Source organism: Sus scrofa, chromosome 7 (assembly GCF_054392235.1).
Source record: "Sus scrofa isolate SSC_HxYL_T2T_F1_AM1 chromosome 7, Sscrofa_HxYL_maternal_Yorkshire_Landrace_v2.0, whole genome shotgun sequence".
NCBI classification, from domain to species: Eukaryota; Metazoa; Chordata; class Mammalia; order Artiodactyla; family Suidae; genus Sus; species Sus scrofa.
This window is the reverse complement of record NC_139389.1, coordinates 73,542,444-73,686,622: the sequence shown is the minus strand read 5'-3', so window position 1 is coordinate 73,686,622 and position 144,179 is coordinate 73,542,444. Positions and strand designations below refer to the sequence as shown.

At 38.4% G+C, this 144,179-nt stretch overlaps 2 protein-coding genes, 1 long non-coding RNA gene and 1 pseudogene across 8 annotated transcripts in view; 1 reads left to right on the top strand and 3 right to left on the bottom strand.

The window, feature by feature from the left end:
• LOC110261575 (uncharacterized) overlaps positions 1–11,093 on the bottom strand; it is a 46,167-nt gene extending 35,074 nt beyond the window's left edge. The window contains exons 1-4 of one of the 3 annotated variants that reach the window (XR_014810701.1): positions 10,947–11,093; positions 8,056–9,142; positions 2,818–5,843; positions 1,556–1,726 (exon numbers count right to left, since the gene is read on the bottom strand). This is a non-coding gene — a long non-coding RNA (uncharacterized LOC110261575). Of the gene's footprint in view, positions 1–1,555; positions 1,727–2,817; positions 5,844–8,055; positions 9,143–10,946 lie in introns of those variants that run through there. The other 2 variants (XR_014810702.1, XR_014810703.1) reach the window with 2 other exon arrangements.
• Positions 11,094–12,480: 1,387 nt separating this feature from the next.
• Positions 12,481–16,730, bottom strand: CFL2 (cofilin 2). 2 transcript variants are annotated; one of them, XM_005656299.4, is made up of 4 exons: positions 16,670–16,730; positions 15,287–15,594; positions 15,089–15,165; positions 12,481–15,005 (listed from the first exon to the last, which is right to left on the bottom strand). In XM_005656299.4, exons 1-4 carry the CDS (start codon positions 16,670–16,672, stop codon positions 14,893–14,895), a joined length of 501 nt encoding a protein of 166 aa, XP_005656356.1. In that variant the 5' UTR covers positions 16,673–16,730; the 3' UTR covers positions 12,481–14,892.
• Positions 16,731–37,120: 20,390 nt separating this feature from the next.
• Positions 37,121–137,436, bottom strand: BAZ1A (bromodomain adjacent to zinc finger domain 1A). Of its 2 annotated transcripts, NM_001244159.2 has the most exon segments (27): positions 37,124–38,111; positions 38,542–38,629; positions 40,486–40,628; positions 43,453–43,922; positions 44,813–45,039; positions 45,128–45,375; positions 51,107–51,255; positions 54,219–54,373; positions 55,091–55,254; positions 57,859–58,455; positions 62,407–62,531; positions 65,761–65,874; positions 69,154–69,319; positions 70,914–71,138; positions 71,260–71,355; positions 76,002–76,148; positions 77,672–77,810; positions 78,500–78,595; positions 81,821–81,987; positions 83,146–83,245; positions 84,007–84,141; positions 89,764–89,851; positions 92,505–92,606; positions 93,663–93,806; positions 122,194–122,472; positions 136,561–136,731; positions 137,192–137,436. In NM_001244159.2, coding segments are annotated over 26 exon segments (4,674 nt in total). In that variant the 5' UTR covers positions 136,674–136,731; positions 137,192–137,436; the 3' UTR covers positions 37,124–37,914.
• On the top strand, positions 136,939–138,904 carry LOC146401667 (uncharacterized; annotated as a pseudogene). The gene has a single exon (XR_014810689.1). The product of XR_014810689.1 is annotated as an uncharacterized LOC146401667 (transcript).
• The last annotated feature ends 5,275 nt before the right edge of the window (positions 138,905–144,179 follow it).

Below are 144,179 nucleotides of genomic sequence, written 5' to 3'. Positions count from 1 at the left end.
GGGTAGAGTGCATGTTAATGGGTATGAAATTTCTTTTGGGAAGGGATGAAAATATTTTAAAATTAGATTGTGGTGATGGCTACATAAATAACTGTGAACATACTAAAAACCACTGAAGTTTACACTTTAAGTGGGTAAATTGTATGACATATGGATTATATATCAATAAAGCTGCTTAAAAAGGAAAATAAAGAATGACAAGTCTGAAGTCGAGACTGGGTTTGAATCTTGTCTCTACTGCTTTCTTCAACAGATAACCTTGGGCAACAGTTCTACAGGCTACAGTTTCTAATTTGTAAATAGAGAAGTAGTAGCACCACTATCAGACTTGTTTGGGGGGATGATCTATGAGATAATCTACATGAAGTACCCAAAGTAAATGCTCAATACATATTAGCTATTTTCAATATTACCGATTATCCAACAACTCTAGAGAATGGTACTATTCCTATTTTTCAGATTAGGACTCTGAGGCCCCCAAAAGTTAATATTTTCCTATGGTCATGCATCTAACAGAAAGTAACTATGGGCATTCTGATGACACAAGACTGCAAAAGCCAGGCTTTTCCACCATGCAATTTTGCCTGCCAGAATAGATGTATCTTTTGTGGTATGACGTGCATTTATAGAAAGTGCTTTAAGAATCAATCATGTAACATATGAGAAATCAATATGGTTAAAAAAAAACTTCTAATTTTGACATAGTCTTTTATGCCAAAGTGATATTATTTATTTAATATTCCCCAAACTTCTCTAGCTTCATCATCTGACATAAAGGGGATTGACAATTTGACTTTGTGAAAAACAAGCAGACTTTCCCTCCACTCATGTGGTATTTCTGAATGGCCTTGGGCTATTTTTACAGCCAGGTTAATGGAATTAATAACGTATTATCTAAGCACAGCACCAAATTCTTTCCACCTTGTGTTACAACTCTTGACATATTTCTTCTCTTCCCTCCTCAGCCAAGCTCTTTTAGGGCAGTTAAGGATTTTTAAACATAGAATGTATTTAGTAAATTGTTTTTGAATGAATGAATAAGTGAATGAACAAGTACATGGCAGCCACATCCTTCAGCAGTCACTGGGTCTAATGTGGCAATAGATTTTCCTACAGATTGGGTACTTTATATTAAGGACCAGATGAAGAATAAAATTTACAACTGAGTTAAGGTCCTCCTTACCCCAGAATTGGGCAAAAAGCCATTAATAACTCTTACTGATTAAGCTATAAATTCAAGTACCACTTATTTTTAGAAGGTACTAAAACTTCCCATTTAATTATCACCCTCTCTACTCTACTCCCAAAACCAAATACACATCCCAGCTGGGATTTTCCTACTTCTTCCTTAAACTTGCTAGACAATGTCTAAGGTTAACAACCTATTACAGGATATACTTGAATGGCATAAGTGATCCATACTGTGGAAGGCCTTCCAGCTACCACAGGAAACAAGCCTTCCAACTACCACAGAGTGAGTACTTAAAGACCCATGTCTAGCCTGCTACAGCAATTAGCACTGAGTTTTAAGCCTCCCTAGGGGGAAATTACATACCTGGCACATATGTGTCTGGCACATATTAAGCATTCAGTAAAGGTCTGCTGCCTGAATGACAGAAATTGTCCACTTTTCTTTGGTTCCTATTCATATCGCCCACATTTTAGATTAGAATTCTCATTTTTCCAGGTACAAATTTGAGTTCCTCTGTGTGGGCTATGGGCAATGCTGTAGATGAGAAAAATATGAGGAGATTTGAAAATCACTCCCTTTAGAGAAAGAGGAAAGTAAAGAGTTTTGTGGAAAACCAAAGTCCTTTCTGTTAAATTATTCTCTTGGGTTTGAGCTCTGTGCCAGTCAATTCAGTTCTCTTTATTCTGTGGTCATGATACAGACCCAAATCTGACCAGTATTTTGTTAATAACTGTCCTCCAAGAGGGGAGAGGAGGCAAAGCAAGAGGCATATTCACTCCCAATTTTGAAAAAACAAACAAAACCCCTCAAAGCACAGGTCCTACTAAGTAAGAGTAAGTGATGTCCTCTTTGAAAACAGGGGGTAGTGATTGAAAGCACTCAAAAACTGTGAAAATTATCATCTCCCTGACAATTCCCTGACCACAGGCAAAATAAATATCCAGAGATTAAATGAGGTATTCTACTGTAAAATCTGGAAACACAGGACCACTTAGATCTTCCACAGTTCACATGAATTTTCATTTAATAACCTTTTAATTTAAATGCTTTCTATGTACCAGGGAGCTATTTTAGGTATTAGAGCTCCAAAGTTGGGGCTGAAAAGAATGTGAAGCATGAAGAACATCGGGAGATATTCAGAGGAGAAAGTTGCAAGAAATAACATTGGCAGAAACCTTCTCTCAATCCTACAAGTCAGCCCCATAGAGTAGGGGCTATTCTCTCTCTTCCTTGACAGGTAAGCTTTTTGAAAGAATAGTCTGCACCTAGACTACAATACAGAATTAAGAATAAGCATTTAGAAATTTGAATAGCAATGTGACATGGCCATGACATTCAAGCCTGGCATCAGTGGACCTGTCTTAAGAGAGTCTAGATCAGTTTGGCTGTCATCCAGTTCTTAGGGTACCTAACACATGGTGTAAGTGGCACGCCAGACATGCATGGCAGGACTGCGGTCAGTTAACAGGTTGGAAATTACAGATACTGTTTCACCACATTCATTTGAAAAGCACCGGTCTATACCACACTATCTTCACCTCATCTCTTATTCACTCTTCAGGCCATTTCATTCTGGCATCTGCCCACCTCACTCTGCTGAAAATGCCATAGGAAAGGTCACTCACCTCCTGCCCAAGTTTGCTGGATTCTTTTTGGTCATCATCTATGACATCTCCACAGTACTGACATCCTTTGCTTCTTTAATGTTACGGAAATGTTCTTCTCCTACCTCTCTCTGTCTTCTTTCCAGGGCTTCACTTCTTCTTCTTCGCTACTCCTTAGTCTGTTCCTCATCTCAGGCTACACTCACACGGATTATTGCTGGGCAGTCTTATTGGTGTTCCACGCCTTCCACTATTTCCTGTTGACTTCTAAATCTCTATTTTCGGGGTTATAAACTTAATGGTACACTAACATGCTGAGAATGTTTATAAAGGAAGTTAAGTTTTAAGTTAAAAAGTAAGATAAAGAATCAATATTTTTTTGTTTACAATTGTTTTCAAAATTACACATTTAGCCCCATAAACCATTTCTATTTCAAATGAAATCTTATGTGAAATTCTGATAGATAAAACAAGATAAAAGTAGATTATTTGGTAAGGTGAACCACCCTGTTCATTCATTTACTTCCTAGGGCTTCTTAGTAATTGCTAAACTACACAGTTTCCTAACTAGGGGTCTTAGGACCACCAAGTGACCCATGAAAAGAAATCAAAGGACCCACAAAAAATTACACCTTCATTTTAACTAATCACTACTTGAAACCTACCAGTTCTTTCAGTTATAAGTATAGGCCATAAACCACAGCAGTATCAACAATATCTGTGGGTTTACCACCAAAAGAAATCAGACACAAGTCATGTTATGTAGTTGCAGTATCATTTCCCTTCAACACTACATAGTATGGTAGTTATTCCTGTCCTAGACAGTATTATACAACGTGTTGAAAAAAAACAAAAACCATAAAGGTATCACAACTTTTAATTGCTATATAATAGGCATAGTACTAACTTTAAAATATTATTTTGAGGAGAGATTCATGTGCTTGACCAGACTGCCAAAGGGATTAATGGCACAAGAAAAGTTTAAGGGCCCATGTGGAAACTCTGGGCTCCATGACAATTTACCCACATGGAACACACGGCTGCCAGATTAAGATCTCTACTTTGGCCCTAGTTCTTCTCCAAAATGACTTAATGGAAGAAGTGATTAAAAAAGCCTTTTTTCTGGAGCCCCTGTTGTGGCTCAGCAGTAACAAACTCGACTAGGATCCATGAGGACATGGGTTTGATCTCCGGCCTTGCTCAGTGGGTTAAGGATCCAGCGTTGCTGTGAACTGTGGTGCAGGTTGCCGACACAGCTCATATCCGGTGTTGCTGTGGCTGTGGCTAGGCCAGCAGCTGTAGCTCTGATTCGACCCCTAGCCTAGGAACTTCCACATGCCTCAGGTGCGGCCCTAAAGACAAAAAATAAAAAATAAAAAGGCTTTTCTGATCTTGATGTTAAGGAGATATTCTCTGGGAAGAAAGAGCCTACTGGAACCTCATTTCAAATAATAATTATATATCTGAAGTGAAAATATCTTGATTAAAAAAATTTTTCTCTAAGTGCTGTTTAAAACTTACTTCTAGGAAATTTTTTCTCTTCTGATAGTTCCTTTTCCCTGCATTCCCTCAATGTTTATCCAAATGTTTATCATTGAATACTTTTTAGTTCACAGGTCTATACTGTCTCTGCAGCTGGATTATAAAATTGCCCTTGAGAAGTTTTTTTTTCCTCAGGATGGTCAGAATTGCGTTCTACAAATAGACATTCAATAAATGCTTCCTGATGAGTGTAAAGCTTTTCAGAAAAGTGCATTTATTTATCATAAAACCAATATGGTTGAGTAATTTTATTACATGGTGATGAAAAAGGAGGAATCCCTGATTCTGGATAAGTGCTTGTGAAAAGAATTGACACCATGTTTATAAATAACTTTTATTTAGTAGTAAGGATTAAACATCTTAATAGAAAGTCAGCCCTCAGATGACCTGAAAATACCATTTTCTATCACCAGCAGAGTGGGCCAGGCTTGCTCTAATGAGCATATTATGTGATGAAGAATATTGCTAAATTCCCTCTAAAATCTTTGATCCTGGAATTCAGCCATTGCTTGTATGCAGACAGAAAGATGTTTTACAATAAAAGCTCAAGCACAGAATAATAGAAAATATAACCATGATTTAAAAAGCTGTAGGATATTCCATTTCGAAGATGCTATAGCTGTGGTAGTTTTAAAATTTCTTATCTATTGAAACCACTATTATACAAAAATTACTGCAAATCAATCTTGCAAATCTAAATTCAAATAGCAGACCTATGACATTTTAGCCAATGATTTATTTCATGCTTATAAAATGTTACCTTCATTAAAAATGTATTTAATATTTTTTTCTTTCCATATTTACAAGTTACCTGTTAAGTCTTTCCTGAGCCAATCTAATGCTTAAATGATCTTAAATGTCAACAATACTAAAAATATACCTAACATTTTTCTAAATTAAAGCCTTGTACCCTTTCATTTAATTATGAAATTAATTAAGTCCTGTCAATTCCCCTACATACCTCTCAAACATACATACCCTAGATGAATGTGCTACCGCCTCAATTCGGCCTTCTAACTGCCTCCATACATCTCAACATGAGATTTGAGATGTATTTCACAAATTTCACTCTCCCATACATCCCAACATGATCACAAAATGATCCAGCTTTGTTTCAGAAAGATCACACTACCCCTCTGCTGAAAACCTTGCCCTGGCTCCTCACCATGCACACGTTTCATGTTCATCATGGCCCCGAGTGATCTGGCTCACACCACCTCTGCTGCACTCCTCTCCTCACAGTGCTTCACGCTAGGCTAATCAGCTAAAATGACCTATCATCAGGGCTCTGCACTGCTCTCCTTTCTCCAGGACCGTCCTTTCATACTGAGTTCTGGTGAACTTCGTCATCCTTCACTCAGCTCAAATATGACTTGTATAAGGTGTTCTTGAAGTCCATCCAATCCCAAAGTTAACCACTCCTTCTTTTATTTTATTTATTTATTTATTTATTTATCTTTTTGCCTTTTCTAGGGCCCCTCCTGTGTCATATGGAGGTTCCCAGGCTAGGGGTTGAATCGGAGCTGTAGGCGCCAGCACCACAGCTACTTGGGATCCCAGCCACATCTGCGATCTACACCACAGCTCACGGCAATGCCGGATGCTTAACCCACTGAGAGCAAGGCCAGGGATCAAACCTGCAACCTCATGGTTCCTAGTCGGATTCGTTAACCACTGAGCCATGATGGGAACTCCCCACTCCTTCTTTTAAATCTTACATTGTACTTATCACACTGTATTATGATTGTTTATACATCTGACTTTTCTCTATCACTGTAAGCTTTTGGAGATTATGAAAGGTGTTTCATGTTTGTTAAACCAAATTGAACTTGATGGAATGATCTGAGTAACTGGGAAAAAGAGATGGGATGTTTCCAGAGTGATTCATAGTGGCTGGGATGATCATGTTTCTCCACAGCAAACATAAATCTTATGTTTCTTTAATCCCAGGATTACCAGACCCTCTTGGAACAGCATACAAAACACAAACTCTTAAATACAGATTGAGAATTTCTGGCTTAGTGGAAAATATATACATTATGCTTTATTTGGAATTTTTTGGCAGGGTACAAAGTAGATTAAAGGATGGTTTACTTTGTGTACTAGGAACTAGCTTCTACTGAAATTTATCATACACATACCAGGAGAAAAGGATAATCTTAACATACTAGAAACTACTTCGTAAAACAACTTATCAAATCCCAATTAAACAAAAGTAGGTGACATGAGAAACAAAGGGAAATTTTGTGGCTTCAAATATTTACAGCGGATGGCCCTAAGTCATACTGCAAGCATTCAGTAAGTACCACAAGTAATTTTCAAGATCTAAATCTGCCCCTCTGTGTCTAGAATTACAACAAAGTTCTTTCTGGGATGAAAAATACTACAGAATGTACACAAATAATATTTAAGAATAAAATCTCCCCTCTTACAGCAGATACTAATAATCTAAAAGTAGTTTTAACTACAGCTATCTCCCTATTAGTCATAATAATTTACAAGAAATCTGCCTTAAGTATTTAAAATTAGCTCATAATTGAACTTTCTTATTTGTTCTTTTCTGTATTTTGCAAAGGTTCCACACTGGACACATTATTTTTGAAATAAAAATACAATTATTTTAAAGTGTTACCCAGAAGACTACTGAACATATTAGCTTAGCCCAATTTTTATGGTTTCCCTGAGAATGTCATTAGATTGTCTTTGTTTGACCTAAGGCTCAATTTTAAGAATTTATTTACTTTACGTATTGCCCAGAGAAAATCCAAGTAAAATAAAATATCTAGTGCAGAGAAGGAAACTTTTTGTTCCAGCGGCAATGACACTTCAACTAATCCCAAAACTTTTTTCTACAGCCAGGACACAAGTTATCTAATTTGGTCACTTGGTATTTTTCTTTTTTTTCCCCCCCTTTTCTAGCTGCAATCACAGCATATTTAAGTACTTGGGCCAAGGATCAAATCCAGGCCACAGCTTGCAGCAACAATGGATCCTTAACCCACTGCCCTGGGCGGGGGGGATGGAACCACCACAGAGACAATGCTGGATCCTTAACCTGTTGCGCCCAGTGGGAACTCCAGTCACTTGCTATTTCTTAAAAACTGCTATACTATTACCATAAAGCATTTTTCTTTAGCAGGTAGGTAAAAATAAAATTAAAATGAGGGAGGTACTTGGAGTTCCCATTGTGGCACAGTGGTTAACAAATCTGACTAGGAACCATGAGGTTGCGGGTTCGATCCTTGGTCTTGCTCAGTGGGTTGAGGATCCAGCGTTGCCCTGAGCTGTGGTGTAGTTTGCAGACGCGGCTCGGATCCCACGTTGCTGTGGCTCTGGTGTAGGCCAGTGGCTATGGCTCCAATTAGACCCCTAGCCTGGGAACCTCCATATGCCGTGGGAAGCGGCCCTAGAAAAGGCAAAAAGACAAAAAAAAAAAAAAAAAAAAAAAAAAAAAAAGAGGGAGGTAATGCTCAATCGACTTCGTAACAAATATAACTCTTGGAGTTCCTGTTGAGGCTCAGTGCAAACAAGTCTGAGTAGTATCCGTGAGGACACAAGTTCATTCCCTGGCCTCACTGGGTTAAGGATCCAGTGTTGCCATGAGCTGTGGTGTAGGTCACGGGTGCAGCTTGGATTTGGTGTGGCTGTGACGTAAGCCAGCAGCTGCAGCTCCAATTCAGCCCTAGCCTGGGAACCTCCATATGGAGCGGGTGGGGCCCTAAAAAGACAAAAGAAGACTATACACACACACACATACATATATTTAAAACTCTTAATGCAGCAATTATTCAAGGTGTACATATTACTCAATATGTAATAGTATTAAAAATTATAAAACAATTTTATTTCTCTTTAAAAAATCAGCTAAACCTTAAAAAAAAACCAGATACATTCTAAAATAAAAATATATTTCAAATTAGGAAAATAGATAATACCAATCTTGTTAGCTCCTCATCCCTTTTCTTCCTCAAGTAAGACTTTTTGAAATGGAAATTATATAAAATTTCTATACAGTCCTTCATAACACAGTTATCAATAAGCAGTAATGAGTAAAGGGAACATCACTTCTTTTCTCGCTGTTCTTGACCCATGGCTATTTTACACACAGAAGGTTTAAATATTAATCTTCACATAAAATTATTTTTCTACTCATTTCATAAAGTCTACATCTCTTTCATATCTTATTTCTTGTGCAGTATAACAAGAGTTTTATGATTTCTAGAACAAAATATTCTGCTGCCATTTTACATTTTTATAAAACTGTGTCCAATTATGCCAATTTGGGAACTGCCTTCCTTTTTAATCTGATAATTTAGTTTGCAGCTAATAAAAAAAAAGGCCCCATCAGCTAACAGGAACACACAGAAGGCTTTGGGCCACATGCCCAGGAATTTTGTGATTCACTCAGTAACTATCATCTTCCCAAAGGAAATATTTGAAATTCCACTATTAAGAATACATAACACAAGAAAAAAAGTGCTACTAGAAAATAGTATACCATTAACATAAGTGCTTTTTCATTTGTGAGAAAATTATACATTTGAGAAAAATCTGCTTCAGATTTTTGTTATGCCAAACTACCAAAATGTTGTATATGCATAATCAAATTAGCTGACAGAAGTCAGGAGTAAATGAAAAGTAATTACATATCTAGATGAAGAGTAATCATAGTTACTACCAAATGAACATGCCCAGGGTACATGTAAGAAAAAAACTAATAAATTTTTTAAAAATCAACTTACATTTCGTATTTTTAAAGTCACATCAAATGCTTGTTCTCAGATCCTATTACTGTTCCCATAATCTAAAAAAGTTGGATCAAGAATAAACCTTCTCTTAATAGGGAACAAATTCTTCCGAGTACCTTTAATGACACAAGTACAATCAAAAGCAAATACAACCTCTTTAAATATTAATGATATTTTAGACACCTCATTGGAACACAATAATGTCTCCTTTACCTATAGCTCAGCTATCTTACAAACCTTACTTATAAAAAAGATAAAACCAAAACTCAGACATACACCAAAGGTCTTTGAACAGCCAAAAGGAATGTTACAAGGCTCTTGTGCTCAGGCATTCTGCTCTCAAGCCCGCGTCCTTCTACACAATTCTAACATACTTGGCTTTGCAAGTCCACATGAAATGAAGAGACAATAAGAAGCTGCTACAGGCAAAGCATACTGTAACAGTAAAATGCAATTATCTCAGAGTTTGTAAGTACAAAAAGCAAAAGGAAATTCAAAAAAAAGAGGGCTTAAAAAGCCAAAATTGACCCTTCTGAGGTAATTACTTAAGAGCAATCCTGTACTTCAGGAGACTCTCAAGTCAGCATGCTAGCACAGTATATAACTGAAATGAATGTTGACCTTGAGTCTTCAGTACAGTTCTATGTATCACATGTTGACATCAGTCTACTTCTTGATACAAAGAACCACATCTGGTTTGCCTGGGATTGTATCAGCTTAAGCCTGTTGTCCAGGCATAATTATTAGCCCTCCCTTTCACTCTCGAAACGAATGGTTTGGACTATACATTTTAAGGTCATCCTACCAAATGCCTACTATGTGCCAGGAACTATTCCAAGAGCTTTCATTTATCCTTATGGTCCTGTGAGATGGGGAATAATTATTATTCCCTTTTCTTAGAGTTCTGAGAGGTTATTTTCCTAAGATTGTTCAATCGGGAAGTATTAAAGGCCTATATGTGAACCCAGAGAGTCTGATACCAAAGTCCTAGTATTTATTTAGTTAGTTATTTTTTGTCTTTCTCCCTTTTTAGGGCCACACCCACAGCATATGGAGGTTCCCAGGCTAGGGGTCCAACTGGAGTTGTAGCTGCCGGCCTACACCACAGCCACAGTCACTCAGGATCCGAGCAACATCGATGACCTGCACCATAGCTAACGGCAATGCCAGATCCTTAACCCACTGAGTGAGGCCAGGGATTGAACCTGTGTCCTCATGGATGCCAGTCAGTTTTATTAACATTGAGCCATGATGGGAACTCCCAAAGTCCTAGTATTAAAGCACTATTAATACACTGTAGTATTTCTCCTTAGAAAGACGGGTAGAGGAACAGGGAGAGGGAGATACCCAAGTTTTTGGAAAAGGATCGAGAGGTATCAGCTTTCTGGAAAATGTATCTACACAATCCTTATGGTTTTCACAGTAATGTAAACTTACAATAATGGAACATCTTTACTGAAGTGTAAAAATATTTCAGATTTTTATGAGCATGGGCTTTCTTAGAAAATAAAAATTCCAGGAGTTCCCATGGTGGCGCAGCAGAAATGAATCAGACTAGGAACCATAAGGTTGTGGGTTCAATCCCTGGCCTTGCTCAGTGGGTTAAAGGATCCAGCGTTGCCGTGAGCTGTGGTATAGGTTGCAGACACGGCTCAGATCTGGCATTGCTGTGGCTCAGCTCCGATTAGACCCCTAGCTTGGGAACCTCCATATGCCGCAGGTGCAGCCCTAAAAAGACAAAAAGACAAAAAAAGAAAAGATTCTTGAGATGCTACTTTTAAAACATGCTAAATAACGAGTTATGTTCTGATCAAAAAACCAGATTATTTCATCTTTTAAAAAAGAAAATTAGTAACTCACTGTATGTTACAATATAAACGCAGAGCTTAAAATGTACTGGACTGGAATCCATTTTGCTACTCAAGGGCTGGCACGTCCCTTAAACCTCTCCAAACTTCATTTTCTTCATGTTCAGCAGAGAAATATGGTTTAGCTTGTTAAGAGGACCTAAGGAGAGCAAAAGGATTTCAAGTGCCTTGAGAACTATGAAGGAAGACCTAAATTTAGGGTGTTAATTAGTTAATTAATTCATAAACAGTAATGGATTTTCAACAACCTGGATGATAAATTATGCCAAGTATTTCAAATGATATTTTTTTATTTCCTCTTTTATTTTTCGCTTCAAAATTCTGGGGGAAAAAATCTAGTCTGATGGGTCGCTTGTAAAAAAGAAAATTACACCAAAAAGATTAAGAGCAGTCAGGGTCTACACTTCATACTTCATTCTGAAAACCAGATGCTACTCATTAGCTAATTAGCCTCTTTTTTTGGTTGTTTTTTTTTTATTATAGTTGATTTACAATGTTGTACCAATTTCTGCTATACAGCTTATCAGCAAATTAGTTCTTAAACCAGTGAAATTAAGCAAAATAGTAATAATAAAATAAAGAGGTTCAAAGACTTATAATAAATCTTATTTTTAACATAGTTATTTACCTAACTACAGTTACTTAGAGTGAAGTTGAAATGATTACATTTACGTAGCATTTTCCTGTTTTCCAAAAGCATTTCCATATTTGATCCTCAGCAACCAGGTATGGTAGAAAGATACCATGTTTTGCATATAATGAAGAAACTGAGGCTGAGAAAGATTAATTTGCACAACTGCTTTCTGAGAGGAAACTCAAATGGAAGGATGACTCCTATTCTACAGGGAAAGAAAGTAACTGTTTGGATGCTCTAGAGCAAAAGAAAAGCCTCAGACTTCTTTATTGGCTGAAATGAGACAGAGCCTGCCACACATCTCTAGCAGTATTAATATTCATAGAAAAATAAATATTCATGTTTGTTTGGGATCTCAAACTATTACTAAGATTGCAAGTAAAAACAGGACCTATCAAGAACAGAACCAGATTATTTTTTCATAATCTAATGAAATGTGTCCCAAGTCTTCTATGATTTGCCATTGCTGAGATTACTCCTTTACAAGGAAATACTTAAAATAATTTTCCTCCAAAGCTCATTTACTAGATTCCATAAATTAGCTGTTACAAAGAATCTACATCAGAATTCAAACCTAATAAGAGGCTTTTCTTCCAACCTACTCAAAAGGCATATTAAAAACACACAATGTTGGCCACATTATTTTAGATAATGATGGAAAACAACAGCTGATAGGCAGTTTGGGACAAATGCCAACTGCTCCCATTTGTCTGAAAATGTCAAAATTAATTGCTACAACACTCAGTTTTCAGAGAATATTGTTATCTCTAAATGAGAAAGTAATTTAACTAAAATCCTAAAAAACAGACAAAAGATAATGGTGCCTCTCTGATCTGCCCTATTAGTTTAAAATTTTAGTGTTCCAAAGTATAAGTAAACACATCTCAACAGCTTTATATATTTTCATATATTTTATTTTTTTAAACACTTATAATTTTGCAAGCTAGCAGTAAAATATTGTCCTCAGTATTTTACTAATTAGCACCGTATACCTTTTAAAGCTAACTGGAACATTGTTTCACTGTAAATGATTGTAAAGTAAAATGATCATTTCAAATGCCAAATTAGTTTCAAGTAACATGAACCATTAATTATCATTATTTTTGGCTTTATGCACGAAGATGTTTTTCAAAGAGAAATTTAATATTACTATCAATTCTGTCAATCTAACAAATCAGAGTACCACAGTTTAAAGCCATATTTAATCTCTGAGGTTATTATATAATTAAAGAGGCATTTACGAAAGTTGAGAAATCAGCTATAAAAACAAAATAAACCATATAACTTATTTAGAGTCCCTTATTTTTTCAAAGAATGAAGAAAATAATGAAAAATGTCATGGTACAAATATCAGTTACTCATATGGTTTAGTGTACTCTCATGCTTTACTTATGAGTTTGGCCTTACCAAAAAGCCATCAAAATGTCCAGGGTAATTCACAGGGACAGCTGGAAGCCTGAAATAAAATTGCTCAGTGCAAAAGATTCCAAGCCATTCATATAATTTTAAACAGAAACCTAGACTTTAACTTCTATTTTTGTTTTCATCTGAAAAAACCTTTTGAAATATGGAATAATATTTCATTAACCTCAAATTACTTCCACACACTGAAAAAAGGGGGATTTTTTTCATTTCCTGTTTTCTAATAAGAGCATTCTTCAGAGCTATGGGGTTAAGTTCTAAGTTAAAATCCACTGCTTACTAGCATGCCTGTTTTGCATACCAGTAGAATCAAGTCCAGTTTTGCCATTTGTGGATAACTATGACAAGATACAAAAGCATGTGTTTGCCATAAATAGCTCTGGCTAACAGCAAACTGCTCACAGTGAGCAGATCAAATTCTCTATAAGGAGAGCTGTCTGGATCACAGCCAAACCCCACTACTAATGTTTAAGACAGCTATATCATTTTTCCCCCAATTTATGAAATATATTAAGAAATAGTAGCTGAAATGAAAATTCCTAAACATGAGAAGTATTGTTAACCTTTTGAAGGACAACATTTTACAAATTATTTTATGACTAAATACGCAGTAAGAGCTCCCTGCTTCTTCTACTACTCAACTTAGAAATGTAAACGTGAATTAAAAAATAACTACCCTAACTTATCCAGAGAACAAATCAGATATTAAAGAGTATTTATGTCAAAGTGCAAAAAAATAATTCCTGATCATATTAACACATAAGGAAATAAATAACTAAAGCTTGTAAAAGTACCCTTCTATAATAATAATAATTTATATTAATTGGATTTAGGATAGAATATTTTTTTAAACCAAATATGCCCAACAAACTGGAAAATATCATGCATGAATATTGTACAAAAAAATTCTTAAATGACCAGTGCAGAGATTAATAATAGCTGTTTATCCTAGGAGTTGCTTCACATGGTATTTTGCAAAATGTCCAAGGAAAACAAGGCAACATTCTGTAATATGCCACAATTTTTATTGCAACGTGGCCATTTTTGTGAGGGTGGGGAGTTGATCTCAAAAACAATGTTCCATTTAAGGCTCTTTTATACAGAAATTGCCATCATGACTGATATTCAAAATATCTTTAGTGTTGCAAGACTTACATACTTACATGGTAAACATAAAACTCCTACACTTATTCAGTAGTGTATACTCAATGGAAAACAAAAAGGCATTAATAATTGCTATTTCTTTTAGGAAGATTCGCAGGTAACAGGAATGAACACTGAGGTACTAGGATAAGCTGATGACACAGTTAGCACAACTTAATTGGCATTCCTTTTGAGGTGGGAGATTAAACTCATTACAAAAAAAGTGCTTTCAATGCATAGTGTTATATCCGTGCTGCCAAGTCACAAAAAATAGGCTTGCCAAGGCAGGTGAGGTGTATGAATGCTCGAGCCTCACAGAACTGCGATCAAGTGCAACTATAAATAATACTGAATAAAGTTTACCATCTTACCAGTGGATAATGCTTTCAAGGCATTCAATTAGCTTAACCCTTTGCAGTATTCTAAACTATTCACATTGACAATCACATTCATTGTAGTGCTTGCTGCAAGGGAGGCATGTAATCAGTTGTTTTGGCTAAAATATGAGGGGAAGGCATTCCTTGGGTTCTACATAAAAGTAACAGTATTAAACAGTCTAATGGCAATCACTGATAGGCTGCTTACATGAATGGTATTTCCTTCATTCACTGTGTTGGAAGGACCCAGTGGGAAAAAGAAGAAAGAAAAAAAAAAAACAAAAAACACCTAATACTATTCCAATCGACTGAGCTGGAGAAATGGAAGCTCCTTAAGATCCGGATGGCACTTGACTGTCATTTTATAAGGGTTTTCCTTCAAGTGAAACGACTACGTTGCCTCCCAATTTCTCTCCAAGTGTTGAACGGTCCTTTATATCGTCCAAGCCATTTACTTGCCACTCATGTTTAATACCTAAAAAGAAAACACATTACCCCATTACTTTATCATTACTAAGAAAGAGCAGTTCCTCTGTACAAAATATTCAATGTCTGTACCTGTAAATTTCTTTTTAATGGCATCTTTAGAGCTAGCATAAATCATCTTGCTTTTTAAAGGTGCACTTTCAGGAGCCCTATAGGGAAGAAAGAAAAAAACTGTTGACTCCCACTTAAGAGAAAAACAAAGGCAAAACTGACTCTGTTAATAACAATCCTTGCATTTTAAAAGTACTTTTTTCTTTTGTTTTTACACACCAGAATATAAATACTAGGTCTTCTTTCTTAGACTCTTTTGTTTCGTATGTGGCATCGTACAAAGCATATCGGCAATCATTCAGAGGTAGCAACTTCACAAAAGATGTGTAGGGGTCCTCTACAGTATCACCAATGTCACCCACCAAGATCTGCTTTGCTTCCTCTACAATTATTTGTCTTTTGTCATCACTTAAACAGAAGAGAACTGCTTTCTTTCTTTTTTTGATCTCTTCTTGTGTAGAAGATTTCCTTACTTTCATGTCATTAAAAACTTTGATGACTTCATCATTCACTGTAACTCCAGAAGCCTGAAAATAAAGAAAGAAAAGCAATTCAGTGCACACATTTTGGTTTTAACCGAAATTACTGTTTGCCCAGGGAGGATTCACTTTAGTCTGGACATCGAAAATTGCATCATACCATGCAAGTAGTCCAATCAAATTTGCCACATTTTAAGTACCAGTCCTTGATGCACCTAAGGATTCTAACTCATCCTGCCCCATTCATCCTTCTTTTAAAAAGGGGTTTGGAGGTGAAGTAACTGGAAGGTAGAGGGAAAGGGACAAATACAGGCTGTCCCATCCCTGAAATGTTTCCTATTTCACTGGGTGATGTCAGAGCTTCAGGAACAGCAGCAAAAATACCTTCTGTATTGTGTCAACCCAGCAGGCCTTAAAAAAACACTTTTGGATTTCAGTTAATGCTTCTACTATTTTTTTCTTTAAAGTCATCCTAGCCAGTGCCGTTTCCTCATATGGAAAGAGAATCGAGTGTGAACTCCAAGCCGCCCACGGCTACAACATAATTGCCTCACAGCTCAAAGGCAGACACTTCACAACTAACGGATCGGATCGCGTGTAAAAAGCTTTTTACAGCGAGAAAGCATTTTTAAGAGTTTTCCCACCTCCTTAATCTCCCCCTAAGGGTTTTATGACAGGCCATCAAGACCCTCACCGAAAGCCTCCAGAAAGGGCTTTACAGCACGTACCAATTTGAGAGCTCGCGTGCGGGGTAAAATTAGGTAGCGGAAGGCAAAGGCGGCGAGAGGAGGCGGGGAGGGTGGGGAGGAAGCTCAGTGGACCCTCCGGCGCCCCCGGCCGCCGCCCCCCGGCCCAGGCTCCAGCCCCCGCCCCGCGCCCCCCGCCCCGCGCCCGGGCTCTCCCTGCCCCCAGGAATCCGGAGAGCGGCCGGGCAGGGCCTGACGGCGGGAGGGCAGGCCGGCTGGAAGAGAGCAGCGGGGCCGCAGCGCCCACCTTGGAGGCCAAAATCAGGTTAAAATGGCGGCCTCAGGCCCGAGGCCCGGCGGGGCCGCGCGGGGGTTTATGCTCGCCGTGCCCCGGCCCCCTTGGCCGCCGGGGTCCCCGGCCGGCGCTCCCGCCTTACCATAGTGCCCGCGGCTGAGACTGCGGCGGCGGCGGCGGCGGCGGCTCGGCTCCGGCTGTGTGGCGATGCGAGCAGAAGGAGGGGCGGGAGGCGGCGAGTGCGGGGCACGCCGGGAGTGCGGCCCGAGAGGCGGCGGCGACGGCTCGGGGGGCTGCGGCGCAGGCGGGGCGGTCACGTGGGCGCGCCCCTGGCCGGCCCTTCGGCCCCGCCCGCGTCCTCGACCTGACCCCGCTCGCGCCCTGCAGGCCCGGCTGCCGCGGTCGGGGCCCCGGGACCTGGCGAGGAGGCCTCTACCCCGGGGCACCAGTGGTCCGGTCCTCCAGCTCCCTGAGGGGTGTTTCTACACTGCTTCCCCGAGAGCGAGGGCGCGGGCGCGTCTGTGGGGAACCGCTCTCCGAGGTGGTCTCGCCTTCGCCTGCGGTTTCCACCGAAAGGAGCTGGATTCCTACGTTGTGGGTCTTTTTTAGAAAACCCCTTAAGAGATGGTGTGAATTGTTTAGATCTCCTTCCTCCAATTCAATGAGAATAAACACTATGGGGGGGTCCCCCCCGCAATTGATGGAATTAATGAGCAAAAACAAAATGACAAATAGAGACGGAGAAATCACTTTCCAAAAGTCTGCGTTTCAAATAATAATAGGGGGAAAATTGGGTAGTAACATTCCTTGGTAAAATTCTTTTATATATTAGACTTCGTAGGAAATGGATTGCACTCTGCTAGTAGTCGTTTCTTCCTGAGGCCCCAGCTACGACAGCTGGCGTCAATAAGTGGACCCAAGAGTAGAGATTCCTCCGTCTTGGCAACTGCAATCTCTTCTAGCAAAGCCCGTATAACGGAGCCAAGGCTCTTCTCTAAACCTTTTTGATACTTAAAATTATACATCGCATTTATCATAGAAAAAAATTGTCATTTTAGACATTGAAGAAATTTTTCATAAAGATTCAGTGCTTTGTAAGTTTATAGTGAAAATGTTTTAAATGAAACATTTTATGTGTTTATGTATAATAAAAGGAAGATTTAATAAAATATTTCATTACTTTGGGTTGATTTATGCTACCTTTTATCCTAACATTTATCATTTCTACCTTACTTTCTTCATTTGTAAAATTGGTAAAAATGAATTTAAAACTGATTAATGGTTGAACATATTTTGGAGTTCCCTGGTGACCTAGTGGTTAAGGATCAGGTATGTCACTGCTGTGTTTGTGTCACTGTGTGTCCCTGGCTGGGGAAGTGGGTGAGGCCAAGAAAAAAAAAAAGTTGAGGAGTTCCCGTCGTGGCACAGTGGTTAACGAATCCGACTAGGAACCATGAGGTTGCGGGTTCGGTCCCTGCCCTTGCTCAGTGGGTTAACGATCCGGCGTTGCCGTGAGCTGTGGTGTAGGTTGCAGACATGGCTCGGATCCTGCATTGCTGTGGCTCTGGCATAGGCTGGCAGCTACAGCTCCGATTCAACCCCTAGCCTGGGAACCTCCATATGCCGCGGGAGCGGCCCAAGAAATAGCAACAACAATCAAAAGACAAAAGACAAAAAAAAAAAAAAAAAAAAAAAAAAAAAAGTTGAGGAGTTCCTCTTGTGGCTCAGCAGGTTAGAAACCTGACTAGTATCCATGAGGATGCAGCATCAATCAATCAATCGATGCAGTGGGTTAAGGATCCTGCAATGCCTGTGAGCTGTGGTGTAGGTCACAGACACAGTTAGGATCCTGTGTAGTGGTGGCTGTGGCATAGGCTGGCAGCTGCAGCTCCAATTAGACCCCTAGCCTGGGACCTTCCATATGTGGCAGGTAAGGCCCTAAAACAAAACAAAACAAAAGTTGAATTTAGGAGTTCCCGTTATGGCGCAGTGGAAACGAATCCGACTACGAACCATGAGGTTGCGGGTTTGATCCCTGCCCTTGCTCAGTGGGTTGACGATCCGGTGTTGCCGTGAGCTGTGGTGTAGGTTGCAGACATGGCTTGGATCCTGCATTGCTGTGGCTCTGGCATAGGCTGGCAGCTACAGCTCTGATTCGACCCCTAGCCTGAGAACCTCCATATGCCGCGGAAGCGGCCCAAGAAATGGCAAAAAGACAAAAAGACAAAAAAAAAAAAAAAAAAAAAGTTGAATTTATTTCATGAAAAATACTTGCACTAAGAAGGTGGAATTGTTATTGTTTAAAGCTCTTGGAAACTAAATAGTACTTACTAGCCTAGGTAATCCTTAAACCAGAAGCACAGTGTAAGGGCAAAAACTTTGGGCTGGGAGTTGAGTGAGACTTGAGTATTTATCTTAGCAATGTCCCTATCTTTCCAAATCAGAAGGGTTTTCAGCACCTGCAGATCTGCTTCATCTGTATTATAAGCTGTGATTATCTTTAAAAATCAGTTTCCAGCTATAAAATTCAGTTTCTTAGTATGCCAGTGTTTCTGAGGAAATGGTGGATATGTATTCTCAGGTTTAAGTTTAGGCGTAGAAAATCATAACGAGAAAGGATTTTGCCCTAGTTTGTGTGATAAATTCTTATACCCCAAAGTTAATATATTTCCAATGGAGCACATCAGCTGTTGCCCAAGAAACAGACCTAGTTTTTATGTCCATTGTTTGTACTTCTTTTCTTTTTTTCTTTTTCAGGGCCGTGCCCACAGCATATGGAGGTTCCCAGGTTAGGGGTCAAACCAGAGCTACAGTTGCCAGCCTACACCACAGCCATAGCAATGCCAGATCCCAGCCATGTCTGTGACCTACACCATGGCTCACAGCAACGCCGTATCCTTGACTCACTGAGCAAGGGCAGGGATCGAACCTGCATCCTCATGGATGCTAGCCATGACAGGAACTCCCAGAGAAGAAATTTCCTAATGTCTAAGCATGACTCCCAAGCAGGTAGGTAATAATACTTTACATTAGGTCATACATTACAGTTTATGAAATCTTTCACTTTCTTGATATCTGATTGAAAGAATCATAGAGAATGAATCTTCAGGGGGCTCCAAACATTTGCTCTGTGGATATCAGCAATTTTCCTTCCTGAACTCTTCCTCTCATGGGGTTCCCCTCCCTTTTCAGCCTTGAAATTTGCAGCAAAGAGATTCCACAGGAGCCATAGCCCCAGCAGAGACCAGGTCTGGACACAGGGTGACCTAGATCAGGTGTTAGAACTTCTCCCACCAAAACTGGGGATTCTGGAGATGTTAGTCCCCCCACCTCCAGCTTTAACCCCTCTCCAAGCTTCCCTGTCCCTCTTCCCCTCCCCAGGTAGAGTTTGAACTTCCCACGTGCTAGGAGTCTTTCCCTGAAGGTATTTGTTTTTGCACTTATTTCATTGCATTGTAATCACTTGTTTACATGGTATTCTGCCACCCCACTAGACTGGAAGCTCCTTTCAGGATATGCATCCTACTCATCTTTGAGTTGCTGGAATCTGGTACATAGTAGGTGCTCAATAGATGATAAAGTAACAAATTTAAGAGGCTTTAGTGCTATAAAGAGAACAAAAAGAAAAGGAAGTTCCTGAAGATTGTGAGGCTTTTGTTCCTGCCCTTGTGAGGCCGGCTCTTAGAACATCAGAGCCACTAATAACTCTTTTTAAAAAAAATTTTATTGGAGTACAGTTGACTTCACAATGTTGTATCAGTTTCAGGAGTACAATAAAGTGAATCAGATATATATCTCCATTCTTTTTTCCCATACAGGTTATTACAAACTATTGAATAGATTTCCCCTGTGCCAAAGAGTAGGCACTAATAATCACTTTTTTTTTTTTTTGGCTTTTTTTTTTTAGTGCCACATTTGCAGCATATGGAAGTTCCCAGGCTAGGGGTGGAATCGGAGCTACAGCTGCTGGCTGAGCCACAGCCACAGCAACTCGGGATCCAAGCCGCGTCTATAAACTACACCACAGCTCATGGTAATATCAGATCCTTAACCTACTGAGTGAGGCCAGGGATCGAACTCTCATCCTCTTGGATCATTAATGGGTTCATTAATGCTGAGCCACGAAGGGAACTCCCACTAATAACTTTTTACATCTGTTATTTAAAATCAGAACTTACCACTTCTTGATAAAGGCACTGCATTACCAAGCACTGCTACATGAATTTTGGCCTGTGTGGTGGAAGAAGCTGGCTGTCAAACATCATGTGTATCCGTTTCCTGTGACTGCTGTAACAAACTGCCATGAATTTAGTGGCTAAAACAACACAAATATATTGTCTTATAGTTCTGAAAGTTAAAAGTGAGAAATTAGGAGTTCCCTGGTGGTTCACTGGGTTAAGGTTCTGATATTGTCATTGCTGTGGCAAGGGTTTGAGCCCTGGCCTGGGAACTTCTGCATGCTGTGGGTGGGGGCAAAAAATAAAATAAAATAAAAAGTAAATAAAGAAGTGAGAAATGACTTAAAGTGCTTCATTGCTTCCAGCAGCTGTAGGAGGAAAATCAGTTTCCTTCTCTTTTCCAGCTTCTAGAGGCTGCCCACATTCCTTGGTGTGTCGCTTTCAGAGAGCAACTATGTCACTCGTACCTCTGCTTCCATCATCCTACCTCTGACTCTCTCCGGCCTCTCTCTTTCGATGCTCATGACTGTTGTCCTCTAATTCTGGACCCACTGGATCATTTAGGATAACCTCCCATCTCAAAATCATCTAATTAATCACATCTGCAGAGTCACTTTTGCTATGCAAGTAACATAATCATAGGCGCTGGGGTTTAGGACAGGGAGGTCTTTGGGGAGGCATTATTCTGCCCACCACTCCACATCTGTTCTCTTTAGCAATTTCAAGCCTGAGGAAACAATGAAGTGGTGGGACACAAGGACCCTGAACAATCCGGTACTAGAACACACACGTCTAAGCTATAGTTGTCCATTTCCTGGACCACACATGGATGACAGCCACAGACAACCATTAGGAGCTAAGTGAAAGTAACCTCAAAGAGGGTGATGGGTCTGAAAGGAATCTCAGCTCTGACCCAGCAGAGGGGCACTCTCAGCCCATTTACTTAGCTGCTCTAGGGCTGTTTTTATATATGAAATGGGGATCATGTTACACCCTCCCTCCTCGGAGTTGGTGAGGATTAAATGAGCTAAAGTAAGTAAAGCTCCTTCCAGCCACAGGAAAAGGAACCTGGGGGTATTACCACCAGGATGGAGTGAAGGGAAGAGAGTGATTTTACGAACTCACAGGCAACAGTCATGAAGCAATCACAAATCTCTCTAGTCTTTTTTGTGTGCGTCTTTTTGTCCTTTATAGGGCCGCTCCCGAGGCATGTGGAGGTTCCCAGGTCTAATTGGAGCTGTAGCTGCCAGCCTATGCCAGAGCCACAGCCACACGGGACCCAAGCTGCATCTTCGACCTACACCACAGCTCACAGCAACGCCGGATCTCTAACCCACTGATCGAGGCCAGGGATTGAACACGCAACCTCATGGTTCCTAGTCAGATTTGTTCCCACTGCTCCATGATGGGAACTCCAAGCCTCTCTAGTATTGATTTGTAAGGCTCAGCTAAAGTTTGCTCAAGATTCCTTAGCAAACTGGAAAAGTGAACATCCCTAATGCATAGTCTCCCATGAAGCAAACTAGATGGAGTTTCTGTGGTGTGCAAAAGTTCAGACTTCTCAAGTCCTATCTAAAGCAGTGACTCTAGAAGATTATGTAGAAAAATTCTATTTGAGCCCCACTCCATGTCAAGCCACATCAGCCTCAGCTCCCACAGCCACTTCCTAACAAAGACAAATGTAAGGATAAAGATGCTTACCACTGCCAAATGTACCTTTCTACCCCCGTGCCTGCTTCATCTGACATCTCCTGCCTAACCCATGCCTGCGCTAAAAGATGGGTAAGGAGGCATGCATTTTTCTAAAGCCAAGTTTGAACTTAAAACTAGGAAACAAACATAGTGGGAGATGTGTGTTGGAGTCTGATCTCTGTGAATCTCTAATCCACAAACTCAATTGGGATCTTCCATGTCTCACCTTTCATTCTTTCTAATTTAGGAAGATGACCTCACAATAAAGGAACTTAGCCTATGTCAAGGGAAGAGGTGATGAGGTAGAGGGTAGCAGCAGGGAAATGCAGTCTAAGTAGTGACATGTAGTTCAAAATGGTCTCAAATTCTATATTTACAAATGCCCATTTCTATTTATGTACTCACAAGTGCATTTATCAGATCCACCTATCAGTTGTTTCTGATATTAATTGATTCAAAATAGCAACTGGTTACCTAAATTATGCAAACCATTCAAAAACAGCATCTGAGAAGAGAAACTTGCTAGTAATTTATTAAAGGTGGAGATCCCTTGTTTAGCTTGCTTTATTATAAAAGCCGACACTTTTTATTTCCTGGAAAATCATATAGACATGAAAAATGGAACATACTAAAACTGCATGTTAACAGACATCAGGAGTTCCTCTTGTGGTGCAGCAGAAACGAATCTGACTAGTAACTATGAAGTTGTGGGTTCGATCCTTGGTCTTGCTCAGTGGGTCAGGGATCTGGCATTGTCATGAGCTGTGGTGTAATTCGAAGACTGGGCTCAGATCCTGCGTTGCTGTGGCTGTGGTGTAGGCAGGCAGCTGCAGCTCTGATTCGGCCCCTAGCCTGGGAACCTCCATATGCTGCAGGGGCAGCGCCCCCTCCCCCCCAAAAAGAACAAAACATAAAACAACTGACATGAATAAGAGCAGGCACGATATCAAAAACCAAATCAAGAATAAGAAGAGCTTATTCACTTCACTCCATTCATTCCTTTATTTCATTTATTGAGCACCTCTGTTAGGGGCTGGGAATGCAAAGATAAAACTAACAGTCTCTGCCTTGAAGAAAGTCAGCTCTGTGAGAATACAACAAGGAAGCCAGTATCTATGGGACAATCCCATGTGTGCTCTAATGGGGACATACAAGATGCCTGGGGAGCAGAGGGAAGGGCTGCCAACTCACTCAGTCTGGAGTGAGTTGGGTTTTAAGGGACTAGTGAGAGTTGGCGTGGCAAAGAGGGATAGGGCATTCAAAGCAGAGGGAAACAAAAGTACAAAGCCACAGCAGCACCGGTAACACATAAGAAACCCAAGTCATTAGCTACCACTGAAGCCTGAGCGCTCGGTAGGGAATGAAGATGGAGTGATGGGAGGTACCGGAAGAGCCTCGAGTATAATCATACAGTCAGAATTGTATTCTGCAGTAGATAAGGGAGACAGTAAAGATTTTTCAAAGTTATTTTAAATCAGTCAATCAATCATTTATTTATTTATTTTTTGTTGTGCCTGCAGCGTGCAAAAATTCCCTGGGCCAGGGATAAAACCCACATCACAGTTGTAACCAGAACCACAGCAGTGACAACACTAGAGCCTTAACCCACTGAGCTACAAGGTAACTCCAAAATACAATACTATACTTCTTCTTCTTCTTCTTCTTTTTTTTTTTTTTTTTTGTCTTTTTAGGGCCACACCTGTGGCAAATGGAAATTCCCAGGCTAGGAGTCTAATCAGAGCTGCAGCTTCCACCTACACCATAGCCACAGCAACACCAGATCCAAGCCACATCTTCAACGTAAACCACAGCTCACAGCAACACTGGATCCTAAACCCACTGAGCAAGGCCAGGGACTGAACCATATCCTCATGGATACCAGTCTGGTTCCTTACCACTAAGGCAGCACAGGAGAACTCCCATACTTCTTTTTTTTTTTTTTTTTTTTTTTTTTTGTCCTTTGAGGACCGAACCCGCCGGCATATGGAGGTTCCCAGGCTAGGGGTCTAGTTGGAGCTGTTGCCACTGGCCTATGCCAGAACCACAGCAACTCGGGATCTGAGCCATGTCTGCAACCTACACCACAGTTCACAGCAATGCCAGATCCTTAACCCACTGAGCAAGGCCAAGGATTGAACCTGCAACCTCATGGTTCCTAGTCGGATTCGTTTCCTCTGCGCCATGATGGGAACTCCCATACTTTTAATTTATAAGAAATTAAACAGGAGTTCCCGTCGTGGCACAGTGGTTAACAAATCCGACCAGGAACCGTGAGGTTGCGGGTTCAATCCCTGCCCTTGCTCAGTGGGTTGACGATCCGGCGTTGCCGTGAGCTGTGGTGTAGGTTGCAGACGCGGCCAGGATCTCGCGTTGCTGTGGCTCTGGCGTAGGCTGGAGACTGCAGCTCCGATTTGACCCCTAGCCTGGGAGCCTCCATATGCCGCGGGAGCGGCCCAAGAAATAGCAAAAAAAAAAAAAGACAAAAAAAAAAAAAAAGAAAAGAAATTAAACAGAAAACTGAAATTTTGGTGAAGTCTAGTTTATCCAGTTTTTCTTCTGTTGCTTGTACTTTCGGTATTAAAATGAACTATACCTAATCTATGTTTATAATGTTTACTCCCATTTTCTTTCTAAGAGTTTTATAGTTTCAGCTTCATGAATAGGTCTATGATCTATTTTGAGTTATTTTTTAGTATGTCGAGGTAGGTGTCCAACTCATTCTTGGACTTGCATGTGGATATCCGTTTGTCTCAGAAGCATTTGTTGCAAGATTACTCTTCTCTTCAAATTTGTTTTTTTAAATGCTGTTACCGGTATGCTGGCAATCACATTCTAAAATGCTATCAATTTGTAGATTTATAATTGCTTGCTGATGAATTGAATTGATAATAAGAAAGGAATTTCTCTTGTATTTCACAATAGATTTATTGTGTCTGAAAACTAAATTCTTAATAAGCATGTCAGTAGAAATATAGTTTTTGAGTTTTTTTGCTTTTTAGGGCCATACCCATGGCATATGGAAGTTCTCAGGCTAGGGGCTGAATTGGAGCTACAGCTGCTGGTCTATGCCACAGCCACAACACAGAATCTGAGCTGAGTCTGCAACCTACATCACAGCTCATGGTAACGCTGGATCCCCTACACACTGATTGAGGCCAGGGATCGAACTGCATCCTCATGGATACTAGTCAGATTCATTTCTTCTGTGTCATACTGGGAACTCCCTAGGTTTTTTGCTGTTTTTTGTTTTTTGGTGTTTTTTTTGGCTTATCAGGGCCGCACCGGCAGCATATGGAAGTTCTAAGACTAGGGGCTGAATCAGAACTATAGCTGCCGATCTATGCCACAGCCACAGCAGCTCGGGATCCGAGCTGAGTCTGTGACCTTACACCACAGCTCAGGTAACGCCAGATCCCCGACCCACTGAGAGAGACCAGGGATCAAACCCGCATCCTCATGGATACTAGTCGGATTCGTTTCCACTGCACCACAACGGTAACTCCCAGAAACTCCCTAGTTTTAAGTACTGAATTCCTACTATGTGCCATAGAAGCTGTGCTAGGCGCTGGGTATAAAATGAACAAAACAGACACAGTCCCTGTCTTCATGGTGTTTGTAGTCTGGTGAGAAAATAACAGGGCCCACTCCCATATAGATTACGGAAATTCGGGAGGGTTTCTCTGGTTGAAGAATGCCCCAAACGAAAGCAAAGACATGAAAAAAAGACTGAACACTGACCTTTTAGGGAAAATAAAAGTGGAGTGCTGTGGAGCCACAGTGCAGCAGACAAGGAGATAAGTACAAGATGAGGATGAAGAAGTGGTCAGGGGCCAGTGAATGCCGACCTTATAAACTCTGTTCCAAACTACCATATCCCATGTACCAAACTACCAGTCTCCTAGGTGTCCCAGCATCTCAGGGGCGCTGTGGCTACTTTAAATTTTAAGGGAAACGTAGCGCCACCTGTCGGGCACAACAGGAATTACTAAATGGAGCTGTTTTATATTTTATTTTTATTTGTTTCATTTTTGGCCGCACTCCGGGGGCATATGGAGTTCCCGGGGCCATATGGAGTTCCCGGGGCCAGGGATCAGATCCCAGCCACAGTCACGACCTAAGCAGCTGCTGGGGAAATGCTGGATCCTTAACCCACTGTGTTGGGCCAGGGATTGGACCTGCATCCTCATGGAAACTACGTATGTTCCTTACCAATGAGCCACAAGGGGAACTCCATCACCATGATTTTAATTTTTACTTTTCTGACTCCTAGTGGGGTTGACCACCTTAAACCATGCCACTTCACATGCTTTATAGGATTTTCCATAAGGTCATTTTTCTTTTGCTTGTTTATAGCAGTTCTTTATAGATTCCGTATACGGACCCTTCGTCTGTTATATACATTGCAGACATCTTTCCTCCTTCTCTGGTCTGTCTTTTCATTTTGTTTATGCTGTCTCCTAAGTGAAGAAGTTAAAGAAAATTTATGTGACAGAATGTATAAAGTTATTCCTTTAGGTTTATGCCTCTTCCTTTATGTTTATGCTTTGTCTTCCTTCCTTCTTCATTTCATCCACTTTCCCTCCCTCCCTCCCACCATTCCCCCTCTTTTCTCCTTTCCCTCATCCTCCTCTCCTCTGCCTTTCTTCCTTTCTTTCAGGAAATCCTTCCTGACCAGATATCTGATGCAGTCAAGGAATTAGTTTTAAAGAGTTTTTTAAAGTGTAATAACGGGGTCATTTTTATTTAGGGTCCATTTTCTTTTAGACATAAAATAGTGTGATGAGTGGATTTTTCTTCAAAATAATATAGGGAGGAAGTGGGAGAAGAGCAGATAATGCAAGATTCACTATGAGTTGGTAACTGCCAAAGCTGAGGAATAAGTACATGGGGGTTCATTATATTATTCTATCTAATTTTGTATATTTTATATTTTTTCCCATAGTAAAAATAGAATACAGCAGAAATTGGCAGAACATTGTAAATCAACTATGATAAAAAATTTTAAAAATAGAGAATGAGAGAAGAAATCGTTTTCAATCTTGATATAAAATTATTTCCCTATATGTTCTTCAAATAATTTTAAAGTTTTGCGTTTTGCATTTAAGGCCTCTAATCCTGGTTGACTCTGAAAGGAACAGCCTAGAAGACCAGAGAGCAGGCTTTTATTGGGCTATCCAAATATGGTCAAGAGGAATGCTTTGTGGTTGGCTGATTCCTGTGACAATCCTTGGAAAGCCCTTTCCAAATCAAAGAGGACAGTTTGCCTTGGCTGTGTAGAAACATAGTTTTTGACTCCAATTTGAAAAATTTCTGTGAAATAGGATAACCAAAGGAAGCATTTGAAATTATTGTAAGATTTTTAAATACTTGCTCTCTTTTTGACCATTTAGCCTTTTTTGGTCATAGATCAGAATATTTTTAAAAATGTAATGATTACATTATTTATCTAACTAAGATAATTTTGCTAAAGTCTTCATCTCAGAAAGTGATCTCTTGGGAGTTTTCTGCTGGCTCAGCAGGTTAAGGATCTGGCATTGTCATTACAGTGGCTTTGGTTGCAGCTGTGGTGCAGGTTCAGTCTATGGCCTGGGAACTTCCACATGCCGAGGGTGTGGCCAAAAAAACAAAGTCAGGTCTTCAAGATTCTACCCTGGAAATTCCTATCTTCAAAGTAACATGCACATTTAGAGAGACAAAGAGATTTTGCTACATTTGGATGGGGGAGTAGCAGATGTTTTTGGATCTACTAAGAAAGTATTTGAGCTCAGAGCCTTTGATCTGCTGGGATTTCTAACACATGTGAACTCTCAACACACTCTCTAATTCTACCAGATGTAGACAAATGGTTCAAAGTGAGTCCATCAACTTATGTTTCTTTAGTTATAGATCTCTTGCTTTGTATTATATAGGATGGATTTCCAGATGTTCTTTTGATTTGTGGTTTGCTCCTTTCCCTCCAAGAAATTTTCAAGAATGGTCTGGACTGTTGGACCCTTTATCTTTATTTGCCCTAGGAGATGGCATTGTTAGGGCACCAGGTAAGTTAAACAAATGCAGACCTTGACATCATTAGTTTAGACCTTAGAGAGAAAAAGGGCTGAGTTGAAATGGAGGAAGAGCATTAGGAATGGGAACCATAAGACTTAAAAATTTTTTTTCTTTTCGTCTTCAAATGAAATTACCCATTCAGATCTCAGGATGAAGCTGAATGTGCTGTAGTAACACAACTCAGCACACATCTCTTGGCTTTCTTTCCTGCAAGTTTAACAACCACACTATTTTTATTGAATGTCCACTATGTGCCTGGTACTCAACTGGCTCAACTCTACAGAAAGGTTTAACCAACCCATGATTAACTCTAATGGTAAATTAAGCTGTGGTGTAGATTGCAGACGCGGCTCGGATCCCGAGTTGCTGTGGCTCTGGCATAGGCTGGCGGCTACAATTCCAATTGGACCCTTAGCCTGCGAACCTCCATATGCTGCTGAGTGCAGCCCTAGAAAAGACAAAAAAAAAAAAAAAAAAAAAAAAGAAGGAGTTCCCATGGTGGCGCAGTGGTGAACGAATCCAACTAGGAACCATGAGGTTTTGGGTTCGGTCCCTGCCCTTGCTCAGTGGGTTAATGATCCGGTGTTGCCGTGAGCTGTGGTGTAGGTTGCAGACGCTGCTCGGATTCCGCGTTGCTGTGGCTCTGGCGTAGGCCGGTGGCTACAGCTCCGATTCGACCCCTAGCCTGGGAACCTCCATATGCCACAGGAGCAGCCCAAAGAAATAGCAAAAAAGACAAAAAACAAAACAACAACAACAACAACAAAAGAATAGATATCTGAAAGGGGACATTCACACCTCTAACAATCTTCAACTTTTAATAACCAAAAATTAGCACCATTATAAAATGAAATAGAGAACATCAAATACTTGGCTGTCTCTGCAGCTTCTATTTTGCCATGAGAGAAGCAAAAATATGTCATTGATGAGCTCATGTCCCTTCTAGTGCTCGCTAGCGTATTTCTCATCACTTGATCCACAGTCTAGCATCAGTATCCAAGAACTTTGAAAGTGTTAGCCTTTTACTACCATAATGTTGCAGAATGAATCACTCTGAGTCACATTGCTCTTTTAACCTTCCAAATATCAATTTGCAAGCTTGGGATGAACATAGAAGAATTAACAGAGATGGGATAGTTGAGTAAGGTTTAGGAGTGGGGCAGAGTCTGAAACAATGGGAAAATGACTGTAGGGGTAGTTTCCTCCATTTGTTTATTTGTACTAGAAATTCTTCCAAAAAGAGTTTAAAATTGCTTAAAAGACACAGGGTTGAGATATTGCCCTTTCCTATCAATATATTTTAATTTTTAAAAGGGCACAGGGATGAAAACAATAAAGTTTAGCCTTAAGTTTCCTGGTGGTCAAGGCAAAAGGGAAAGTCCTCTCCAATTAGCTAATAAAGAAAAGCACAAAGTTTGTAAGGAGAAACAGTTCCCCTGCCTCCCCCACCCCCCAGGACTAAATTCTAAGAGAAATTCATTTAAGTAAAAAAATTAAAAGTTGAATAAAATAAGTGGAGTTTTTACATGTTTTTTTCTCATTTAATCTTTGCAAAAGTACTGTAAAACATATTGTCATCTTCATCGTATAGGTGAGGAAACTGAGGATCAGGGCAGTTAAACTGACCAGACCCAGCAGGTTTTGAATCTGAATTGAAAGCCTATACTATGCCCGTCACACCACACTGCCTCTCAGTGGACACTCATGTGTGTTGGTTATGTTGATTTGGACTGTGAGTTCATTTTCAATGTGGCAACATTTGGCAACCTGGATTGAGGCACGGTCCATCCAGAATATTTGGGGGTGGGGGAGTGGGGAGGCTGGGCTCATGACATGCGGAAACTCCTGGACCAGGGATGGAACCCTTGCTACAGCATCAACTGGATTGGCTGCAGCAACAACACTGGATCATTAACCCGATACACCATAAGGAAACTCCCAGGATAGTTTTGCCTTTATTTCTGGTAGGCATTTCAGGTATAACTAACCCTCAAGGGCTTCTTTTCTAGGATCTTGAGGTGGGCGCTTAGGTTATTGAGACATTTCCTCTTTTCTAATGGGTGCATTTAGTGCTATAAATTTTCCTCTTAGTTCTGGTTTCTATCTTCTTTGCTAAGGTGTCTGTTAAGGTCTTTGGCCCATATTTTAGTCAGGTTATTCATCTTCCTGTTTTGTTTTAGGGGCTCTCTATATATTTTGGATAATAGTTCTCCGAAAATGTCCACATCCTAATTCCCAGAATTCCTGTGAATATGTTACCTTAAGTGCAAATGAGATTTTAAAATGTGATTAATGTAGGAGCTTGCGGGGTGGGGGTGGGGTTATCCCGAATTGTCTGGGTGGGTGTAACCTAATCATATGAGTCTTTAAAATCAGAGAGCCTTTCCTGGTGGTGGTCAAGGAAGATGGGATTACTGAAGAAAGTCAGAGAAACATAATGTTAATAGGTTTGAAGGTGGAGGAAGGAGGGGCTGTGAGCCAAGAAATGTGGGTAACCTCTGGAAACTAGAAAAAGCTTGGAAATGGATTCTTCTCCAGGGCCTCCAGAAAGCAAAGCAGCACTCTGGAAACTTAATTTTAGCCCAATGAGACTCCTATCAGACTCCTACATCTGATAACTTTCCATTGTCTAAGCTGCTAGATTGGTGGTAATTTGTTACAGTATCAGAAAGCTAGAACGTGAAATTTTCTATTTTCTCACCAGTTTCAAGTGTGTTTACAATGGTTCATGAAGCATTTTTATCAGGGCTACTTTAAAATCTCTGTCAAATAATTCTAACACATTATCTTGGTGTTGGCATCTTCTTTGTCCCCCTTCAGTTTGAGCTCTTCCTGGCTCTTGGTATGAATAATTTGTGATTGAATCATGGACATGTTTGTAGTATGAGACTCTGGATCTTATTGAAACCTTCTGTCTCAGCTGGCTTTCTCTGACTCCACTGACAGGAGAAGCTGAGGCTGTACCTTGTGACTGCCAGATGCAGGCAGAAGTCCAAGTTTCCCACTCAGTTTGCACTGACACCAGAGAGGGGGTGCTCGTTATTCCTGGTGAGTCCTGGCCTCACCTGGTCTCCACTGACCGTGTGTGGGGGGAGACATCCCTTCACTGGCTTGCAGGGATGAATGTCCAGGACCTCTACGTGGTCTTCTGTGACACCACTCTAGTGCAGGTGTTGGGCACTTCATTTTATCCAGATGAGGGTGGAGGCCTAGGCTCCCCACTATGTCTTTGCTGGTGTGGGCATATGTATAGCTGGCTTTTTCCTGCAGTGTTTGGCTGGAATAGAGTGGTTATTGTCTGAATGCTTTGTCTTGTTAGGCTGTTTTTTCCTTCTTTGGCTAGAGAAGGATTTTGTTGTGGCTGGCTTGTTTGTGCCATCTGGAATTTCTAATTGTACCACCATCTGGATATACATATGAGTCAAAAAGAAAACCCAGAAAACCCATCACTGTGTCTTTCCTCAAATCCCAAGGTCCCTAGTCAGTCTGCCTTCTTTCAGTTTTTAAGTTCACTTTATACATAATGTCCACAGTTTTTAGTTACTGAGGAGGAGGACTGGGGAAAAGGATGCCTATTTTATCATCTCAGAGGTGGAAGTCTGACTAAAGATCACTTTTTAAGGTTGGCTTTGCTCCTTAGAAGTTTTTGGACCACATATTGGCAGATTTTTGTCCAGTTTACATTTTTAATAAAGGTATAGTACTACCAGGGTTTTGGTTTTATATGGATTTTCAGCTCAACTGATTTGAATGAGCCCCAGGACTTATCTCCACGTAGGTTTGATAACCCAAGTTCCTAAACCATCAACTCTCCTTGACCAGCTATCCATCTGCCCCAGGATAGTTACAGCTTCAGCTCATGTCACCATCAGGATATTTTTTTCTTGTGCACTCAGCTATGAATTTAAACAGATTCTTGTTGTCTTTTAGGTAGCATTTCCGGGTGTTTAAAAAAATTGTGGTAAAATATATACAGTATAAAACTTTCTATTTTAACCATTTTATTTTTTAGCCTTTTTGTCTTTTTAGAGCCGCACCTGCAGCACATGGAGGTTCCCAGGCTGGGTGTCCAATTGGAGCTGTAGCCGCCGGCCTATGCCACAGCCACATCAGATCTGAACCGTGTCTTCCACCTACACCACAGCTCATGGCAACGCCGGATCCTTAACCCACTAAGCGAGGTTCTGATGCTAGTGGGGTTCGTTAACTGCTGAGCCATGACGGAAACTCCATATTTTAACCATTTTAAAATATATGATTCAGTGGCATTAGTACATTCGTACCATCGTGCAACCATCACGACTATTCATTTCTAGAACTTTTCATCATCCCCAACAGAAATTCTGTTCTGGGTTGCTTCCCCCCCCCCCTTTTCTGGATTCACCCATGGCATATGTAAATTCCCAGGCCAGGGATCAAATCCAAGCTGCAGCTGCAACTGCCACAGCCATGGCAATGCCAGATTCTTGACCCACTGTCCCACAGCAGGAACTCCTGTTCTGGGTGATTTTAACAAGTTTTTAGGTTATCTGCTTCCCGCTGGTGAAGTTGAAAGACATTTCAAATGGAAGACACAGCAAGCGAAAAGGATGGAGCTTAGAAGAATCCTGGTATCTGGGAAACCAGAGTCCAATGTGACAGGAACCATTTGTAGACATTGTGGTGGGAAGTGACAGATGAGGCTGACAGAATGGTGTCAGATTGTGTAGGCCAAGCTAATCCCATGATAGGTAATGGGGGAAGGAAATCTGTATATAAGAACTTGAGTTGCTTAGTTTCGTTATTTAGGAAGATTAGTAATGGGGCGATCTTAAAGAGAAAACACTTCTACACTGCCTACTGTACAATGTATGAAAAGTTTGTTAATGTATTTCATTCAGTTGTCTTGTTGTTTACACCAGGATGTCAAATCTTATACCAATTTCTCCTTCATGGGTGGAAGGAGAGGCCCAGTATAGGGTAGTTGCTAAGTTTCACTGTGGACTATATGCTCAGAGACTACATAGAGTTAGAATGAAAGACAACCAAAAATGAGAGCACAGGCCAATCTTGATTTTTAGGGAGTGGAGAGAACAAGGACTAGTGATAGGAATCAGGAGTTAAAAGAGATACATGAAAATGATTAACCAGTTAAATAAATGCAGGATGGGGGTGGTATCTGAGATAAGAGATCCAAATGAGGTGAGTCCTAGACACAGTGGAACACTGGACAGCACACAAATGAATATGGGTATCACAATGTATTGCAGTAAATGAAAAAAGCTGCTTCAAATATGATTGGTATATCATGAGAAAATCTGAAAAATTATACACCAAATTTATTTCTTACATATTCAGTGTTCTATTTTTTAGACAATGATCATTTATTAATTTCATAACTATAAGAAGTAAAATTTTCATTTTCCTGGGGAAAAAAGTAGTATACCTCTATTATCATTCAAATCTAAGGCTTAAATTACAATCTTAAATTTTACACATAGATTGCGTGTCCATCAATACTCTGAACACATTTTCTCAAATTTCTTCACTAGGAAGCGTTGCTGGTTCCCAAGACAAAACTTTGAGAAAAAGAATCAATAGAAAGATTATAAAGGGTTGCTCAGTCATTAATATACCATTAAATTACTTACACACAGATGTTCGTGCATATTTTTCCTAGACATTTGCTACCTTTATTAACACTGCAACTTCTCCTTATCAGCGAGCATAAAGGCTAATGTGGCATTTGTAGCTTAAGTATAATCCTCCTTCTATTGTTAGAGAAATCAACCTAAGCAATCTACCCATTTTTCTGAAATCAAACAACATACCCACATGTGTGCAACTCCTTTTCTCTCAAGAAAAAGTGTAAAATTTTAAAATATTCTAATACTGGGGGAAAAATGGCAAACAAAGGAGAGAATGAAAGATATTGCAAGAACTGCTACCTTCCAAGCTTGGCATAGGTATTAAATTTCTGCTTCTCACACGTTTCTACATATGCTTCAATATTAAGGACTCTGTAGCCAAATATACACTGTAACTAAATCCAAAGTTCGGAAGACAGCAAACTTCTCCAATACTCATGCAGCCTTCAGTACACAGTCTGAGCACATGAATAAAAAAATATGAAGACAGAGATCCTGAGAAACTACAAACTAAGAAGGTAAAGAACCATCTGTTTGCAATGAATACTGCTCCAAAAAACGTGAGGTAGGTTATTATCTGACATGAACACACGTATATAAACATGATCTATTTTCCCTTTTGCTCACCCCTTTATATTGTTCACAAAGACAAATCTGCATATTTCTCATCTTCCTGGAGATACCCTAGTGTACCTAGTGACACCATCCTAGTGTTAACCAGATGGAACGCTGACAGTCTGGTGACATTTACTCTGTGATCTTGGGCAAGTACTTGGAAAAACAAAATTCATCTGAGTCTAAACCCTCACTTGAAAAATGGAGAGAAGGGCACAGTCTTTAAGGCATCAGCCTGCTGTGGCCCCCTTTGCCTGGCAAAGCAATGAAGCTATCTTTTTCTCCTTTACCCACCAAAACCAAAAACAAAAAAGAAAAATGCAGAGAAAAATAATAACAAAACCAATTGCCTTATTTAACATAAAGAGCATTTCCCATAGTTATTGGATACGGAGGATAAAAACTTTTATATTAATGGGCTTGGTATATATAGCAGGATATGTTAATTCCTTTCCCTTCTGGCATTCTCTTGCAATTACAAATCAAGTGCTTTTAGAAATATAATTCATCTGAAATCATTAAGAAGTATCCAGCTGACTGAAATGTCTCCTTCACTGTCTTGGACTTCAGTTTTCTTAATTATGTTTTTGTTTTACTCATTCCACTATGCAATTCTGTCTCCTTGAATAAAAGCAAAATAGAAGTCAAATGATGCTGACTGCTTTGCTTTCTTTATCAGGTCAATGTGACATCTCAGCCATTACCACGTCTTTATGTGTTAACCTTGTTGCTGTATAAAACTTCAACTACTGCAGATATGCATGGGAATAAATGATGCTTATTGTATATAAAACAATCTGGCTAGAAAGATTAAAAGGCAATGTCCAAATTTTTTTTTTTTTTCTTTTTAGGGCTGCAGTGGTCACATATGAAGTTCCCAGGCTGGGGGTTGAATAAGAGCTATAGCTGCCGGCCTACGCCACAGCCACAGCAACTCGGGATCTGAGCTGCGTCTGTGACCTACACTACAGGCTACAACAATGGCAGATTCCCGACCCACTGAGCAGAGCCAGGGATTGAACCTGCACCCTCATGGATACTAGTCAGATTTGTTTCCGCTGCGCCACAGCAGGAACTCCCCAATGTCCTATTTTAACTGAGTCTGAGAAAGGCAACAAGTAAGATAAATGGCATGTGTTAAGACTGACTTTCAGACTGAATAATTCAATTAGTTGATCAGAAATAATTCCTTCTTTGTGTTTGTTCAGAAGAAAAGCAAATATAAAGTTACTAGTTATTAACATTAAAAAGTGAGGGATATTGGTGTTCCTGCTGTGGCACAGTGGATTAAGAATCCAAATGCAGTGGCTTGGGCTGCTGTGGAAGTGCAGGCTCAATCCCTGGCCTAGAGTAGTGGGTTAAAGGATCCGTTGTTGCTGTAGGTGCAGCATAGGTGTGCCTCGGATTCAGTCCCTGGCCTGGGAATTTCCATAAACCAGGGGTGCAGTAATTAAAAAAAAAAAAATTCCAAAATGTGAAGAATATTAAGCAATCAGATGGTTTACTATTAAAACGTAATGATATTTTAGAATTCTCTTTCAAGTATTTAAACACCATTTAGTAAAATTTTCTAAGAAATCTGGTTATTGGTATTGAAATGATTACAAATTTATCAACAGTTACAGATATGAACATATTCATATAAAAAAATCCAAGGAATGGATAATCTCAGAGCATGTGAGAAAGAAAGGAAGTAGATGCGTAGAGTTCCCGTTGTGGCTCAGTGGTTAACGAACCTGACTAGCATTCATGAAGACTCGGGGTTCAAGCCCAGGCCTTGCTCAGTGGATTAAGGATCCGGCGTTGTTGTGAGCTGTGGTATAGGTCATAGACTTGGCTCAGATCCCACGTTGCTGTGGCTGTGGTGTAGGCCAGCCCCTGTAGCTCTGATTGGACCCCCTAGCCTGGGAACCTCCATATGCCACAGTGTGGCCCTAAAAAAAAAAAAAGACAAAAAATAAAAAAAAGTAGAGGGGTAACTTCCCAAACAAATGAACCTAATTAAATCCTGAGGATTTCAGATGAGAAAATAGAGGGATGGTCCCCTCTACTGACTGCCCCCAAACCCTAGAGAGGATCCTTGAATTTTACATCCTAAAAAGAAACAGCTACTCCTCCAAAACAGAGACCTGCACATGTTTTCCACATCTAAGAAACAGCACTTCCTATTTTAACAAAAACATTTTTTTCAGAGTGGTGTTTTTTAACTAGGTGGGCATATTGCAAACTTTCTTTTCTCCTTTTAATGAGAATCCCTGCCATAGAATGTTACTGTTAGTGATGGGAAGTATCTTACTCCTCAAGGGTTTGGGCAGAAAAAGATGAAACCACTGCTATATAGACTCAGGTACAATAAAACATAGACTCCTACGGTCTGTATTTATCGCATGCAGAAGTCAAATTCTTATTTGTCAAAATTCCAGAAATTCAGAATACTTGAAAAAAAAATGTATCATTTTATTTGTACACTTAAAAAGTTGTACATAAAAACTTATAATACAGTTCTGTAAAACCGAAAGAACTGCCAGGGAAAGGGGAGGGTATTATCTTTTATTGATTGATTAAGGAAGTTAGAGAAATAAAACGAAAACACAATAAAATGTTTAAAAAATTAAAGAACATTTTCCAGGTACAAATTTTATAAATACAAAACAAATTCACAAATTACTCTGAATGCTAAATAAATATCTAATTAATAAACTCAGACTTAATACCTCCAGCCAGCACTGGTACAGCACTTCAAGGATATAAAATTGGATTCATTCATGTGTAGTGTTGAAAGAATGTGCTCATTAAACAATTCTCAGACATAACTTTTTTCTAAACTGTGTTATAATGGAAGATCTGTGTAGATAAATCTCCCTTAATACCACACTTCCAAAAAAAGTCAATGGCAAAATAAATCATAGGTGAAAAAATATTTTCTGAGATATGGGGACACATGAATGATCTCAAAATGTACAAAAACCTCTGTAAACCAGTACTGTATCCAATACATCTATCAAACTTAGTAGATACTGAACAAAACTGTAGCAAAGGAAATCTTTCCTACATTCTCCTGAGTGCTTAATATCAACGTTGAGAATATATATAGTGCAGGCCACACTTCAATGTGGTCAATCAGTTGTTATTGCTTTATATATATATGTCTGCTTTAGAGCATGATTTAACGTTCCATTTTCATGAACAATTTGTTTTCTTCAGATATATCCTTTAGAAGGACAAAATTAGATTCGTGACTTTTTTGCCGCCGGAGGTGTGCTAACCTGATCCACATTCCCAGGGGTGACATGGAGTCCAAGTTTTTGTGCCTGAATGTGAAAAAAAGCTTGAAGCCTACTTCCAGCTTTTGCTTCACTTGTGTTACGAGGGTTGTATTCAAAGCAGTTCGAAAACATTAACTCAATATCATCAATAAACTCAGCTAGAATGAAAAAAAAAGAGATTAGAAAGCAAATTATAAATATAACTTTTGTATCATATCTGGAAATGTCATTAAGAAAATGGAAGTGCATTTTTTCTTTAGGAAATAAAGACTGAAACAAGGAGGCAGAACTAAAGCTTAAATTGTCTAACAACAAATATGTTAAAAACTGTTTTATTGAGAATATGCAATTATTTATTTAGATGCATTTCATGTAATTACAAAGAATGTCTACTAAGATCAGATTCTAGAAAATATCTTTAACTCATTCAATCCCCATCCACCTTTTATATATGCATATTTAAGCATTTCAGGGATTTTTTTTGGAATGCCATCTACGCAATTACATTAATATACATCATTAAATAAAAAGAAAACTACCCTCTACCTGCCCAGAAATGATTATCAGAGAAAAACATAAATTACTCACATGCTAATTTATATTCACATTTGTTCACTTTTTCACGAATTATATTTAAGGCAATGGGCTTTTTGATGATGTCATAATAGTCTGGGACCTGTAAAATAATTCAAATATATCTCTCCCATAGAAAATTTATTGGAGATAAGTAGTCAAATACATGCAAGTTTTACACTTAAAAGCAACTGAATATTAACCTCTGAATACTCTTAGTCCATTAAAATTACATAATACATTTCAGTCACTATAATGCTGTAGAAACTTATTTGATACTATAAAAATGTTATCAATTTATTATGAAAAAGGTAGACTACAGATTTGCTTGTGTCCTATTTTTTTCTCCATATATACTACTCAGGAAAAATCAGTTACAATCAAACTGAGAGTTAACTTTTATAAGATGCTATTCAATGTTGGTTAATCCTATACATTCTGGCTTTAGAAATCTCAAAGTAGAATTCTGATGATGTCACTTTTTCATTCAGGGACTGTCCCCTAATACCGATGAGGCCTTTTATAGTCTAGTCATGTCTGAGCCCCTCTAACGTACCCTCTGCTGCACTCAAATTACCCATCACTCCCATATTCTCACTTCTTAGTCTTTAAACTTATTGTTCCCACTTCCTGAACTGTCCTCATTCCATTTCTCACTGTAGAAATTCCATCTTTCTTCAATGACCAGACCAAACAGTTCTTCCACAGAAAAATTTTCTAATTCCTGCTATTCCCTCCCTCTGAAATGATCAAATCAAACTCCTCTTCTCTACATCTGAAAGACCATTATAACTTCTAGACAGTACACTCTCATGTCCTATCTCTGCTATAGTACTATGTATGGCTATATGATTCTGCCATACATATTAAATTCTATAGTACTATATACGGCTATCAGATTCTGCCATACATATTAAATAACCACAGCCCCATCTCACATCCCTTAGTTAGGATATGCCATCTCTGTTATTTAAGATATCTATCTTTTACATCAATGTTTTTCAAACTGTGGTCTCTGGACCAGCACCATCAGCCTCATTTGGGGACTTTTCAGTAATGTAAATAACTTGGCATCATCCCAGACCTAGTTAATCAAGAACTCTGGGTGGGGACCAGTCATCTCTGCTTTAGCAAGCTCTCTGGTGATTCTGGTATTTGCTAAAGTTCGAGAGACGCTGTTTTACATAACAGAAATACCAATAATGATACTCAGCTGAACCCATTACATATATATTCATTACATAAAAAAGTGAGGTTATTTCAACACAATGTCATAATTTATAAGAACTAGTCATAGCAGCATTAGAGTAACTCTGGTTATCAAATTTTTTTTTGTCTTTTGTTGGCTGCACCTGCAACATATGGAAGTTCCCAGACTAGGAGTCTAACTGCAGCTACAGCTGCCAGTCTACGCCATAGCCACAGCAATGCCAGATCTGAGCCACGTTTGTGATCTACACCATAGCTCATGGCAACATCAGATCCTTCACCCACTGAGCAAGGCCAGGGATTGAGCCCGTGTCCTTATGGATACTAGTCAGGTCCTTAACCTGCTGAGCCATGACAGGATTCTTCAATTTTAAATCATTTCCAAGAATGTGTTATTTTTCTTTTAAAACTTCTATCAAGAGGAAATTTCTCTTCCACATCTCATTTGTACTATTTGGCCAAAACAAAAGCAAGTATCTCTATTTGTTTTCCTATTTAGTGAAGTTTCCTACTAGTCATAAACATTTAAAAGTAAAGTTATCTAAAAGCAAAAACAAAAGAATCAGTCACAGCACTAGAAGGGACTGAGCTGACTATCTAACTCCATTTTTTTCAATATAGGAACCAACTTGCCAAGTTTTTTTTCTTAAGTAGACAGTGACTAAATAAGTACTTTGACTACCTCAGAGTTGCCATGTAGACTAAATCAGATATATACATGAATAATTTTATAAAGTCTAGTAATATTACCTGGATTTTAGAAACAAGTTTCAAAAAAGGCCAGCTGTCATCATGCCGTACCAATTCTACAACAAGTTGTTCAAAAGCAGACAATTCATGAACTCCTCCCTGTCGGCCTGAACTCCTTCGATTCAGTGTCATAGGAGATGATTCTGAATAAAGAATTGTATTAATTATTAGGTGATAACCAAGCAAAATATTTGATCACCACAAGCCAAACAGGGCATATAAATAAAAACTAAATTCAACCAGAAAACCGATACTCTACCCACTGAGATGTTAAACTAACTTACGTGCTGAGACATATAAATTTAGACCAAAAATTCATTATTTCCTTTCTTTTTTTTAGATTTTTACTTTTTCCATTATAGTTGGTTGATAGTGCTGTCAATTTTCTACTGTACAGCAAAGTGACCTAGCCACATACACACATATATACATTCTTTTCCTCACATTATCCTCCATCATGTCCTTTATATCATCACAATTGACTAGATATAGTTCCCTATGCTATACAGCAGGATCTCATTGCTTATCCACTTCAAATGCAATAGTTTGCATCTATTAACTCCAAGCTCCCAGTCCACCCACTCCCTCCCCCTTGGAAACCACACATTATTTCCTTTTGATATTAAAAGTTTCCAATTGAAATAAACATTCACTGGGAACAGACTGTAAAGAGTGTAATACAAAAGGACATTCTAGAAGTACCCTGGTGACCTAGCTGTTAAAGACTCGGCATTATCACTGCTGTGGCTCCGGGAGCAGGGGTTCAATTTCTGGCCCAGGAACTTCCACGTGGCACAGGTGAGAAACAAAAAAAGGAAATTCTAGAACACAAAATCTGTGGATTGTTTTTTTACTCCATTTTATTAAAAATATGTCTTGGACTATAGTAAAATGAGGCAAAAAGAAAAAAACCCACAGGAAATCCCAGTCACGTTTTTGAATAATGCAACACAAACTCTCTAAAATTCTTCAAAGAACAGTAGTAGCATTTTTTGGTTAACGTCATTTTTTAAAAAAATCAAAGTTTTATTACTACTGGCATTAAAGAAAAGGGAAGATAGGATTGAAGAGATAGATGGGTATGGAGTTCCCGTCGTGGCGCAGTGGTTAACGAATCCGACTAGGAACCATGAGGTTGTGGGTTCAATCCCTGCCCTTGCTCAGTGGGTTAACGATCCGGCGTTGCTGTGAGCTGTGGTGTAGGTCGAGGATGCGGCTCCGATCCCCTGTTGCTGTGGCTCTGGCGTAGGCTGGCGGCTGCAGCTCCGATTCAACCCCTAGCCTGGGAACCTCCATATGCTGCAGGAGCAGCCCAAGAAATAGCAAAAAGACAAAAAAAAAAAAAAAAAAAAAAAAAAAAAAAGAGAGAGATAAATGGGTAAAGGCATTATTATATGGATAAATACTACTATGAACAATAATTATCAGAATTAAAAAGATAGTTGGTCTGCCGAGTGTTATGATGATGATGATTCTGGGAATGGGGAGTCGTGGCGTGCTCCTTCAGTGCCCCCATACTGCCCTTGCACTGCCCTGCCGTCTTAGGCCAAAGGGAGGGGAGCAAGTGGGGTGCTAGCAGTGGCCCCTCAGCAAAAGCTATCATGAGGGTGGGGAACTAAAAAGGGCTCCTGCTGACTCCCCTTAAAAAAAAAAAAAAAAAAAGATCATTGGTCATCACTCCTTAGCAATATTACTGTTCCCAACTCTCCCTTGCCCCAGATTCAGTGTGTTAGATGGGAGACTTACCAAATTACCAGAAGTAGCTCATCGAGGTGATGATGAGTATGTGTGTTTTGAAGGAAGAAAAGGTGGAAGAGAATGAAACATGTTATACTGTGATAAGCTGAGCCTGTGCAAGTATTGGCCAATCTCTCCATTAAAAACAGAACATTGTAGGAGTTCCTGTCGTGGCTCAGTGGCTAATGAATCCGACTAGGAACCACGAGGTTTCGGGTTCGATCCCTGGCCTTGCTCAGTGGGTTAAGGATCCGGCGTTGCCGTGAGCTGCGGTATGGGTCACAGACGCGGCTCGGATCCTGCGTTGCTGTGGCTGTGGCGAAGGCCAGCAGCTACAGTTCTGATTCCACCCCTAGCGTGGGAACCTCCATATGCCGCGGGTTTGGTCCTAGAAGAGGCAAAAAGAAAAAAACCCACAAAAAACAAAAACAAAACACCTCAGAACATTCTTTCTTTTTTGCTTTTTTTTAGGGCCATGGCACATAGAAGTTCCTAGGCTAGGGGTCGAATCAGAACTGCAACTACCAGCCACAGCAACACTGGATTCCACTGGGCAAGGCCAGGGATCAAACCTACAGGCTCATGGATACTTGTAACATTCGTAACCTGCTGAGCCACAACGGAACTCGCTGTTGGCGAATTTCTTAACAACTACTCTGCTACATTAGTAGAATTACTAGTAATGCAGTTTATCTTTAGTTCCCAAATAGCTGCCCCTTCCTTGAATATTATGCTTCAGGTTAGGTTGCTCCATAGTAATTCTGAATAGTGAGTCTTTTGAAAATGATCCAAAGTATCTCAACATTCAACCTTTCCAAATCACTCAATTTTCTTAGGTAAGAATAAATACCATGATATCATTTATACCTGGAATCTAAAATATGGTACAAATGAACCTATCTACAGAAAAGAAACAAACTCATGGACATGGAGAACAGACGTGTGGTTGCCAAGAGGGAGGCAGAAGGAGTGGAATGGACTAGGAGTTTGGGGTTTGTAGATGCAAACTATTGCATTTGGAGTGAATAAGCAATGAGAACCTGCTGTATAGCACAGGGAACTATATCTAGTCACTTGTGATAGAACATGATGGAGGATAATGTGAGAAAAAGAATGTATAAATATCTGTAACTAGGTTACTTCGCAGAACAGCAGAAATTGACAGAACATTGTAAATCAACTATAATAAAAATTTTTAAAAAGAATAATTTAAATTAGAGGTCTTCATACCTGTAGATTGTCTTTTCCTGCCTCTTCTCTTGGATTCACTATCTTGCAGAGAAAGTTTTGAAGCAACATTTAGAGATCTTGATTGCTCACTTGACTTTGTAGCAATGACCCTGAAGTTAGGCAGGTTGGGACTACTTTCTGGTGTATTATTAGCACTTTTCCTGCCTCTACGTTTTCTACGAGGACTGAGTAGTTCCACGAATACATCTGCTTGCAGTGGGTCATGACTCTGGCGAGTAGAACGACTGGCAATTCTTAAAGACTTAGTTTCTGTAGGAGGAGCAGATTTTATCTTTCTTAGGCTTCTACTGGTAGTTTTAGAAGAAAGAGTTGTTTTGGGTGTACTCTGCTGACTCCTTGAAGTATATCTTCCAGGATCTTGTCGTTGGCCACGACTTGAGAAAGAAGAGCTCAGTTTCCCTCTTGTTTTAATTGACAATCTAACTTGAGGTCTTCCTCGTTTTGGTGGGCTATGAATAGTGTTACAAAACAATTACTTTACAGAGCAATGATCAACATATAATCACTTTTATTCCCCTTGTTCTATATTCATTCAGCCAATGAGTTCTACAAACTAAGCTTTTCTATGTCACTGAGACTTAACCTATATTTAATTCCTTAAATTTAGAGCCAATAGATTTTTCATGAAATTTAAAATGTGCTTTCATGTATTTCTTTATAATGCAAAGAGAATGTTTAATAATTTCAAGGACATCATCATGAAAATCAAATCCTAAATTATGATAAACTGTAACGAAATTCTTAGAAGAACAGAATAAATGGACTTAATCATATTGAAAAACCTATTTTTTGCTTTTTAGGGCTGTATCTGTGGCATATGGAGGTTCCCAGGCTAGGGATCAAATCTAAGCTGCAGCTGCCAGCCTACGCCAGAGCCACAGCTATGAAGGATCCAAGCCATGTTTGTCACCTATACCACAGCTCACGGCAACACCAGATCCTTAACCCACTGAGTGAGGCCAGGGATCAAATCTGAGTCCTTATGGTAATCAACCCAACTAGTTGAGTCACAACAGGAACTCCTCAGAAACTTAAAATGCAAATCTTTTGCCTCCTTATGCTACAGGAGACTGTCATTTTTCATTACTATTGATACTGAGTATCCTACATGAGTGGCATACAAATAGACCTTAAACTTACTGTGCCTCAACACCAAGAATCTCTTCCATCTTCTGATGTTTGTAATACATGAAAAGCAAGGGTAACTTATACCAGTATACTCTACACTAGTTTTAAAAAAATTATGGACCCCAACCATTTCATTTGTATTTGGACAGTGAAGAGACTGTATGATTAACACTCCTCATAAACTCTCATTTTATTGCATGTTAGGACTTACCTGACTTCTTCCTCTTCTTGAGAATCATCTTCATCTTGTTCTACCTCATACTCTTCCTCCTCACTTTGACCCTCTTCATCATCATCATCAACTTCATCATCCTCACCTTCCAGACTGTCTTCCAGCTCTTCGTCACTTTCCAAGGATGGTCTCTGTCTAGAGGAGAGTCTTCTAGACCGTTGCTTTGGCCGACACTCTGGACAAAACCAATCTCCTTCAGGCACAGTCTGATAAATCATATAAATATCATTAATCATTTGATGCAAAGAATCTCAATGCCTCAATTCTGATCTGAGAAGTAGGTGAAAAAAATACCTTGAGCTTTGGCCGAACACAGTAGGTATGATGACCCCGATCACAGCCATCACAAAGTACCATGTTTTCAGCATCGCCTTTCTTTCGGCATATCTTGCAACGTGCATTCAGTATAGATTTAGACCATATCACACTGCGATCCAAGGTGGAGAGATGAAGAAAGACTTGGGATAGACTAGCAGAAGAAAGGAGAGACTCTCTCCAACGGTCCAGGACTGTTTTATAAGAACGCCCACTGTCACTGGCATCTTAAATGAAAAGAGAAAGTGATTAAAGTTCCTAAGCAAACCCTAGATATCTCCTAGAACTATTTTCTCAGTAATTTTAAATAGGTTAGACTTTACAGTTCTTTTCTCCTAATACTTCACAAAAAGACTGTGTTGATATTAAAAACAAAAACCTCATGTTAAAGAAAATATTTGCTGAGCCACATCTTGTTTATGACATAAGGAATTGCATAAATCTATAAACCAAATGTTTGAGGATTTCAATAGCTAAAAAAGAAAAGTAACTTTGGCAATCCTGTGTCTTCTGGACTAAAAAATCTATTAGGAATCATTTTACTAGATGCCATAAATCTAGCCAGTCTATCATTTTACCCTGGCATCTTCAACTGCTCTTCAGTATAGCAACCACCTTAGTTTTCCTAAGACATTATACTTAATTATGAAGGGCCTACCACGTGTCAAAATTCTGCAAGATATATAAGACTCCACACATAGTTTGGTCCCATCATGCCACATTTTCCACTATTTCCTCAAATAAAACTCCACGAGTAGTAGCACAATGGTTAAGGGAATATAGGCTATGAAGTCAGTCTACCTTGATTAGCTGTCCTACGTGAGCTTGGGCAATTTACTTAACCTCTCTGTGTCTCAGATTCCTCAGCAGTAATTTGTGGTTTGTTTATAAGACATTTTATGAGATAATACACATAAGACATGTAAACTGCCTGTCATTATCCCTGAATCACACTGATCCTATGTGCAGCACTTTACAAAATATGAAATAAATCTACTCTATGGCCCTTGCTTTTAAGATTTTTTTTTTCTTTTTAGGGCTGTACCCATGGCATATGGAAATTCCTAAGCTAGGGGTCGAATCAGAGCTGCAGCTGCTGGCCTACGCCACAGCCAGAGCAATGCTTGATCTGAACCACATCTGCAGCCAACACCACACCTTGTGGCAATGCCAACTGAGTGAGGCCAGGGATTGAACCTGCATCCTCATAGATAGTAGTTGGGTTTGTTTCTGCTGAGCCACAAAGGGAACTCCAAGAAATTTTTAATACAGCTGGGAGAGTGAAGATATACACAATGAGTTGAAGTCATAAGGCAAGAGACCTGCCAAATACTAGTGCATCTTGAGCTCACGTTTGACTGTTTGGCAGGGAGGGAGAGAAAGGACATTAAGACCCAAGGCCTATTCAACATAGTGAATCCCCAAGGACCCCCAAAAGTGACACCTGTAAGTGTCAGGGGTGAAACAGGAGCCCCAAGAAAAAAGCAGCAAGGAAATCTGCTCATCTGGCCCTAGGTATTGGGTGAAAAGGGGAAATAAATCTACCCTAAGATGATGTAACTGCTAGCAAAGGCTTGATCAAGTTTAAAACCTGAAAAAACACAAGCTAAGATTTTATTTCATTTTTTTATTTTTTGTCTTTTTGCTATTTCTTTGGGCCGCTCCCGTGGCATATGGAGGTTCCCAGGCTAGGGGTCGAATCAGAGCTGTAGCCCCCAGCCTACGCCAGAGCCACAGCAACACGGGATCCGAGCCGCGTCCTCGACCTACACCACAGCTCACGGCAAGGCCGGATCGTTAACCCACTGAGCAAGGGCAGGGACCGAACCCGCAACCCCATGGTTCCTAGTTGGATTCGTTAACCACTGTGCCACGACAGGAACTCCACAAGCTAAGATTTTAAAGTCATTCAGCGTTGGTAATGATTTCAGGTGAATGGCAGAAACAAATGCAAATCTTTGCAAATTCTCTCTGAAGAAATTTCCATAGATTAAATTCTGAGGAATAAGAGTTAATAGTCAAAACCCATAAGGCACATGTGAAAACAAAATAAGCAACAGCCTGCAAAACATGACCCATAAAGACTTGAGACACAGAATTAGAGAGATTATAAAATAATTATGTTTAGTATGTTTTAAGAAATGAACATTTGAAAATATGAGTAAATAATCAAGCAGTTTGAAAAAGCATCAGAGGAGTTCCTGTCATGGCTCAGTGGAAACAAATCCTGACTAGTATGCATGAAGATGCAGGTTCGATTCCTGACCTCGCTCAGTGGGTTAAGGATCTTGCATTGCCGTGAGCTGTAGTGTAGGCTGTAGATGAGGGTTGGATCCTGAATTGCTTTGGCTGTGGTGTAGGCCAGTGACTACATCTCTGATTCGACCCCTATTCTGGAAACCTCCATGTGCCTTGGATGCAGCTCTAAAAAGACAAAACAAAACAAAAAAGCATCAGACCCTCTAACAATAACTGAGATTTATAACCCAGTGGGAGAGGGGAAAAATGGATGGGTCAAATGACTCTTTAGATGAAGCTGAAGAGAAATATCAGCAAAGAGGGAGATAAATGTAATAATATAGTTCATTTGATTTATTTTCACTCTCTTGTTTTATGGCTTTCTATTTATCTTGATTTTCTGATATAAGTTTTCATGAAAAAGTCTGGTCTGAAAGGAACCTCCAAGGAGAAGGCAACAAGAAATGCTAGTTCAAAGATCTTGAAGAAACCTTTCTGGATAAATTAGAGGGCATTCTTACTGATAATGGCAAGAAATAAGGTTGCAGAGGCCAACATGGAAGAGTGGAAGAAAAATTATGAAGAATTTTCACACCGTGGCACAGTGGATTAATGATCCAGCTTGCCTCTGTGGTGTTGCTGGTTTGATCCCTGGCCCAGTGCAGTGGGTTAAGGATCTTGTGTTGCTTCACTTACATATGCCTAGCCAGAGAACTTACATATGCCATGGTGGGGGCAGGGGAAAAAAATGAAAAAAAAAAAAAAAAAAAAAAAAGAACCTCTCGAACCTTGAAAGTCAGTTTGAATGATTCTTAACTCAAACACTGGTGAAATGCTGTAAGTTTTCATCAAAGAGATGCTTTAAGGGAGTTTCCATTGTGAAGCAGTGGAAACGAATCTGACTAGGAACTATGAGGTTGTGGGTTCAATCCCTGACCTCGCTCATTGGGTTAAGGATCTCAAGCTGCCATGAGATGTGGTGTAGGCTGCAGATGTGACTCAGATCTGGCATTGCTGTGGCATAGGCTGGCAGCTGTAGCTCCGATTAGACCCCTAGCCTTCAAACTTCCATATGACCTATGCCAATGGTGCAGCTCTAAAAAAAAAAAAAAAGGAAAAAAAAAAGAGACAGAGAGACATGCTTTAAGAAAATTAAACCAAATAGAAAACTGACAGAACACTGTAAACCAAATATAATGAAAAAATAAAAATCATTAAAAAAACACATACACACATGTACATAAATACATGCAAATGGATGGAAAAATATTAGCTGTACACTCATTTTAAAAAAAACAAACCATTGGTAGCTCAAGGTTCAAATTTTATCCTACTTACTCCTACTCATTTTAAATATAAAATATAAATAGATGTCCTTATTTTTCTATTTTCATGTAAGTACTTAGGGATAAACAGTATATATGATTCCATTTTTCTGTTGTTTGTTTTATCTTAAACTTTGCTTCTTCCCCGGATTATACAACTCTCAAGGGCAGAAATGTCTTGCTTCTCTTTCATTTTCCATTATGTTAGAACAGATAAAATCCTCAAGAAATTACTAATTAAAAGTATTTTACTAACACAAAATAATGGTAGATTCTAATGATCAAATATCACACTGGGAGACTTCCTACTGGTAACTGGCACTACAAAGTAATCCATGTCACTATGCCATCACAGGTTTCTACAGGAGATAAAAAATAACATCTCTGCAGTTTCTGTTGTGGCTCAGTGGTAAAAAACCCAACTAGAATCCATTGAGGACACCAGTTCCATCCCTGGCCTCGCTCAGTGGGTTAAGGATCTGGTGTTGCTGTGAGCTGTGGTGTAGGTCGCAGATGCAGCTCGGATCTGGCATTGCTGTGGCTGTGGTGTAGGCTGGCAGCTGCAGCTCTGATTTTATCCCTGGCCTGGGAACCTCCATATGCTTCGGGTGTGGCCCTAAAAAGACAAAACAAACAAACAAAAAAACCCTCAACACATCTCCTACTCCATAGTTCTCCCTATGCTAGTAAAGGAAAAAAAGAGGGTGAATAAATACTATATGTAAAATAAGTAGGCATGCATTCCATAGCTGTTCATTTTTTTAATAAATAAATCTATTAAGATTCAACAATGTCAACTTTTTTTATATAACAATTTAAAAGTCTAATTAGCTGAGATATGAAATGTAGAAAAAAACAAAGTTAAGATGTTTTATAAGCTCGCTCCCAACCCCACTCTCTTCAAAAATTCAAATTCAAGGTTTTCCTTCAAAAACTAAATACGTAAACCAGTATTCAGTAACAAAGAAAGCAAAGTCATAATTCTTTTTTTTTTTTTTAGGGCTGCGCCTGTAGCATATGGAGGTTTCCAGACTAGGGGTCCAATCAGAGCTCAGTGGGTCAGAGATCTGGCATTGTTGTGAGCTGTGGTGTAGGTTGCAGACTCAGCTTGGATCCCACGTTGCTGTGGCTGTTGTGTAGGCCGGCAACTGTAGCTCTGATTCAACCCCCAGCCTAGGAACTTCCATATGCCACGAGTGTGGCCCTAAAAAGCAAAAAGTAAAATTAAAAAACAAAACAAAACAAAAAAAACTGTTTCTGGAATTCTCTTATGGTGCAGTGGGTTAAGGATCCAGCATGGTCACCACAGTGGCTTGGGTTGCTGCTGTGGCACCACAGTGGCTTGGGTTGTTCAATCCCTGGCCTGGGAACTTGCACATACCATGAGTGTGGCCAAAAATAAATAAAATAATGCAAAAAATTAAAAAATTGTTTCTTCTGGTACTCTACTACTGAGATATAAACTATCTCAATATGATGAATTATAAACTAAATCAATATGTCGGAAAGACCACAGGGAAGTAGAGGCAGTTATAACATGAAAATTGATATGGAATTTGAAACACATAATCTAGGAACATAATGGTTCCTACATTAGTCTCTAAAAGCATATTAATTTCATAAATTGCTGAAGCATGATCCAGACAGCATTATTTCTGTCATCCTAACCACAAATTATTTCCTCATCTGTGTACCCTTTAATACTTGGTATTTCTGATTTCGCACTTCTCACACAGAGCTCAGGTTAGTGACCCACTGTACTCCTAAGAGTAGGGATTTAAGCAGCTTCTTCTTCTTCATTTTTTTTTTTTTTTTTTTTTTTTTTGCTTTTCAGGGCCACACACTCATGGCATATGGAGGTTCCCAGGCTAGGGGTCTAATTGGAGCCACAGCCACAGCAATGCCAGATCTGAGCTGTATGTGCAACCTACAAAACACCTCATGGCAACTCCAGATCCTTAACCCACTGTGCGAGGCCAAGGATCGAACCTGCAACCTCATGGTTCTTAGTTGGATTTGTTTCCGCTGCACCGGATGGGAACTCCTTAAGCAGCTTCTTTGAGGTTCTGTTTTAACTAACAGAAACAACAAACTTAGGTATAATCTTTGATTATTCAGGGTCTGGATGAAATGTTCACAAAAGAAGAGACTGACAGAAACAGTTAAAACAGACATTCATTAAAATGAATGAATATCTAGAATTAAAAAAATATTTAGTATTATAGAAAAAAACTCACCTAAAAGAATTCTTATTTTAAAATGTAAATGCGATCTCAAAATTTTCAAATTAGTTAACAAATTTCATTATGTCAGCCAATAAAGCTCTATTATATAAAGAGTAATTCAAAAGCATTTAAAATACAACTAAAATCTTGAATTAAAAACAGATACTTACCAAGTGGAGCTTTGAGAAAACGCCTCTCAATGCCCTGCTCTATTTGAAAAAGTGCCATTGCAAGATAATGGACCACGTTGCTCACTGACTGTGGGGTACTTGCATTAGTTGAGACACTACTTGGTGTTTCTGTTTTTATGCCCAAAAGTCTACAATTAAAACAACGAAGAGTTTACAATACTTAAAAACACTATTAGGTGAAACTTCAGTCCACTAATTCATCCAAATGCTTATTTATACCTGTATAAGAAAGTTTCCTTAATCTCAAGGAGTTCTCATAAGCTAGTAGGAAAGGAAGATAAAAATATGAACTAAGAGCTAAACTATCAAATCATTTAAGGAGGTCACAAAGGCAAATATCTAGAGGGAAGGTGGATGAGACAAGGCTTAGGGGAAACGTTTCAGAGAGGTGATACTATGATGAGCCTCAAGTGATAAGTATCTCAGGTGGCTTATCTTTATTTTTTCTGCTTCAACTTTTACTTACAGCTGTCTCATAACTAACTGGTTCCATGGCTTCCAATCTTACTCTCTTTACAATAAATCTCCACGCTGCACCAAAAGAGATCATTTAAAAGTACAAGCCCATTCCCTAAAAGCCTTTGGTATGATGTCTTCCCTCCCAGTCGCCTATCCTCCTCACCTTCAGGTCTTAGGTTCACAGTCACTTCCTCTAGCTCATTCTCTGCTGTCTTCCATATATTCTAGCAAGATGCGAAGCCCTCCTATGTACTACATTTGCAATAGGTAGTTACTTCTACCACAACTCTGACCCTATTCTATAATTGCTGGCTTAATGTCCCTCTACCACTTCCTTCTAGACAATTAACTTATCCTTAAGGGCAGATACTATCCAAAATAACTCTGAAAAAGTAAAAGTACCTGTCTATAGATATATTGGTTCTGACTGACAGCTCAAATAATATTTTAATCTATTACAGTTTACTAAGTTTTCTTACAGAAAAGAAAAGTGGATAGAGAATGGCTACTTTCAGAAATGAATAAAACCTTAAATTCAAAGACTTTTTTAAAAAATTGAGTAATTATCATTATCCTAACAAGTTGTTTTGGCTACTTTAGTATTAAGTGGAGTAACAGAAAACCTGAGGCTTAGCAAAATCATCATTTCAGTGGTTACAAATATTAAAGTCTTCACAATCAAATTAGATTTTAAAACAATTTTTTTGAAGAAAAACAAAGTTACTTAAAAAATTTGACATCTATGGTCAATTAATCTTTGACAGAGGAGGGAAGAATATAAAATGGGAAAAAGACAGTCTCTTCAGCAAATGGTGCTGGGAAAACTAAACAGCTGCATGTAAATCAATGAAACCAGAACACACCCTCACACCATGCACAAAAATAAACTCAAAATGGCTTAAAGACTTCAACATAAGAGAGGACACCATCAAACTCCTAGAAGAGAACATAGGCAAAATATTCTCTGACATCAACCATACAAATGTTTTCTTAGGTCAGTCTCCCAAGGCAATAGAAATAAAAGCAAAACTAAACCAATGGGACCTAATTAAACATACAAGCTTTTGTACAGTAAAGTAAACCATAATAAAACCAAAAAGACGACTTATGGAATGGGAGAAAATAGTTTCAAATGATGCAACTGACAAGGGCTTAATCTCTAAAATATACAAACAATTCATACTACTCAAAAAAAAAAAAAAAAAAAAAAAAAAACCCGGTTGAAAAATGGGCAGAGGACCTGAACAGACATTTCTCCAAAGAAGACATACAGATGGACAACAAACACATGAAAAAAATGCTCAATATCACTAATTATTACAGAAATGCAAATCAAAACTACAATGAAGTACCACTTCACACCAGTAAGAATGGCCAACATTAATAATTCACAAATAAATGCTGGAGAGGGTGTGGAGAAAAGGAACCTCATCCTACACTTTAGGGAATATAAATTGGTACGATCACTGTGGAAAACAGTACGGAGGTACCTCAGAAAACTAAAAATAGGACTACCATATGATCCAGCAATGCCACTCCTGGGTGTATATCCAGACAAATTTTCATTCAAAAAGATACATGAACCCCTGTGTTCACCACAGCACTATTCATAATAGCCAAGACATGGAAACAACTTAAATCTCCATCAACAGAAGAACGGATTAAGAAGATGTGGTACATAATACACAATGGAAAAAACATAAAAAACAAAATAATGTCATTTGCAGCAACATGGATGAAAATAGAGGCTCTCATACTAAGTAAAGTAAATCAGAAAGACAAATACCATATGATATCACTTATATGGGGATCCTAAAATATGGCACAAAGGAACATATCTACATTAAGAAACAAACTCAGGAGTTCATGGCACAGTGGTTAATGAATCCAACTAGGAACCATGAGTTTTTGGGTTTGATCCCTGGCCTTGCTCAGTGGGTTAAAGATCCGGCCTTGCCGTGAGCTGTTGTGTAGGTTGCAGACGCTGCTCGGATTCCGCGTTGCTGTGGCTCTGGCATAGGCTGGCAGCTACATCTCTGATTCGACCTCTAGCCTGGGAACCTCCATATGCCTCGAGAGCGGCCCAAGAAATAGTAAAAAGACAAAAAAAAAAAAAAAAAAAAAAAAAGAAAGAAAGAAAAGAAAAAAAAGAAACGAACTCATGGAGAGAGAACAGACTTGTGGTTGCTGAGGGGTGGGATGAAGTGGGAGTTTGGGGTTAGTAGATGTGAACTATTAGATTTAGGACGGATAAGCAATGAGGGACCTATACCCAATCACTTGTGACAGAACATGATAGAAGGTAATATGAGAAAAAGAACGTATATACATGTATAACTGGGTCACTATACTATACGGCAGAAATTGACAGACACTGTAAATCAACTATAATTAAAAAAAAAAAAAGAAGCAGCAGCAAAGGTAAGGGGTAGCCAGAAAGATAAATTAAGAAATGAGAGTGGTGTCTCAGAAATGTAAATCAAATAGATACTGACTGGAAAAAGTTTCAACAAGGAGGAAAAAAATTATTCAAGCTATAAATAAAGACAATGTCTTTATTGAAAAAACAAAACAAAAAACTAATAAAGTGGCAAGGAAAAGTGATGATTACTTTGAAAAATCCTTTTTGTACCTGTCTTTTACTATGACCTTTGCTGGCTCATCAATTTCCATCTCTTCTACATCTTCATTCACAGTTTTAATTATTCCATTTTCCTTGTTTTCCTCATTTAACAGCTCATACCGTCCACTTTCTAATGCTGATCTCCAGATGTGTCGGTCTGTAACCTGTAACAAAACCTAAATTTACTAATCTTGCAAAATGGCACATGCTGATCCTAAGAAGTATGAGGTTCAATGTACATATGAAAATTTCATGAATATTCTAGAACAGATTGTGAATCAAAAAGGGATCTAAAAATAAGGTTACTAAGTGGCCAAAATGGAATTCATATCATTCATAGATGGAAGCTTTAATACCTTACTCTCTATATAAACATTTATAAACAATCATAAACAATTCTAAGATTGGTCACCTGATAGTAGCAAAAAAAAATGACAGATGATATCAAAGGAATGAACAGAACACACATACCAAGCATGAATTACTTACAGATTTTAAAAAGGTAACAAAGAAACCAATAAACAAACCAGACTCAGCACAGCAGGCAGGAGCTAGTCAAGGAAGAAGAAAATATCCTTACACATTTCAACATCTCGGATAAAAATACCATAAAACAGATAGTTTAAAAGTACTAAAAATCAGTATTAAAAAGATCAACTATGTTCACTAAATTGTAAAAGCAGACAGTCATATATTTAAGAAATATTTCTATCTACATATAAACATTTTGATACAGGGGAATAAACTTGGTTTTCATAAAAAATATTATCACTCCCTGGTATTTATTCGGAACACACATGCCTTGACTATATCAAATAAATTAACAAATATGACCAAAATACTGGTAATTAGGCAAATTAAAAATGGGAACAGCTACAAACCTTGATTGCTCCTAATGTTCCTTGGTAGATCCTGTCTTCAATATCCAAAAGAAAATCTCTCAGCCTCAATTCAAGCTGCCTTTCTGCAGACATTTGAGATGGATCACATGCATTGGAAGATTTTCCCCGACTATACGTAGATTTGCTATCAGTTTGAGGTTTGTCTGAAATAGTTATCATATGTCTTTATTGTGATTTTATTAAACAACACAACTACCCATTTGACTATGACTGTGAGATAATGGATATAAAACCACTCAGTAAATCCTTAAGAGCAAAAAAAAAAAAAGCCTGTATATCACTTATCTGATAAGGGACTTGTATCTAGAGTATGTAAAGAACTCTTACAAATCAGTAAAAAAATAATACAATTAAAAATGAGCAAAGGATCTGAAGAGACATTTCTTTTTTTGGTCTTTTTGCTATTTCTTTGGGCCGCTCCTGCGGCATATGGAGGTTCCCAGGCTAGGGGTCGAATCGGAGCTGTAGCCACCGGCCTACGCCAGAGCCACAGCAACGCAGGCTCCAAGCCGCGTCTGCAACCTACACCACAGCTCACGGCAAGGCCGGATCTTTAACCCACTGAGCAAGGGCAGGGACCGAACCCGAAACCTCATGGTTCCTAGTCGGATTCGTTAACCACTGCGCCACGACGGGAACTCCTGAACAGACATTTCTTTAAGGAATATATACAAATGGCCAATGAGATCATGAAAAGATGCTTAACGTCATTAGTCATTTGGGAAATGCATATCAAAATCACAACGAAATACCACTTCACACCTCAAGAAGGGCTAGAATCAAAAAGTCAATAGTAACAAGTGTTGGCAAGGACAGGGAAAAATTTTAACCCTTAATTTAAAATCATAAGCCACTTTGAGTTGCTGCAGTAGCAGAGTGGAAACGAATCTGACTAGTATCTATGAGAATGAAGGTTCGATCCCTAGCCTTGCTCAGTGGGCTGGGGATCCGGTGTTGTGTGAGCTGTGGTGGAGGTTGCAGACTCAGCTCAGATCCCGAGTTGCAGTGGCTGTAGCGTAGGCCAGTAGCTGTTTGCTTTGATTCCACCCCTAGCCTGGGAACTTTCCATTAAGTCACGGGTACAGCCCTAAAAAGTGAAATAAATAAATAAATACATAAATAAATAAATAAAATGGTGAGCCACTTTAGGAAACACCTGGCAGTTCCTCCAAAAGATTCAACAGAATTACCATGTTAGCCAGTAATTTTATTCTAAGATATTTACCCAAGATAAATGAAAACATATGCTGGCAAAAATGTGTACACAAATGGTCACAGCAGCATTATCCATAATAGCCAAAGGGTGGAAACAACAGAAATGTCCATCAACTAACATATGGATAGGTAAAATGCCATAAAAAGAAATGAAGTATATGCTACAACTTGGATGAATCCTGAAAATATGCTAAGTGTAAGATGCAAGTCCCAAAAGGCCATAAATTATATGATACCAGTCATATAAAATGTTCAAGCAGGGAAATTTACAGTGACAGAAAATAGATTTGAGGTTGCTTAGGTCTATGGGGGGTTGGTAGTTAAAGGTTAGAAGATTTTTTTTTCTTTTTTTTATGGTCACACTATGGCATATGGAAATTCCTGGGCCAGGGATTGAATCCAAGCCACAGAGGTAGCAATGCTGGATCCTTTAACGCACAAATTCCTGTACCACGCAGGGGACTGAACCCGGGCTTCTGCAGTGACCTAAGCTGTTGAAGTCAGGTTCTTAACCCACTGTACTACAGTGGGTACTCTGAGATTTCTTTTTGAGATGATGAAAATGCTCTAAAACTGACTGTGTGATGGTCACACATATCTATGAATATGCTAAAAACCACTGAATTGTACATGTTAAAAGGGTAAATTGTATATTGTATTAATTAAATATCAATAAAGCTGTTAAAAAGGAATTGTGGGGAGTTCCAGTCGTGGCGCAGTGGTTAACGAATCCGACTAGGAACCATGAGGTTGCGGGTTCGGTCCCTGCCCTTGCTCAGTGGGTTAACGATGTGGCGTTGCCGTGAGCTGTGGTGTAGGTCGCAGACGTGGCTCGGATCCAGCGTTGCTGTGGCTCTGGCGTAGGCCGGTGGCTACAGCTCCGATTCAACCCCTAGCCTGGGAACCTCCATATGCCGCGGGAGCGGCCCAAAGAAATAGCAAAAAGACCAAAAAAAAAAGGAATTGTGATCTACAGTTTTTAATCCTGAAGAGAACTAAAGTAGTCACAGTAAATCTAAGAGTTCTCTACCTAGAGAATCTCATTTACACCTAAACATGCCTTAGTGCTTTGTCTTATCTGTCATCAGTAGACCATCAATAGGAAATGCTGCTACCAGATCTGCTCTTGCAGCCCATCTCCAAAGAAGTGATAACTAATGGAACCTGTCCTTGGACCTTCAGCTAAAACCTTCAGTGAGTAAGGTCACTATTAGAGCTCAAAAATGGAGGGTAACCTCAACGCCTTAGGCAGGTATTCAGTTTACTAATCAAGGAATGGGATTATTAGCAAGAATATGTAACTTCTCACATTTCTAGATCTGTTTCACATAATCCAAATGGAACACAGCGGAATCTAGAAAATCTTATTTTTCTAAAGGGCAAATTTTCTCTAATTCAGGAACTAAAAGCACAGTCCAAAAGAAAAAGAAAGTGCTTTAAATATAGCTCTAATAATTTGAAAAATGCTTAATCCCGAATCAGAGATTGTTGGGAAAGAAAAATAAAGGAAACAGGTTTCATTGAAAATTTACCTGAAAAATGAAATTTCTCCTCAGAAAAACGGGCTAGCTGTGCACATATTCTGCTTTTTTCTTGCAACAAAGTTTCTTTTAAGGCACTTTCTCTATATCCTCTAGAATTGAGAGCTCCAATAAGCTGGTCCAGCTGTTCACAAGAACTGTAAAAGCACCACCGGTTTGGCTTATGCACTGGTTTTGGCAGCTGCACAGAATCATCACATGGACCTTGGTCAATGCTGGAGGTAGATTCAGACATCAAAGAAGCTCCAGTTTTAGTGGATACCTGAGGATCTTGAGACTGTACATTATTCTGAAATGACGAAGGTCTAGGCAAGAGCATATCTTCAGTGAGACCAGAATAATCCTCTTCAATAAACAATCCAGGAATAGAGGGGAAAATCCAATACCGCCTATACATGCGGTCACGGCCCAAGGGAAAGATATTGGTACATGCTATGGCATTCTGGATTTTTTCTAAGAGCTCTTTCTCTTTTCGTTGGTGTTCCTGTTTTAAGGCTTCTTCCTCATCAGCAGTCAGAGGCTCTCTTGTTACACAGTTGACTTCTTCCTGCCTTGAAAATTCTTTAAATTCATTTTGTCCTCTCTTCCCTATAATTGAAAGAACATCTGATCACCGTCATCATATTTTAAATTTTCATTACAGAAATATGATACAAGTTACTACATATTATGGACCAAATTGTATGTGCCACCCCCACATCCCCCAATTTATAGGATGAAGTACTAAACTCCAATGTGACTGTATTTGGAGACAGGGCCTTTAAGGAGGTAATTAAGGTTAAAGGAGGTCATAAGGGTGGGGTTAATCCAAGGGGACTGGTGTCTTTAAATAAGAAGAACAGAGACCAAGGCACTCTCACACTGTGGGCACAGAGGAAGATCATGTGAGGACACAGCAAGAAGGTGCTATCACCAGCCGAGAGAGGCCTCACCAGAAATCAACCCTGTGGCACCTGATCTTGTGCTTACATCCTCTAGCACTATGATAAAATAAATTTGTTGTTGGAGTTCCCATCATGGCTAACCACGATGGACAACGTGGCCATAATTAGCGAACCTGACTAGCATTCATAAGGACACAAGTTCAATTCCTGGCCTTGCTCAGTGGGTTAAGGATCCAGTGTTGCTGTGAGCTGTGGTGTAGGCCACGGCTACAGCTCCAATTGGACCCCTAGCCTGGGAACCTCCATATGCAGTGACTGTGGCCCTAAAAAGACCAAGAAAAAAAAAATGTGTTGTTTAAACCCCCCAATCTGTGATATTTTGTTACGGTGGCATGAATAGACTAATACACCATGTTAATAAGAAATTGGCACAGTTAAATATAAAGGGACACGCAAAAATCTGCCACCTCCATAATGAAAAGTGTGGCAGTCTGTAACATTATTCTGCAGCATACATTCAGTCCCTCCTCTAAGGCAAGAGAGTTTACTTCATAAAGGGCTAGCTACTAAATATTAGGCCGTGTGGGTCATATGATTTCTGTGACAGTTACTCAACTCTGCTCTGTAGCATGAAAACAGCCACTGACAATACGTAAATGAGTCAGCATGGCTGTGTTCAATAAAGCTTTATTTATGATCACTGAGTTTGAATTCCATACAGTTTTCTTTCTTTTTTGTCTTTTGTTTTTTTAGGGTTGCACCTGCGGCATATGGAGGTTCCCAGGCTAGGGGTACAATTGGAGCTACAGCTGCTGGCCTATGCCACAGCCATAGCAACAAGGGATCTGAGCCATGTCTGCGACCTACACCACAGCTCACAGCAACGCCAGATCCTTAACCCACTGTGAGAGCGAGGCCAGGGATTGAACCCAAAACTTCTTGGTTACTAGTTGGATTCATTAACCACTGAGCTACTATAGGAACCCCATACAATTTTCATATGTTACAAAATACCAATCTTTAAAAAATTTTTTTCAATTATTTAAAAATGCAAAAACTCTTTTTAGCTCATGGGTTATATAAAAACAGGAGCAGGACAGATTTGGCTAATGAGGTGTAGTATACTAACTACTGCTTTAAGGTAACAGAACCCTTAATTATTAGTGGGTACCTAGTAATCCAAAAGAAGGACAACATTTCTCAGACTCTCCCCAGTAAACATGGCTACATTAGAAAATTCTGGTCAAAGAGATGGGAGCAGAAGCATTATATGTAACCTTTGGGTTGTGCCACTTTTTCTTCTTCCCCTCTTCCAACCAGGTAGAATGGAGATATGGTGATAAATCATTCTGGAATATGAGGATGGCAGCAAAACCCTAAGGATGACAGTACCAAAAACATAGAAAGAGCCTGGATTGCTGGTGATCTGACTGGCCTTTTATGCTGTGTTGAAGAATTACACTTCTCTCTTGTCATTGTCAACTACTTAAATGGTTGAGGGAGTGTTTCTTCCATTTCCTTTGCCTGAAAAGACTTTGCACGAGGATGGAATTACGTGCTTCCTTAAAATTGAGCAGAGTTCACCATAAAGTTGGCTAGGACTGATTTTTTTTAATAGAAAGATTTCAAATATTAACTCAAGATCTTTAATGGTTTAGGACCATTTACTTTTTTTTGTCTTTTTAGAGCTGCACCTGAGGCATATGGAGGTTCCCAGGCTAGCGGTTGAACTGGAACTACAGCCGCTGGTCTACGCCACAGCCAAAGCCAAGCCAGATCCAAGCTGCATCTGCAACCTACACCACAGCTCACAGCAATGCCAGATCCTTAACCCACTGAGTGAAGCCAGGGATGGAACCTGCGTCCTCATGGATGCTAGTCAGATTCGTTTTCGCTGAGCCAAGATGGGAACTCCTAGGACCATTTACATTTACATTTTTTCATTAATCCACATTTATAATTCACATTTTTCTAGGATTTTGCTCATTTTTGCCTCTACTTTCAAATTGATTGCTATAAAATTATTATATCCTCTGGTCTTTAAATTTCTACTCTATCTATAATTATGTTGCTTCCATTTTTATTTATTTTTTTTTTGTCTTTTTGTCTTTTTTTAGGGCCGCACCCACGGCATATGGAGGTTCCCAGGCTAGGTAGGGGTCCAACTGGAGCTGCAGCCGCCACCCTACACCACAGCCACAGCAACGCCAGATCCAAGGCATGTCTGCGGTCTACACCACTGGATCCCCAACCCACTGAACAAGGCCAGGGATCGAACCTCATGGTTCCTAGTTGGATTCGTTTCCACTGCGCCACGGGAACCCCCCATTTTTAGTCTTAATTTTGTTTATTGAGACCCCTCACTTCCCTAAAAATCAATTTCAACAAAGAATTTCAATTATAAAGAATAAACTTTTGGTTTTGTTGTTCTCTACTGCAGTTTTTTTTTCTCCATTTTTTGAAAGTTTTATTGAAGTATAGTTGATTTACAAAGTTGTGATAATTTCTGTTGTTCTACTGCAGTTTTATCTTCTATTAATTTCTACTCCCATTTATTGTTTCGTTATACTTGGACACATTAGTTTTTACCTCTAACTTCTCATTTTTATTTTTATTTTTTTTCTTTTTCAGCTGCACCTGTGGTATATGGAAGTTCCCAGGGCAGGGAATAAAATCCAAGCCGCAGCTTCAACCTATGCCACAGCTGTGGCAATACCTGGATCCTTAAGCCACTGCGCCAGGCTGGTGGTCAAGCTGCGCCACCTCAGAGACAATGCTGGATTCTCAACCAGCTGTGCCACAGTGGAAACTCTTCTACCTCTAACTTCTTAAATGAATGCCTACTTCAGTTTGCCTTTTTTCTTTCCTAATATGTATTAAAGCTATACATCTTCCTCTAAGTAGAGGGACTGTATACAGCAAATATTATTATGCAGTATTAATATTTATTAATTTTAAATATTTTCTAAGTTCCATGGTTTCTCCTTTGACCCACTACTTAACAAGTATGTTTTAAAATTTGTAATATGAATTTTATTCATTTTGGATTTCTAAATCAACTGCATTGTAATCAGAGAATACAACCTCCGTGATATAGAAGATTCTCTGTCTACTTATAACAACCATTTAGAAAATAATGCAGAAAGAAGAGATATCATCCAAATTACAGGCAGGGAATAAACTTAAGGATCTCCTTTAATAGTTATCAAATGAAGATGGTTAGAGATCCTCAGAAGTAATTTGTATCGAAAGCTTTAAAAAATGTATTGCCTTTAATCCAGCAATTTATGAAATTATTTTAATCCAGCAGAGATATCTCTTCTCAACATACGACATCAATTACAAGCATTACTCATCTTGGTATCTCCAGCATCTAAATGAGGCATTGAATGCATGTTGAATGAGAACATTACAGAACAAAAATTTCTATTTGGTCTAATATAAAGTAGTACATACAAAAACGCAACAAAACTCACTGACTAACCAAAAGTTGAAGTGATGAGAAACTGTCCTATTAAAGAGATATGAATATTGTCTGTACACAACTTGGAATAACAAATGGAGTAATATAATATATATTTCGGAATTGCAAACTAACACAAGTGACTTATCAATTAAAATCAAGCAAGCATGCCCTGAAGAAATTCTTTATTACCCCTTCTGCCTCTTTTATGTAATCCTTGGTCATCTTCATCTTCAGTGACTGTATCTTGATCTTGTTCCTTTTGTTCTATTTCTTTGCTCTCAGTGCTAGTATCAAAATCTTCCCTTTCTTCCTCCCTTAAGGATAAAAACAAATTATATTCATTAATGAATATATAATTCCATTCATAAAATATTTATTGCCTGCCTACAAAGTGTCAGGCATTATGCTTAACAAGATGACACAGAGAAGGCAGATAATAACATAAACCATTATAAAATTAAAATACTAATTAAATACTAAAAAAGGAGACGTTCAAAGTGTTATGAAAGCATTTCAAGGAGAACCAAATCTAGTCCTGGGGATCAATAAAGGCTCACTTGAGGAAGTTAACATTTAAACTGCAAGACCAGAGAGAGTGTGGAGGGGTAAGGCGACATGCAAGAAGTAATCTCCATTTCTAGCTGAGGGGACAACATGTACAAAGGCACTGAGCTCAAGGGAAAAGGAAGGCGAAGAAGGTAAAAGAAAAAGAAATAATCCAAGATATGAATGAGAAAAAGTAGGGCTAAGTCATACTAAGCCTTGTAGGGCATTACTCAAAAATTAATAGGAAAAAAGTCAAAGATTTTAGAAAAAGGAAATGATATGATTAGAAGGAAGGCACTTTGGCTAGGGAGGTGATGGTGGCTCCGAGTATAAAGGGGATAAGTAGGCAAACAGTGGAGGAGAGAAACAGACAAACTTCAGATACAGTAAGTAGGCAGAATGAACACTAGGTGGACGTTTTACCTAATCCACTCCATTGCCCCAATTAAAACTAAAATTGCATAAAACTTGAAATAAATTCCATCATTTATATTCTACATTCAAAGTAAATTTTGTGAATTCAAATGTACTCAGAAGCCAGAGAGATAATGTAAATGAGTGAAGTTAGTTGAGTACAAAAAATATGAAGTGTGGGATCTATAACATGCCTTTTTTTTAAAAATTGAGGTATCACAAGGAAAAAAATAATTGTAGCTACGTGAGGTTATGGATATTAACTAAACTAACTATAGTAATCATTTTACAATATATGCATATGTCAATTCATTACTTTGTAGATCTTGAATACAACATTTTATGTCAATTGTATCTTGGTGTAACTGGAAAAAGTTTATAAAATGCAAAAAAAAATTAAGATATAATTTACATACCATAAAAATCACCATTCAAAATGTACAAGTTAGAGGTTTTTAGTGTATTAACAAAGTTGTGCAATCACTGCCCATATCTAATGCCATAACATTTTACATTTTCATCATCCACAATGAGAAACCACATAGCCATTTTCATTTCCTCTCTCTACTGCCCCTGGTAATCACTCATCTCCTTTCTGCTATGGATTTGCCTATTCTGAACTTTTTCTACAAATGGAATCACATAACACATGGCCTTTTGTGACTAGCTTCTTTCACTCAGCATAATGTTTTCAGGGTTTATTCACATTGCAGCATGTATCAGAATTCCATTCCTTTTGTTTTGTTTTCATGATTGCACTTATGGCACATATTCCTAGAACAGGGGTTGAATCAGAGGTGCAGCTGCTGGCCTACAGCACAGCCACAGCAACACCGGATCTAAGCCACGTGTGTGACCCATGTTGCAACTCGTGGCAATGCCAGATTCTCAACCCACTAAGCGAGGCCAGGGATTGAACCGGAATCCTCAAGGACACTATGTCGGGTTCTTAACTCACTGTTCCTCAATGGGAATTGCAGAATTCCACTCTTTTTAAATGTTGAATAACATTCTGCTATAAGGATATAGCACAGAAAAGATACATCGTTTTGATTATTCTTTCATCAACAATGGACATTTGGGTTGTTATTTTTTGGCTATTAAGAATATTGCTGCTACGAACTTTCATGTATACATTTTTGGGTGAATGTATGTTCTTAATTCTCTTGAGCATACACCTAGGAGTTAGGTTGCTGGTTATATGATTAACATGGTTTAAACTGTTTGATGAACTGCCAAACTTAGCCAAAGCAGCCACACTGTTCTACACATGCCTGCTGGCAATACAATATATGAGAGTTCTACTTTCTTCACATTCTCACCAACACATTACTACCCCCCAAATGAATTACAGCCATCCTAGTAAGTGTGAAGTAGTATCTCACTGTGGTTTTGATACGCATTTCCCTAATGACTAATGAAGGTGAACATCTTTTCATGTGCTTCCTGTTTATCTTCTTTGGAGAAATGCTCATTAAAATCCTCTGCCCGTTTTTAATTGGGTTGTCTTTTTACTATTGAGTTATATGAGTTCTTTAAGTATTCTGGATATTAGACCATCATTAGATATATGTGTGATTTGCAAAAAATTTTCCCCATTCTCTAGGTGGTTTTTTCAGTTTCTTCCTTTTTTATTTATTGGAATATAGTTGACTTATAGTGTTCTTTGAAGCACAAAAGTTCTTAATTTTGATGAAGTCTAACTATTTTTTATTTGATTGCTTGTACTTTAGGTGTGATATTTATTAATTTTTATAAGGTATCCGAATTCAATTCCTTAAAGTATTACTGATGGGCATATAAAATTCAGCTGTTGCAAGTTTGTGACCTATGATCTGAAGACTTAATAGGTATTTTTACAGGTAAACATAATCGAAAGTCAATACACTAAATCTGGACTACTAAGATTTCTAGAACTTCTTTTGCAGATTTTATTTTAAAATGATTATTTCTGCTAAATTTGAATATGACTTGCTATCTACAACACGGAAAAATTTCCACTTGTCTTCATAGCCAATCTCCATCCCCAATATATTTATTTATTTTTGGCCATGCCTGTGGCATGTGGAAGTTCTCAGGCCAGGTACTGAACCCGAGCCACAGCAGCAAACCAAGCCACTACAGAGATGCTGAATCCTTATCCTGCTGAGCCACACAAGAACTCCCATCCCCAATATTTTGAAATGCAACAAAATACTTCGGCAGTTACTAAATTAAGGTGCAGCCGTCCTCTCCCTACACCTTCTATTAAAACCTTCAATCTCACCTCTATTCCTCAAAAAGCTTGAAGGAGCTCTATGAAAGACGGCGTACAACTGTGGTGATAATGGTGGAGTGAAGAGCTACTACTAGTAATGCTACAAACTGCTTTAAAATAGCCTATGGAAAGTTTTCTGGGGAAATTATAACTTTTTAACATACGCATAAGTATCTGAGGACTGTCTTACGTAAATTTCATAGACTTGCTGAAACAATTATATACCTATAGAAAACTCCAGTTTTCTGAAAATTTTGAAAGCATTTTAAAGGTGCTGATTTTTATTCTTTATGTAATCCACATGAGCAGTGTAACTGAAACCATACCCAATAGATACATCTGCAACTGAATTTCTTTGCTCATCTTCCTTTAGTTTTTCTTGTTTCTCCTTCATTTTTTGTTCTTGCTCCTTAAGTTTTTCTTCTTTCCTTTTACGAATTCTGGAAGTTAAAATAAAATATTATTAATATATTCATAACCTCTTAGTAAAGTCAACAAACAGTATGATCCGATGCCACACTGTAGTTCAACATGGTTTTTTTAATAGAATGATTTTAATTTTTTTCCATTATAGCTGGTTTACATTGTTTCATCAATTTTCTACTGTACAGCATGATGACCCAATTATACATACATATATACATTCTTTTTTCTCCCATTACCATGCTCCATCATAAGTGACTAGACATAGTTCCCAGTGCTATACAGCAGGATCTCACTGCTAATCCATTCCAAAGGCAATAGTATGCCTCTATTAAGCCCAAGCTCCCAATCCATCCCACTCCCACCCCCTCAGCAACCACAAGTCTATTCTCCAAGTCCATGATTTTCTTTTCTGTGGAAAGGTTCATTTGTGCTGTATATTAGATTCCAGATATAAGTGATAGCACATGGTATTTGTCTTTCTCTTTCTGACTTACTTCACCCAGGATGAGAGTCTCTAGTTCCATCCAGGTTGTTGCAAATGGCATTATTTTGTTCTTTTTTATGGTTGCGTAGTATTCCATTGTGCATATACACCACATCTTCCTAATCCAATCATCTGTCGATGGACATTTGGGTTGCTTCCGTATCTTGGCTATCATAAATAGTGTTGCAATGAACACGTGGGTGCATGTGTCTTTTCCAAGGAAAGTTTTGTCTGGATATATGCCCAAGAGTGGGATTGTTGGGTCATACATAGTTTTATACATAGTTCTATACATAGTTCTATACATAGTTTTCTATGGTAACTGCATACTGTTCTCCATAGTGGTTATACCAATTTACATTCCCACCAACAGTGCAGGAGGGTTCCCTTTTCTCTACACCCTCTCCAGCATTTGCTATTTGTGGACTTATCAATGACGACCATTCTGACTGGTGTGAGGTGGTACCTCATGGTAGTTTTGATTTGCATTTGTCTAACGATCATTGATGTTGAACATTTTTTCATGTGCTTGTAAGCCATATGTATATCTTCTTTGGAGAAATGTCTATTAAGGTCTTTTGCCCATTTTTCAATTGAGTTGTCGGCTTTTTTGCTGTTGTGTTGTATAAGCTGTTTGTACATTTTAGAGATTAAGCCTTTGTCAGTGGCATCATTTGAAGCTATTTTCTCCCATTCTGCTGGTTGTCTTTTTGTTTTTTTGGTTTCCTTTGCTGTGCAAAAGCTTGTCAGTTTGATTAGGTCCCATTGGTTTAGTTTTGCTTTTATTTCTCTTGTTTTGGGAGACTAACCTGAGAAAACATTTGTAAGGCTGATGTCAGAGAATGTTTTGCCTATGTTCTCTTCCAGGAATTTGATGGTATCTCGTTTATATTTAAGTCTTGAAGCCATTCTGAGTTTACTTTTTTGCATGGTGTGAGGGTGTGTTCTACTTTCACTGATTTGCCTGCAGCTATCCAGGCTTCCCTGCAATATTTGCTGCAAAGACTTTCTTTTTCCCATTTTATGTTCTTGCCTCCTTTGTCAAAGATTAATTGACAATAGGTGTCTGGGTTTATTTCTGGGTTCTCTAATCTGTTCTATTGGTCCGTGTGTCTGGTTTTTTTTTTTTTTTTTTTGGTCTTTTTGCCTTTTCTAGGGCCGCTCCTGTGGCACATGGAGGTTCCTAGGCTAGGGGTCTAATCGGAGCTATAGCTGGCGGCCTACACCAGAGCTACAGCAATGCCAGATCTGAGCCACATCTGTGGCCTACACCAAAGCTCATGGCAATGACGGATCCTTAACCCACTGAGCAAGGCCAGGGATTGAACCCACAACCTCATGGTTCCTAGTCGGATTTGTTACCCACTGAGCCACAACGGGAACTCCCTGTATGTCTGTTTTTTGATACCAGTACCACACTGTCTTGACTACTGTGACTTTGTAATATTGTCTAAAGTCTGGGAGAGTTATGTCTCCTGCTTGGTTTTTGTTCCTCAGGATTGCTTTGGCAATTCTGGCTCTTTTGTGGTTCCACATAAATTTCTGGATTGTTTGCTCTAGTCCTGTGAAAAAAGTCTTGGGTAATTTGACACAGATTGCACTGAATCTGTAGATTGCTTTGGGTGGTATGGCCATTTTTATAATATTAATTTTTCCAACCCAGGAGCATGAAATATCTTTCCATTTCTTTGAATCCTCTTAATTTCCTTGATTAATGTTTTATAGTTCTCAGCACATAAGTCTTTAATCCTTGGTCAGGTTTATTCCCAAGTATTTGATTTTTTGGGGTGCAATTTTAAAAGGTATTATATTTTTGTATTCCTTTTCTGTTTTTTTTCTTTTCTTTTTTTTCTTTTTTTTCTTTTTTGTCTTTTTGCCTTTTCTAGGGCCGCTCCTGCGGCATATGGAGGTTCCCAAGCTACGGGTTCAATCAGAGCTGTAGCCAACAGCCTACGCCAGAGCCACAGCAACTCAGGATCTGAGCCACATCTGTGACCTACACCACAGCTCACGGCAACGCCAGATCCTTAACCCACTGAGCAAGGCCAGGGATCGAAACCGCAACCTCATGGTTCCTAGTCGGATTTGTTAACCACTGAGCCACGACAGGAACTCCCGTATTCCTTTTCTAATATTTCATTGTTAGTATACAGAAATGCGACTGATTTCTGAATGTTAATCTTATATCCTGCTACTTTGCTGAATTTGTTGATCAGCTCAAGTAGTTTTTGGGTTGAGTCCTTGGGGTTTTGTATATACAGTATCATTTCATCTGCATACAGTGATAGTTTTACTTCTTCTCTTCCTATTTGGATGCCTTTTATTTCATTTGTTTGTCTGACTGCTGTGGCTAGGACTTTCAATACTACATTGAATAACAGCGGTGAGAGTGGGCATCCTTGTCTTGTGCCAGATTTTAGTGGGAAGGCTTTCAGCTTTTCTCCATTGAGTATTATATTTGCTGTGGATTTGTCACAAATGACTTTTATTATGCTAAGGTATGTTCCCTCTATACCCACTTTGGTAAGAGTTTTGATCATGAATGGATGTTGGACTTTGTCAAAAGCTTTTTCTGCACCTATTGAGATGATCATGTGGTTTTTTACTTTTCTTTTGTTAATGTGGTGTATGATGTTGATTTATTTGTGTATGCTGAACCATTCTTGTGAACCTGGGATGAATCCCACCTGGTTGTGGTGTATGACCTTTTTTATATGTTGTCAGATTCGGTTGGCTAAAATCAACAGTGTTTTAGACGCAAAGAAATAAATAGCTTTCATTAGCACAACTGACTGTAATTGTCTCTTACCTGGCAGCTGCTTCTTCCCTTTCTTTTCGATGTTGTTCTGCTTTTAACTCCCGGAACTCCTGCTTTGCCTGTCGTAATATGTCAACATAATCTTCAATGAAATCCCTAGTAGAAACTAGGGTCAGTAGTTTCCCACAGAGAGCATGAAGAATCTTCATTTTTTCTCCTGTCAAAAATTGGTAAATAACTTCTGGATTATCAATGACAAAATTTTTAATTTATACTTAATGTGAAAATGTTTAATACAGAATAAAGTCTCTCGAGATGGCATGTCAATGGCATGTCAGATTGAATCCAATTTAACAGTTACATGATATATAAGGCATTTCAATATTAATGACTAGCTTATATACTAGCTCAACAGACATGAAAATTTTTCTAATTTCTGGAGTTTTCTGGTGGCTCAGTGCATGAAGGATCCAGTGTTGTCTCCGCTGTGGCTTGGATCAAAAGTGTGGTGTGGATTCGATCCCTGGCCTGGGAACTTCAGCATGCATGGGTGTAGCCCCAAAAAGGTTTTGCTTTTTTTTCCTAATTGCAAAGATTTTAAGTTTTAATTGTTAGGCTTATATACGAAGTTCAAATCAAAACTAAGTTATAACCACATGAATTAAAAAAAAAATGACTCTAGGCAATTTGCTACTCTGAAAAGACTACAGACACCATAAATTATAAAAACTGTATGCTGCCGCGGGAGCGGCCCAAGAAATAGCAACAATAACAACAACAACAAAAAAAGACAAAAGACAAAAAAAACAAACAAAAAAAAACTGTATGCATGTTAGGTCAACTATACCTCAATAAATAAAAATTTTTTTAACTATATGAATGTTAGGAATTAAGGTACTCTTATTTTATGTTTGCTTAAATAAGCATATTAAATTAAACTCCATATATTTGTACTTCCTTTTTTGTGTGTGTGTGCTTTTTAGAGCCGCACACGGGGCATATGAAGACTCCCAAGCTAGGGGTTGAATCGGAGCCATGCCAGCCTATGCCAGATCTGAGCCGCATCTGTAACCTATACCACAGCTCACAGCAACTCCAGATCCTTAACCCACTGAGCAAGGCCAGAGATCAAACCTGCAACGTCATGGTTCCTAGTCAGATTCGTTTCTGCTGCGCCACAATGCGAACTCCTATATATTTGTACTTTTTTTTTCTACTTCTTTTTTTTGGTTGCACCTGTGGCATATGGAAGTTCAAGGGCCAGGGATCGAACCTGCACCACAGGTTCTTGTCACCCAAGCTGGTGCAGTGATAATGCAGGAGTCTTAACCCGATGCACCACAAGAGAACTCCCATGTACATTATTATTCTTATAATTAAAAACGAAGTAAAAAATAACTTCATCTTAATTTAAATACTGTTCCACATATTTCACTTACTTGAGTCAATGTTAGAATTTAGCAGCTATAGCTTACATTTCTGATTTACAAATAAATAAAAGTGAAAGCTAGGTAATTCTCACTTATCCTTTTAAACTTAGTAGAGTTAGTAAACTAATGACAATTTTTAAAAATAACAGAAAATCCAAATGAAAAAGAAAAGAAAATCATCAATAATTAAAGCTAGCATGAATAAAAACAGTAGTTTCAATTTAGAACACCATTTTTATTGTAACAATTTTTTTAAGACTGATTTTCTCTTTTTCTTGAATAGCATCTAAAATTTCTTATCAGTCACCTAATTTTCTGGGCATAAGAAGATAAGAGGGTAGGAGTAGACAGGTTATACAAATTCCAACTTGCAAAGTTTACCTGGTGTCAAATCATACACTGAAGTGCTTGACAGTTTCTTCACTAGACTGGGATTGCTTAGACGAAGCTCCATGCAGGCGTCATCTGTAGCATCAAATCCTCCTCGTTTTTGATATCTGTACTTTGCATTTGCTGATGTTACATCAGCACCTGAAGCTAAGATGTGTAGTCTGAGGATTTCAGAAAGAGTGCAGCTATCGAGATCCAAGCTTTTCAAACTGCAGCCTATAGTTGTTAAAAATGAAATAGTTATTTAAAATATAAACAACAAATCCTCAGCAATGTAAAATATACCTTTATAAAATTAAAAATAAAAAGCCAATAAAAAAAAAAAACCCACACATACCCTGATGCAACTGCGGCCATGCAGCTGCCAAAGATGCAACTGCAGACAGTGCAGATTTTGTAGGGTCTGCATCTTCATCCAAAGCCTCTGTTAAATCTTTAAGGAAATAAATACTTTATTCTAGTGCAAATCAAAGCTTGAATATTTGGGAATAATGCCCTTTTAAAATGATGAAAGAAACAGCAAACAACTTAACATTCAGGAACCTCAAAAGAGCCAACACTAAGTACAACAAGCAGCATTCATATTCTGTCTAGTCTGCACATCCAACTATAAATCCTAAGACATACGCTACACACTTTTCCCTTACTTAACACGAGAAGACAATTTCCAAGTTACCAACAAGATGCACATACATATTCCCCAAGAGTGGTAAAATGCACATTAGAATGCAAAACGAATCTCCTTGATCAATATAACTTTAGGAAAGTCTACTTTGAAAATCAGAATCTATTTGAAGACGCCCAAATCTTTTATAAATATTTTAAGATTGAATAATAACAAAGTATAAGTTGTAACCATCACAAAAGCAGCACAGAAAAGGAGCTAAAGGAACTAAAACAGTACAGTGCTGTCACTCAACCACAGATTTATCCTCTTCATATAAATTGCTTGTTTTTATTTTGAAAACTCTTCAATCCAAGAAACAGTAAGAGTATCTCCCTATGTTTTCCAAGTAAATTGCTTTAGCTCTGAAAACAGTGCTTAGCCTACAAAGCGGACTAAAGAGCAAATCTAATGGCACAAAAATGTATTTACACTGGCATATATATATATATATATATATATACACACACACACACACAATTATTCCTTATGTAGATAACAAAAAATTTAAATGTCACCTATGAAAAAACTTTAAGCTTATAAAAAGCCCTTCTGTTGTATCACAGTAGAGTGGACACAGTTTCAGACTAAAAGTTGGATATGTACACTTTATTCTTAGCTCTGCCCAGTTCCTAGTTATGTAGCCTTTAGACCAGTCACTTAATTGGCTTCATTTTTCTTAAAGGGGTAAGTCTAGATCAGCAGTTTTCAAATTCTTCAAATATTTCTTGGAAGCACAATATAAAAGATGCCCTTGTTAAAGTCAGGCACAGAGATGACAATCCTGCCCATTCATCTTTCCAACTCTCCTGGAACAGCATGGAGGGACCCCTGAACAGACTGCAGGGCTCCACAGATTAAAGCTGGAAAATCACTGGGCTAACCTGGTTCTGTGTTCTTAACTTTCTACTACGATTTTCTCCCCCAAAGGTCACAAGCTGAAAAAATGAACCTTAGAGAACAGAAATGTTGTCCTTTACTAAAGGAAAAGGCATGAAAAAGTCAGTTCTGGGATTACGATCACTGACAATTTCATGGCATTAAAAGCATAAACAATACATACAGGAGAAGTTGTATACATGCAGAAATTATTCCTACCGGGCCATGAATCTAGTCAAAATGACAGATATATTCTTCCTCATCAAGAAAATACTAGACCTAAAGCTTTTTCAATTTTCATTTTACAGATAAAGCCAAACAAACTTAAAATTAATAGGCCCTCTAAAATTAACAACAGTCCTAGTTACAGGGCTGTATAAGTATACTGTCTCTCTCCCTTTGCACCTATCACCATACTCAATCTATTTTAGCTCTACAAAGTTATAATTTTCTACAATGAAGGCTACAAGGCCTTAGGAAATAGACAACTAACAAAATGACAGTTTACTTTCAGTTGTATTAAACCAACATGTTAAAATATATATTCTTTAGCTCAATTATCTACCAAATCGCACTGTCAAGAAATAAATATCATTTTAGGATTCACTGAGAGATAACCATTGGGTATGTCATCTCAAGAGAATACAGCTGAACTGTATATGTTATGACTTTCTGAAATAGATATATCTATCACCACTATAATCTAGAATTAGGTAAATACAATTTCAACCCTAAACAATAGCATCTTAGTAAAAACACAAACTATTCTATATAAAAAATTCTCTTGTTCATACACTTTGAAGGGCATTTAGAGGTAAGACAAAAGAGAGGAAGTGATATTTTTAATATGAGAGTTAAAAAATTGCTGATTAAAAAAAAAATCTGCTAATTAAGAGTTCCCTGGTGGCGCCACCTAGCATTTAAGGACTTGGCACTGTCAATGCTGTGGCTCAGGCTACTACTGTGGCTTGGTTTCCATCCCTAGCCTCAGAACTTCCTTATACTGCAGGCATGGCACTGGAAAAAAAAAAAAAAAAAAATCCAAATTGGAGTTCCCGTTGTGGTATTGCTGCGAGCTGCGGTGCAGGTCACAGATGTGGCTTGGATCTCTCTCATTGCTGTGGCAGTGGCAGTGACGTAGGCCAGCAGCTGTAGCTCTGATTTGACCCCTAGCCTGGGAACTTTCATATGCTGCAAGTGCAGCCCTAAAAAGCAAAAAAAAAAAAAAAAAAAAAAAAAATCCAAGGTTTGATATAAAAACATGGAGACCAAAGGCCAAAGAAATCAGATGTTCTTGAAGACAGATAATTACTTCTTTGCCATATTATAAGGAAATACAACATAGTCACTATGAGGCTCTAGACTAAAGTGCTTAAATTTGTAACCCATCACTTTCTTATTAGCCGTATGTCTCTGGGCAAGTTAATTAAACTCCCTGGGCACATTAAATTAAAGTTAAATTTAAAACTCTCTGGGCAAGTTAATTTAAGTCTAGGTTTCTTTATATGTAAACGGCAGAAAAATAGTTATAGTTACATCTACCTTACAAGGGTGGTATGATTAAATGAAACAATGCATCTATAGTGTCTTACTAGCTGTATGATCACTTACTATCTATGTGATCTTCAGTAAATAGCCTCAATGAACCTCAATGTTTTCATCACTAAGATAAATTCATGCTTTTCTGCCAAACTTCCCCATTTCTAAAAAATAGCAAGAAACACCTTACATAATAAGACTAGCTAATGAGGAAATAAAAGAACGTTCAATCCCATTCGACTATTCAGTTGCTTTCGGGAAGACTATGGAAAAGTTGTTTGTTGCTGAGATGGGAGAACATAGGAAAAATACCTGGAGGAACAGTATGGGGCCATTAATGAAAGTGAAATAACCATTTAAAATATGGCCAATAATAACAAGGAAATGAGGGAAGGGCAGAAAAATGCCAAACTATTTTTTTCCCTCTCTAACATTTAAATAACTAGTTTCAAAAGGGGTGTTAAAACCTTTTTAATGGCCAATACTTATTCATAGGTAGACTTTTCTTTATAGACAGTCCTGTATAGAAGCAGAGCTATAAAAATCACAGATCAAACAAATCATGAATAGAAAATATAATGGCCATACACACCTCACGGTTAATATATCTTTCTTTTACACCAGCTGATTTTCCAACACAACTTCCTTTTAACCCTACTTTCTGTCACTAGGACTGCTGAAATTCACCTGCTTCGAATCCTGAATTAAAGAAAGCTTTATCTTGTATTAAGGTCAGAATTTGGTCAATAACCCTGTGACAGTATTGGTCATTAAGACGACCTAAAGAATAAAAGAATGAATTTATGCTACAATGTCTATCTTAGATAATCCATCTGTAGTGTTAGTACTTGTCATTTTAGAAAATCTTTACATGTTTTATAGGTGGATTTACTCTTCTGTCTTCTCTTTAGTAGAGTCTCACCTAACTGACTAAATCATTTGAGTTGACAATGAGGACCACATTGTTAAAATGACCTTGATAAGGGACTTATGCCCTTTAAGAATGTTATTAGCATTCAAGCGAGAGAATATCTGAACTCAGGTTGTAATTTAAAAGGCAACCAACACTGGATACTTACTTATATATCATTGTCCTATTGCTTCAGCAATTAGGCATAAAGGAAATTAGCTCAAATTACCTAAGGACAACCATACTATCTGAATGGAGGAATGTCACATTTTTTTTCTACCAATATTCTGCTCTCAAGATATCTCCAAATAGTTATTTCTTATTGTAAATTCTTATGAAATACACTAAAGTATTGTTATTGTTAATGGTCCTATCTCGTATGTGGCAAAATTCAGAAAGTATTATGTTGGAAGTCAAATCAACCTTTTAATATAAATGCTTAATAATTCCTCTGATTGAAGTAAATACTAAATAAAAGTGAATATTTTCTGTATTAAAAATTAAAAAAGCTTTCCTTCAGAATTATTTCTATATTAATATGTACCACCCACTGACTCCTAAAATTTATCTGTATAAAATTTAAAGAGCAAAGTATTCTAGTTCAAACTAATTAGTGAAATTAAAAAATTAAATTTACTTAACTCTCATCTAAAAACTGTTAGATCTGGAATGAAATCAGTAGCAGTATTTTCAATTTAATTTATTAAAAACAACAACTGAAGTATTTCCTTATATGGAGGGGAAAAAAATCAGTGCTTATTTAGTAGAATTTCTCAGAATTACAGATACTGATCAATGAAATCTGTAATGCTCCTAAATCATAGGAGAAATCTAAAAGAATAAAAAGCAAGACAGACTGGCAGCAGTGGGGGTAGGGAGTGGGGGGTGGGGGAGAGCAGTATTTTTTAGCTCATTAAAACAAAGCTTTTCTAAAACTGATAATGTGTTGTTAGTATGTGACTTAAGAATCAACTAACTTGAACAACCATAATTTTGAACCATAAATTCAAGTTAATTTTAAAATAACCTTCAAAAATTAGTTTCACTACAAAGCTACAATCAGCTAGCAATAATATTTAATTCTGACCTTTGGTGTCAGCATCAGTTATTTGCTCTTTGGCTACTTCCTCTTCTTCTTCAGCTATCGCCTGGAAGATGGCAGTCAGGAAGAAAAAAAGCAATTCACATAGTGGGCCTTCACTGTCATTTCCTACAAGAGCTTCCTCTAACACTTCTGTGAATAAAATGTTTAAAATGAATTTAAAGTTCTGGTCATGTACTGAAAAAACAACTCCACTGGAATAATAAACAATTTAATCAACAACAGCCTGTGTAACTATTTTCTTAAGTGTCCATTTATCAAAGTACAGCCAAGTTTATTCAAGGCAAAAAATTTTTAAAAATTTATAATAATTTATAATGTAATTATAAATCAGTAAAATACAGTAAAATCATAAGCCAAAATCCCCACATCCAAAGAAAGCCAAATTAGTCTCAAGAGATCAATATAATAGTTTATTGAGGTTTGAATTTGAGATGTAAATTAAGACATATTAAAATTATAATTTTACTCTCATTTGAATAACAATGCCAAAAGATTTGTTATTGTTGTCCCACTGTTCTTTTTTTGTTTGTTGTTTTAAGGCCACACCTGTGGCATATGGAAGTTCCCAGGCTAGGGGTCGAATCGGAGCTGTAGCTACCGGCCTACGCCACAGCCACAGCAACTTGAGATCTGAGCCTCGTCTGTGATCCACACCACAGCTCATGGCAATGCTGGATCCTTAACCCACTGAGCAAAACCAGGGATCGAACCTGGATCCTCATAGATATTAGTCGTTTCCACTGAGCCACAATGGGAACTCGTGTCCCAATGTTCTTAATAGCTATGTGGGACATTACTGTTTACCAAACAGTGCACAGCAGAGGTAATCATCAGCAACAGTTATAATCCTAATATGCTCAAGATATAAATCTTTCTCATCTCATTCACCTTACCTAAACCAACAATGTTTAGACCTCTGGATCTGTAAGGCACAATGATTCATGCCTCATCTAGCTCATAAAGAGAAATTCAGGGAATGTGAAAGCCTTCCTGAAGAATATACTCTTACTCAAATAAGAGTGGCACTGTAATTCTGTCTTTAAGAGTCTTTATTTGGATTCCAAGAAAATTATTTTGCTATTGGCAGCTAAATATCAAAATGGGATCTAAAGCCCTTCACATACCAATTTAGCTTTTATAAATGATGTAAATACAAAGTAATAGTGAATAAGTACAGAGGCAAAATAGAATAAAAAATTAAAGGTAGACAACAACTTGTCTCCAAATATGACTTATGTCAATTCCTTCCCTCCTTGCACTTACATACCATGCCACTCTCAAGAAGTAGTCTATTCCTTCACTTCCTTGAATCCCCCAGGCCCACCTACTGGAATTTGGCAGAAGTAATCAAGAAAACTGGCAGTTTCTGTTTCCGGCCTCTTGGAGCACTCAGCTGCCACATAAGAAGTGCAGGCCATCCAGTGTGGAGAGTACCAAGGGACCAGGTAGGCGTGTGCGTGTGCATAAGCCACCATGAACATCTCACCAGGTGAGCCTTCAGATGACTCCAGCTCCCTACTGGAGACTGACCATATCCATGTGAAAGATCCCAACAGCTAGGTCCAATGACTCCACAGAACTTTGAGAGAAAATAATTTGCTTTTTTAAGCCACTAATTTTAGGGTGAATTATAACACAGCAATAGCACTTGCCTAGGGTTACTCCCTCAGGAAACTCATCTTGAAGATCGAAAAGCTCCCCAAATGCATTAAGGAACTCCAAAACCATCAGAGCATCACCAAAGATTTCAGGAGGTAGTCTAGTTTTCACTGGAGTTGGTTCTGGAAGTTCCTGCAAGATTGAACAATTTATATAACTATCTGAACCAAGCACAGGAAATTGTAAATATGATACACTCTTTACCTAATAAGAATTATTTCATGTAAAGAATTATTTCATACAGTTCTCAACCCTGGATGTTTACTGTCATCACTTTTGGAACTTTTGAAATTATAGATGCCCTGGCTTTATTTCAACTTTACTAAATCACAGTCTTTAGGGACTTCTTCCTCATCAAACTAAAAATGTAACTTGAGGTTGAAGTGTGCCTCTGACTACACTTTCCAGTCAAGAGAGATTCCTAACCTAAATTCTGAGGTCAAGGCCTTAGCTGTATCAATATGATTTTTGATGCGGTATTTTCCTTAGGATATGAAACAGACTTAATTCACCATCTGTTATCTTAGAAATGGTTCCTTATAAACTGAGATGAATGAGTTGGGTTTGGATATTTTGGTTATTCTGGAGACAGGCAGAATCTTTGTCTAGCAATCAAGCTAAATGCATGCCTGGCCCCAGTTGTTACTGGGCTATCAAGGATAGTACAGATGACCAACTATTTCCACAGAATAAGAATCATTATTGAAGCTTGTTACAAAATACTAACAATGCTACCTTGGAACTCTAAAGAAAAACACTTGCTTAAGTGGCTATTTCCTCTGTTACACAGGTGTGTGAAACATCACATAACATGCTTTTACCTTAAGATCATCACATTCCATGTCTTCTCTAGGTTTACTCCACTGTTTTAAGTATTCCATATATTTTTTCTTTTCTTCACGCAATTTCTCTCTTTCCTAAAACAAAAGGTTAATAAAAATTCTTATAAGAAATTTATAAGGCAGGAGTTCCCCGTTGTGGTGCAGCAGAAACAAATCCGAATAGGAACCATGAGGTTGCTGGTTTGATCCCTGGCCTCGCTCAGTGGCTCAAGAATCCGGATGAGGCTCGGATCATGCATTGCTGTGGCTGTGGTGTAGGCCAGCAGCTACACCTCCATTTAGACCCTAGCCTGGGAAGCTTCATATGTCATGGGTGCGGCCCTGAAAAGCCAAAGACAAAAAAAAAAAAAAAAAAAAGAAATGTATAAGGCAGCATCAGCATCACCTGGGAAGTAGTAAGAAACACAGATACCCTAGACCTACCCCACCTACTGACCTAGAAACTCTGGGATTGGGCCCCAGCAATTGATATAAGCCCTTCTGGTGATCTTGATGCACATTAATGTGTTAAAACTACTGATCAAAACAATGCCTATCTGGCAGAACTGCTACAAAGGTAAAAAATGTCCAACGCATAGTAGCTCCTGGATAAGTATTATTTCAATCTAACCGCATATAGAAGCTCTCCCTCAACTTAATTTAACTTAATTAAATTGTTTAAGTCTTGGCTAAAAAAAACCTGACAATTGTAAAAAGTTTAGAAAGTCATTTACGTATTATGAACATTTTTAAGGACCAATCTTTTTTAAGTCAAAAAGGGACACTGCCGATGTCAGAATTTCTGTTGCACCTCTTAGGTACAAGGCACATCAAAACTTTCCTTATTTCATGGTATGGACACTTTATCCATGGTTCAGAACACATGAACTTGGCAAGAGTGTGTCTTTTGTTACTAGCAAAGCAAACGCCATGATGGCACAGCAGAAACGAATCCAACTAGGAACCATTGGGTTGCAGGTTTGATCCCTGGCCTTGCTCAGTGGGTTAAGGATACAGTGTTGCCATGAGCTGTGGTGTAGGTCACAGATTTGGCTTGGTTCTGGCGTTGCTGTGGCTCTGGCATAGGCTGGCAGCTGTAGCTCCAATTAGACCCCTAGCCTGGGAACCTCCATGTGCTGTGGGTATGGCCCTAAAAAGACAAAAAAAAAAAAAAAAAAAAAAAATTAGATCCTAACTAAAGAGGTAAGAAATTATTAGAGTACCTAAAATAAAACTTCCCCTTACATTTGTAATACATTGTTTTTAAGACTCTTTTAAATCTGAGTAACAGCCTAGGGGACACAGAATGGACAGTAAATAAAAGCATTATTAGAATACAATTGGGGACTTTTTGCTCACGTAAGTCTTTTGAAACCCTTATTTCTTGATTCTGGTATTTGAAACTGCAAGATAAATACTGACCCTAAAATGTCTCTAATAAAGCTGAATGTAAAAGAATTTTTTATTTATAATTATTTCCAATAAGCATGTTAATACATTATATGTTTAATACATATTAATATTCTTTCTTGGAAATTTAGCAACACTGAAGTAAACAGATGTATACTTATCAAATTTAACATAAAATAAGGTAGTACAGAACTTATTAACTGTGCTTTGAATGTTCTGCTGAAATAAGTTCTCCCTTCCCCCAACTAATTCTTATACCATGTATAAGATGGGTATTTTCTTTGTTTCTAAGATACACAAAAAGTACAACATATTTGGCAAGCAAATACTTATGTCCAAGTAGAGAATTTTTATTTTTTTATTTTTTTTAGGGCCGAACTTGCAGCATATGGAAGTTCCCACGCTAGGGGTCGAATTGGAGCTGCAGCTGCCAGCCTATGCCACAGCCACAGCAACATAGGACCTAAGCTGTGTCTGTGACCTACACCACAGCTCACGGCAACGCTGGATCGTTAATCCACTGAGCCAAGGATGGAACCCACATCCTCATGGATCCTAGTCAGGTTTATTAACTGCTGAGCCACGAAAGGGAGCTCCCCATGTACAGAAAACTTTAAAAATGTTCTTATCCTTTGACCTATTATTTTACTTCTACAAATTTATCAAGAGACATAATCCAAAAACAGGAAAGACTTTTATTCACAAATATGAATAAAGTACCATTATTTATGAGCAAAAATTTGTAAATCGCTTACTTATATCTATTTGATTGTTATATTCAGTCGCTAAAAATTCCACTTAGTTAATTTAATAACATGAAGGAATGTTTACAATAATGTTAAACAAAAAAATATACAAAATTACACACATATATATATATATATATATATATATTTTTTTTTTTTTTGCTTTTTAGGGCCACACCCATGGCACATTGAGGTTCCCAGGCCAGGGGTCCAATTGGAGCTACAGCCATGGGCCTACACCACAGCTGCAGCAATGCCAGATCTGAGCCGCATGTGTGATCTACACCACAGCTCATGGCAACACTGGAATCCTCAACCCATTGAGCATGGCCAGGGATCGAACCCACAACCTCATGGATCATAGTCGGATCCATTTCCACTGCGCCATGATGGGAACTCCTCCTAAATACAAAATTATAAATGCTGGCTGTTATTCTAGAAGGCCCAGAATAAAGACTAGAAGTAAATTAATCAAAGTGTTAATGCTATCTCTAGATTACAAGTGTTTTTTTTTTTCTTCTACATTTCCTAGAGTAAACATGTATTAAACACTCTCCACCTCCACCTTAGGGACCTATCTGAAATAATTCAAGAAATACATGCAATTTAAATGTGCACACTGTGTAACATGATCGCCTAAGGTTACTTGAGACTATCCTGGGAGAACCAATGACAATGACTCCAGAAGAAACCAGCTATAGAATTCTCTAAGGAGTAACTACCACTGAAGATTATAATCAAAGAATTGCTGAAATACTGATTATCACAGTTACCTTATTCTTCCAGGAAGGTAATAACATTACACTATTTCTTATTAATTACACATTTTATTGCATTTTTCTAATGACATATTTTATTACTTTTGAAAGTTTTACATACATTGTCTTCCCTAAATATGGAAGTCTAAATAATGAAGAAAATCAACTTCAGAATTATACTTTAGAAGAGGCTTTGAAGTATAAAGGTATGTGTGTAAGTTGAACCTTAAATCATTCATTAAATTTTCCAGTACGAAAGGGAGATAAACCAATACTATTTATCAGCATTCTATACACAACTAAATGTGAATAAAAGTGATAAAAGTATTTGAAAATAACCATAAATTTAAATATGTAAAATACTATTTACTATTTGTGGAGAGCATAACTAATATACTTGAATATACCTTTTCTCTTTCTATTTTAAGCCTCTCTTTTTCTTCTTTCTTCTTCATTCTCTCTTCTTCCACAATTTTCTTCAGTTCTTCCTTCTTTTTCTCTTTATCTTCTTTTTCTTTTTTCTTTGCCTCTAGAGCATCTGCTTTATCTCTTTTTAATTTAGCCTTTTCAAAAGCTGTGGAGAAGGTCAAACTTAGAACAGTACAAAGGTAAAAAAATAATACATTTTTTTAATGTAACAAAAGAATCCCGGAAATACCTTAAGGCTAAATGAGATCAAGAGAGACTCATAGGGGTTGCAAATTCTGGGGGGAGTGAGCAGGTGATTAAAATGGGAAGAGCAAGTTGACTGTGTTTAAAACAAACTACTGCAGTGGGATAAACATATACCTGCCTTGAAAAGCCTTGCTACTCAAAGTGTGACCTTCAGATGAGTAGCAAGATATTACCTTGTCAGAAATGCAGAATCTCTTCTCCAAGCCAACCTACTAATATAGTTTCTTTTCCCCTCTTTCCTTTTGTGGTTGCACCTGCAGCTTATGGAAGTTCCCAGGCTAGGGGTCAAATTGGACGTAGCCACAGTGGCACCTATCTGAGCCACATCAGCTTGTGACAACACCTAATCCACTGAGCGAGGCCAGGGATGGAACCCAAATCCTCACAGACACTATGTCGGGATACTACATTCCTGCTGAGCCACAAGGGAAACTTCCTCCCTCCCCCTACTTTAAAAGAAAAAGATAAAGAAAAAAAAAAAACAAAAAAAACCACTTTTTTTTTTCAGACCTACTAATTTAGAACCTTCATTTTAACAAGATTTCCAAGTGATTCATATATAATATAGTCACATATGGGAAGCAATGTTTTATAAGGCTGTATGACTCAAACAAAATGGCCCAAAACAGTTTCTAGCCCCTAGAAACTCCCAACTTGTACTCAATCTGCATTAGGTAAGTTTAACAGGGTATATACTATACTTTGAAATATTATTTTACGAGAGGAAGAGCTGTCTCAATTATCACACAAGTCAACAGTTATCTGAGGGAAAAAATTATGCTTAAAAAAAAAAAAACCCAGAGAAGTTTCCCTGTGGAGCAATGGATTAAGGATCCAGTGTTGTCTCTGCAGCGGCTTGCGTCACCAGTTTGATCCCTGGCCTGGAAACGTCCACATGAGGCTGGTGAGGGCCAAAAAACCCACACAAAACGAAGAACGAAAAACAAAACAAAACAAAACACAGAAATACATCACTTTAGAAACATCTTCTACCTGGGAACAGAGAAATATTCTTTCCTGTAACTAAACAGTTTTTGGAGAGAATGTTAAAACTCACCCAGTGACTTTATTTCTTCTTGTTTCAAAAGTTTCTCTCTTTCTTTAGTAACTTTGTTCCTAAAACCTACAACAGTCTGTTTATTAGCAATGGTGTCCTCCTAAAAAACAAAAAACAAAAAAACATAAACAAAAACAAGAAACTAAAGTTGTAGAACCAGAACTTTTACAAACAAATGGTCTTCTTTGTTCTTACAGTAAGAATAAAGCAATTATACTTTATACTAAGGTTTTATTCTAACTGAACTTTAATAACTCTAGTTTTAACACAGAGAACAGAGAATAGTAGCTAATTCTATAGTTTTATAAATTACTACAAAAAACAGCCAGGAAAAACAACTGGTTTTGTTTTGAGGGGAGACTTAAAAGTATACATTAGAAAAACCAAAAAATCTTCCAGGGTACTTTATAAACTAGATAGTATAGACATCAAATAAGACACAGGCAGAGAAAAGACATGCCAGACATAACTGTGGTTAATATTAAACAATGTCAAAAGTTTATTTTTACTTTATTTATTGAGATTAATCTAGCCTGCTTAATTGTGATATTATCTCTTACCTTTTAAATGATCTTTACATTTCAATCCCATAATTTATTCCCCATATGTCATCCTGCTTTACTATTTGCTTATATGCTTGCTTCCACTTTGATATAAAATCCCTGTGGCATAAGAGTCATGTCTAATTCACAACTGATACTTCTACAAGCCTCACTGCAGAACAGTTACCAACACACAGTACACAGTTTAAGGAATGTGTTCCTTCCTACAGGCTAAGGAGTGAAGGGTGTCAACACTACTCTTGATTTTGATTAGTTTTATTAAGAGCCATAATGTAGTTTTTATCAATTCTCTACTTACCTGACTAATAGATACTCGTTTGGGAGGTCTCCCTCTTCTCCTGTTAGCAGGACTGAAGATAAATGTGGGAGGGTCATCAGGGAAGAAATAAGAAAAATCTTGTTCTGCTATTTTATATGTTGAAAGAGATGATGCCTTCATTTAAAAAAGACATAGGGTACAATAATGACACATAAGTAAACCATATATAGATATGCTCTAACACGTCATATGACTACTGCTAAAAACCAGGTCAAAAACATTAGAGCTCCATGTGTATTATGTATTTATATACATTTTATTACTTGACCCTTTAAAAAACTAGATAATTAATCAGTTTTACCAAAAAGAAAATCACAATTCAAAAGATAACTTTACCATAAAATACTCAAGAATGTTTCAATAATTTCTTGAATTCTAAAACTATTTCAAAATTATATTTACAAAATAATCTTTTCATTGTGTGTGTCTTTTTAGGGCCACACCTGTGGCATATGGAGGTTCCTAGGCCAGGGGTCTAATCGGAGCTGTTGCTGCTGTCCTAAGCCAGAGCCATAGCAATGCCAGATCTGAGCCACGTCTTCGACCTACACCACAGCTCACGGCAATGCCAGATCCTTAACTCACTGAGTGAGGCCAGGGATTGAACTTGTGTCTTCCTGGTTCCTAGTCCAATTCGTTTCTGCTGCGCCATGATGGGAACTCCTATTTACACCATAATTTTGTTTTCTTCACTTTTGACTAATTTTGTATGAGACTTTTCTATGTAAATAAATAATCCCTATATTTACTATTAAAAATTCACTGCAGGAGTTCCTGTTGTGGCTCAGCGGAAACAAACCCGACTAGTATCAGTGAGGACGAGGGTTCAATCCCTGGCCTTGCTCAGCTAAGGATCCAGCATTGCCGTGAGCTGGGATTCCGAATGGCTGTGGCTGTGGCTAGCGGCTACAGCTTCAATTCAACCCCTGGCCTGGGAACTTCCATACGCCACAGGTGCAGGTCTCAAAAGACAAAAAAAAAAAAAAAAAAAAAAAATTCCCCTGTACTAAATAAATGAATTAATTTTTTCTTAGTCATTTCTTAACTGCTGAACATTTAGATTTCCCCCCGGTTTGGAGTGATACTTAAATACTTTATTTAAAGTTGGACTGGGAGTTCCCTTTGTGGTGCAGTGGAAATGAATCCGACTGATATCCAGAAGGATTCGGGTTCTATCCCTGGCCTCACTCAGTGGGTCGAGGATCTGGCGCTGCTGTGACCTGTGGTGTAGGTTGCAGACTCGGCTGGTATCCAGAGTTGCTGTGGCTGTGGAGTGGGCTGGCAGGCTTCAATTCGACCCCTAGCCCGGGAACTTCCATATGCTCTAAGTACAGCCCTAAAAAACAAAAATAAACACATGAAGTCGGTCTGGATAAAAGCAGAACTAATGATAAATTTCTATCAAGTTTCAACTCAAAATTTAAGTTCAGAGAAGTCAACCTCATTTTTGTCAGAAGTGTTGTGGTTCTAGGATAATTACTAAATGTAAGTTTCTCTTCTTTTACTTTGTATTCAGAACTTGTTCACCTCTTATGCATGTTCAACTCAAGACTTTTAAAAAAATTTTATTAGCAATTCTTAAGATTATTTTTGGTCTAACAGTCACTGCCTTTTCTTTCTCTCCAAAAAACATGTGCAATTTACAAAAACAAAGAAAATGTGTAAGAAAATAATGATAAAAAATTTAAACAGTTAACAAAATAGGAATACTTTTAAAGGGAATTCAATTTTATACATAATATTTTTATTTTTGGTAGAACATAGCTTTTGACAACCTGAAATTTAATCAGTTCTGGCCATCAGAGTAAATCAAGAATCCAGTAAGATTTTACATTAAAAGTAAATTCCATTAAGATGGCTGTCTACTGCCCTAAATGATAACCCTTGAGTACAGAGAACTGTCCTTTAAGTATGAATGGGTGGTTTCCTCTAAAATATATACCCTAAAAAGGTCAAAATAGGTTTCAATATATTAATTGCCAAGATGTCCGTATTCACACATACAATACCCACAATAAACAAAAATACCACTTCAGCAGGCACTGCTGCTGCTTCTTCCTCTTTTTTTTTTTTTTTTTCTTGCTTATTAGGGCCACACTTGCGGCATATGGAGATTCCCAGGCTAGAGGTCAAATTGGAGCTACAGTTGCCAGTCTACGCCAGAACAACAGCAACACGGGATCTAAGCCACCCACGTCTGCAACCTACACCACAGCTCAAGGCAATACCAGATCCTTAACCCACGGAGTGAGGCCAGGGATCGAACCCGCAACCTCATGGTTCCTATTCGGATTTGTTTCTGCTGTGCCACAACAGGAACTCCCTTGCAGGTACTTCTAACAACAGTTTACACTCACCCTACTGGTATCAAATTTTGCTGTCTTGGAAGGCGGGAGGGGGTGTGTGCGCAAGTATACCAAAATATTTACTACCATCTTTCATTATACTCTAAGACAAAAATGTTCACTGTCATCTTAATTTTCATTTATTCTCTCTTTTTTTTGTTGTTGTTGTTGTCGTTGCTATTTCTTGGGCCGCTCCCTCGGCATATGGAGGTTCCCAGGCTAGGGGTTGAATCGGAGCTGTAGCCACCGGCCTACGCCAGAGCCACAGCAACGCGGGATCCGAGCGGTGTCTGCAACCTACACCACAGCTCACGGCAACGCCACATCGTTAACCCACTGAGCAAGGGCAGGGACCGAACCTGCAACCTCATGGTTCCTAGTCGGATTCGTTAACCACTGCGCCACTACGGGAACTCCCTTAATTTTCATTTATTAAGGTGAACTTCCTTTCATGTTTACTGACTGTTTTATTTTCCTTGGTGAAAAACTGCTGATGTCCTCCACCGTTTTTTTTCTCTAACCAGGTTGGTTTTGTTCATTGAATGTGTTAAGAGATCTTAGTAAATTAGGGGAACTGGCCAACTGACTATTTATAATATACATATGCAACTGTTCACTGATTCACTGGCTGCCTACCAAGTGCCAAGCACTGTTCTAGCTAGTTATCACCAAGTGTCTACATTATTAACTTTTTGCAAGCATCATTTGCATGACTACCTGATACTCAATGCTACGGACAGAAGAATGCTTAAATTATCAAGGCAAATAAATAAAATAAACAAAGTCATCTGATAATGACTTTGTTCTTATGTGTTTTCAAGTTTTTATACCTCATCCACTGAATTTTTATCATGTCTATTTTTCTTTTTTTTTTTGGTTTTGATGAGTTTTTTATGTCTATTTTTCTAATGGGTGCTTATATTTTATAACTGATTTGAGTTCCTCATTGTATTCATTTAAAGTATTTTTCCTCCAGCACTTACCCTTAAAATCTATTCATTTTTAAACTTACATAATTTTAAAAATATTATATAAAAAAGCAAAAAAATGTTTAAAAATCATTATATAAAAAAGCAAAAAAAACCCTATATATATATATATGTATATATATTTATTTATTTATTTATTTTGCTTTTTAAGGCCACACCCATGGGATATGGAGGTTCCCAGGCTAGGGGTCTAACTGGAACTACAGCTACAGCTGCCAGCCTACACCACAGCCATAGCAATGCCAGATCTGAGTCGAAATCTGCCACCTACACCACAGCTCAGCAACTCCGGATCCTTAACCCAATGAGCGGGGCCAGGGATTAAATCCGGAACCTCATGGTTCCTAGTTGGATTCATTTCTGCTGCACCATGACAGGAACTCCCTAAACTTATATAAATTTATATTGTCAAATCAATCTCATCTTTGGCATTTCTTTTCTATTGCTCCTCCTAAGTATTTCAGTATGAATAACATTACAATTTATTTCATGTCTTTTTTAAAGTTATGTCTACCTTCATTTTTCCAAATAATTAACCAAGTGTTCCAGTTTTATTAAATAATCTATCTCCGTCTCTAGATATTTGAAATGTTATGTTTCACATACTCATATATTCTTTTTTCATATCTTTTCTTTTGATGTAACATTTACATATAATGAAATGCACAAATCTTAAGCATACAGTAGCTGATTACTGACACATGCATATAGCTCTCTAACCCATTCTATTATTTTTTTACTTAGATAAGCTTTCTCTCCCAATATGAGTTAAATATTTCTCTCTTTTTTTTTGTCTTTTTAGGGCCACACCTGCAACATATGGAAGTTCAGACTAGGGAATGATCAGAGCTGCAGCTGTCAGACTAAGCCACAGCCACAGCCACGCCCAGATCCAAGCCACATCCTCGACCTACCGCCACACAGTCTGCAGCAACACCAGATCCTTAACCCACTGAATGAGGCCAGGTATCAAACCTGTATCCTCATGGATACTAGTCAGGTTCTTAACCCACTGAGCCACAATGGGAACTCCTCTCATTTTTTTTTAAATCACAGAGACTCCTATTTTATTTATTTTTGGGGCCATGCCCATGCTATGTGGAAGTTCCATGGGCCAGGGATCAAAAGAGTACTATGGCAGTGAACTGAGCCATAGCAGTGACAAAACCAGATCCTTAACCACTGGGCCACCAAGGAACTCCAAATATTACTCATTAAAAAAAATAGTTTTAGGTGCAGTGTGTTAAGAATCTGACTGCATCACAGACATTGAAAAACTTATGGTCTCCGGAGGAGACAGTTTGGGGGGTGGTGGGATGTGCCTGGGCTGTGGGATGGAAATCCTGTGAAATCAGATTGTTATGATCATTATACAACTACAGATGTGATAAATTCATTTGACTAATAAAAAAAAATGAAGAAAAAATCACACACACACAAAAAAAGAATCTGACTGCAGCAGCTAGGGTCACTGTGGAGGTGTGGGTTCAATCCCTGGTGCAGGGCAGTGGTTAAAGGATCGGGCATTGCCACAGCTTCCATGTAGGTTGCAGTTGTGGCTTAGATTCAATCCCTGGCCCAGGGAGCTTCCATATACCGTGGGTGTGGCAAAAAAATTTAAAAATTAAAAAAATTTAAAAATTTTTAAAAATTAAAAAAAGTCAGGTTTCTGACCTTGACTTTTTTCCTTCCTTCCTGGTTATGAATAAAATACTCTAACTGCTTAGTATACTGATCTCTGATATTCTTTTTTTATATACATTGCTTCCCCATCTATAGCAGATTCTATTTTAGCATTGTTCTTTGAACCTTTTTTTGCAGCCAGCATGATACTATAAGAAAATTACCATTGCTCTACTGTGACAACTTTTCTTTTTCCAAGTTTTCCAACTATTCTCATCTGTCTTGATTGATTTTTTTCCCCCTTTTTATGGCTGCACCTGTACCATATGGAAATTCCTGGGCTAAGGGTCAAATTGGAGCTGCAGCTTTTAGCCTACGCCACAGTTATGGCAACAATGGAGCTGAGCTGCATATATGCCCTATGCCGCACCTTGTGGCAATGTCTGATCCTTAACCCGCTATGAAGCCAGGGATTGAACCTGCATCCTCATAGATTATGTTGGGTTCTTTACCCACTCAGTCACAATGGGAACTCCTGATCTTTTTTATACAAGGAAAAAAGTGGAAGTATCTAAGCCATCTAGCAATTCTAGCAATTGCAAAAAAAACAATATTTAATCCAATTAAATACAAATAAAATTGCTAAAATTGGCTCCAGATAAAAAGAGAGTTATTTTCAACCAACTTTGGAGTAACATTTCTGCAATGTTACAGCTTTATAACACTACTCACTTTCCTTTTTTCTTCTTTCCAACAAATAATTTCACTGTTCTGTTTACCTTAATTTTAATGACTCCATCTTGTGGTTCACAGTGTTGCTTCAGAAAAAGCTTTAGTTTGTCACGAGAAAACAGATGTTTTCTCCGGCTATAGGGGAAAAATGAGGAGAAAGAAGAGAGTGTTCGTATCAAAGAATTCAATCTGAACTCCATAATCTCTATAAATCCTATAACCTCAATTTCAAGCCTAGAAAAAGAACATTTCATTTGTTGCTTATGAACCACTGAGAAATCAAATAACACCTCAGGAAAACATACTACAGAGAGTAAACCAAATTTTGTAAAATTAGATGATTAGTCCTAGAGGTATCACTATTAATATCCCTAAAATAATTAAAATTAGTAGACTGCCAGTTATCACAGAGTACTACATAAATCAACATTCAAATGGATATTGTGAACAGAGTTAAATATGGGTTTGATTAAATTCTAAAATATCTTGTATGGCAGCCAACAAATTCATGGGATTAAAATTAAAGAGAGTTAAATTATTAAGATTCTAAAAATACTCTATTTTTTATTCTCCCCTGCCTCCAAATTCAAAAACAGCAATCACAACAGTACTACCACCACAAACAGAATAAACTAAAACCAAAAAAAGCAAAAAAAAACAAAAAATCCACAAATATTTCTAGAAAGAAAGCAAATGCTTCAACTGAATTTAATGCATAGATTTCTAGAAAGAGCCAAGTTAAAAGCTTTTATGAGTAAATAAACAATAGAGGAATTCTTTTTTTTTTTTTTTTTTTTTTTTTGTCTTTTGTCCTTTTAGGGCTGCACTAGCAGCATATGTAGGTTCCCAGGCTAGGGGTCTAATTAGAGCTGTAGCTGCTGGCCTAAGCCACAGCCACAGCAACACCGGATCCTTAACCCGCTGAGCGGGGCCAGGGATCAAATCCTCGACCTCATGGTGCCTAGTTGGATTTGTTTTGCTGTACCACAAAGGGAACTCCGAGGAATTCTTAAGTAGTGGCCCTCCCCAAAATGTGTTTCTTTTCCCAGACTATAGGAAGGACTATATGGAAAAAAAAAAAGATCTTGGTTTACTGCTGTATCCCGGTACCATATAGGAGAAGAAGGTAAATATCTTTTGACTACTAACTAAATATACTGGTCCTCAAGAAATGTAATGTCCTACATGACACCTATTAGTCACGTGTTTTTTTTTAAATAAAATTAAAAGTTGAGTTCCTCACAATTACTAGCCATATTTCAAGTGATCAGTAGTCACGTGTGGCTCTTGCCTATCATACTGGATAGCACACACATAACCTTTCTATCACTGCAGAAAGTTCTACTTGTTAGTGCTACTATACGTCAAAAAGTAAATAGAAAACTAAAAAATACTAAATAGGGAATTACATTATATAAAAAACACCTTGAACTAAAAACCAAAAAAGGGGAAAAATTCAACAATGAAAAAGGAAAACTTTGGTTGTTTCAACTACACTCTTCATTAGGCCATTAACCGAACAAATTCAAAACTGTGAAAAATTATAAGCATTAGCTTGAAAATGGTATTTTTCAATTTACAATGAAGTGTAGAATGCTACAGAGATCTTATACGAGTGATGGGACCCCAAAAACAAACAAAAAACTATACACACACCCATGTAGTTTACAGAAAGTAATACCTGACTCAAGATTCACTCAATACTTTTATTGTTATCACTTTTCTTTGGATCATGAATATATAGGGGGACAAAAGAGATGAGAGAATAAGTAAAATTACTTTTCATCAAACAAAATCCAAGACTGATTCCTTACTGGCAAGCTGGTAGTTGGCTGATAATGTCAGCTATTACTTTCATATGAATAAGAGCCTAACATTAACAGGCAACAATAGGATTTTCCTAAAATATATCAATGTAACCTAGAGCCATTTCTTTTAAATCAAAAGCCTCTCTATTTTGATTAAGTCTCAAACAGGAATTTTTAAAGATACTTATGGGAATTCCCGTCATGGCTCAGTGGAAACGAATCCAGCTAGTATCCATGAGGATAGGAGTTCAATTTCTGACCTCACTCGGTGGGTGAGGGATCTGGCGTTGTCATAACCTGTGGTGTGTAGGTCGCAGATGTGGCATGGATCCTGTGTTGCTAAGCCTGTAGCTCTGAATCGAGCTCTAGCCTGGGAATTTCCATAAGCCGCAAGTGCAGCCCTAAAAGGCAAAATAAATAAATAAATAATAAAATAAAGATGCTTTTTATTATTTAACTTTATTAAGAAATGGGAGATTGATCAGGTATTTGAGTCTAATGAATAAAATATTACAAATGTGATATATTTGTGATTTCTCAGCTTTGAAAATTGAGTTCTTTTATGAGAAGTACTTCATAAATAGGATCCTTTTTTTTTTTTTTTTCTTCTTTTTTAAGGCTGCACTTTAGGGCACATGGAAGTTCTTAGGCTAGGATTCAAATTAGAGCTACAGCGGCTGGCCTGTGCCACAGCCACAACATAGGATATGAAGCCACAGCTTGCGGCAAGGCCAAATCCTTAACCCACTGAGCGAGGCCAGGGTTCACACCTGCATCCTCATGGATACTAGTGGGATTCTCAACTCATTGAGCCACAACGGGAATTCCTGGGATCCTTCTTAATGATCAGTCTATGGGCATATAAATGTACATTTATTTTAAAAAAGGAAGCAATCACTTACAATTACCCATTTGTTCCATAGCAAATCTCCTTAATCAAACATAATTACTCTACTTTAAGAGAAGATATGGAGTTTTACCTGATTTGTGTTGCTTTAACAATAGCACACTCATACAATTCTTTTTTAGTGGGCTGCACCTTGTACTTGAATAGTAAGGGATCAATTGCATCTTTTTTCTTCCTAAAAAAAGCAAAGACACAAATAGATTAATAGTTTGGAAATGAGATATTTTAAATCAAATCTAGTTTTAAGAACATATTATAACAAAATCTCATGCATTTTTATTTTAATTATGATTTTATATAAGTTACTGATTTGCCTCACCATTTTTTTTTTTTTTTAATTTAAGGCCACACCGAGGCATATGGAGGTTCCCAGGCTAGGGATCAAATTGGAGCTACAGCTGCTGGCCTACACCACAGCCACAGCAATACAAGATCTGAGCCAAGTCTGCAACTTACGCTATAGCTCACGGCAACACTCGATTCTTAACCTGCTGAACAGGGCCAGGGATCAAATCCACAACCTCATGGATACTAGTCAGGTTTGTTACCACTGAGCCACAATGGGAATTCCTGCCTCATCATTCTATCAGCCAAAATACTGTACTATTTTATGTTAGGTAAATAACATTCAATAAATTTTTCTTGGGTGAAGAAAAATTAACATTCAATAACATTCAATAAACATTCAATAAATTTTTCTTGGGTGAAGAAATTCACTCCAAATGAATAAGCAGAGTACCTACCCAGTTTAGGTTAGATAAATTTATAAACAAACAGCTCTTGGATTTGCTTTTAATCTTTCTTCTTCATAGCTATGTATTCTAAGAGCAAAAGCGCCAGTCTACATGGATTTATGTGACTCTTCTGCAAAGAACACTCAGCTAACTAAAGTTGTCAATTGATTAAACTTCAGAAAGTTACAGAGTTTCTTCACTATATGTACTCTTAAGTGAATAATAACATACAGAATGAATTTTCCCAAGGAAACAAAATTGGACTGTATGATTATAATTGAATGAAGTGAGCTTCAACTGCTCTTGAGCAGTTGACTAGAATTAACTAGGTTAAGTTTCAATTTTGCAAATTCTAACATTTTTATTGAATCACATGCACAGTATACTAGTGTATGACTAAAAAGGAAGAAGGGTGGGATCAAAGAAAAAAAATTATTTCAATGAGATGTCAGTAGCCAATCCGATAAACATTTTAAAAATGAATAAAAATCACTTACCCGTTTTGAAAAGAACTGTTTTGTGTTTCTGAATCATCACTATCACTAATGATAATAGTTTCCCCATCTATACAACTGTCATGTCCATTAGCAAAACCATTTTGGTGTGATGGAGGGAGGACTTCCAAAATCCTACACTGTAACCTGAAAGAAAACAATGCATTTAAAAATGCAAATCATTTCATATTTTATAATCGAACATTTCAGAGCAGTCTATTTTGAACAAGGGAAAAGCAATTTTGTAGATACTATGGCTTATTAATATATCTGATTTAAAAAAGAGAAAATGTGTTGGGAGTTCCCATTGTGGCTCAGCAGTAATGAACCCAACTAGTATCCATGAGGAGGCGGGTTAGATCCCTGGACTTGCTCAGTGGGTTAAGGATCCTGCATTACTGTGAGCTGCAGTGTGGTCACAGACGAAGCTCAGATCCCATGTTGTTATGGCTGTGGATTAGGCTGGCAGCTATAGCTCCAATTCGATCCCTAGCCTGGTAACTTCCACATGCCGCACATGCAGCCCTAAAAAGCAAAAAAGAAAAAAAAAAAAAGAGAGAGAGAAAGTATGTTAACATCCTATTTATTAATTTAATTAATCAATTTCTTTGCTTTTTAAGGATGCGCCCGCGGTATATGGAGGTTCCCAGGCTAGGGGTCAAATCAGAGCTGTAGCTGCTGGCCTACACCACAGCCACAGCAATACGGGATCTGAGCCATGTCTGCGACCTACATCACAGCCTGCAGCAACAGATCCTTAACCCACTGAGGGAGGCCAGAGATTGAACCCGATCACGGATACTAGTCATATTCGTTTCCACTGTGCCACAATGGGAACTCCTAAAATCCAATTTAAGTAAAGGCTAACTACAATTTAAAATAACACAGCAAAGGAGTTCCCTTCATGGCTCAGTATTAACAAACCCAATTAGGATCCATAAGATGCAGGTTTGATCCCCGACCTCACTCGGGGGTTAAGGATCTGGCGTTGCCGTGAGCTGTGGTGTAGGCTGGCAGCTACAGCTCTGATTCACCCCCTAGCCTGGGAACCTCCATATGCTGTGGGTGTGGCCCTAAAAAGCAATAAATAAATAAATAAAACACAGAAACCAACAAGGGTTAATCTCCAAAATATACAAATAACTCATACAATTCAACAGCAAAAAAGCCAACAACCCAATGGAAAAATGGGCAAAAGACCTGAATAGACAGTTCTCCAAAAAAGACATACAGATGACCAGCAGGCACATGAAAAAATACTCAACATCAACTTATTATTAAGAAATGTAAACCAAAGCTACAATGAGGTACCATCTCATGCCAGTCTGAATGGCCATCACTAATAAGTCTATAAATAACATATAGTGGAAAGAGTGTGGAGAAGAGGGAACCCTCCTATACTGTTGGTGGGAGTGTAAACTGGTACAACCACTACAGAGAACAGTATAGAGGTTCCTCAGAAAACTGAATACTGAATTACTATATGATCCAGCAATTCCATTCCTGGACATATATCTGGACAAAACTATAATTAAAAAAGATACATGCAGCCATATGTTCATAGCAGCACCACTCACAAGAGCCAAAACATGGAAACAACTTAAATGTCCATCAACAAGTGAATAGATTAAGAAGATGTGGTTACATATATATAACGTATAGATAGAACAGAACTTAATAATGCCATTTGCAGCAACATGGATCCAACTAGAGATTTTCATACTAAGTAAGGTCAGTCAGGAAGAGAAAGACAAATACCATATGGTATCACACATACGTGGAATCTAAAATATGGGACAAACAAAACCATCTACAGAATAGAAACAGATTCAGACATAGAGAACAGACTTGTGGTTGCCTGGGGGGAGGGGGGAAGGAGAGGGATGGATTGGGAGTTTGGGGTTGGTAGATACAAACTATTACATTTAGAATGGATAAGCAAGGAGGTCCCACTGCACAGCGCAGGGAACTATATTCAATCTCTTGAGATAGACCATGATGGAAGATAATATAAGAAGGAGAGAGAGAGAGAGAGAGAGAGAGAGAGAGGGAGAGTGTGTGTGTGTGTGTGTGTGTGTGTGTGTGTGTGTGTGTGTGTGTCTGGGTCACTCTGCTGTACAGCAGATATTGGCACAACATTGTAAATCAACTATACTTTAAAAAAATAAAACAAGACAAAACCATTTTAAAGGTCAATTTATCAAGATTCTCAGCAATTATAGTCTTAACTAAAGCAGTGTTCAGAAAATCAAATATTGGCATAATATACCTCATTATACAGATTATTAGGCCTTACAGCTTTTCAAAGCATTCACTATTTTAAATTCTGAAATTTTCCTGATTATAACCTTTTAAATTCTCACTGTAACTTTTAGCGTGATTTCTTTCTTTCTTTCTTTCTTTTTTTTCCTTTTTGCTTTTCAGGGCCACACTTGAGGCCTATGGAGTTTCCCAGGCTAGGGGTTGAATCAGAGCTACAGCTGCTGGCCTACACCACAGCCACAGCAACACCAGATCCAAGCTGCATCTGGGACCTCCACCACAGCTCACACCAATGTTGGATCCTTAACCCACTGAGGGAGGCCAGGGATCAAACCTGAAACCTCATGGTTCCCAGTCGGATTCATTTCCTCTGCGCCACAACGGGAACTCCTGTGATTTCTGATCTATGGAAAGCTTCCTATTCACTAACTCTATTGATCCTACTTTGGCTTTCCTTACCCCTGCCTGCTCTATCTGGATTTTATGGGCTACAATTTCAGATTTACTAACCACAAGTGAAATATTCCTCGACCTTACTTTTTTAAATTTATTAATTTTTTTTTTTTTTTTTGCTTTTTAGGGCTGCACCTGCCACATATGGAAGTTCCCAGGCTAGGGGTCAAATCAGAGCTACAGCTGCCATCCTAAGCCACAGCCACAGCAATGCCAGATCTGAGCTGCACCTGCAACCTACACCACAGCTCATGGCAACGCCGGATCTTTAACCCACTGAGCAAGGCCAGAGATCGGCCCACATGCTCACGGATACTAGTTGGGTTCATTACTGTTGAGCCACAACAGGAACTCCTCCTCAATCTTAGTTTTACTGTGCCAGTTTTCAACAGATAAATAATTTAGATTTGGTATATGCATACAATGGAACATCATTCAGCAAAAAAAAAAGGAATGAAATACTCATGTATGCTAGATGGATGAACCTTGAAAACATTACGCTAAATTAAAGCAATTATATTAAAAAAAACTATATAATACATGAGTCCATTTATACGAAATATCCAGAATAGGGAAATCCAGAGATAGAAAGGAACTTGGGGGTAGGGGGACATGGCGAGAGGATGAGAGAGAAGAGTAATGGGCAGTGGTTGCTAAGGGGTGTGAGCTTTCTTTCGGGGGAAGTTGAAAATGCTCTAAAATTAGTTTGTAATGATGGTTGTAAATAGGTGAATTTTATGGTATGTGATAAAAAAGAGAGTCACAAGTAAAAGCAGGGTATAGTAAGGAGGTTAAAAAGAGAGAGAGTGTGTTGCTGGAATTCTATCTACAGCAAGCACCTCTACAACTCTTAAGCAATCCAGGTGTTTTATTAACCAAGAATATACTAAGCACATAAATACCTACCAATGGGCTAAAGCCTTACTCACTGAGAAAAAATGGCTCAAGATTAGACAATTTGCTCACTGTAACATTCATTTGGTTATCCCTACCATAAACAAGTTTTGATATATTGTGGGCATTCTTGAGACTGCCTGTCCATTCAGCCCTACTCTTTCTTGGACTTCATTCTCCCCAAACTCCACCTTTTTCCACATGGTAGTGGTAGAGCTGATATGTTCCCACAAAATCCTGGCCAGAGTTAGTTGTTAACAGGTGGGCACCTTTTTGCTGAGCCAGTACATCTTTTTTGCAATTTAAACGTTTGCAATCTAGAAAGTAAAAAATCAGTCCCCCTCCCATCATGGAATCTGAAAGATAGTAAAATTCTACTGCTGTGAGCAGCCACGTTTTCTGCCACATGGAAAAGGCCAGTATGCAGTGAGAGAAGAGAGGAGATATAGCAAGGATACTAGAGGTAATTCATTCTCTTATTCCTGTTCTGCAGATCTAGCTGTACCTTGCTCTATTTCAAGTTTAGCTGTTTACTCTTCCCTTTGAATCAATAAACTGATAATTCAACCTCTTGCCTATGTCAAAATAAAATTTTGTCACTTATACCCAAAGTTAACAGAATCAAACAATCCAGAAAGACAAAGAGTATACCTAGAGCTGATTCATTTTGGGAAGCTGGTGGATTTCTGTAAGATCACAGCACTTATTTTCATTAGCGTGCATTTTAACATATGCTTGCTTATATTCTCCTTTAGGAGAACATCTTTAGTTTTCCCAGCAGTATCTAATATTGAGATTAGGCACAGAGAAATCAGGACCATGGACTTACTGGTAGGAACTTTGCATTATACACAAATGGAAGGAAACAACTGGTTCCACAGCACCCCAAGGTTTAACCATCAACACAATGGGAGTTCTCATTGTGATCAGTAGGTTAAGAATCCAGGTTCAATCCCTGGCCTCAGTAGTGGGTTAAGGATCTGGCATTGCCATATGTTGCAGCATAGGTGGCAGATATGGCTCGGATCTGGCATTGCTATGGCTGTAGCATGGGCCAGCCGCTGCAGCTTCAAGTCAACCCCTAGCCTGGGAACTTACTGCAGGTGTGGCTATAAAGAGAAAAAAAAAAAATCAGCAAAATGTAGACTATATGGGTGAATCCAAAATGATCAAAGCATCTTATCCTCTGCAACTCATTTCCTTTCACAATGAGATTTATACAAATTCAATTAAAAGTATATGACTAAATAATTTGCTTCTAAAAAAGAACAGAAAAGAGAGAAGACTCAAATTACTAAAACTAGAAGTGAAAGTTGGAAAAGATTTTATATATAAGAGAATGCCATGGACAATTGTATGTTGACAAACTGGATAAAATGGATAAATTCTTAGAAACACATAAGTTGATTCAGAAGAAATAGAAAATTGAAATGGATCTGTAACTATTAAGATTGAATCAGTAATCAAAAATGTCTCAATGAAGAAAAGCCCAGGACCAAGGAGCTACACTGGTGAGTTCTACCAAAGTTTTAAAGGATTTATACCAATTCTTCTTAAAATATTCCAAAAAACTAAAAGAGAGAATACATCTTAACTTATTCTATAAGGCCAGCATCACCCTAATACACAAACCAGACAAAGCGGCAAAACATATAAAGAACTCATATAACTCAATAAAAATACATCCAATTCAAAACTGGAATTCCTGTCATGACTCAGTAGTTAACAAATCTGACTAGGAACCATGAGGTTGCGGGTTCAATTCCTGGCCTTGCTCAGTGGGTTAAGGATCTGGTGTTGCTGTGGCTCTGGTGTAGGCCGTCGGCTACAGCTCAGATTTGATTCCTAGCCTGAGAACCTCCATATGCCGCGGGAGTGGCCCAAGAAATGGCAAAAAAGACCAAAAAAAAAAAAAAAAAAAAAAGGGCAAAGGACCTGAAATAGACCTTTCTCCAAGTAGGATACAAGTGGCAAAAAGCACATGAAAAAAGGCTCAAGATTAGTCATAAAGGAAGTGCAAACTCAAAATTACAATGAGATAAAATTTCATACGTACTAAGATGGCTATTATTTAAAAAAATGGAGAGTTTCCATCATGGCTCAGTGGTTAATGAACCCGACTAGTATTCATGAGGATGTGGGTTCAATCCCTGGACCCACTCAGTGAGTTAGGGATCCAGCATCGCTGTGAGCTGTGGTGTAAATTGCAGACTTGGCTTGGATCCTGAGTTGCTGTGGCTGTGGTATAGGCTGGCAGCTACAGCTGCAATTCAACCCCTAGCCTCAGAATCTCCATATGCCATGGGTACGACCCTAAAAAGATGAAAAAAAAAAAAAGAAAAAAAAGGGAAAATAAAGAGTGTTGAGAGGGTATAGCAAAATTGGACCCCTCGTGCATTACCAAGGGAATGTAAAATGGTGCAGGTGCTGTGGAAAACAGTATGGCAGTTCCTAAAAATATTAAATATAGAATTACCACATGACCCAGCAATTCCCCTTCTAGGTATATACCCAAAGAAATAAAAATATGAACTCAACAGATATCTGTACACCAATGTTCATAATATAATTCATGATAATGAAACCAAATGGTAGAAACAACTCAAGTAACTATCAGCAAATAAATGGATAACAAAATGTAGTATATACATATACACTGGAATAGTATTTGGCCATAAAAAGGATGAAATTCTTCGTCTTTTTTTTTTTTTTTTTTTCTGTCTTTTCTAGGGCCACACCCACAGCATATGGAGGTTTCCAGGCTAGGGGTCAAATCGGAGCTGTAGCTGCCAGCCTACGCCACAGCCACAGCAACGCAGGATCCGAGTCACATCTGCAACCTACACCACAGCCCATGGCAACACCGGATCCCCAACCGAGCGAGTCCAAGGATCGAACCCACAACCTCATGGTTCCTAGTCGGATTTGTTAACCACTGAGCCTCGATGGGAACTCCTGAAATTCTGATACATGCTACAACACAGATGAACCTTGAAAACATTATGGTCAGTGAAACAAGCCAAACATTATATGAATCAAAACTTACATGAAGTATCTAGAGTAGGCAAATTCATAGAGACGTAAAGTAAGATAAAAGTTACCAGGGGCAGGAAGGAGGGAGAAATGGAGAGTTATTGCTTAATGGGTACAGAGTTTCTGTTTGGGATGATGAAAAAGTTCTGGAAACAGTAGCGGTGGTTACACAACACTGTGAATGTACTTAATGCCACTGAACTATACACTAAAAAATTACAATGGTACAGTTTATTTGCCACAGTTTTAAAAAAAACTTTTTTGAGCTTTTTTAAACAAGTGTTTATTTTTTTACTTTTTATTTTTATAAATTTTATTGGAGTATAGTTGACTTGCAAAGTTGTGTTAGTTTCAGGTATATAGCAAAGTAAATCAGTTATACATACATATATATGTACATAACATACATACACACACACATATATATCCATTCCTTTTCAGATTCTTTTCCCATGTAAGTTATTACACAATATTGAGTAGAATACCCTATGCTATACAATAAGTCCTTGTTACCTACCTATTTTACATATAGTAGTTTGCTTATGTCAATCCCAACCCCCTAATTTTCCCTTCCCCCTTCACATCTCCCCTTTGGTAACCATAAATTTGGTTTCAAAATCTTTGTCTGAAAAAAAAAGAAACTTTTTTTGTCCTAACAGTGAAGGTGAAGAAGGTCCAATTACCAAGCCTGCACTGGTAGCAAACGGAAACAGTGTCCAAAGAACTGCGGGCTGACTTTCACCACCGGCTGATAGAAATAAACTAGTGTTTCTAAAGAGGAACAACTACAGGAAATTATATCTGAACTTGTTAGGTAATTATGTAGTCTAATGGTAAAAAAGTTCTGTAATTTATTGACATGAACTGCACAAAAATTAGCAAGGAACCAAATGGACCCACTTTTGAAGGGCCTAGGTGTGACATCCAGGAATCACAAGGTTCAGGGTTCCAGAAGGTGATGAAGGAAGATTTTCAGTGAATCTGTGACAAGGTTTTCTTAAAGTTAGAAAAAGAGATGGTTTTCACTGGCAGAACCCTGGTGAGTGCTCCTAAGTGGCAGTGGTGGTTGTCACCAGAGAAAAAGCAAACAAGGCTATGCTGGGCACAGAAATGGTTGGCACTGTGTCTAAGATGGTCCGACAGTCCATTTAAGGGAATATAATCTATGATTCCAGTAGGCCCGCAGAGCTACAATAATTTAAGAATTAATTTATTTAAAACCAACACAGGAGTTCCCGTCGTGGCGCAGTGGTTAACGAATCCGACTAGGAACCATGAGGTTGAGGGTTCCGTCCCTGCCCTTGCTCAGTGGGTTAAGGATCCGGTGTTGCTGTGAGCTGTGGTGTAGGTTACAGACGCAGCTCGGATCCCGAGTTGCTGTGGCTCTGGCGTAGGGCGGGGGCTAAGGCTCCAATTCGACCCCTAGCCTGGGAACCTCCATATGCCATGGGAGCAGCCCTAGAAATAGCAAAAAAAGACTAAAAAAAATAAATAAATAAAACCAACACAAAATTAACAGATAGAAATACCATTTCCCTGAGGAATAAGGGGGAAGGAAACCAGTACCGTTTGGAGACATTTCCTATAATGTAGTTTTATATACAAATTATACTAGTTATTGTCAATGCTACTATTAACTTTTGTACCATGCCCAAAACACAGGCAGCATTTCCTGCTAATCTAATCAAGGCCAGACCTCTCACTGGTGTTTCACCAAGCTTCAGTTAACTATAAGATAGCAAGTCAATGTGTCTCAGATTTCCAAATAGACAAAGTTTTTCAAATCCACTTGTTACAATTTCTTGGTTCCAGGGAGTCCAAAGAAGACTGACATGTAAAAAAGGTTAAGGAATCACAATTAAGACTCAGCTTAGTTGGAAAGGTCTTGGAGAGTACAGAAACTCTACATTAAAGTTATGCTCCATTACTTGCGGACAGAGGAGAAGTTGACAATCAAAAGACGGTCCTTATTAAGAGTTTTCATGTGCCAGGTAAGTATATAACATATACAAACATATTTCTCTCCTCATATCAACTCCACAAGTTGCATGTTTTTAGTAGATGAAATTCAGGGTCAAAAAAGTTTAATCATTTGCTTATGGTCACGAAATTAACCATGGGAGAGCCAAAGCTATTAACTGTTTGACTCTGAAGCCCATATACTGTCTACCTTTCACTCTATTATTGGAGTTGAGGAGAAAAATTGCACTATATTGATCCAAGGGTATTTCAGAGCTTTAGGCCCAGTCAGTTAAGAGGCACTTTTGTAGCCTCTCTGCAACACATTTCAAACTTTAACACATTTCAGAGTGAAAGCAAGTCTCTGGAACAGCAGCACGCATAGGATGAAGATACAGCAGAAATTAGCCATAAATTTCTAACAGTCACCAGCTGAACATGCAAACAGCCTTTTATGAGAATATTCTGGAATGGTTATATATATATATCCCTCCCCAAAAGTTGTTTTTGTTTTAATAGTCATTTAATTTGTATCTTAAAATACAAATTCATTACAACAAAAGCAAATTCTAGAATAAATATATGCAGAATATTTACAAGGCATTTGGGGTAAAAGATAAATAATTAATATCGAAAGGAAGAAGACTAGAAACCTCGGGAGACCTACTTGACATAAGGACTGCCCCTCTCAGTTTGGGTTTCTAAAAATGGAACATGCTGAATCTATGGCATGCTTTACACCTGCTCCCCTGTACTGCCTCATTAACCTTTTATTTTCTTATAATGCAGGTGCCAAGAACATTCATTTTAAAAATGCTATGCTTGAATAATTACTTTAACTGTATAGGTAAGAATAGAGTAAACCTGCTTAATTTAAAGTTCAGAGTTTAAAAAAAACCCTCATATTAAGGGTGATTACTTATTTTAAGTGGAAGAAACGTAGACCACTCAACAAGTCTGCTACTTCAAACGAAAAGACTGTGAATAACGTCGATTACTTGCTAGTGGGGAAGAAGAGGTCAGATAAGTTTGCTTGGTTTGTAACTCCTCTTTTTTTCTTTATTATTATTATTACACTATTATTACTACTATTATTTTGCCTTTTAGGTTATCACCCTCGGTATATGGAGGCTCCCAGGCTAGGGGTCTAATTGGAGCTACAGCTGCTGGCCTACACCACAGCCACAGCAATGTGGGATCCTTAACTCACTGATCGAGGCCAGGCATCGAACCTGCAACCTCACAGTTTCTAGTCGGATTCATTTCTGCTGCACCATGACGGAAACTCCCTGGGTAAATATCATCTTAAGAAAGCAATGTACTTTAATTAAGCTTTGTTAGTTTAGACTTCTTACAATAAAGGCCTATCTGAATGCAAGTTATTTAATTCAAATTATTCTTTAACTTAAAAGAAAAAAAGTTATTGCTTTTCTTCAAACGATATATATATGAGAATGGCTAACTGAATTAGGTCTACTTGTTAGATCTCACTGAAGTATATATAGATGGGTCCTGCTACACTTATCACAAGACTAGCCACAGAGTTCCTTATAATGCAAAAAACTATATAAAGGGAGTCCTTTTCTCTAAGTTTATTTCCATTTCAACTATAAAGATCATAAAGATTCATGTTAAAATCCCTATTTTGCATGGAAAGAAGATCAATATACTGGTGTTCTCTTACAACCTGAGAGAGTCAAATCAAAGTCACGTGATTTTTGCACATCAAACATAAGAATTTGTAAAAAAAAAAAAAAAAAAAGCTATTACATAACCAACAAACTAAGATGACAAAATTATACTTCAAATTCTTTGAGCTGGAAGCGCAAACAAAATTATCTGAATTATTTTTATTATCCTTATGGTCTTTAAACATTCATGTGACAACAATGAAATCAACATGCTGACGGACTCACTGATAAACAGAAAAAGAAAGATACAAACATGTCTTTATAAAGGTAACTAAAAGGTAACATCAGCCCATTCTAATGGCAACCACAGCAAATTATTAATGGAGCACTACATTAATTTGGCATTGCAGTACCTTTTACCCATTCTATTTGAATGTTAGTGATACATTCACTAGCCAAATAAGACTTACCGATGACCCTTTTCCCCAGTTTTATTGAGAAATAATTGACATTCACCATTGTATAAACTTGAGGCATAGAGCATGCCTCTTGCACTTGAATATAAGTCCCTAATCCTTGTCTTATTCACTACCTTGCTCCCAATACCTACACTAGCACCAAGAACACAATGTTTATTGAATGAATCACAGAAAATTTGGCAATGTGTATACTTGAAGTACTAAATCAAAATATTCTTTACAACCTATAAGAAAAGAGTCATAGATAACTGCATTTTTCATCCCTGGAAACTGTATCAAAAGATAGAAAAACAACAAATAAATAAAAATTCTACTTTCACCCATGCATGCAGTCACCTTTTGTTGCCACTAGATAGCATTCTTTCATCTGCAAGCAAAAAAGTGGAAAGCTTAAGCAGCTCAGAGTAGAGAAGATAACTGTCACCTTCTGATAAATACAATGGTTAAAAATATAAAGAGCAGGAGAACCTGATTAAATACAGGAGTGTTTTTCCCTTTGAATCAATGATTATAAGACGATGCCAATTTTCAGACACTCAACAATAAGGATCACTCTTGTGAACGATCAAAAGCTTAATCTAATCACATTCCATGCAATTCTACGTCTCTTCACTTTGACAGAAATTCTAAGATGCTCAAGTAAAGTGAAAAGTCAATAGTAAGTCATAGTATTTTTTTCACACTCATTTATCCCTCCCACACAGAAACACTGTCTGTGCTTAAAAACTTCACCACTTGTGACACTGGGCAGGTTTTAGTTAATTAAGCTCTGTGTATGAACTCCTCGACTGTAAAATGAGCAAACGGGCACCTATCACATATGGCTGTTGTAGAAATTAAATAAGTAAAAACCTTAGAACAGTGCCTTGCATACACTAAGCTCTCAAAAGTCACTCAAGAACAGTGACTATGATGTAAGAAAATTAGGGACTAGCTACAAAAAAAGATGAGTCATCACAGCTGGCAGGCTCTTCCTTTGTCTCTGACAAGCATAGGAAGTATCTAACATTTACTGAATGCTTTATGTGCCAAGCACTATATTGGGCTCCTAACAAATACTAACCACTGTAAAACACTGCTGCAGTTATGGTCCCCACTGAATCACATCTCCTTGGTCCCCTCCCAGAATAACTCTGGATTTGCTCGTCTGACTTGCTTTGATCAATGGAATACTAGCAAATGTGGAGCAAGCTGGGGCTTGACATGTGCTTGCACACTGGGGTTTTGTCTTCTCCTGCCACTGGGAACCCTAATCCCACCCTAGGAACAAGTTTGGACTAGCCTCCTGAAGGATAAGAGGCCATGTGAAAATAGTCTGAGGCCCTAGAAGTATAAGTAAGGCCAGAGTAAGTGACCTAGACAATCCAGCCCCAGACAGGTCAGCCCAGAACACAAGAATATTCCAGACAGCTACAGAATCATGAGAATGTTTATTGCTTTATGCCACTAAGTTTTGGGGATGGTTTGTTATGCAGCAAAAGCTAACTAATACAACCACCAAATGAATGTAGATATTACTTGTTTTACAGATTAGCAAAGAAGATTCCCAGAATCTTAAGTGAGTTTGGCTCAAAAGGCTTTTTCCACCATACCATGCCACACTCTGAGGTTCTATATTAAAAGGGGATCTCTGGCTAGCTTATTCTATAACCCTTATTTAAGCAGGAACCTTTTCTCTCTACCAGGAGTCAGTACACTATGGCTAATGGGCCACATTCAACTCATTGCCTATTTTATATGGGCTTTGAGCTAAGAATGGCTTACACATTTTTAAATGGCTTAAAACAAATATTTTGTGACATCTGAAAATAATATGAAATTAAGTTTCAGTGTTCGTAAATAAAGAATTCTAGAATACAGCCATGCTCATTCATATATTACCTATGGCTGCTTTTGCACTATGACAGCAGAGTTAGGTGGCTGTTACAGAGACCATATGGATCATGGTTTATAATATTTACTATCTGGCCCTTTATCTAAAGCAAAGTGTCAACCTCTGCTCAGAATTATTCTCTTGACATATGTTTTCGATTTAAGCAAAGAATTTTGCTTGGCCTTTAGTGATGAGTAGACATTTTTTATACTTTTATTACTCCTTTGCCTTTCATTTAAAATTATTTTAGCTTATGCCATTTCTCTCTCTCTCTCTCTCTCTCTTTTTTTAAGGCCGCACCCAAGGCATATGGAGGTCCTCAGGTGAGGGGTCAAATCAGAGCTGTAGCTGCAGGCCTACACCACAGCCACAGCAATGCCAGATCAAAGCCACATCTGCAATCTATAGCACAGCTCAGAGCAACACCCGACCCTTAACCCACTGAGAAAGGCCAGGGATCAAATCTGCATCTTCATGGATGCTAGTCAGATTCACTTCCACTGAGCCAGGATAAGAACTCCTAGCTTGTCATTTCTCTTAGTTCTAACTTTTAACTCTTCTCTTTGGATGGTCTCTGCATTTGTCTAAGAAAGACAGATAACCCCATTTTAAAAATAGTTATTCAGAAACACTGTGATCTTCTATTGGCTGAATGGAACAGACCATATAAAGGAGGTAGAAGATGATGAGGGAGAGATAAGTTATTCAGAAGACCTCTAATTTCCCAGACCTGAACATGTGTAATAACTATGCAGAAATAAACTTCCCTTTTATTCCTAACAGGGATTTCAGGATAGGAGTAGCTATACATAGTCTCCTCTCTTTCGTGAGATTAGTCTCTAATCTCCTGCTGTAAGGAACTAAGAAACTTCAGAACTACTGCTTGTCTACTTCACCATCCTCCTGCTACCAGTTCAAGACACAAATTGAAGTATATATTTGATTTTCCTTTTATATCAGAAAAGAAGTGATTTAATTGCAATATGCCATTTTTATCATTCTTCTTATTATAAATAATACTTCTACAATAAAGAACTTAGTCCTGGTGGAGACTCAGCTGACTCTTTAAACTTGGCATTAGTTCAAAGAATCAATAAAGAAGATGCCACAGAAATCAATTACCCTCACCTCCAACATTTACCATTCAAAGACTTTTGAGAAGCATTAGATAGATGTTCTTAATGGCCAATTCGGTTTGAAGGCCCTTAAAACAGTGAAGAAAATAGAGTTCCCATTGTGGCTCAGTGGAAACAAATCTAACTAGGATCCATGAAGCTGCAGGTTATATCCCTGGTCCCTGCTCAGTAGGTTAAGGATCCAGTGTTGCCATGAACTGTGGTGTAGGTTGCAGACATGGTTTGGATCTGATGTTGCTGTAGCTATGGCGTAGGCCAGTGGCTACAGCTCCGATTTGACCCCTAACCTGGGAACCTCCATATGCCGTGGGTGTGGCCCTAAAAAGACAAAAAAAAAAAAAAAAAAAAAAAAAAAAAAGGAGTTCCCGTCGTGGCGCAGTGGTTAACGAATCCGACTAGGAGCCATGAGCTTGCGGGTTCGGTCCCTGCCCTTGCTCAGTGGGTTAACGATGTGGCGTTGCCGTGAGCTGTGGTGTAGGTTGCAGACGCAGCTTGGATCCCGAGTTGCTGTGGCTCTGGTGTAGGCTGGTGGCTACAGCTCTGATTTGACCCCTAGCCTGGGAACCTCCATATGCCGCGGGAGCGGCCCAAGAAATAGCAAAAAGACAAAAAAAAAAAAAAAAAAAAAAAAAATGGAAAAAGAAAAAAAAACTACTGAAAAAAATTAATACATTTGTATGATAAGTCTAAATTTCACTGACCAATTTTGTTGAGCAAATTTGGTATGGTTCAGGCCATACCAAAATATTTACAACAGATGCTTTATTCAAAGATTATATATTCTTTGATAGAAAAACAAATTCATTTTTATTTATTTTTGTGAATAACTTAATAGGGATTTTTAGGGTATAAAAAGGATGGTCTCCCAATTTATATTGTTATACAAGTAAATAAGGATTCTAAATTTTAACTGTTAAACTTGCAACAACAATTCAGGAATCAGGCAGGTTGTAAAGGCTGGGTCTCTGGTACATACAACAACATATATCGAAAGAAGATGCTTCCATTCTAACTTAAGAGTTTCAAAGAAATAACAGTGGTCCCAAATAGCTTTTTTTTTTTTTCCTACTAATAATTATATCATCAACATAATAGGGTCATAATAGGAACTAAAGATTGAAACACAATTTGGTGATGTTGCTTAGGACTCTCCTTGGCCAAGAACCAGGAATTTTGACCTTAAAAGGGCAGCAGTATAAGGTGACCAAAAGAAAGGCTTCTATCTAAAAGAAATATAATAAATTTAACTAATATATATTGCCAAAAAATTACACACCATTTTTGCACCTAAATAAGAAGACTTCCTCCTCAATCCTTTTAACTAACTTATGTTTTTCTTTGTCCAAATTTCTGGCCAAATAACCCTTTTCCAAAAACTTGATTATTCAGTCACTGATATCCAAGCATGTATGTTTAAATCAAAATAACTATAATGTTTCTCACATATCTTTTATGTTCATCTTGTCTCAATATGTTTAGTATTTCCCTTTGTCCTAAATATTAACATATTTAATTAATTATGATTCATTAATATCATTTAGATTAGCAATACAAAAAAAGAATCCAAAGTTTAAAAAGTCCACTTTTAATTCTAATATAAGTACCTACTTTCTTATATTTTAGGTTTCTATGCTAATTTTCTCCTATTTTATTAGGTTAAAGTTCTTAAAGCATTCTACCAATGCAACATAGAAAGTCATAGGGAATATACCTTAATAATTAAATATTTAAGAGCTCTAGCTAGTTAGCCACTATTTGACAGCAAAATTGGTATCAGTTTGTAAGATTAAAAAGAATTCCATAATCTTCACTTTATAAGGCAATTCTAAAAACAACATTGAACTGTAGCCTCTCTTGCTTCCTGACTAGATGGCATTTTTAATGATAAATCTAAATGGTATGGGGATAATATTGGGTGGAAATCTAGCTATAAATTAAAACTCTTTGATGCAAATCCAATTCTGCTATTTTATTGATTTAACCTACACTGGAGAGAATGTCTGTAATTAAGTCAAAGGTTAGAGATTATATGGAATAAAATGCAGTTCATTATTTTCAAAGAGAAAATTCACACAAGGCAAGCAAAAGGAAAAACTAATCAGAAATGGTGTACACGGTGTTCCAACATAAGAAGACATCCAAACCATTTCTAAGTGAAAAAGCTACTTATTATTTATTTTTTAAAATTTAGTGTGGTACAGAAAAAAAGAGAACTAAGAACTAATTTTTTGGCCATGGTTGGTTATCTCTGAACTTGCGAAGCATTTAGGAAATGCATTCCAGGCTTTCGCCTTTCACTTTTCTCTGATATAGATGAATCTTTATAGGAAAAAAAGGTAGATTTTAAATACATGTATATATACATATACACACATATATGTGTATATATATATAAACTTTAGTCCTAATAAGCAGAGCATGTAACTTTTTTTCTTAAAAAGACTTTGGTTTTTGGAGTTCCCGTCGTGGCGCAGTGGTTAACGAATCCGACTAGGAACCATGAGGTTGCGGGTTCGGTCCCTGCACTTGCTCAGTGGGTTAACGATCCGGCGTTGCCGTGAGCTGTGGTGTAGGTTGCAGACGCGGCTCGGATCCAGCGTTGCTGTGGCTCTGGCATAGGCCGGTGGCTACAGCTCCGATTCAACCCCTAGCCTGGGAACCTCCATATGCCGCGGGAGCGGCCCAAGAAATAGCAACAACAACAACAACAAAGACAAAAAAAAAAAAAAAAAAAAAGACTTTGGTTTTTTAGAGCGGTTTTTGGTTTACAGCAAAATTGCAAAGACAGAGATTTCCCATATACTCCCTGGCCACACATGCATAACCTCCTCCTTTATTAACTCCTACACCAGAGAAGTCCACTTGCTAAAATCAATGACCCTACATAGACACATCATTATCACCAAAGTCCATAGTTTATATTAGTTAGTATTCAACTCTTGGTGCCATACATTTCATGAAAATCGACAAATGTATCCATTATTATAGTACCACAGAATACTTTTACTACCTTACACATCCTCTGTGCCCAACCTATTCATCTCCCCTCCACCCTCCTCAATCCCTGGCAACCAGTGATCTTTTTACTATCTCCTTCAGTTTTGCCTTTTCTAAAGTCATATAGTCGGAATCATACTATACGTATCTTTTTCAGATTGGCTTCTCTCAGTAATATGTACTTAAGTTCCTCCATGTCTTTTCATGGCTTGATAGCTCATTTCTTTTTAGCACTGAATAATACTACATTGTCTGGATATACCACCATTTATTTATCCATTCATCTACTAAAAGATATCTTGGTTGCTTCCAAGTTTTGTGTGGCCCTAAGTTACCAATTCTTTTGGGTAAATACCAACAAGGATATAACCTTTTTGAAAATCCTAGGTCACCCATCAATATCATGAGAATTAAAATCCAGGCACAGTGGATTAAAATATCCAGTGTTGCCAGAGTTCCAGCTGCAGCATAGGTTCAACTACAGCTTGGATCTGATCCTTGGCCTGGGATCTCCATATGCCACAGGGTGGCCAGAAAAAGAAATAATAAGAAAATAGAAGCATCTAGCACACTGCTGGCATACAGGAAAAGTTCTGTAAGAATAAATGCTATCATACTTTCATTCTGCAATACCTTCTAACATTACCAAATCATATACTAAGCCAGGCCACTGTATTCTGCCGTTAATGTTTACTCCATCTCTTCCTTTGCTCTGAAGTGTCACTTCTTGCTGCTGTTGGTATAACTTTTAGAAGTACCTCCTCACACCTGTTGTTTCAAATCTCCTATGACTCTTTCAGTTCCCAGAACATCTTGACCGTGCTTGTAAAACTTCTGAAAACAGGTTGCCCAAAGCCCATTTTAACTTAAAAAAAAATTACCAAATATACTATTATATTCTGACTCCATTTTTTCAAATTCTTTCAAACTCTAGTTCTTTCTTTATACTGAATGATGACTCAACAGTCCAAAATGTTTATTTGTTGTGTGATTTCTACCTTCTTTTTCATGATTTCCAGTTCTACCAACCCTAGAATTCTCTAGTTCTAGGGTCAGGGAGAGAAGATGGGTTTATCATGCAAGCATTTTGCGTTCTGGCTCACCATCCTCTCAACCCTTCATTAAAGAATGATTATCAGGCTTGTCAAAAAGAAAATGATAAAGTTAACTTAAACTTGGATGCCTTTAAATCTGCTTGTGTAGCATTTTTTAGAAAATCACATACAAATGTGGGATAACTGTCTTCAAAAACAAACAACTGTGTCTTCCTAAGACACTGAAATTATTAACCGTGGGGCTTCCTTTCAGAGTCACAACAGAGAAATCTGATTCCAAGTTAAGAGTGTTCCAGGCAGCTATCGTAGCCTCATATCACTAGAGGCATGTCCTTGCAAATAAACAAAAACAAAACAAAACGACATAGCCACCAATAAACACATTTAAATACTAACAAAAACACCTACATCAAAAGGTAATATTATACAATATGGCTTTAAAAAAATTCACATTCATTATGTCATTTTATCCTGTGAGGCAATCTTATTAAGGCAGGGGTCCATTTACTACGAAAAAAAAACCTAAAGCTTAAAGAGTTTAAACTACTTGCTCAGAACAACCATGCATAATCATGAATGGCAAAATCCAAAACCAAAGACACAACTATACAGAGAAAGAAATTATTTTCTCAGTCAGCCCTACCTGAATTTTTTTTTTTTCTTTTTCTTTCTTTTTTCTTTTTAGGGCACCTGCAGCATATGAAGTTCCCAGGCTAGGGGTTGAATTCGAGCTGCAGCTGCTGGCCTACACCAGAGCCACAGCAATGTGTGATCCAAGCCACATCTGCGAACTACACCACAGCCCATGGCAATCAACAGATCCTTAACCCACTGAGTAAAGCTAGGGATCGAACCCACATCTTCATGGATACTAGTTGGACTTGTTACTACTGAGCCACAACAGGAACTTCCAACACTACTTGAATTTAAATCCTACCATTTACTACTTTGTAAGACTGGAAAGGAGGCTCCATAACTTTGTTTTGTTCACTGCTCTATCTCCAGTGTCTAGAATAGTGCAAGTAAGTAACAGGTTATCAGTAAATACATGTCAAACAATTACAAAAAAACCCACTTAACTTCTTTAGATCTGTTTTCGCTTCTGTAAACGGAAATTTTAAGTCCTTACCTCATATCTGTGGATAAAGTGTATACCCAAAGCATCTGGTAGCTGTTTAAGAATTAACAGACCTGACTACCAGGTCAGTTTTTTTTGTTTTGTTTTTTCCACAAGACCACACATTCTTTCACTTCTATAGGCTCTGAAGTAGTATCAGAGAACAAAGAGCATGACTGGCAGGCCAGCTGGTAGCAATCAAGATGGGGAGTGTAAAGAACTAAACTGGTTGGCTTAGTCAAGCAGTCAGTTGTTCTCTTTATTCCATCGACCACAGCAACGACAAACGGTCTTCTAGAAGAACCGGTTAGCTGATTGTTAATTTCAAAACAGAAAATCTTGGGGGGGAGGGAAGTATCGAATCTAAAGTCCTAGGAGGCAAAAAGCAAGAGAGGAGGAAGGTAAAATGAGACAGTAAGGATACTGAAGTGAAGAGATTCAGGGTATCTGTACTGACTAATTCACCCTAAGGATGGCCCATCCACTTTTCTCAAACATAGCAAATTCTTTCCAGTGAATCTATGAAGAAGTCTTTAGACCACTGATAAGTACTACCACAGAGACAGAAATAAAAGGTAGATACTATTGACAGCAGAACAAAAGTTAAAAGCAAAAGGAGATAGTATTGCAAATGATACCATTAAGAATGTTAAAAGAGGAGGTCACATTTTGGCACAGTAGGTGAAAAACCACTGCAGCGGTTCGGGTTGCTGTGGAAGCTGGGATTGGATCACCCAGCAGTGGTTAATGGATACAGCATTGCCATGGCTGTGGCATAGGTCATAGCTGTGGTTCAGATTCAATCCCTGGCCCAGGAACCTGCATATGCCATGAATGTGGCCATTAAAAAAAAAAAAAAAAAAAAAGTGGAGTTCCTGTCATGACGTAGCGGAAACGAATCCGACTAGGAACCATGAGGTTGTGGGTTTGATCCCTGGCCTTGCTCAGTGGGTTAAGGATCCTGTGTTGCTGTGAGCTGTGGTGTAGGTCACAGACATGGCTTGGATCCCGAATTGCTGTGACTGTGGTGTAGTTTGGCAGCAACAGCTCTGATTAGACCCCTAGCCTGGGAACCTCCATATGCTGTAAGTGGGGCCCTAAAAAGACAAAAAAAAAAAAAAAAAAAAAAAGTGAAAAGACGACTCAAAGAATGGGAGCAAATATTTGCAGATCATGTATTTGCTGAGGGACTTGTATCCCAAAACACAAAGAACTTTTTTTTTTTTTTTGGGTCTTTTGTCTTTTTAGGGCCATACTTGTAACATATGGAGGTTTCCAGGCTAGGGGTTGAATTGGAGCTGTAGCTGCCGGCCTATACCATAGTCACTGCAATGCTGGATTCTTAACCCACTGAGCAAGGCCAGTGACTGAACCCCCATCCTCAGGGATGCTAGTCGGGTTCATTAACCACTGAGCCGCAACAAGAACTCCCCAAAACACAAAGAACTCTTAAACCTGGTAAGAAAAAGATCAATACTCCAATTTTAAAATGGGAAAAGGGGAGTTCCCCTGGTGGCTCAGTTGTTAATGAACCTGCTTGGGATCCATGAGGATTCGGGTTCGATGCCTGGCCTTGCTCAGTGGGTTAAGGATCTGGCATTGCTGTGAGCTGTGGTGTAGGTCACAAATGCAGCTTGGATCCCGAATTGCCGGGGCTGTGGTATAGGCTGGCAGCTGTAGCTCTGGTTCAACCCCTAGCCTGGAAAACTCCATATGCCATGGGTGCGGCTCTAAAAAGAAAAAAAGGGGGGGTATATTAAGGGAAAGATTACTTTCTAACTGCTGAGAAATCCCTGACCATGCCATGCTGAAATTCCAGAACTCTGGAAGGCATAACTATACCCTCCCAGGAAGAGGAGTGAGCGTCTTCTGAACGGTTAAAAAAAATAAATAAATAAAATAAAATAAAATGGGAAAAGGACCAGATTAGACTTTTGTCCAAAGAAGATACACAAATGATCAATAAACACATGAAATGATGCTCAACATTATTAGTCATTAGGGAAATGGAAATCAAAACTACAATGAAATACCAATTCATACCCAAAATAAGTGGTAAAATAAAAAAGGTGGACAATAATAAATTGTCCACATATATGGCTTGTTGAGGATGTGGAGAAACTGGTATTCTTACACACTGCTAGTGGGAATGTAAAATGATGCAGCTGCTTTGGAAAAATTTGGAGATTCCTTAAATGCCAAACACAGAGTTATCATATGACTTAGCAATTCTACCTTAAGGTATATAACCAAGAGAACTGGAGATATATATATATATCTGGAGAGAGAGAGATATGGAGATATATATATATAGAACTGGAGATATATATATATTTCCACATACAGGAATGTTTGTAATAGCATTATTTATAATTGTCCAAAAGTGGAAACACCCCAAATATCTATCAACTGATGAAAGAATAAGCACAATGGGATGGATCCATACAGAATTTGTTTACTGATACAAAGAAATAAAATACTGATACACTCTACAACATGGATAAACCTTGAAAACATTGTAATAAGTGAAAGAACCAAATACAGTATATACTTTATGACTCCACATACATGAAATGTCCAAAACAGGCAAATCAGAGACAGAAAACAGATTAGTGGTTGCCAGGGGCTGAGGGGACAGTATAGTGTGGAGGGCCTGCTAATATGTACAGGACTTACTGGGGTGATGAAAATATTCTCGGATTAGATAGTAGAAATAGTCACATAACCTAGGGAACACACTTAAACCCAATGAATTCACTTTAAATGGGCTAATTTTGTAGTGTGTGAATTATATTTCAATAAAGCTCATTTAACCTAAAAAGCAGAGGGAGATGAAAATGTATATACTGTATAAGCAAATTCTTCTCTAACTTCACATTATAACTTCCAAAGACTGGAAGGTCGAAGCAGCACAGATATCTCACACTATGGGTCCTATGGATCCCACGAGGATAGTACATGCCTGCTATTTCTCAGCCACTGGGAGAAATCCATTTAATTCTCTAAATAAATCCCCTAAAGATAAACCTCATGCCACAGTCAGGTATAAAAGCCACCAGAGCCTGCAGATAAAAGTCAACAGGGATACTGAGGAAATTCAATGAGGAGCATCTCTTATCACAGAGGCTGAGTTTGCCCTAGCCGACCCCCTGAGGATGCCAGAATCTCATTACTTCCATCTACCACCATAAAACTGAACTCAATCCCAAAAGTTACATAAGTAGATGTGAAGCTAGAAGGGACACATATTGCTTAGGATCTAGAACATATTCCAAATGAAAAACATGCCAAGTCGTTTCCTCCTATCAGTATAACATAATAAGAGTTAACAAACAAGCATAACAGAGAACCAAATAAATAAAAATGAAAAAGACTGACTTTTTTTTGGTCATTTATAGATCACTTGCTGTGTGCATGGCACTTCACATATAGCATCTTAGTTAATCTTCACAATAATTCCTCCACAGACACAAGGAAGAGGTAAGTGATATTAAATAAACTGGCAAAATGTTACACATGCAGTAAGCAGGTAGTGGAGGCAGAATTACAATCAAAGGAAACCTTGATAACCAATTATAAATATTAAAGTTATTTTAACCGAAATTTAAGTGAAAAAAATGAAAGGATAATGGTATATGCAGGAACTAGGACTTAAAGCTGCAGAAATCTCAAGTCAGGTTTGAATCTCTATTTTTTTCCCCCTTTTTAGGGCCACACTTGCAGCATATGTAAGTTCCTTCGGCTAGGGGGTCGAACTGGAGCTAGATCTGCTGGCCTACGCCACAGCCACAGCCATGCCAGATCTGAGCCACGTCTGCAAACTACACCACAGCTCACAGCAACACAGGATCCTTAATCCACTGAGCAAGGCCAGGGATAGAACCTGCAACCTCATGGTTCCTAGTTGGATTCATTTCCTCTGTGCCATGATAGAAACTCCTAATATGCCTAGTATTTAACAAAAATCTCTCACAAATGTATTGATGACAAAGAAGCCAAAAGAAAAATGGACAAAGGAGCTGAAAAGCAAATTAAACACTGAACTGTCATGAGATCTGGCAAAGATTAAAAGACTAAAATAGCCAGAGTTAGCACCAGTGTAGGGGACCCAGGCCTAGCCTCTATGGCACTCTGGACCTAGATGCTCCTGAATGACTTCATTCATATATTTAATACTTGAGAAGTTGACTTGTTTGTATCTCCTCTTTAAGGGCATCTTGATCCTTTTTATTTTAGAAGTAACCCAGTGGCTAGCCTCTAAGTGACACTCATGAATCACCTAAGCAACATGTCTGTGAGATACAAAAATTAGAACAATCAGAAATATCTGGGTCCAAGATGAGAGCAAAGCTTCACCCTGACAGCATTACTTCCTAAGCCTTCTGCAGCCTACCACCCACCCAGGTGTCAAAAGCAGAAAGTCAATGACTTATCCTCAATTTTTCCTTTCCCAGCCATAAAGATTAAGAATGGCCAATATAGGAAGTTCCCTTGTGGCATAGCAGGCTAAGGATCTAGAATTGTCACTGCAGCAGCTTGGGTCACTGCTGTGGCATGGGTTCAATCTCTGGCCCAGGAACTTCCATACATTATGGGTGCAGCAAAAACAAAAACAAACAAAAAGAATGGCCAATATGTATTATGAAAAGTTAGCCTAAATTTTTCAGAGAAATACCAATTTCTCATACTTTATCATTGAAAAGCTTCATAAGCCAGAATAAATGTTTCCTAATGAAAAACCAGTAACACTGTGACTCAAATTTCCCACTTCTGCAATGTACCCTACTTTACTATTGTTATTAAAGCTACAATTAACTGAAGCCCATTTTAAAAGCACAACCAAAACAAGCTACCCAAAAAACACTGAACAACCACATGTCTAGAGATAAGAAATATTTAACCTAATGTTAAAGGCTAATGTATCCCAATGATTTATAAGTTAGAAAACACTTGTGGCATAAGTCAGATAAGAAACAATGACTATAAGGAGAAAAAAACTGTCCTGGTTCCCAAACATGGCCCTATTATTCCTTTCAGTGATACAGACTGCTATGTTCTTGGTGGTATTACTGATGACATATCAATCTTTCCTTTTGAAAATAAAGACATAATTTTTTCCCAAAGACAGAATTTTTTCCCAAAGTCCCAAATATGAAAAACCCTTCAATTTTCACAATTTGTTGCTTCTACAATTAAAAAAATAACTTATCAAATCTTCACCAAAATCAAATCCAAACAAATTTAGATCTTAATATAAAATCTCTTGGCTTTTTTAGATTCATGCAGAGTAGCATTTAATAATTAAAATGGATTATATGAAAGCCAGTATTCTGAATTACATGCCAACAAATCTGACAACCTAGAAGAAATGGACAGCTTTCTAGAGACATATAGCCTGCCAAACCTGAATCAAGAAGAAATAGATCAACTGAACAGATGTATCACTAGAAATGAAATTGAATATGCCATAAAAACACTCCCTACAAATAAAAGTCCAAGACCACCAGATGGCTTCACAGGCAAATTCTACCAAACATACAAACAAGAACTTATACACCCATTCTTATTAAACTTTTTCAAAACATTGAAGAAGAAAGAAAAATCCCAAAGACATTCTATGAAGCCACCATCACCCCAATACCAAAACCAAAGATACTACAAAAAAAGAAAACTATAGGCCAACATCTTTGATGAATATAGATGCAAAAATTCGCAAAAGAATTTTAGCCAACTGAATCCAACAGCACATCCCAAGTTCACAAGGATGGTTCAACATACACAAGTCTATCAACATCATACACTGCATTAACCAAAGAAAAATCAAAAACCACATGATCATCTCAACAGATGCAGAAAAAGCATCTGACAAAATCCAACACTCATTCATTCATTCATTATAAAAATTCTTACCAAAGTGGATATAGAAGGGATATACCTTAGCATAATAAGAGCCATTTGTGACAAACCCATAGCCAGTATAATACTCAATAGAGAAAAGCTGAAAGCCTTCTGGCTAAAATCTGGAACAAAACAAAGATGCCACTTTCACCACTTTTATTCAACTTAGTATTGAAAGTCCTAGCCACAGCAACCAGACAAACAAAAAAGGTATCCAAATTGGAAGAAAAGAGGCAAAACTGTCACATTATGCAGATGACATGATACTATATACAGAAAACCCTAAGGACTCCATACAAAAACTACTTGAGGTGATCAACAAATTCATCAAAGTAGAATACAAGATTAACATTCAGAAATCAGTCACATTTCTGTATACTAACAATGAAATATTAGAAAAGGAATACAAAAATTCAATACCTTTTAAAATAGCACCTCCCAAAATTATTTACCTAGGAATAAACTTGACCAAGGAGGAGAAAGACTTATGTGCTGAGAACTATAAAACATTAATCAAGGAAATTAAAGAGGAATCAAAGAAATGAAAAGATATTCCATGCTCCTGGATTGGAAGAATTAATATTGTTAAAATGGCCATACTATCCAAAGCAATCTATAGTGTCAATGCAATCCTTATCAAATTACCAATGACAATTTTTCACAGGAATTTTTGAACAAACAATCCAAAAATTTATATGGAACCATAAAAGACCCAGAATTGCCAAAGCAACCCTAAGGAACAAAGACCAAGCAGGAGGCATAACTCTCCCAGACTTCTGGCAATATTAAAAAGCCACAGTCATCAAGATAGTATGATATTGGTACCAAAACAGACATACAGACCAACAAAACAGAAGAGAGAACCCAGAAATAAACCCAGACACCTACTGTCAATTAATCTTCGACAAAGGAGGCAAGAATATACAATGGGAAAAAGACAGTCTTTGCAGCAAGTGGTGCTGGGAAAACTGGACAGCCACATGTAAATCAATGAAACTAGAACACACCCTCACACCATGCACAAAAATAAACTCAAAATGGCTTAAAGACTTGAACATAAGAGAAGACACCAGCAAACTCCTAGAAGAGAACATAGGCAAAGCATGCTCTGACATCAACCTTACAAATGTTTTCTTAGGTCAGTCTCCCAAGGTAATAGAAATAAAAACAAAAATAAACCAATGGGACCTAATGAAACTTACTTCTTTTGCTTTTGCACAGCAAAGGAAACCATAAAAAAAAAAAGACAACCCATGGAATGAGAGAAAACAGTTTCAAACGATGCAACCAACAAGGGCTTAATCTCCAAAATACACAAACAACACAAACAACTCAACAGCAAAAAAACAAACAACCCAATTGAAAAATGGGCAGAAGATCTGAATAGACATTTCTCCAAAGCAGATATACAAATGATCAATAGGAACATGAAAAAATGCTCAACATCACTATTTGTGAGAGAAATGCAAAACAAAAGTACCATGTGGTACCACTTCACACCAGTCAGAATGGCTATCATTAGTTAGGTCTAAAATAACGAATGCAGGAGAGGGTATGGAGAAAAGGGAACCCTCCTACACTGTTGGTGAAAAAGTAAAGTGGTACAATCACTATGGAAAACAGTATGGAGGTACCTCGGAAAACTAAATATAGGACTATGATATGATCCAGCAATCCCACTCCTGGACATATATCCGGACACAATTTTCATTTAAAAAGATACATGAACCCCTATGTTCACTGCAGCTTTATTCACAATAGTCAATACATGGAAGCAACCCAAGTGTCCATTGACAGATGAATTGATTATGAAAATGTGGTACATATACACAATGGAATACTACTCAGCCATAAAAAAACAAAATAATGCCATTTGCAGCAATGTGGATGGAACCAGAGACTCTCATACTAAGTGAAGTAAATCAGAAAGAAAAAGACAAATACCACATGATATCACTTATATCTGGAATCTAATATATGGCACAAACAAATCCATCTATAGAAAAGAAACAAACTCATAGACATGGAGAACAGACTTATGGTTGCTGAGGGGGAGAGAGTGGGATAGACTGGGAGTTTGGGGTTACTAGATGCAAACTAACACATTTGGAATGGATAAGCAGTAAGATCCTGCTGTATAGCACAGGGAACTATATCTAATCACTCGTGATTGAACATGATGGAGGATAATGTGAGAAAAAGAATGTATACATATATATATATATGTATAACTGGGTCACTTTGCTATATAGCAGAAATTGACAGAACATTGTAAATCAACTATAATAAATTTTTTTAAAAAAGAAAGGATTCTCAAATTACATTATGAACTACTAATGATGATTCTCAAAAATAAGGTAATAAAAACCACATTAACATATAATTAAGAACATATAGTGCACAATAAGTTTTGACTGCTAAAGTTTAAAATAAGAAAATTGTATTCAGGTTAACAAAAAGGGGTTGGAAGTACCCCTCAAAAGTCCAGAGGCTATAAAAAAAAATTTTTTTTTTTTTGTCTTTTTTGCTATTTCTTTGGGCCGCTTCCACAGCATATGGAAGTTCCCAGGCTAGGGGTCGAATAGGAGCTGCAGCCGCCAGCCTACGCCAGAGCCACAGCAACGCGGGATCCGAGCCACGTCTGCAACCTACACCACAGCTCACAGCAACGCCGGATCGTTAACCCACTGAGCAAGGGCAGGGATCGAACCTGCAACCTCATGGTTCCTAGTCGGATTCGTTAACCACTGCGCCACGACAGGAACTCCAAGAGGCTATAAAAAATTTTAATGCAAATAAAGATTACTATAAAAAATATCAGTGACCAGTCAATCATAGATGCTTAAGATTTCAGAAAAGCACTGATAGTTTTTAACTTAGTGCCACAGATAAAGTCATTTAAAATTTTCATGTACGAAATATTTATTTTTTTCTCGAAGGCCTGGGTAAAAGAGAACTTAGCAAAGTATATAAAGTTCAGTCCTTAGCTTATCAAAGGAATTACTAAAACCCAGCAAGAAATATAGGCATATTTAAACTATTAGGTAACATAATGAGAACACAGTAGGTATCTTTACCTAAGTTTTTTTTTTTTTCCTTGTCTTTTTAGGGCCACACCTGCAGCACATGGAAGTTCCCAGGCTAGGGGTTGAATCCAAGCTATAGCTGCCAGCTTATGCCACAGCCACAGCAACACCAGATCCAAGCCAGTCTGGAACCTACACCACAGCTCACAGCAACATCGGATCCTTAACCCACTGAGCGAGGGCAGGGGTCAAACCTTCATCCTCATGGATACTCGATGGGTTCATTACCGCTGAGCCACAATGGGATCTTTACCAAAAATTTTTAACTCTTAAATTGAGGTGAAACGTCCATATAATAGGACTTACTATACAGTAAATAAAAAAGAGAAAGAAGGTGGTTTATCATTACAATGGATTAATTTTAAAGATATTTTAAGTGAAAAAAGGTATAAACAACAGTATGTTATCTTTCACAATAAAAGGGGCAGGAGAGAGAGAGAGAGTGTGTGTGTGTGAGTGTGTGTGTATGTTTTTAAAGGTCTATATGAAATTAGATTTGCAAAAATACATACAAAACTGTTAACACAAGGGCCTTGGGGAAAGGGTAAAAGGGTAGCTGGAAAATAGTACAAGGTAAGCTTTCCTCAGTATACCTTGTGTATTTTGAATTTGAGCAATATAAATGCATGCATAACAAAAGAAAAAATAAAAAGTACTTTACCTTGAACCATTGTTCCTAATGACTTCCACAGTTTCTTCAACAAAATATCGATTTTTGACATATGCAAAAATATCATCACAAATTTCATGTAAGCGTGAACGATGGGTAAGGTTGGTCAAGTATAAAACTGGAACAATTAGTGGTTCTGGAAAACTCTGAAGATTCTGTCTTGCTTTTTTTTCTGACTCAAGTGCTTCTTGATAGGTCAGTCCAGGTCTACCCGTCACAGCACAACTCCACACAAGACTGTTGCACAGAATGGTTCGTTCAAAAAAGTCACTGATTAAAAAACAAAAACAAAAATCCATTACCTATCATTTCACAAATTTTACATTAAAAGCTAATAAAGGTTGCACCTTTATTGCAAAATTTTACAAAGAATCATAGCACTCAAAAACAAGAGTTTAGTAACTGGTCAATTTACACATTAATACAAACACAAGAAAAAGGTATATTCAAACTAGACATTCATATTTTGCAATTTAAAGGTACATTCAGCCAAAGTTGGACTTTGATTTCCATCAGTTTTGAAACTGGAGTGAAACAAAATAAATTCAACCTCTCTTTTCCCTTCTAATTTTTAAGGTTTTTGTTCCAAAGCAGTCAAAACACTGTCAACTCAAGCACTTAACATGAATTTTGAAAGGCTTTAACATAACAGTGAAAAACCAGGAAATCTATGCATCTAACAATAAGAGAAAGGTTAAGTAATGAAAAAAAATCACATAATGAAAAAATCACAGTCATTAAACTATAAAAGGAGAGTTCCTAACATGTAAATAGGAAAAACAACTTCCAGTCTGCTTCCCTCCTATGTTTTTTCAAAGTAAAAGATGCCAAAACAATACATACACATATACACACAAACACACACACATACATGTAAATAATACAGTCCCACTTGTGTTAAAAAAAAAAGAGAGAAAGAAAAAGAAGAGGAAGGAAGGAAAGAAGGAAAGGAGATAAAGATAACCTAAAGAGGCATAAAATATTTCTGGAATGTTATACAAAAATCAAGGTAACAGCTACAGAATGGGGATGAGAGTAAGGGACCACCACTCTACTCAATGCTTTTCTGCACTGTTGGGATTTCTTTCTTTCCTTTTTTTTTTTTTGTCTTTTTTAGGGCCTCACACGAGGCACATGGAGGTTCCCAGGCTAGGGATCTAATCAGAGCTCTAGCCGCCGGCCTATGCCACAGCCACAGCAACTCGGGATCCAAGCCACATTGTGACCTACACGACAGCTCACGGCAATGTCAGATCCTTAACCCACTGAGAGAGGCCAGGAATCAAACCCATAACCTCATGGCCAGGGATCAAACCCGTAACCTCATGGTTACTAGTGGGGTTCATTAACCACTGAATCATGAAGGGAACTCCCGGAATTTATCACTATGAGAATTGATTTCTTTTAAAAAAATCTATTGTCTTTTTTTTTTTTTTTTTTTTTGGCTGCAGCCACAGCACAGAGATTGCCGGGCCAGGGACTGAACCCATGCCACAGCAATTACAATGCCAGATTTTTTTTTTTTTTTTTTTTTTGTCTTTTTGGCATTTCTTGGGCCACTCCCGTGGCATACGGAGGTTCCCAGGCTAGGGGTCAAATCGGAGCTGTAGCCGCCGGCCTACGCCAAAGCCATAGCAATACCAGATCTGAGCCACATCTGCAACCTACACCACAGCTCATGGCAACACCAGATCCTTAACCTACTGAGCAAGGGCAGGGACCGAACCCGCAACCTCATGGTTCCTAGTCGGATTCATTAACCACTGCGCCACGACGGGAACTCCACAATGTCAGATTTTTAACCTACTGAGACAGCAGGGAACTCCTTTTCTTCAGTCATTTTCAAAATTCAAGAGATCTATAATAGAGACATATTTCTGAGATAATATTACACAGAAAAAACTCCAAATCACTGAATGACATAATTCCATATGCATTAATTATAACAGAAAAAATGTGCAATTTTTCATATTTATACAAATACCATAATAAAATGTTCCTCATGGAGAAAGGAGGGGACTGGGAAGGAAGGAAAAGGAAAATTTGTTACTCTAAATATTTCCATATCATTTGAATTTTTATGATGAGCAGGTACTCATTATTTTTTATAATAAATTATTATTATTATTTTTTCCTATGTTTAATTTTTTTTTTTTGTCTTTTTGCTATTTCTTGGGCCGCTCCCGCGGCATATGGAGGCTCCCAGGCTAGGGGTCTAATCGGAGCCGTAGCTGCCAGCCTATGCCAGAGCCACAGCAACGCAGGATCCGAGCCACGTCTGCAACCTACACCACAGCTCACGGCAACACCGGATCGTCAACCCACAGAGCAAGGGCAGGGACCAAACCCGCAACCTCATGGTTCCTAGTCGGATTCATTAACCACTGCGCCACGACGGGAACTCCACAATGTCAGATTTTTAACCTACTGAGACAGCAGGGAACTCCTTTTCTTCAGTCATTTTCAAAATTCAAGAGATCTATAATAGAGACATATTTCTGAGATAATATTACACAGAAAAAACTCCAAATCACTGAATGACATAATTCCATATGCATTAATTATAACAGAAAAAATGTGCAATTTTTCATATTTATACAAATACCATAATAAAATGTTCCTCATGGAGAAAGGAGGGGACTGGGAAGGAAGGAAAAGGAAAATTTGTTACTCTAAATATTTCCATATCATTTGAATTTTTATGATGAGCAGGTACTCATTATTTTTTATAATAAATTATTATTATTATTTTTTCCTATGTTTAATTTTTTTTTTTTGTCTTTTTGCTATTTCTTGGGCCGCTCCCGCGGCATATGGAGGCTCCCAGGCTAGGGGTCTAATCGGAGCCGTAGCTGCCAGCCTATGCCAGAGCCACAGCAACGCAGGATCCGAGCCACGTCTGCAACCTACACCACAGCTCACGGCAACACCGGATCGTCAACCCACAGAGCAAGGGCAGGGACCAAACCCGCAACCTCATGGTTCCTAGTCGGATTCATTAACCACTGCGCCACGACAGGAACTCCTATAACAAATTATTTTTAAAATAGAATAGGTTAAATGTATGCATAAAATGTTAACAATAGTTTTCTCTAAATGGTAATGGTTAGATATTTTTCCTTTCTGTATATTTTGGTCTACTGTTCAATAATTATATGTAACCAACATAATTCACTATTCTCTTTTTCTCTTTCCTGAAATACCCCTTTCTTTCTCCCATCATTCTAAAACATATTAAAACTGCTATACATTTATTTCCTTGTTAGTATATCTGTATAGGTTATTCCTGTGGTAGTCTGATCTCCAAAGATGATTTGGAATAGTTCCATTAAAATAGCTTAATTTATTGGAGTTCCCGTCGTGGCTCAGTGGTTAACGAATTCAACTAGGAACTATGAGGTTTCAGGTTCGATCCCTGGCCTCGTTCAGTGGGTTAAGGATCTGGTGTTGCCGTGAGCTGTGGTGTAGGTCGCAGACACGACTCGGATCTGGTGTGGTTGTGGTGTAGGCCGGTGGCTACAGCTCCAATTAGATCCCTAGCCTGGGACCCTCCATATTCCACAGGTGCAGCCCTAAAAGAGAAAAAAAAAAGGCTCAATTTACTTATTTGTATGCAGATTCTGCAACAACAAAAATGAAATCTATGGAAAAAAAAATCATACCTTACCAGAAATGAGACCTAAAAATATAACATATTTATGCCAAGTAACCTAACTCAGTATAAAGAAGATCCCTTTGAAGCATGCACATTTAGTAGAGGAGATAATCGGTGTGTATTATTAAAATGCAAAGTTAACAAGTGATTATCTTTACAAGACAGAAGTAGATATCCTTTCAGAATTCAGAGGAAGGGAAGGAGTAGAGGTAGGCAAAAAAGACCAAGACAGAGGAAGTGGCATTCAGAGTCAGGATGTAAAGGAAAAGTAGAGCTGGAGGAGAGGAAAAAAAAAAAAAAAAGCCTCCGCCAGAGAGAAAGATGAATATAATATGGTTCTTTTAAGCAAGAAAATCTATGTAGATAAATAGTTTATTAGCTAAGAGAAAGGCAACAGACATACCCAGAAGGTGGTTATCAACAGCACAGAATAAAATGAATGGATGGATTTTGAAAGGTCTTATTTTTTACTGCCTAAAACTGCAGTTCACTTAGAAAAGCTTTATAAAAAGTTTTTTGTTTGTTTTTTGTTTTTTGTTGTTGTTGTTGTTTTTTTTTTTTTTTTTTTTTTTTTTTGCTTTTTGCTTTTTAGGGCCACACCACGGCATATGGAGGTTCCCAGGCTAGGGGTCTAATTGGAGCTACAGCTGCTGGCCTACACCACAGCTCACCAGATCCTTAACCCACCGAGCAAGGCCAGGGATCAAATCCGCAACCTCATGGTTCCTACTCGGATTGTTTCTGCTGCGCCATGACAGGAATTCCAAGAAAAGCTTTATAAAAAGTTTTAAACTTTTCTCTATAGAAACAAACACATCTGTAAGATGGTTTCCCAAGCCACATATAGTTAGTACATAATGTACATGAAATATATTTATTTCTTTCTTTTGGCCACTCCCATAGCATATGGAAGTTCCTGGGCCAGGGATCCAAACTGGTGCCACAGCAGTGACCACACCAGATCCTTAGCTAGCTTCATTGCAAGAAAACTCCTCTATTTCTAATAATTTAAACTACATCTAGTACTACTGGTGACCTTTCAACAAGGGAAAGGGGTGCTGATCTCTGCACACTCAAAAACCTGCAAAAAACACTCAGCCCTCCTTACCCACAGTCAATTGTTAAGGAAAATATACTTCAAATCTAGATATTTTACACATTAACTAGTCTCTAAGCCAATGCTATCAGAAATAGAATGCTAGCCACAAATATAACTTTAAATTTTCTTTTTCTTTCTTTCTTTTTTGGTCTTTTCAGGGCCGCACCCACAGCATATGGAGGTTCCCAGGCTAGGAGTCGAATTGGAGCTGTAGCTGCTGGCCTACACCACAACCACAGCAACTCGGGATCCAAGCCGTATCTGTGACCTACACTACAGCCACAGCAACACTGGATGTGCGCCGCGTCTGCAACCTACACCACAGCTCAGGCAACGCCGGATCCTTAACCCACTGAGCGAGGCCAGGGACAGAACCTGCGTCCTCATGGATGCTAGTCAGATTCTTTTCCACTGAGCCATGATGGAAACTCCTAACTTAAAATTTCCTAAGGGCAATATTTTAAAAAATTTTTTAAGAGATACTAATTCAATAATGTATTTTCTTTAACCCAGTATATTCCAAAATATTTCAATATGTAATCAATATTGAAAATTTTCCCCTTGGTGGAGGGAACCAAATCTTCAAAATCCAGTATGTATTTTACATCTACTGCACATCTTAATTCTGACTAGTCACATTTCAAATTCATAATAACCCCCATGCCAAAGAATGGTTCCTGCATTTGGGCAGCACAGCTTTTGCCACAGCCGGTTCATATTTTATAGCCTGGACTATTTGGTGCCGAGTGGCAGAAGGACAGACTATAGACTGGGCTTCAATAAACACTATTCAGATTTGTTACCATTGTACCAGGAATGACACAAGTACCAAAAACCTCCACTAAACATATGGATAGTCAGTAACCAGTGATGTACAGCTACCCCCCCCCCTTTTACTTTTTTTGCTTTTTAGGGCCACACCCATGACATATGGAGGTTCCCAAGCCGGGGGTCTATCTAATCAGAGCTGTAGCTGCCAGCTTATGCCACAGCCACAGCAACTCAGGATCCAAGCTGCATTTGTGACCTACACCACAGCTCATGGCAATGCCGGATCCTTAACCACTGAGTGAGGCCAGGGATCGAGCCCACATCCTCATGGATGCTAGTCAGATTCACTTCCGCTGAGCCATGATGGGAACTCCCAGCTGCCCTTCTTCACCCAGGTTTCCACAGCCTCCTGTAAAGTGTTTGTACTGTTTGTTTCCTTTAGCCTCTATCTACTCTACAAAGTTGTTAAGTTACAGCCCTGCTGTGCACAAAGATATACCCTCAGGGGGAGGAAAGCAGGGCACACTACTTCAGTGGCCATTTCAAAGCAAGGGGTAAAAAGCTAGAGACGCTTTCTCTCTTCAACACCCACTACTGGCACGGCACCATCTCTAACATTACATACCTTCACTTACGCCCACTTCTATAATTCTGTTCTTCACCCACTCATCATACACATTCAAATGTGTAGGATTTTGTTAAGAATACTGAACTCTAGGGGACAGGTTACAGTGCCTCTTCAATTTCTATATTATAAAAATATAAAATGACACTTTTACAAGAAGCACATTTTTATTATTGTGAAGAAAAATTTATAACATGCAAAGTACTACTTTATATCAGTTTAAACAAATATAGATTATTATAGTCTGTAATTTATTATTGGCCTGGAGGTCAAATCCAGCATTCTACCTGTTCTTCTAGTTTCATTGGAACACAACCATTGGAACCAAACCACATTTTTAGCTATTGCCTGTAACTGCTTTCTTACTAGTCTGCAGAGTTGGATAGGTACAACAGACAGACACCTAATGGCCTGGAAAGCCTAAAATATTTATCTGGCCCTTTAAGAAAACATTTGGTAATCTCTGCCCTTTACCATTATTTCCTAAGAAAAAATTGCTTCTGAGTTACCAGGTCAAGTACTGGTAAGAACACACTTCTTAAACCAAAGTCAACCAACTCTCTAGTAAACAAATTAAGAAAAGGCAACATCCTGTTAACTTGCTGGGTATTTGGAAAACTAAAAACCTAGCATAGTAAGATTAAGAATGAACTGACATAAAAACCAAAAACCAACTACAATTCGGAAAAAATAAATCCAAAGCGTACTCTATTTACCTAATGGCCGAAACAATATTAACTGGTCATAATACAAGAACGAGCCAGCATAACACCACAGAAAAGATCCAAGGGACATAAGCAAACTCCCCTGTCCACAAAATAATTAGTAACTGAGAAATGTAGCCATAGGTTAAAAACTAATATAATTTCTGACTTAAACAGCATATGGTTTGCAAAAGATGGAAAATATGGTTTATAAACTTAGAAAAGTATTAACTGCTAAAAGACATCACAGGTTGTCCCAACAATTTCCTCCACTGAAGGGGTTATAAGAGCATGGGGTTTGGATAATAACAGGCATGGTAGACTAAACATGCCTTATGTTAAACAGAGAAATGACAGATGAAAATTACATTTCTCACATTTTTCATCAACAGGAGGAAAATTCAATTAAAAATATAGGAGTTCCCTCTGTGGCTCAGTGGTTAATGAACCTGACTAGTATCCATGAGGACACGGGTTACGTCCCTGGCCTTGCTCAGTAGGTTAAGGACCCAGCGTTGCCGTGAGCTGTGGAGCAGGTCGCAGACACAGCTTGGATCCCAAGTTGCTGTGGCTGTGGTGTAGGCAGGCAGTTGTGGCTCCGATTTGACCCCTAGCCTGGGCACCTCTATATGCAGCAGGTGTGGCCCTAAAAAATGATATATACATATACATAAAGTTTAGTTTAATAAATACTCTAATGAACTATTACTTTGCACTTAGTACTGCCTGAGACTTAATGACATACAAGGCAGGCTCCTAAAATCTGCAGATGATTCTAAGGTGAGCAATAGCAATAAAGATTTTTTAAATCTAGACATTAAACCTTAAGTTAAATCGACAAAGGTGAAATACAGCTCCATCTGTCAGGACCCAATTCAGATGGTATCTCCTATTTGGGGGCTTCCTCAACTCTCCAGCAGTTATCAGCTCCATTTTCTATGTTCCCACTACATGAGTTCCATAGCACATGTGATTTATGCCATTGTGTATAGACACACATTCTTTCCTCACTACAGGGACAGACTATTTCAGTATCTCCAAAGACTTTCCAAAGTACAGTTTCAAGTATAAACATTTTCTCATTGATAGTCCACATTTACTTTTATGTGTATCTAAAAAGAGAAAGTATACATATGAATGGGAAGAAGAAAGAAAAGTGCCTGAATCTCAGCTTTACCACTTGTACAACATGACTGTAAGTTACACAGACTTTCATCTAACCTAAATTTCTCTTCTATAAAATGGGAATAATGTCTTCCATAAACAGTTAATATGAAATTAAGATAATATCATGTGCCTAAATAAACTGTATCAATTCTTACTGTTTAAGTATTATATTTGTAAAGAGATAATAGAATACACAGAATAACCTGTATGGTAGAGGAATAACGTCAGGGGAACACAGAGGAACACATACAAGGCTTGAGAATCTTTGAAAAGTTCAGGATTGGGAAGGGGGTTAGGAAAAGGATTAACTACAGAGGGATTATAAGCAAACATTCAATTCTAATCTGGATGACCCAAGTATAAAATCTTAATTGCTGAGTGGGAGGTTATTTGCAGAGGGTTGAGGGAGTGCAGGCTCCTTAAAAATGACTTTCATATTCTTATCACAAGAGGTGGAGTCTATTTCACCACTCTGTGAGTTTGGGCTGGCCTTGAGATTGGCTTTGATCACCAAAATATAAAATGACATTGAGAAATGTCCACTCTCACTCTCCTGGCATCCTGAGACCAGCACATGAAGAAGCCCAAGCTAGCCTTCTGAGGATGAAAGACCATATGGTGAGAAATGCCACCCAGTATATTAAATCATCATGTAGAACACTTTAAATATCTTATGATTCTATTTGTCAATTATATCTCAATAAAGCTGGAAAACACACAGAAAGAAAGGCCATCCCAGCTGAGATCCCTGACACATGACTGAGGCCACCTCTTACTCCACCTAGCCTCAGCCAATCCTCCAGCTGACTATAGCTAAATCAATGAGCATAGACAGACCAGCAGAAACCATAATGGCAACCCACAGAATAGTAGGCAAATAAAATGGGTGTTTTGAGCCACTAAGTTTTAGGGTGGCCTGTTATACATTAACTGATATATATATATTGTGTCTGAAGAACAGAAACATGGTAGCCTGCTAACCAGACAAAAGGTGAAAGCCAAAAAAGAACATTTGGGAATCTATTATACTACCCACAAAAAAAGGACTCATAGACCCAAATATCTGGGCCATGTGGCAGACTCCTAAAGAGGAGCTGAACACCTAATTTGAAGACATTAGTTGTGAAGATTATCCAACTTTCCTTGAAAACTATGCTTACCAAAGAGCCCTCTGATAACAACTAGATTTCATACATAGCTGATTATCAGTTTGGGAACTGGTCTAAGTGAAGAGCATTTTTTTCCCCACTATGAATTGATGGAATTCTGATTTGTACATATAATAGCTAGAACTCAATCACTTGGGGTATAGTTAATGTCAAGTGTCTGAGTAGCAGATAATGGTACCGACACAAAGATCTAGGCAGCCAGCTTGAATTCCAAGCACTGCCCCTATACTTTTGGTGAATACTTATGCAAACTTTAACAAATATTAGGAAGAATTCTCCATAAGCACTGCATGATGCTAAATATAAACACAAACTCTAGAGTCTTAAGTATGTGACTACCAATTCTAGTGTCATCAATCACTAGACAGTGGTTTTTGACACTGATCTTGGACTTACTCCTCCTTCCCAACCCCAGCTTCCTCGTCTGTAGAAGAAGGCTGGTGAGAGAACTGAATTAACTAGTAAGCTGATGAATAATGAAAACAGGATGCCTTATAAAGTAGCAAAACACTTTTCACTGGAAAGCCAGATAGAAACATAAGTTGGTTTGTCAGTGATGTTGTAGGAGAGATTCCTATGTTTTACTGAAAAGTGTGACTCACTTGGAGATGAGAAATACCAGCCAATTCCAAGAATCTAAATGGCTTTTACAAGGTCATTTTATTCAGGAGATTAAAGTCACTAGATAAAAAAAAAAAATCATTTTCCTACCCTATAAATCTAGAACTTCTGGTATTCAGAACTCATTATACCATTTCTGAACAATCCACAGACAAAAAAAGTAATAAAACTAAAAATTGTCAGCTAACTAAATTGCAGAATAAACTTTTATCTCATTTAAAAGATTAAATTATGCACTTAATTCTATTCTCTTTATCTATGAGCTTCATTTTTCTTGTTTTTTTTTCCCCCTAGGTTCCACACATAAGCAAGATCATATATTATTTTTCCCCATAGGTTCCATACATAAGCAAGATCATATAGTATTTGCTTAGCATAATGCCCTTGAGGTCCATATGTATTGCTATAAATGACAAGATCTCATTCTTTTATAAGGCTGAACATTTCATTGTGTGTGTGTGAGTGTACATACACACACACCACATCTTCTTCACCCACTTATCCATTAATGGACACTTATGTTGTTTCCATGTCTTGGCTATTGTAAATAATGCTGCAATAAACATGAGGTACATATACCTTCTCAAACTAGTGTTTTCATTTTTTGTGGATCATTACCTAGAAGTCAAACTGCTGGATCATATGGTAGTCCTATTTGCAATTTTTTGAGGAGCCCTCATACAGTTTTCCATAATGGCTACACCAATTTATATTCCCAACAATAGTGCATGAAGGTTCCCTTTCTCCACATCCTCCTCAACACTTGTTACTTCTACTTCTAGAGTTTTTTTTGGTTTTTGTTTTTTTGGCTACATCCATGGCATATGGAAGTTTCTGGGCTAGGGACTGAACCTATGCCACAGCAGTTACCTAAGCTGCTGCAGTGACATCAGATCCTTAACCTGCTGTGTCACAAGGGAACTTCTCTAGTCTTATTTGTGTCTTCTTAGGGCCAAACCCGCTGCACATGGAGGTCCCAGGCTAGGAGTCGAATCAGAGGTGTAGTCACCATCCTACACCACAGCCACAACAATGCCAGATCTGAGCAGCATCTGTAATCTACACCACAGCTAAAGGCAACACTGGATCCTTAACCCACCGAGTGAGGCCAGGGATCGAACCTGCATCCTCATGGATACTAGTCAGATTTGTTTCCGCTGAGCCACAACGGGAACTCAAGTCTTTTTTTATAACAGTTACTCTAACATTTGTGAGGTGATATCCCATCAAGATTTTGATTTGCTTTTCCTTGATAATTAATGATGTAGAGCATCTGCTGGCTCTCTGTATTTCTTCTCTGGAAAAATACCTATTCAGATCTTCTCTCCATTTTTAAATCAAATTGTTTTGGTTTTTTTGCTATTGAGTTGTATGAGCTCTTTACATATTTTGAATATTAGCGCCTTAACAAATATAATATTTATGAATATTTTTTCCTACTTATCAGGTTACATTTTCATTTTGTTAATGATTTCCTTTGCTGTGCAGGAGCTTTTTAGTTTTTGGTGCCAGATGCAAAAAATCACCACAAGATCTATGTTAAGGAGCTTACCACTTATGTTTTCTTCTAGGAGTTTTATGTTTTCAGGCCTTATGTTCAAGTCTTCAATCCATTTGGAGTTAATTTTTGTGTATGGTGTAAGACAGTGGCCCAGTTTCATTCTTTTGCTCCTTAGCTTATGCATTCATCTAAAGTTAATGTGCTATTTTTAATGAATCTTTTTTACTTATGAAAAACAAGTCAAACAAGAGTTAGCAATTAGTTAAAGAGCATATAGTTAAAACAAACAAAATAAAGGAGTTCGTACTGTATAATCACTAAGGATCCATTTTCCTGCCTCAAATAACTCAGGGTCTGTGAAAAGAAAAAATGTGATGCAATAAATATATTGCATTACAGTGCAATAACTGCAGATGTTACACTAGATAAAATGGAGGGGGTGACCACTCCTGCTAGAAGGCCAAAGGAGGAAGTGTTGGCTATAATATCAATTAAGATAGACAAAATACGACTTAGCAATTAAAAGGTCACTGGCAACCTCTACTAACCAGAGTTAGAGGCAAAAGTTACTTTGCACCGTGCTGAGAACTGAACAAGGTCAGGGAGGTGTAGCAAAATTCTTTAAAACTGAGTTTTCTCTAAAGTTATATTCAAGAAATCAAAAACCTAAGCAAATAGGTGATCTTCAGACAAATACAACAGAAAGTGTTCAAAATAATGCATGTAAAGAATAATCTTCAAACAAATTTACATAAACCAACTCAGGATTTAATGTCTTAGTGAAAACAGGTTTCCTTCATAGTTTCTCCAGACTTGTGGCAAGGGTCAGATTACCATAATCTGCAGAACACCATATACCATCGACCAGGAATGCATTTTTAGAAAGATCTCTTTCCATAATCATCTGAGAGAAAGAGAAAGTAATCCAAATTTTAACACAATGGCAGTCTTCTTCCAATTTTGCTAATTCAAAGTGATAAACATTAACACCCAAGAACACCAATAGTTTTGCTTTGCTCAGGATAAATGATCAAAATAGCTCTGTTGCCAAACTATGCCTCTCCTAAACTGCCTGTAATTTCCAAAAATCCAAACACTTCAGCACAGAGAAAACAGAAAACAAAAAACTAGTTTTTTTTGTTTAACTCTAAAATCGTAAGACTACATAGGATATTAACGGAAGGTAGGTTTGGAATACCAAAAGTCTCTTCTTTTATTTGGCATTTTAGCATTCTCCACGATTATAACAACTCTTAGGTTCCTCACCAAGAACCTAAGTATATGAAAAGTGTTTAATTCAAGAAGGATAGTGGCCATATTCATGCACCCTGCTCAAGTGAGAAGAGTGTCTCAGAAAGATAAGACTGCTCCAAGGGAGAAAGGTTTGAAATTTAAGCCCATTTCCTATTTTGTTGACACTTTCATTAAACACAATTTTAAAAAAAAAAATCAGCAATTACCAAAGATTTTAATTAAACCTCTTTAAAAATAAGACATCATCCTTGTCAAGTTACCTAACCCAAGTTCACCTAAGTAGTTACAAAAGTGAACTCTATTTGAGTAACAAACAAGTCTGTACAGGAGCAAAATAAGATGTATACTCCTACTTAAAAGTACTGTCTGCTGGAAAAACTTCTCTAGATATCACATGTTTTACCTGTAGCTTCTTCTGTGGAGCTGAAGAAAAAGAAGGCTTACTTAAAATAGAAGCCCCAAAGAACTCTTTTCTATCTTCACTACTCATTTCTCCGACAGATGCGGCGTTTGCCTGAAGCCCTCCCTCCGTGAATCCCCCACTCAGAAAAGGTGCCTCCTACACACAGTTTACTTGGTTGCTGTTAACTCTCGGTTTCTAAGCCACAAAGGGATTCCTTCTGAGTAGAGAGGATAAAGCACAAGAAAGAGGGAGGATCAGGCTGTTTCAGCGATGGATCAATTCAGGTTCTCACTTGGAGATCCTGTTTAAACACAGCTCTAAAACACCCCGTCGTTAAGTGACACGGGACAAGAGGATCTCTTGGGAAAAACCAGGCGAGGACCTAAAAATTTAGGGGTTGAAACTACACACGCAGTAGCTCCTCCGGATTCATATCAAAACAATAGCGAGTGGCACATGTCAGGCGGCCCACATGCGCAGGGGGATAAAGAAGAAGCTGACTGGGGTTGGAGTTGAACTTGTCTTAACCCCCTCCCCCAACCCCCTCCGGCGCTCTCCAGGCTTCGCAAAAGTGAAAACGAGGGGGCGCCCGGGGCCCTGCTCTCCCGCACCTCCTCTTCCCCCGCCCAGCCCCGACTTCTTCCTCACCCGGTCTCCCGGGGCGGAGACGCTGAGTTCCCCGGGGCCGGGAGTTAGTCACCAAGAAGAGGCGGTGACAGAGCGCACGGCTCGCTTAGCACACTCCGAGGCCTAGCCTCATCGGACACCGGAGGCAGCCGGCGGAGGCTCTCCCGGGCCCCCTGGCCCCCGGCCCGCTGGGGAGCCCCCTCCTTCCCCGAGTCCCAACTCCGCTCCGCCCCCGCCCCTACCCTAGGCAGCTCCAACGTCAGGCTCTACTCCAGACCAAGGAAACAACGCCCAGCCCGGCCGTTTCCTGCCCCCAGGGGCGGGGATTCCCTCCCGGGGCCGGGGGACGGCGGCTCCGCGCCGCTGACCCGAGCGGGGATCCCCTCGGCCGCCAGGCGGGGATCCCGGAACTGGCCCCGGAGCGCGCGTGTGGCCGCGGCGGGGAGGGGCGAGGCGGGGAGTTTCCGCCGCTCGGCTGCCGGGCGGCTGCCGCGACTGGAAGCTGTCCCCGCGGCCGGCCTGGGACCCGAGGCTACTCTGCCCGGGCCGGCTCTACCCACGCGCGCCGCGGCCAGTGGGGCCAGCCGGGGGCCCCGCGCAGTCACTGGTTGGGCTCGGGGGCCAAAGAAACGCGGGCCCGCGACCACCCGTCACTTTCCCGTCGCCCCACCAGAAGCCCAGAGCGAGAATAAGGAAAGAGACAAAAGGACGTGGGGGAGAGAGTCCACACACTCCCTCGCACCCCCCGCGCCCGGCCCTTACTCGTAGTGGCGGAAGATCTCGTTGGTGACTTTACAGTAGAAAACTTCCTCGTCGGGCCGTAGGTCCGCGGGCGGCTTCTGTCTCACAAACGGCTTTCGGTGTAGCAGCGGCATCTCGTGTCCGCCCGCGGGCTCACCCGGACCCTCGGCCGCCCGCGCCGGCCCCGCTTCCCTATCAAAATTGGAGGGAAAGGAAAGCCGGTAAGGTGGGGAGCGCTCGGCGGCGGCGTGGGCCGGTCCGCGCGCCGGGGAAGCTCGACTGCCTTTTGTGTGACTGACGCGCCGCGACTGCCACCGGAGCCGAGGTCGCTCCTGTCGCGGCCGGGGTATCGAAAGAGCGGAGCCGCCCCACCTCCGCACGCCCGGCTGCCGGCTCACAATGGGGCCGGACGCCCGGCCGCGGGCGGGCAGTGCGGGAGCGACGGCGGCCCCCTCCCCCCGCGCCCTCTCCCAGCCCGCGGCCGCCGCCGCCGCGGGGCTCACAACGTGCTCGGCGCGCAGCCGGCCGGCCCGACGCCGCGAGGGAGCTCGCTGCGGGCGGACCCCGGAGTCACTCCGCTTTGTTCCCCCGCTCTCCTCCACTTCGCTGCCGGCGTCGGCCGGCTCCCGAGCGACCACACGGAGCCCCTCACCTGCAAGTACGCCGGCTGCCACTTCTCCACCTTCTCAACTACAAAGGCGGCGAGGGGAGGCTCTGTCCCCCCCGGGGGGTCGCTTCCCGCCGGCCCCGCGGCGCTGCTGGCCGCCGCTTCTCCCGCTGCCACGGCCTGGCTCCGCGCGGGGAATCGCGTCCCACCGCCACTTCCCCGCCTCTCCGAGCTCCTGGGAAGTTTCTGATCTACTTTCGGCTCCGAAGGAGGAAGAGCTGTTGGGAGGAGCTTTTCACTTCTCGCTTCTACCTTTTTATTGGCTACTCGATGACTTTTACAGCCTGTCACTGATACAGGAAGAGACGGCGGAGAGCCTGGGAGAGCTACATTATTAATTAATAGAGCAACCCCTTGTGAAGAATCAGAAGCATCCTCCATGTTTGCGATTATCAACCCAAAGATCTGCGAAGAGCGCTGGGGTTTCATAAACACGCGACTAACAAAGTAAAGCCTTCCTCTTCAAGTCTGGCACCAGCGCTTGGTTCCGCGATGGGAAAAGGAGTCCTATTGAGATTTAACTTTTATTTTAAGGAAGGGAAGAGGGAGGAGAAATAAGAAGTGGAAAATATTTTGATATTTTCTAATTCAAAATTAGAGTTCTCATGTCTAAAAAATAATTTGCTTATGTAAAACCTTCACCTTGAAAATACCTTTCTTGACAGCAATGCTCTTTACTACTAAGGACAATTCAAAGACCTAAAAAAGTATGTCGGAAAATGTCATCATGCCTATAGGGCCCCCTCGTATTTAAATTAAAAAGTAGTATTTAGAAGAATACGGCGCTGAAAACATTCTGCAAGGGATCAGTATTTAATTCAATAATTCGGAATTTTAAAGATTGTGGATTTACTAGTGAAATTTTCCCTAAAACGACTTTCCCATATCAATGATTTCCATATGTGAAACTAATTTTAATGATATAATGTGACTTTCGAATTTAAAAGAATTTTCCAAAACTACAAATAACTTTAAATGTTTGCCAGCTTTATATTAAATGGTCTTTTTGGCGACAACCTTTGACATTTGCTTACTTGCATATTAACATGTAAGAATGGGCCTAAAAGACAATTTGAAGAGCAGCCATTCAACAAAGGATGTAACTAATTACTAATATTATGAAATGATCTCAGTCGTAGAAACAATGTGGGATCATCTTTGTTTCTTCAAATTAAGTACATATGTGTACTGGAGCAGAAAATGTAAGGGATCTATTCAAATCTCAAGAGTTGTCATTTTTAAACTTCTTTTAAGATACTTTTACGTGGCTAGAAAAATTTTGTGATTCAAAAATCATTAATAAAATTAATGCATCTTAGTGTATAGTCAAAGAGGCTTGGACATACTTTCAGGGGTTAGTAAGTATATTCCTCTGGATAAACTTCAAAAAATTACCCACTCAAAGATTTGAAGTTTTAAACTGGCCACCCACTAGTACACTGAGTGACACTATAGAATTCCTTACCTAGAAAGTAATTTTCCAGGTGAAAAACTTAGAGCCAACAAAGATAGACTCATAACAGGGACAAGGAGGATGGATAATTTTCAACCAATATTGAAGCATCGCTCTCACAGTTCAAAATCCCAACTTAACTCTCAAGCTAAAAATGGGTGAAATTTTATCTGAATATATAGTATTTATATTCCTTAGGTCTGTTTGTTAAGCCGCTAAAATCTCATTAAAATCATGATCAAAAATAGTAATGTTGATTTTGTTTCTATTAAATACAATTTTTTAAAGAATTGGATTCTCTTTTTGTACTAACCTAAAATTGAAATTTTATTCTACTTGAAAAAACACTATCATCTCAATTTCCCTACTACCATACTCAAATTTCAATACCATCATAACCCAGTTCTCTCAGTTACACTAAGATTTTAATTTGATTCATAGTTATTATTTCAGAACATGTTCAGTAAATAACTAACATTAAAAAGTTTAGTTTTTATGTGTTTATAATGTTTGATCGAATTGATAGCATATTAAGCTAACTTAAAATAACACTTCTCTTAAAGTTATCCTACACGTTTACTACTAAAAGCTTACCTAATATTTATTTCATATTTTGGTGTCATGATCACCTCTTTGCTTTATTAATTATTACTTCTAGGCCATTGAGAGTGAAAACTCACTTGCTATATTCAGAAAGTAAAGGATGCTGTCATGTAATAGGGCTTTGTGTGGAAAAAAAATGGATATATTGTAAACTATAAAAGTTAAGGTATCACAAAGAAAAAAGAAAACAATGAAATTAAGTCCTTAACAATTAAGTTAAACATTTTTCCTCCATTTATGTGCCAAGTCACTGTACTTCCTCATGCAAGGGATACAACACAAATGTATCCTATCCTGGCCTCAAAAAATGTACAATCTTATATGGAAGAGATGATGTAAAGACAAATAACAGATACAAGAATTATTTGAGTCCTGATGATCATAAGTAGTGTAATGCAAAAAGAGAAGTAATAAAGATTGAAAGAAACTATAGAAGGGGAACCCACGGTCGGTCTTAAATTAAGTCATCCACAGGGCATAATGTGAAGGGCAACAGAAAGCTCATGTTCCACCATATCCCCCCACGCCCCATAGTCTCAAGATCCAACCATCTACACCCTGTCATCCCTTTGTGTAAAGACCCCAGTGGTCCCCACTTATATGTAAAATGTAAATATACTAGTTAGGCAGGACATAATATCATCAACACCTAGTTTACATATTTGAGAAAGTATACTGCTTTAGGTAAAGACAAAACAAGATTATGAAATATGTTTTACAAGCTTGAGCTAGAATACTTTTCCTGTATTCTATTGACTGGTTGAAAAAGGCTTTACTTAGGTGGTTTGGTGAGACAGTAATTACTCAGAACTGAAAGAAACTTTTGGGAACTCTTAATTCTCTCATTTTGTAGCTGAGAAACAGAAGCCCAGGAACTGAAATCTAGGCCCCTGACTCCTTGGTCTAGTTTCTTTAGACGACACTGCTCTTTCCATAATATCTAATTTTCTTGTAGACTCTACTCATGCTGTATCTATAAATAAGCTAAGACAACATTAGAAATCCTTCCTAAACTGCTAAAATGTGGAAGGGGATAAGTTATATATATTACTCATGATCAGAAATAATAATTCTTGGTGGCTCAGTGGTTAACGAATCCGACTAGGAACCATGAGGTTGCGGGTTCAATCCCTGGCCTGGCTCAGTGGGTTAAGGATCTGGTGTCGCCATGAGCTGTGGTGTAGGTCGCAGACGCAGCTCGGATCCAGCATTGCTGTGGCTCTGGCGTAGGCCGGCGGCTACAGCTCTGATTAGACCCCTGGCCTGGGAACCACCATATGCCTTGGTGTGGCCCCATAAAGCCAAAATAATAATAATAATTGAGAATTATCCAGGAAAGCAAAAGGGGTGATAAGAATCTTAAATCTAATTGAAGAGCTGACAAATCCTATCTCCGTGCTTCGGTTAACATATCTAACAAATATAACACTTCATGTCCCTTACCTCTAAGTTGCAGTTATACAAGTATAGCTGAGAATGATGTCTTAAAAATACATACAAAGAATATCTTCAACTTCATAACTCTTGCTTTAGTATCTCTGACACCTGTCTCAGCTCTTCTATGTTCTCTTTTTAATGTCTTTCTAATTCATGGCATTTTGCCTATAAAAGATTTATATACATTGTTCTTTGGAAGCAATGAATATGTTTCCCTTCATATCTGAAATCACTGGCCTAGTATTAGGATGGTAGGGCTTGACCTTAGTTGCTCACTGAAATCACCAAAGGGGTTTTGGAAAGACACTGATGCCTGGGTGTCAACCAATTAAAACAATTTCAGAAGTAGGGACCCAGGCATTTGGTGTTTAAAAGTCTATTCAGGTGATTCTAATGTACTGCCAAGGTTGAGAACTACTATGCTTTGAGGAGATTGGATTGTTAATGCTGAAGTAGTAATGTTGGCAATTCAGAATTCACTTTTTATTCAATGCTTTCTGATTAAAGTCATGAATTATGGGATGGTAGTGGGGTTGAAAGAATAGTCTATGACCATTATCATTATCATGGTAATAGTTTACATTTAATGAAGGCTTCCAGCTTATGGCGCGTACTAAGGACTTTAAATGAACCATCTCATGCCGTTCTCACAACAAAGTACTATTCATCATTTCCATTTTACATATGAAGCCATTGAGGAGTTCCCATTGTGGCTCAGTGGAAACGAATCCAACTAGGAACTATGAGATTGCAGGTTCAATCCCTGGCATTGGCTCAGTGGGTTAAAGATCTGGCGTTGCCGTGAGCTGTGGTGCAGGTCGAAAGACTTGGCTTGGATCTGGCGTTGCTGTGGCTCTGGTGTAGGCTGGCAAGCTGTAGCTCTGATTAGACCCCTAGCCTGGGAACCTCCATGTGCCTTGGGTGCAGTCCTAAAAAGACAACAACAACAACAACAACAACAAAAAACATATGAAGCCATTGAGGCTCAGAGAGGTTAATTAAGTAGCATGCCCAATGTCATACAGCCCAGAAACAGAAAAGCCAAAATTATCAACTCTGGTGTCCAAGCTCCTTATTATACTATTCTATATTTTTACGGGACTGATTTGCTAATATAGCTTAGATATAAATTGAAACAGGGAACTTGAGCCAATCCATTGAACAATTTAGAATTTGTTAGCAGAAACCATGGAGAACTTAAAAGATCATCTCAGAGTGGAGAAAGCCTACGTACCATAGAACACAAAGCCCAGAATCCATAAAGATATTCTATAAAATAAAAATCAAAAATTTCTGCATAGCAAATGCTACCACAACGTTGGAAGACAAACACCAAACTGGGAAAAGAATTATTTGCAATTCACTGACAAAGGGATACTTTCCCTAATATATAAAGGATTTCCTATTTCCCTAAAACAGAATAATAAATCAGAATAGCCCAAGAGACTGAGAAAAATATAAATGGCTTTAAAAGACATATAAAAAGACATATAAAAAGATTCTCAGCCTCATTCATAATAAGAGAAATGCAAATTAAAACTAAACTGAGATAACATTTTTCAACTTTCAGATGAGTGATCACTATCATATGTTGGTAAGTCTGAGGAAATAGGCAAACTGGGCAATATTTATCTAAAATTACAAATGTATCTTTAGGAAGATATCCCACAAGTATATTTGAAACTCTTTGTTTTGGCTTTGTTAGGAATAGCATAATACTAAAATTAATGGAAATGTCCGTCATTAATAAATTATTATATGTTCATACAATGGAATAGTATATGGACATAAGAAAGTTTTTAAAGGTTAATTAAAATACATACAGGGGCTAATGTACACACACATTTGTTTGATACATAAATTACATCTGGAAAGATATATTGGAAAATAACACACTAGTTACTTCTGGAAAAAGAGTTGCAAGGGGACAGGGATCAAAGTAAAACTTTTCACTTGCAGAAAGATGAATAAATGTTTTTAAGATACAGAGATCAGATGGTAAAGTGGCAGGTCAGAACAGGAAGCTGATGTAATAAAGTCCTCAAAGCAACAATTGCAAATAAGTTTAGAACTGCAAATAAAAAGTAAAAATGTCCTTTTTTACAGGACCTCACTTAGTGCTTTTCCCATGACAAGAGTTCAATACATATTTATTGGATGGATGAACAGTTAGCTGGATATATAAAATACAAATTTAATTTGATTAAAGTGAAAGAAATAGAGTCAGATGGATGCTGTTTCCCCATCTTAACCTAGAAACAATTTAAAGTACACATTCCCAGAACACTCTTTCTAGAGAGTTTATGTTTATTATTAGTTATATACAAATTTATAGAACAAGTCATACTATATTCAGCCAAATAGATGTACTATTGTTTTTAAAAAATAAGACATATAAGGAATAAGCAGAAGTTTTTAAAGTTTGAATTACAAGCTTATTTTGCTTATTTTTATCAACTACAAAACTAATTTTTAAATTTTAATTTATCTATAGTAAAATAGCTACCAGATAAAACTACACTAATACTTGCCATCTCAATTACTAATTTCTGTTAATAATGAGTATAAAATACTGGAATATACTACTTAGTTCCTCTATCTCTTTAATGTTCAAGCTATAACTTATTACCAGATATCATTTTAAATATCACTATATCACTTTTGTTTGGTCTGTTTAGGGCCACACCCGAGCCATGTGGAGGTTCCCAAGTTAGGAGTCAAATCTGAGCTGTAGCTCCTGGCCTACGCCACAGCCACAGCAACACCAGATCCCAGCTGCATCTTTGCCCTACACCAAAGCTCGAGGCAACACAAGATCCTTAACTCACTGATATGGAGGGGCCAGGGATCCAACCTGCGTCCTCATGGATGCTAGTCAGATTTGTTTCCCCTGAGCCATGACAGGAACTCCCTCTTATTTCTGTTGCCATCTAGAACCCAGGAGTCCTGCTACTATCCTATTTTCTCTGGTCTAAATATTTAGGTCGAAATGCCCATTTCTTATTTCCTTAGCACAACTGAAATGTGTCCTTTTCAGCTACCAGTAAACTGTTTCTCAACAACCTTTTACTATCTAGACACCACATACCTGGTATCTAGGAACCAGTTTACCTATCAGAACAAGCATCTTGCCTATTCAAGAACAAAAACCAAATCCCGCAATACTAAACACCTCTCTTTTCCCATTTCAAACTTCCCTCTTAAAAAGATCGCAGTTCCAGTGTGGTAGGCAGAGTAATAGCCTCTAAAGATGCCCACAGCCTAATCTCCAGAACCTGTGAATATGTTATCATACCTGGCAAAAGAAACTTGAGGATGTGATTAAGGTTAAGGATCCCGAGATGGTACAGCTGCCTGTATTATCCAGGTGGGTCCAATCTAATCACTTGAGTGCTTCTCTGTAGAGAACCTTCTCTGGGTGTGGTCAGAGATAGGTGGGAGGACTGAACAAAGGTTAGAGAGATATGCTGTTGCTGGTCT

Bases quoted from the DNA above. Each gene is read 5' to 3' on its own strand.
- CFL2 (XM_005656299.4), bottom strand. The intron at 15,166-15,286 runs GTGTGTAAAAAC...TCTTCCCTATAG, and splicing joins GACCTAGTATTTATATTCTG to GGCTCCTGAAAGTGCACCTT. The intron at 15,006-15,088 runs GTACAGACATTG...TTTTCTTTTTAG, and splicing joins CATTAAAAAGAAATTTACAG to GTATTAAACATGAGTGGCAA.
- BAZ1A (XM_013989047.3), bottom strand. From the start codon at position 136,673: ATGCCGCTGCTACACCGAAAGCCGTTTGTGAGACAGAAGCCGCCCGCG. The intron at 71,139-71,259 runs GTATGTGTGGGT...TAACAACTATAG, and splicing joins ATGGCCGCAGTTGCATCAGG to GCTGCAGTTTGAAAAGCTTG. The intron at 62,532-65,760 runs GTATGGTTTCAG...TTTATCCTTAAG, and splicing joins GTTGCAGATGTATCTATTGG to GGAGGAAGAAAGGGAAGATT.